The sequence below is a fragment of the Notolepis coatsorum genome (assembly GCF_963971535.1).
Source record: "Notolepis coatsorum genome assembly, chromosome: 15".
Taxonomy (NCBI): domain Eukaryota; kingdom Metazoa; phylum Chordata; class Actinopteri; order Aulopiformes; family Paralepididae; genus Notolepis; species Notolepis coatsorum.
In genome coordinates this window covers 4,086,335-4,230,513 of record NC_140179.1, presented here as the reverse complement: position 1 = coordinate 4,230,513, position 144,179 = coordinate 4,086,335, and the positions used below count along the sequence as shown (strand labels likewise).

Sequence of the window (144,179 nt, the reverse complement as noted above, 5' to 3'; positions counted from 1 at the left end):
GATTGGTCTGGTGCCGAACACACACTTTTAGTTCAAGTATCAATTACCTTCACGCACCTGATGTTTATTCTAATTAGTTCCCCTGTGGGCTTTAAGTACCTCGCTCTTCCCCTCTGTCCCTTGTCGGGTCGTGCCGTAACATCCCTTATCATTCCGTATCATATCCCTATCACCAAGACTCCTTCGGGAGGTTCTCTGTCTGTTTATGCTGCTTTCATCTCCGGCGTGAGATGCTCTCTAGCCTTCGCCTCCTGTCTCCGTTTGCCTGAAAGGAGACACTGGACTGCGCTCTCTAAAACTTCCACGGGAGGTATTCCGGTGTTCCACTTCAGACCTCCGCGCAGCAGACGTCCAGACGCGCATCCAGACCTCCGCGCAGCAGACGCCCAGACGCGCATTCAGACCTCCGCGCAGCAGACGCCCAGACGCGCATCCAGACCTCCGCGCAGCAGACGCGCTCCTCACTCCAGACGCGCATCGCTTCCTAATACTCTACGGGAGGATGCGTCTCTCCGAGCCGGCGCGCTCTTCCGCGCAGACGCGCTCTTCACCCCCAGACGCGCATTCAGACGCACTCCAGATGCGTCCTCCGTACCGGCGCGTACTCCAAGCAGACGCGCACCCCTCAGACCTCCGCGCCAGATGCGCCCTCCGTACCGGCGCGTACTCCAAGCAGTCGCGCACCACTCAGACCTCCGCGCCAGATGCGCCCTTCGTACCGGCGCGTACTCCAAGCAGTCGCGCACCACTCAGACCTCCGCTTGGACAACCCGTTCCCCGTGGCGACGCGCTCGCCCCGTTTTTATCCTACTCTCTTTACGCACAGCGCCTGGGTGAGTTTTTATGACTGTCTTTGATCCTATTCGTTTTTCGTGTGTTTATTGACACTGAAGATATCCTGCTTTTTTGTCAGACAGTCACTCACCCAGCATCAGCTTTTTGGACAGTTCATTGGGATAATCTTTGGCCTTAACATCGCTCACTGTGTGTATACACACCGAAGATATTATTCACTTGGATTTGTATTTTGGGACTTCGCTCACAGTGTTTAGATACACCGAAGATTCTGTCACTTGGATTACTCTGTCACCTCTCCTGTCACCTGCTCTGTTTCCCAATATTACTCTGAGCTAACCCGCTCCCTTTCTCCCTCTCGGTCCCGTTTACCCACCTCGGAGATCTGCCGAGAGAAGTCTGCAGAGCGGCTCTGATGTACCCACCTGCTTCCCCAGACTAACCATCCCGGGAGAAGCTGCAGAGCAGCAACATTCATTAATGCTTGTGTTCCAAGGCCTTACCCTGTTTTCTCTGTCCCAGTATGCAGCTCCAGCCCTCGCCCTGTTCCAAGGCCTTACCCTGTTTTTGTCTAGTCCTTCCAGTCCTCCCTCTCCCCAGCCCGCCTCCGCGGGCCTCTGTCCCTGTTTTCTCCACCTCTAGTCCTCCTAGTCCTCCCTGTCCCCAGCCCGCCTCCGCGGGCCTCTGTCCCTATCTCCCCTCTCTAGTCCTCCTAGTCCTCCCTGTCCAGTCCTCCTAGTCCTCCCTTTTCCTGCCTTGTCCCTTGCCCCGGCCCTGTTTTCCGTTAGCCTTCCCTTAGCCTTCCCCTTAGCCAGCTCGCCTCTTAAAGGCACTGTACCTTTCCCATTCTTGTTATCCAGTATTTTGTGTTCTCCCTTAAAGGGACAGTGCCGTTTTCTTTGTTTTTCAATAAATGCCCAGTTCTTGGCTTACTCTCATACCTGTCTTGTGTTGTGCGATTGGGGTCGGTTACAAACCATAACAGTACGACCCGACCCAATCGACGACCCCAGCCAGCACAGACGGTGTATGTTGAGTTTGCCTTTTTTTCTTTTCTTGTTCCCTCTAGTTCCCCTGTTAGCCCTGTTAGCTTCCCTGTTAGCCCTGTTAGCTCCCCTGTTAGCCCTGTTAGCTTCCCTGTTAGCCCTGTTGGCTTCCCTGCAGCTTGTTAGGCCTCTACTACCAGCATGGCCCCTGTCTGCTAGCTTTTTTATTTTATTTTTATTTATCCTTTATTTATCCAGGAATGTCCCATTGAGATACAAGATCTCTTCTTCCAGGGAGTCCTGACCAACACAGCACACAACAAGTTTCAACATAAAACAGGGCATTAAACAAAAAACATACAATTCAAATATAAATACAGAGGGTCATTTGTGCAGTGGCAAGGAGCATAATCACATCAACAATAGCATCAGGTAAAACAGTTACATGTTTCATAAAGGGCTAATCGTAGCATACCTTTAAAAGCATTCACAGTAGGAAGTGCCTGTAGACAAAGTTTCACTTGCAGCGTATTCCATAAAAAGGGAGCATAGTGGGAGAATGCAGCTTTGCCCCGGCTGCTAGCACAGCCTCTATGTTAATGCAGCCCTTGCTGCTGGCATAGGCCCTGTAGCTAGCCATGCCCAGGCAGCTAACCCGGTCCCTCTGCATGGCCTCCACTTTTTGTGTAGCCTTCCCACTGCTAGGACTGCCCTTTCAGCTAGCAAGGTCAGTTTTTCCCACTGCTAGGACTGCCCTTTCAGCTAGCAAGGTCAGTTTTTTCCCACTGCTAGGACTGCCCTTTCAGCTAGCAAGGTCAGTTTTTTCCCACTGCTAGGACTGCCCTTTCAGCTAGCAAGGTCAGTTTTCCCACTGCTAGGACTGCCCTTTCAGCTAGCAGGGTCAGTTTTCCCACTGCTAGGACTGCCCCTTTCAGCTAGCAAGGTCAGTTTTCTCCCACTGCTAGGACTGCCCTTGCAGCTAGCAAGGTCAGTTTTCCCACTGCTAGGACTGCCCTTTCAGCTAGCAAGGTCAGTTTTCCCACTGCTAGGACTGCCCTTTCAGCTAGCAAGGTCAGTTTTCCCACTGCTAGGACTGCCCTTTCAGCTAGCAATGTCAGTTTTCTCCCACTGCTAGGACTGCCCTTTCAGCTAGCAAGGTCAGTTTTTTCCCACTGCTAGGACTGCCCTTTCAGCTAGCAAGGTCAGTTTTTTCCCACTGCTAGGACTGCCCTTTCAGCTAGCAGGGTCAGTTTTCCCACTGCTAGGACTGCCCCTTTCAGCTAGCAAGGTCAGTTTTCTCCCACTGCTAGGACTGCCCTTGCAGCTAGCAAGGTCAGTTTTCCCACTGCTAGGACTGCCCTTTCAGCTAGCAAGGTCAGTTTTCCCACTGCTAGGACTGCCCTTTCAGCTAGCAAGGTCAGTTTTCCCACTGCTAGGACTGCCCTTTCAGCTAGCAATGTCAGTTTTCTCCCACTGCTAGGACTGCCCTTTCAGCTAGCAAGGTCAGTTTCCCACTGCTAGGACTGCCCTTTCAGCTAGCAATGTCAGTTTTCTCCCACTGCTAGGACTGCCCTTTCAGCTAGCAAGGTCAGTTTCCCACTGCTAGGACTGCCCTTTCAGCTAGCAAGGTCAGTTTATCTCACACTGCTAGGACTGCCGCTTCAGCTAGCAAGGTCAGTTTCCCACTGCTAGGACTGCCCTTTCAGCTAGCAAGGTCAGTTTATCTCACACTGCTAGGACTGCCGCTTCAGCTAGCAAGGTCAGTTTCCCCACTGCTAGGACTGCCCTTTCAGCTAGCAAGGTCAGTTTTCTCCCACTGCTAGGACTGCCCCTTCAGCTAGCATGGTCAGTTTGCTCCCACTGCTAGGACTGCCCCTTCAGCTAGCAGGGTCAGTTTTCTCTCACTGCTAGGTCTGCCCCTTCAGCTAGCATGGTCAGTTCCCCACAGCTAGGACTGTCCTTCCAGCTAGCTTGTTCTCTCATGCTGGTCCAGCCCTGTCTGCCAGCCTAGCTCCGGCAGCTTGCGCAGCCTCTATGTTAATGTAGCAGTACAGCTAGCATAGGCCCTGTAGCTATCAGTGCCCTGGCAGCTACCCTTTCCCTCTGCTAGCCCCTTCCCTGTTCCCCTCTCCGGTGCCCCTGTTCCGGCCCTGTCTGCTAGCCTAGCTCCGGCAGCTAGCGCAGCCTCTATGTTGATGTAGCAGTACAGCTAGCATAGGCCCTGTAGCTATCAGTGCCCTGGCAGCTACCCTTTCCCTCTGCTAGTCCCTTCCCTGTTCCCCTCTCCAGTGCCCCTGTTCCAGCCCTGTCAGCTAGCCTAGCTCCGGCAGCTAGCGCAGCCTCTTTGTTAATGTTGCATTACAGCTAGCATAGGCCCTGTAGCTACCAGTGCCCTGGTAGTTACCCCTCAGCTCCTCTAGTTACCCCTCAGCTACCATGGTTACCCCTCAGCTCCTCTAGTTACCCCTCAGCTACCATGGTTACCCCTCAGCTCCTCTAGTTACCCCTCAGCTACCATGGTTACCCCTCAGCTCCTCTGGTTACCCCTCAGCTCCTCTTGTTACCCCTCGGCTTCCCTAGTTACCCCTCGGCTACCCTGCCCCAGTCGCTGGCCCCACTTTTGTTGTGGCTTCCCCTGCTGGTTTGGCCCAGTACTTTTTGTTTGTTGCCTTGTTTTGTCCCCTGCCACTCTGTCTGTATTTTTGGGTCGCCGGGTGGCTCCCGTGGAGGGGGGGGTACTGTGAGGTTTTGTCCGCTGCTCACCTACTCGCTCTGTTCCTTTAAGCCTGTTGCTCACCTACTCGCTCTGTTCCTTTAAGCCTACTGTTAATCAATTGCATTCTCCTCACCTCACTAGCCCCCACCCTCGCGTTCGTTTTCTCTTCAGCAGCCACACCCTTGGACTACCTGTCATTATGTGTTTGATTGGTCTGGTGCCGAACACACACTTTTAGTTCAAGTATCAATTACCTTCACGCACCTGATGTTTATTCTAATTAGTTCCCCTGTGGGCTTTAAGTACCTCGCTCTTCCCCTCTGTCCCTTGTCGGGTCGTGCCGTAACATCCCTTATCATTCCGTATCATATCCCTATCACCAAGACTCCTTCGGGAGGTTCTCTGTCTGTTTATGCTGCTTTCATCTCTGGCGTGAGATGCTCTCTAGCCTTCGCCTCCTGTCTCCGTTTGCCTGAAAGGAGACACTGGACTGCGCTCTCTAAAACTTCCACGGGAGGTATTCCGGTGTTCCACTTCAGACCTCCGCGCAGCAGACGTCCAGACGCGCATCCAGACCTCCGCGCAGCAGACGCCCAGACGCGCATTCAGACCTCCGCGCAGCAGATGCCCAGACGCGCATCCAGACCTCCGCGCAGCAGACGCGATCCTCACTCCAGACGCGCATCGCTTCCTAATACTCTACGGGAGGATGCGTCTCTCCGAGCCGGCGCGCTCTTCCGCGCAGACGCGCTCTTCACCCCCAGACGCGCATTCAGACGCACTCCAGATGCGTCCTCCGTACCGGCGCGTACTCCAAGCAGACGCGCACCCCTCAGACCTCCGCGCCAGATGCGCCCTCCGTACCGGCGCGTACTCCAAGCAGTCGCGCACCACTCAGACCTCCGCGCCAGATGCGCCCTTCGTACCGGCGCGTACTCCAAGCAGTCGCGCACCACTCAGACCTCCGCTTGGACAACCCGTTCCCCGTGGCGACGCGCTCGCCCCGTTTTGATCCTACTCTCTTTACGCACAGCGCCTGGGTGAGTTTTTATGACTGTCTTTGATCCTATTCGTTTTTCGTGTGTTTATTGACACTGAAGATATCCTGCTTTTTTGTCAGACAGTCACTCACCCAGCATCAGCTTTTTGGACAGTTCATTGGGATAATCTTTGGCCTTAACATCGCTCACTGTGTGCATACACACCGAAGATATTATTCACTTGGATTTGTATTTTGGGACTTCGCTCACAGTGTTTAGATACACCGAAGATTCTGTCACTTGGATTACTCTGTTTTTGGGACAAGTCACCTCTCCTGTCACCTGCTCTGTTTCCCAATATTACTCTGAGCTAACCCGCTCCCTTTCTCCCTCTCGGTCCCGTTTACCCACCTCGGAGATCTGCCGAGAGAAGTCTGCAGAGCGGCTCTGATGTACCCACCTGCTTCCCCAGACTAACCATCCCGGGAGAAGCTGCAGAGCAGCAACATTCATTAATGCTTGTGTTCCAAGGCCTTACCCTGTTTTCTCTGTCCCAGTATGCAGCTCCAGCCCTCGCCCTGTTCCAAGGCCTTACCCTGTTTTTGTCTAGTCCTTCCAGTCCTCCCTCTCCCCAGCCCGCCTCCGCGGGCCTCTGTCCCTGTTTTCTCCACCTCTAGTCCTCCTAGTCCTCCCTGTCCCCAGCCCGCCTCCGCGGGCCTCTGTCCCTATCTCCCCTCTCTAGTCCTCCTAGTCCTCCCTGTCCAGTCCTCCTAGTCCTCCCTTTTCCTGCCTTGTCCCTTGCCCCGGCCCTGTTTTCCGTTAGCCTTCCCTTAGCCTTCCCCTTAGCCAGCTCGCCTCTTAAAGGCACTGTACCTTTCCCATTCTTGTTATCCAGTATTTTGTGTTCTCCCTTAAAGGGACAGTGCCGTTTTCTTTGTTTTTCAATAAATGCCCAGTTCTTGGCTTACTCTCATACCTGTCTTGTGTTGTGCGATTGGGGTCGGTTACAAACCATAACACACCTTCAAAAACTGCTTCCTTCTGCTGTATAATGACAATACATTTGAATCTATTCTAATCTAATTTTGATCAGTCGCTAATTGCTTTCATGCTACCTGTTGAATATTTCCCCCATAAGGGTCAACAAGAACCAGATGCAATGGATAGCCTCTCCTTATAAATAAATGGTAAATGGCTGCATTTATATAGCGCTTTTATCCAAAGCGCTTTACAATTTGTTCCTCACATTTGACCCATTCACTCACACTTTCACACACCGATGGCAGAGGAGACCATGCAAGGTGCCAACTTGCTCACCAATCGAATTGGGAACCTCTGGATTACCAGACGACTGCTCTACCTCCTGAGCCACTGTCTGTGTTTCTGTATGCAAATGCAGGGGTACGAGAATGCGCTTCCAGTTTAAGAAAGTGTGACGTTCTTCATTCATGGGAACCCAGCTGCGATGATTTTGACCACTTACGAAGACCGTTTCACGCGTTCAGGAATCCGGAGGAGGATTTTCGTAAATTTGTTAGTACCAACTTCTTACAAAGATATATACGAAGATACTTTGTTTCAGCACATGATTGGTCAGACAGACATCCAGGTCCATCCCTCGATATCCGGCATGGAAGTCCCTTTTTGTTGCGTATGCCCCTGCCCCATCTCCATGCCCGTCCACGGTCCCGATCGCTCATGGTGAAGGCCTTGCTCCAGTTTCTGCTTGCTGTTAACCTGTTAAGCCGTAGCCCTATTTTCAGAAATTTCGCCTAAAGGTACATGCCTAAGTAAATGGAAGATTGCTCCACTTCTACAAGGTCAATTTGCATGTTCTTGGTATCTAGCAACATCTAGGGACCTGGGGGTATGTATTCCCAGTGTCAGAAATATTGTGTCTGTTACTAGGCTTGAGTAAATTGTAATGAAAAAAAGGAGAATATAAATGATGATATTTTTTTGCATCTGTGCCGGTGTAACGGAGGTACCGCAGTATATCCACAGTCACGAGGTACAAGTCGTGAAGTGGCTGTGGACGTTAAGCGGTACTGCAAGTAAAACTCACTCCCCAGAGGCATCCAGACCCGGAAGCAAGAAGTGAATTCACTTCTTGCTTAGTGGTCTGTGATGCCGCCCGCGACGCGGGCGTCCGGGGTTCAACTCCCACTCAGGGCGATCCCTTAACAGGGGTCGAATCGACTAAAACACAACGCAACAAGATCACACCGGCTACACCGGTGAAAAACACAATGTTACAATTGTAACAAAGAGATTTCGCTCCATGAGTTCATTCACCACCTTATTGAGATCAAGTGTACAAAAAAATCTAAGCAAATTAATAAAGGGAAGATGATTAAATAGAAGGATTTGTAGATACAGTAATAAATGATAATCGATTTTAATTATAAATTCATATTTGACCTTGAACTTGACCTTGGCCTTATTATGGCCAAATCCTACATCTATGGATAGGGAAAAGGCTCCTCTTTCCAATGGCAGGGTTACATCTGGATTTAGTCATTTCCTCACGGTTTTACGATAAAAGCGATATAATTAGCATTTTTCCGATAAATTCTTATTTTTGGTAAATCTTACAAAACATCTGTAAAAATGAAAATATACACTTTGACTGCTGCACATGTGGGCCCTCATGAGGACGATTCGCGACGCGCCACTTTGCCGACCTCTAGAGGCTCGGGTGTACATTTCTTTTAATACAATATATAGGTAGAATTAAAGCCCTATTTGTTGCCTGTCAATTGCCCTTTCAGGTGACAAAATCCGCTCAGCGGTTCTCGAGTTACATGCCGATATGTGAGGCGTGCGCCAAAGTACACATTACCACCCCCGACCTCCGGGGGCTCTAGCTCCGTCAATCATTTGGCGATCTTGAAAAAAAAATTGGACAGGGTTGTAGCAAATGAGTGTGGCTTTTCAATGATACCCCATGGATCTAATACGGTCTCTATTGATTGATTTATGATAAAGAAAAGCAGGGTCCCCCAATTGGGGGACCTTACGGCTTGAGGCACTTCACCAAAAAAAATAATGTATTTGATTTATTTTGCACATAATAATAATATATTCAATTTGTAGTCTCACACACATCCAGAAACTCCAAACAGTTTTGCACACATTCATTTAGTTTGACAGTTACTGAAAGTACATTCGTTTGAATATGGCCACCAGTGATGTCATCAGGGACATTGAATCCTGGTGTTGTTTTAATTACACCTCAATGAAATGATAAGGTAGCAGTCCCTATAAGACAAGGTATTACTATCGTTTCATCTACATCATTTCATGGAGCTGTAATTATCACAACACAAGGTTTCAATGTCCCAAAGAACACCTACGGGAGACTGCAATTCAAAACTGGCCCCTACAAATGTCCTAACCCAGTTGTACAGTAAATTACCAAGTATGGCTTTGTCAGTATTCCAATGTACAGTGTACAGTGTGTGTGTCCCCCCCTCCTACCCAACCCCCCCCCCCCACCTCCAATGTACAGCACCCCCCCACCCACCCAACCCCACCCCACCCACCCAACCTCCTCCAATGTACAGTTTCTACGTCAAATGTATATACACTCTTTTTCTGGTCACTTTTTGTACCACAAACAGTACTGTATTTGCAAATCTGATATGTCATAAATGTATAGATGTAGCAGTACTGTCTATCTGTATGTCATGTATGTCATACATCAATCAATCAATCAATCCTGGTGACATCACCGGTGGCCATAAACTCATTTACTGTCAATAAATGTCTATATTGAAAACTAAATTAATGTGTGCAAAACTGTTTAGAGTTTTTTGGATGTGTGAGATTATGTGCAAAATAAATCACCATAGTTTTTTTTTAGTGAAGTGCCCCTTTAAGCTCTAAAAAGCAACCGAGGCTGTTGCGTGTGGTTTGGAGAACGTGGGCTACACCTGCTGCTGCGACTCCCACTGGGAACAAACTCTGATCAAACAGAGTTCCAGCACCGTCCACATTCAACTGCCCTGCACAGGTTCATGTGGTGCAAAGGTTTAGCACTGGGGATGCACGGCGTTGAAACAAGAGCACTCTCACACACACACACACACACACACACACACACACACACACACACACACACACACACACCCACCAGTGGTGGAAGAAGGACACAGTTCCTTTACTTAATTAATTTTAAGTAAAAGTAGAAATACAAGATAGTACTAAAAAGTCCTCCATTCAAAATTCTACTTAGGTAAAAGTACAGAGGTATTTGATATTGAACTAAAAGTATGCATTGTACTTGATGTCTGTGTATTCCAGGGCTTAGGAGCATTCAAACCTCAATCCATTAACCACTAAAGGTTATGTTGATGAAGTGGTATGTGGTCCAGTTATATTTCATATGGCTTTGCGCTCTGCTCTATGGGAACTGTCCCTTTAATCATAATGCTATCAGACGCGTTATCCATTGCGCCACTAGCCCTCCTGCATGTTACCATTCCACACAACCACACGATTGATTCTATAACATGTTTTACACAATATCTGTCTTTCTCATGCATGAAAAAGCTGACTTCACATTTGCAGTTACTACATGAGTTTGTTAAAGGATAACTCCACTTTTTTTTTTAAATTAGCTTATTTAACATCTTCCCTGGAGTTAGACAAGAAGATGCATACCTTTTTTGTCTCTGTGCGTGCATTTTAGCTTTGGGAATAGACGCTCCGTTAGCATAGCTTAGCTTCATCACTGGAAGTGGGGGAGGACAGTAGCCTTACAGTGCCTTACAGTGTATTGCAAGGTCTGACATTGACCAAACTTGATATGCATGACCTTGGTGGGCTCTAGGTCAACTCCTGAAAAGGGGGTCAATGTCAGACTTTGCAATCAAAAGTTAGGGGGCTAATAACCCTTGCCATAATTTCAGTGCGCCCCTAACTTTTGATTGCAAGGTCTGACATTGACCCCCTTTTCAGGAGTTGACCTAGAGCCCACCAAGGTCATGCATATCAAGTTTGGTCAATGTCAGACCTTGCAATACACTGTAAGGCACTGTAAGGCTACTGTCCTCCCCCACTTCCAGTGATGAAGCTAAGCTATGCTAACGGAGCGTCTATTCCCAAAGCTAAAATGCACGCACAGAGACAAAAAAGGTATGCATCTTCTTGTCTAACTCCAGGGAAGATGTTAAATAAGCTAATTTAAAAAAAAAGTGGAGTTATCCTTTAAGACTTTAATATTTGCCACTTTGCTTCAACCTACTCCCAATTGAACCACTTGTGATGACAACTAAACACTATGTCGAGCTAGCCAGGAGTCGAACCTAGAATCTTCTGATCCGTAGTCATTTACATTTACATTTAGTCAAGTTCAAGTTCTTTAATAGTTGTCATACAGAAGTACAGAATACTTTCATACAAAATGCTTCTTACTGTTACGCTCCAGAGACTGTGCTAGACAAGATAGTATCAAATAACATAATAACATAATATAGCATGAATTTAGAAGAAGAAAATGAGGTCACAGTGTTCGGTATAGACATATGTACAATGTTCTGAGTTACCATATAATATACAATACACAATACTATGCAGTGTACTAATGTACAGTACTATCTAGTGCAAAGCAGAAATGGGATGAGGTACAATTTTAGGTACAATTTACAGTAAGGTGTACGAGTTGTAGTGCAATCCTTCATCCATAAATATAAAGTGTGGGGAGTGGGTGCTACAGTGTGTTTGTTTAAAGTGGGTGTGTGCTATAAAGTGTGTGGAGTGGGTGCTACAGTGTGTTTGTTTAAAGTGAGTGTGTGCGTGTGGATGTGTGTGCTATGTGCGTTTGGTGGTTGTTGTTGTGTAGTGTTCATTCATTGTTCGTTTAGCAGCCTGATGGCCTGGGGATAGAAGCTACTTCTGAGTCTTTCTGTGCTCGCCTTGAGACTCCTGTATCGCTTGCCTGACCGCAGCAGTTCGAAGAGGCAGTTGTTCGGGTGACTGGAGTCTTTAATGATTCTCTTAGCCTTGCCCTTGCAACGCTTGTAGTAAATGTTCTGGAGGGTGGGGAGCCCCCCTCCAATTGTGCGTTCGGCTGAACGTGTCACTCTTTGTAGTCTGCTTTGGTCTTTTGCAGTGCTATTCCCAAACCAGGAGGTGATGTTGCCGGTCAAGATGCTCTCTATTGTACATGAGTAGAAGTTCTTAAGGATCTTCTGGCTGACTTGGAACTTCCTTAGGCGCCTGAGGAAGTAGAGGCGTTGTCGTGCCTTCTTCACCACACTGTTAATGTGTGTGGTCCATGTCAAGTCCTCGGATATGTAGGCTCCGAGGTACTTGAAGCTGTTGACTCTCTCAACCGGTGCCCCGTCGATGCTGAGGGGGCTGTAGTCCTTGACCCCCGACCTCCTGAAGTCCACAATCATCTCCTTTGTTTTGCTGACGTTCAGGGAGAGGCTGTTTTCCTGGCACCATCCCGCCAGGACCTTGACCTCTTCCAGGTAGGCCCTCTCGTCGTTGGCAGAGATCAGGCCCACCACCACTGTGTCGTCAGCAAATTTGACGATTGTATTGCTACTCCGCTGAGCCACACAGTCGTGTGTGTACAGGGAGTAGAGGAGGGGACTCAGAACACAGCCCTGGGGGGCCCCTATGTTGAGGGTGATGGATGAGGAGGTGCAGTTGCCTGCTCTCACCACCTGGGGTCTGCCAGTCAGGAAGTCCAAGACCCACTGGCAGAGGTCATAGCCCAAGCCCAGGTCCCTGAGCTTGGCTATGAGTATGGAGGGGACTATGGTATTGAATGCCGAGCTGTAGTCGATGAATAGCATTCTCACATAGTTCCCCTGCCTCTTGTCCAGGTGTGATGCTGCTGTGTGCAGCACATGGGATATGGCGTCCTCCGTGGACCTGTTGGGGCGGTATGCAAATTGCAGGGGGTCCATGTTGATGGGGAGGGAGGAGCAGATGTAGCCCTTTACTAGCTTCTCAAAGCACTTCATGGCTATGGAGGTGAGAGCTACAGGGCGGTAGTCGTTGAGGCAAGCAGGCTTGGATTTTTTGGGTACAGGGATAATAGTGGACTTCTTCAGGCAGGTGGGGATGACAGCCTGTTCTAAGGACAGGTTAAATATGTCAGTGAATACTGGGGCCAGTTGGTCGGCACAGACTTTTAGGACGCGGCCGGGGATGCCGTCCGGACCTGCTGCCTTCCTGATATTCACTTTTTTAAAGGTCCGCCTCACCTCATGCTCTGTTACCCTGAACACTGCGCCTCCATCAGCAGCCGACCCCCCCCCCCCATTGCCGAGGCTTGTGAGCTGGTGTTGTTATTACCAGCATCAAACCTCGCATAGAAGGTATTGAGGTCGTTTGCTAAGGAGATGTCACTGTTCAGTTTGAGGGAGGCGCCTTTGTAGTCTGTCATCGTTTTGAGCCCCTGCCACATAGCTCTAGAGTCAGCTTGTTCAAACTGGAGTTCAATTTTATCCCTGTAGCGCCGTTTGGCCTCTGACACTGTCCTCCTTACGTTGTGTCGCGCCACCTTGTGGTCATTCATGTTGCCTGCCACTAGGCCGTCATTGTATGCTTTGGTGCGCTCTCTCAGAGCTTCACGGACGGATTTGTCTACCCAGGGTTTTTGATTTGGGTAAACTTTCATTTTGGTAGTGGGGATTGTTTCTTTCACCCTAGTACAGACATAGTCCAGCACTGTCTCCGTGTAGGCATTAATGTTATCTGTGTCGCGGAACACAATCCAGTCTGTGTGGTGAAACACTGACCGGATCGTCTCTTCTGACGTCAGATCCCATTTCTGCACCTCTCGCGAGACTACGGGAGTACTTTTAATTCTCTGTCTGTACTTTGGTGAAAGGAAAATGGATGCGTGATCTGACTTGCCAAAGCCACTATCAGAATGAGCCTTGTAGCCACCTTTAAATTGCGTGTAACAGTGATCTAGGATGTTACCGCCTCTGGTGTTGCAAGTCACATGCTGATAGAAGTCGGGCAATACCTTTCTCAGATTGGCGCTATTGAAATCTCCCAGTACTAAAATGGCGGCGTTAACGTTAGCCACTTGTATTCTATTTACCTCGTCGTGTAGTCTGGAGAGCGCAACCTTGTTGCTGGCTTGCGGTGGAATATACACTCCGACCAGGACGATCGCCGTTAACTCCCTCGGGAGGAAGAAAGGACGACACTTGATGGTTATATATTCCAGTTCTGGGGAGCAGTGGTTGGATAATTCCTTCACGTTCGTTGGATCACTCCAATTTTTGTTAAACATGAAGGCAATACCTCCTCCACGTTGTTTACCGGACTCTGATGATGTCCGATCCTTTCGATGGATAAAGAAGTGATCCGCTGGTTGAATTGCGTGATCTGGAACCTCCGGTGTGAGCCATGTTTCGGTGAAGCAAAGGACATTGCAGTCCCTAACGTCTCTTTGATATTGAATCCTTGCTCGGATGTCATCCAGTTTATTGTCTATTGATTGTACATTGGCTAGCAATATACTGGGAAGTGGTGTACGGTGGCGTCTGGATCTCAGCCTGTTTCGGATCCCAGCCCTCTTTCCTCGTCGTCTTTTCCTGGGCTCTGGGAACAAAGGGTCTGGTCCTAATCTCCGGAGAATTTCTTCAGGCCATTGATGTGGTTCGGAAAGCTGATCCAGCGAGTAATCCAGTTGGTAAGTTTCCCGTAATCCAATGTCTATGAGTATTAAATAAATGCACCAACAGTTGGTACGCACAAAACTCTAAAAACTATAAATATTAACAAAAGTAAACACAGTCTCGACGGAGCGAACAGAGAGGCAGCCGGTCGGGGCGGCGCCATCATCATGTGTCATTTAGCTGACGCTTTTATCCAAAGCGACTTACAAGTTCTGTGTAGTCAGACACGTTATCCATTGTGCGACTAGCCCTCCTGTACATGTCAAAATACTTCCCAAAGGTCAGTGAATACCACGACCACAACACCAGAGGAAGCTCAACAAATCATGTTAAACCCAGATTCGGCTCAAACAAGGGACTAAACATGTTTCGCAATTATGCCACAACAATGTGGAACGCCCTACCCAAAGCTTTAAAGGAATGTGGATCCCTACCCACATTCAAAACCGCTCTTGAAGAGCACCTACGGGAGGCTGCAATTCGAAACTGGCCACCGTAAATGTCCAAACCCCCCCACCCCCTCCTAATGTACAGTCTTCTCCCCACCGTATGTATATATTCTCTCCCCACCGTGTGTATATTTCTCTCCCACCCACCCACCCCCTCCAGTCTCAGTACAGTCTCATCCCCATCATATGTATATACTCTCTGTCAGGATCTATGGGTAACAGTACTGTATATTTGCATATCATATATGTCACAAATGTAACAGTACAATATACCTGTATCTGTATGTCATGCATGTCCCTATGCCATAAATGTCATGATGTCATGTTGTGTATGTCATAAATGTCACTATGAATTGAAAATGGGGGACCCTGATGTAAACAAGACAAACGTCTTTCTCTGGTCTGCATCCCCTTAACAATTGTGTGTATTGAGCTGTATTGTATATTGTACCCATTCTGCAATCTGTTAAATAAAAATGTCATTAATTCATTCATTCCAAGTGCAGGCTAAGGTTTAACATGGTAAAAAAACATGGTAAACTATGCTTCAGAATTATTGGCCATGGTAAAGATTAGCCAAAAGGGCTACCATGAAAAAACCCTCACTAAAAATTAAGGAGCTATAAAAGACCAAACATTTATTGTTGTAAAAAAACAAAACAAAAAAAAACAGACAGAGATTCCAATGTAACTTTGGAGAGATATTAGTAATGTTTCAATGTAACTTTGGAGCGGTATTAGTAATGTTTCAATGTAACTTTGGAGAGGTACTATTAGTAATGTATCAATGTAACTTTGGAGAGGTATTAGTAATGTTTCAATGTAACTTTGGAGAGGTATTAGTAATGTATCAATGTAATTTTTTTTTTATTATTATTGATCTTTTCCCCCCTCCATTTTTCCTCAGATTTTTCTCCCATCCCAATGTTAGTCGTATGCCAATTCCCAGTCCCTTCCTGGTCGCTGCGCACTTACCCCCCACAGTCAGATCATCTGGGAGAGTGGAGGCTACCACGTGCTTCCTCCGACACACGTCCAGCCAATCACCGCTTCTTTTCACCTGGCAGCGCGGATTCTCATTGAGAGGGCGTAGCGTGTGGGAGGATCACACTATCCCCCTCAAGTCCTATCCGCGCTTAGCAGGCGCCCCGACCGAACTGTAGGAGTCGCTGTTTACAACGACCCGGACCCACCCCGCCAGCTTCTCCCACCCTCTAATACAGCCAATTGTATTAGTGTGGACGGCCAGCCAAGCTGGTGACAACCCTGGAGCTGTGAGCTGGATTCGAACAGGCGAATCCAGCTCACAGCTCCGGGGTTGGTGACGAACCCAATCAATGTAACTTTGGAGAGGTATTAGTAATGTTTAAATATAACTTTGGAGCGGTATTAGTAATGTTTCAATGTAACTTTGGAGAGGTATTAGTAATGTATCAATGTAACTTTGGAGAGGTATTAGCAATGTTTAAATATAACTTTGGAGCGGTATTAGTAATGTTTCAATGTAACTTTGGAGAGGTATTAGTAATGTATCAATGTAACTTTGGAGAGGTATTAGTAATGTTTCAATATAACTTTGGAGCGGTATTAGTAATGTTTCAATGTAACTTTGGAGAGGTATTAGTAATGTATCAATGTAACTTTGGAGAGGTATTAGTAATTGTAACTGAGGGGTACAATTCCCTGACTGTATTGATAAGTATGGTATCATTAAACCACTACCGTTTTATGTACTTTAATTACTGGCCATACAGTACATGATATATAAATATGATGAACACTTCCCACAATGAATCGGTTCCACACAAGTGTGTAATCAAGTATTTATTGCAGCAAAAGGTACATAATATACTTCTCTGTAGTTTACTTTGGATGCGCTTATAAGGCAAAGGAATGTGCGTAGGCAAATCAATAACGAATGTCCATTCTCTGGTTACGCAGGAGGTAATTATACAACCTGAATCTTAGGGAATTATATCTATGGTACACTAGTAATATATAGCGGGAGATACTGGAAGGGTCCCCCCGGTTGTAAGCCAGCAGGGGTAGAGGATCTGTCGGTAGTAGAGAGTCTGGTCAACGATGACTAAGGAGACTCCAAGTACAGGAGACGGTGCAATAGTCTCTTGATCCACAGACGAATACAGCTGTTCTCCGTAGACTGTAGCTCCACAGTGAAGAAAGCTAGCCGGCCTCAGGCTCTCTGAGGCACAGACTCGACTGGTCTCCTCACAGGGTAAATCCAACACGTGTAGGCGTCGGCGATTCTCCGCTCCATAAATCACAGGACCAAAACAAATATAATCCAGCCGCAAAGGGCTATGTAGTCGTCGGGTAGATTAATCCAGTGTACATGTCCACACGGTTCTCGTCTAGGTCTCCTCGGGTGAAAGCGCCATGAAAGCAGCCCAGCCTGGATAAGCACTCTAGCTGATACGAGGAAGCGTTGGTGATGCTGGTCACTGTAGAACTTTAGCCGCACGATACACTATACACAAATAGACTATTACTGACTTAATAGAAATATGTCGCACTCGACGGTATAGCGCCAAACTCTGACAATTCAGTTATTACTTCGCACGCGGTCTCAATGCTCTATTTGGGGCCAAACAGGCCATACTTCACCGCACGGAGTATCGTGGGTGAGGCTTCAACTTATTGGGTAACTCTACTTCTGTATTCACCTGCGCCATATTTATATGCACGGCGAACAATCTAGTGCCAACCTCATTTCTGTCTCGTATCCCTGGGCAAGGCCGGGCATGTCCAGACATGTCTTGACGGTGGCTTTGAACCTGACTCTGGAGGCACGGCCCCGGCGCCTGTGGACCGCTGTCCAATAGGAGAATGAAATACCATGGTCTGCACTAGGCTAAAGGGATATTCCGTGTATATGTACAAGGAATATACAAGGGATATCAAACGATATACAAATACTATGCAATATATATCAATCAATAAATATATATATTCGGTTTAATCTGATCCTTTGTAACAGTAATGTTTCAATGTAACTTTGGAGAGGTATTAGTAATGTTTCAATGTAACTTTGGAGAGGTATTAGTAATGTATCAATGTAACTTTGGAGAGGTATTAGTAATGTTTCAATGTAACTTGCCTGCAAGTGTTTAGCTGTGCTGTCTGGCTGTTAATCAGCTTATCTTTCTCTCTCCCTTACTCTCCTTTGCAACTTCTACTAGAATTCCTTTGCACAGATCTCTCTCTTAACACAACAATACAAATCCATCTACATCTCTCTCATATTCACAACGCCTTATGTTTGCATGTAATGCCCAACTTCGGGAGAGCAGTGAAAACGCCTTTTATTGTATATATTCCAGCACCATGGACAGAGAGCGGCAGTCTAATTATCATTAATCATTTGTTTAAACTTCACAGAAAATAAAGACAATTATTTCTTATATATTCAACAGCCAGAATAACATTGTAAACCCCTTTCAGGGCGGTGCCGGTTCTGCTCCGATCATCTCCTCCACATGGTACTGAGCTCAGTCACAGTCAGCAACCTCCATAAACACACAATCCGTGATGCATGCAGCACATTTGTATCAAAAACACTTTACCTTGTGATTCCCAACCTGCAATATTAAATATGCTGGTAAAATTGACTAAAGATTGAGGTTGTACACATAAAGCAGTTCAGTGGATAGTATAATGACAAAAATAATAGACCCACACACTTTTGATCAAGATAGTTAATCAATCAAAACACTTACACCATCCCTTTAATTTGGAATAATGTAAAAAAAAAAGAATGTGTGGGGTTTTGTGTGTTTATGGAGGTTTATCGAATAATTTCCCCGACAGGACGTCATGCATCGGTGTGATTTTATTTTATTTATCCACTTTTTCTCCTGTTTTTTTTTCTGTGTTTTTCTCCCATCCCAATTTAGTCGTTATGCAAATTCCCCCCTCCCCTTCCTGGTCGTTGCTCGCATGTGCCCCCCACTGGTCGGTCTAGGGAGCCCTGAAGTCTATCAGATGCTTCCTCCGAGACATAGGAGACAGCCAGCAGCATCTTTTCACCTGCCAGTGCGGACTCTCATTGGTGAAGTGTAACGCGTGGGAGGATCACACTACCCTCACCATCTCCCTCCCTCGCTGTGCAGGCGCCCTGACCGACCTGTAGGAGTCGCTGTTTACAACGACCAGAATACCACCCCACCGGCTTCCCTCCCGCTGACTCTGCCAATTGAGCCAGTATGACGGCCGGCCAAGCCGGAGGCAACGCTGACCACCGGATTCGATACCAGTGTCTCTCGCGTTGGTGACGAGCGCTTAGTCCTCTGCGCCACCCAGCCGCCCCATCTGTGTGATTTTTTTAAACAACGTTTTGAAACATTCTAGACATTTTCACAGCGTGTGCAATGCTGTGTTGTTGGTGTGTAGAGAGAAGGCGGGGTATATATGGTATGGTTAATAACATGTACGTTGTGGCCTGTTTCTCAGCTGTATCCAATCGCTTGCCTATAGCGCTGCGTATATGCATATAACATTGTTTAGAAACCTATTTTGCAAATGTTAGAATGTGTTTTTTGTCCATTTTCGTCGAGATGTACTCCGTGGATGACATGCTAACGTCACATTACTGTTTACACAAATGTATTGTGGTCTGTATCTTGGCAAAGAGAGCTGCTATTGGTCGAGCGCAAGATACGTGACAGAACTCGCACCAATACGTCAAATAAAACTATGCGGTGGCCAAGTATCCGTTCGCAAGGAAAGATCTAGTCCCGACTTTAAAATTATGATAGCGCAAAACCGGGTAGATTCTAAATGGAGAACTTTTTATTCCTAAATCTACACCAATAGACCTTTCACCCAGAGTGAAAATTGAGTAGTCCCCCGAGAGGTGGGAACGAGAATCGTTTTCTAGCCACTTCTCAGGCTTCACCTTATATTAGTGAAAACTAGGCCTACATGGATTTCACAACATTCTCTGCCATGGCCACAAGAGGGAGACATTCTCTTGGAAAAGTCACAAAGGCTGGTAAACCACTCAATCAAAAGATGAGGACGATGATGACGACGATGACAGTGGTAATAATAATGATGATGGTGAAAGAGATGATAATGATGAAGATTACTTTATTGTTGATATGATACATTGATATTTTTGCATTACCCCTCCTATATAAAATATGTTGTACTCCCCAACAGAAAAGGTGGGAACATGCTGTATCGGGTCGTCCGCAGTGCGGTTCCCCTGTGCCAGTTTTCCGGTCCAGTGCTTTGCTCAAGAGAACTTTGGCAGAGATGGCGGGCCATAGATACAACCCCAGTCACCAACTGGAATACCCCCTCCTGGCAGTGGCAGCAATTAAAGCAGCAACCTTTCTGTTTCTGGTCAGCCTCTCTCTGGCGATATCTGCCATTCTCATGATGCTGATGATAATGATTGATTGATTGAAAACTTTATTAACAGATTGCAGAATGGGTACAGTACTGTTATGTCCTGTTATGCTACGTATAGGTTGTGACATACTAGCAGTTACATTGCAGGCTACTGTGCCTTTAATAGACGGGCGTGGTTAGCGCTCGAGGTAGGGCTGTGTTTGTAACCTAAGAGGCAGTCGAATAAAGTAATGAAACCACACGGTCGTGTGTTCATTGTCTCAACATAATAATTGGCGAACGAGGATGGCTGATTTCGTTTTACCACCGCCACCACCGTTTCTACCTGTTCCCGGTGACCCAGCGGTTCCATGGGTTAGATGGCTAACGTCATTGGAGGACTATTTATTGGCGTTGGGACTGGAGGATCTGGAAGAAGCTAGGAAGTGCGCACTTCTGCGACACTGCCTCGGACAGGAGGGGCAACGGATTTATGCTACGCTTACATTAGCCGACGATCAGTACTCTACTGCTACCGAGGCTCTGAAGTCGCATTTTAGCTCGGGAAGAAGCCGTCGGATGTACCGGTTTGAGTTCCGCCAGAGAGCACAGAGGTCTGGTGAGACTGTTTCGCAATATGTGTCTGCCCTGCGGGAGCTAGCCAAGCATTGTGATTTTAGGAACTTGGAGGATGGACTCATAGTCGACCAGCTGATTGAAAGAACATTGTGTGCTCAACTGAGGGAGAGACTGTTATTAGAGCCGGACGCCATGACACTAGCTGATGCAGTAGTGATTGGAAAACAGTTGGAGACAGCTATCTCTGAGGCGCGCAAGTTTTCCCGCGCGGTGCATGAGCCTGTGACGTCACCTCCACCCGGAGTTCAGAACGTGGCCCAGGAGGCAGCTGGCGCAGACGGTGACAACTTCGATGTGCAGAGAGTGGCAGACAGGGCGCCGAGGGAGAGGGAGAATGGACAAAGGCGTTGTGGTAACTGTGGCTCCCCTAAGCATGCAACCAGGGACCTGTCCTGCCCTGCTCTAGGCAAGCGCTGCCGTAACTGCAACAGGGTTAACCATTTTGCGCGCTGGTGTCGCTCTCCTCCTGATCACGCACAGTCTGGGGCTGTTCCCATCAATACAGTACAAAGCCCACAGGCCTCATTCAGTCATTGCACATGTCGTGTGGGTGGGGCCTCCATACCACTCCTCGTGGACACAGGGGCTAAAGTGTCGCTCCTGAATAAGTCCACTTATGACCGGCTCTTCAGTCACGTGCCGTTGACTACAGCAGCAAACGCCCTGTCGGGGTATGGCCACGCCCCGATCACCACTTTAGGGGTAGCCTGCCTACCTGTGGAGTACAAAAAGAGACACATCCCTGACACCGAGTTCTACATCACACGGAGAGGGGCTAACATCATGGGGCTAGACCTGTTTCATGCTCTGGACTTCACATTGACCGACGCTGGGGGTCTACGCGTCCTGCAGGTCACCGCGTCCTGGCCTGACCATCACCCGACACTGTTCGAAGGCCTGGGCTGTATGACTGGATTTGTGCACCAGCCCTCGGTGGACACGTCTGTCCGACCCGTCATTCAGCCGCTGCGGCGCATTCCCTTGGCCCTCCGTGATGCGGTGGAGGAGGAGATTCGTCATCTGGTGAAGGAGGACGTCATAGAACCGATCAACGCCTCTCCCTGGGTGTCCAACCTGGTGATAGCCAAGAAACGGGGGGGGCGCGGACTGCGTCTATGCGTCGATCTGACAGACGTAAACAAAGCCATCATCCCTGACAAGTATCCCCTCCCCACAGCGGAGGAGCTGACTAGCCATTTCCATGGCTCCACGATTTTCAGTAAAATGGATTTACGTCACGGCTACCTGCAGGTTCCCCTGGCACCGGGCAGTATGGACCTCACAGCGTTTGTCACACATGTGGGGGTTTTCAGGTACAAGCGCATGGCTTTTGGCCTGTCATCAGCCCCAAGCTGTTTTCAGAAAATAATGTCGCTCATTTTGGCTGGCATCCAGGGGGTCAGCATCTACTTGGATGATGTGGTGGTGCATGCGCCCACCGCTGCACTCCACGACGCTCGCCTGGAGCAGGTCTTCCAGCGCTTCAAGCAAAACGGGGTCACACTCAACGCGGAGAAGTGTACATTTGGAGCTACTGAGGTCGAGTTCCTGGGGTTCAGGCTCTCCAGGGAGGGTATCACCCCGATCATGTCCCACACCGAAGCAATCCTGTCCCTGCCGGACCCGCAGTCGCCGTCCAAGCTGTCTTCTTTTCTGGGCATGGCTGCCTACTACCTCCGGTTCATGCCACACTATTCTGACTCGACGGCCCCTCTGCGCCAGCTGTTACGCAAGGATGCGGTATGGGACTGGACCCCGGCCTGCCGGGAGGCTGTGCGCGTCATCAAACGGCAGCTCACGTCCCCGCCAACACTGGCGCATTTCAGCCTGACCGCGCCCACCTTGGTCACCTGTGACGCCTCTGGGGTGGCGCTCGGCGCCGTGCTATCCCAGGTTTATGGAGGGGTAGAGCGTCCAGTGGCTTTTGCCTCTCGGGCCCTCACACCAGCCGAGCAGAAATACTCTGTGGGGGAAAGGGAGGCCCTCGCCTGTCTGTGGGCCTGCGAACGCTGGCATGTCTACCTGTATGGCAGGGCGTTCACCATTCGCACAGATCATCAGTCTCTGACAGCGCTGCTGGCGACCCGAGGGGCGGGGCACAAGCCTATGAGGCTACTGAGGTGGGCTGATAGGCTGAATCAGTACAACTTCGGACTCGAGTTTATGCCGGGGCGCTCTAACACGGTAGCTGACCTTCTTTCAAGAGCCGTCTCTACGACAAAAGAGGCGGGTGAGGCGAGTCCTGAACAGGAGGACGACGTGGACTGGGTCCACATGCTGCATGGACCGCTCAGCGCAGTAGTCACGCTGGCTGAGCTGCAGCAGGCTGCGGCTGAAGATGAGACATTTACAAATCTCTGTGCCTATATCCAGGACGGCTGGCCAGCCACGGTGGAGGACAGACTGCTCCCCTACCGCCGAGTCCGCGACGAGCTCTCCTGCTGGGGGGAGGTGTGCCTCGCCCGCGGTCACCGCGCTATTATACCAGAGGCGCTGAGGGCCAGGGTATTGCACATGGCGCACGACGGCCACCTGGGGGTGGTTAAGTTGAAACAACGCTGCAGAGACACAGTGTGGTGGCCTCACATAGACGGCGACGTAGAGGAGCTGGTGCGCAACTGTACCTGCTGCCTGCTGAGTGGGAAAACGGGCCAGCCGGCTACAGCACCCCTCACCCCGACCCCGTGGCCGTCCGCGCCGTGGGAGCACATTCAGGTTGACCTATGCGGAGAGCTTCATGGGGCCCCGGCACATGCCCGCTACCTGATGGTCGTGCACGACCTACACTCGAAGTGGCCAGAGGCCATCGAACTCAGCTCCATCACCACACAGAGCATCACCGACAACCTCGTCAAGCTGTTTGGGCGCTGGGGCCTGCCCAGTGTCGTCACCACAGACAATGGGCCTCAATTCATCTCGGCAGAGTTCTCTGAGTTCCTGTCACTGAGGTCCATCAGGCACATCAGGACGTCGGTCTACCATCCTGAAAGTAACGGCGGCGTTGAACGCCTAAACAAATCTCTGAAGAATGGAATCAGAGCCTGCCTGGAGGAGGGGAAAACCTTCAGCGCTGCACTCACCCAAACTCTCCTGACCATCCGGGCATCCAAGCACTCCACCACAGGGGTCTCTCCGGCTCTGCTCATGATTGGGCGAGAAATGAAACAACCACTAGACTGCTTGAGAGCTGAACCGGCCCCTGCATGCGAGAGCCCTGGGCTCGAGAAGGCCAGAGATCAGGTCCAAAGCTCACAGGCTCAGATGAAACGGAGGTATGATGCCTCTCACAGAGTACAGACTCCCACTATGTCAGCAGGGGATTGGGTCAGGATTAAACACGCCAACCGCAAGAACAAGCTGAGCTCATACTGGTCAGCACCCCTCCGAGTGACCCGTCAACTGGGTCCGGCCACCTACAGACTAGATGATGGTTCTCGCTGGCACTCAAACCGCCTGCATAAGGTGGGTGCCCCGACACTGCCTGCATCATCCATGAGCCAAGCTGCAACCCGCAGTTGGCAGCCCCGCTTGGAAGCAACCAGGGTGGGAGGTAACCCACCACAACCACCAGACCCTGCTCCCCAGCCTGCTCGCCCTCAGAGGGTGAGGGCTCCACCCGCTTGGCATGGGGACTATGTTACTGGGTAAATGCCACGGGTTGGTGGACTGAAGTGTTCAGTTTCTGTTCATGGACTGGAATGTTCTATTGCTGTTGCAAGAGGGAAGGGGGGGGGAAATGTTATGTCCTGTTATGCTACGTATAGGTTGTGACATACTAGCAGTTACATTGTAGGCTACTGTGCCTTTAATAGACGGGCGTGGTTAGCGCTCGAGGTAGGGCTGTGTTTGTAACCTAAGAGGCAGTCGAATAAAGTAATGAAACCACACGGTCGTGTGTTCATTGTCTCAACATAATAAGTACAGTACAGCTCAATACACACAATTGTTAAGGGGATGCAGACCAGAGAAAGACTTTCGTCTTGTTTACATCAGGGTCCCCAATTTTCAATTCATCATAACATATATGACATACATGACATACAGATAGACAGTACTGCTACATCTATACATTTATGACAAAAGAGAGTATATACATTTGACGTAGAAACTGTACACTGGTCTGCATCCCCTTAACAATTGTGTGTATTGAGCCGTACTGTATATTGTACCCATTCTGCAATCTGTTAAATAAAAATGTCATTCATTCATTCATTCCAAGTGCAGGCTAAGGTTTAACATGGTAAAAAAAACATGGTAAACTATGCTTCAGAATTATTGGCCATGGTAAAGATTAGCCAAAAGGGCTACCATGAAAAAACCCTCACAAAAAATTAAGGAGCTATAAAAGACCAAACATTTATTGTTGTAAAAAAACAAAACAAAAAAAACCAGACAGAGATTCCAATGTAACTTGAGAGATATTAGTAATGTTTCAATGTAACTTTGGAGAGATATTAGTAATGTATCAATATAACTTTGGAGAGGTATTAGTAATGTTTCAATGTAACTTTGGAGAGGTATTAGTAATGTTTCAATGTAACTTTGGAGAGGTATTAGTAATGTTTCAATGTAACTTTGGAGAGGTATTAGTAATGTTTCAATGTAACTTTGGAGAGATATTAGTAATGTATCAATGTAACTTTGGAGAGGTATTAGTAATGTTTCAATGTAACTTTGGAGAGGTATTAGTAATGTATCAATGTAACTTTGGAGAGGTATTAGTAATGTATCAATGTAACTTTGGAGAGGTATTAGTAATGTTTCAATGTAACTTTGGAGAGGTATTAGTAATGTTTCAATGTAACTTTGGAGAGGTATTAGTAATGTATCAATGTAACTTTGGAGAGGTATTAGTAATGTTTAAATATAACTTTGGAGCGGTATTAGTAATGTTTCAATGTAACTTAGGAGAGGTATTAGTAATGTATCAATGTAACTTTGGAGAGGTATAGCAATGTTTAAATATAACTTTGGAGCGGTATTAGTAATGTTTCAATGTAACTTTGGAGAGGTATTAGTAATGTATCAATGTAACTTTGGAGAGGTATTAGTAATGTTTCGATGTAACTTGCCTGCAAGTGTTTAGCTGTGCTGTCTGGCTGTTAATCAGCTTATCTTTCTCTCTCCCTTACTCTCCTTTGCAACTTCTACTAGAATTCCTTTGCACAGATCTCTCTCTTAACACAACAATACAAATCCATCTACATCTCTCTCATATTCACAACGCCTTATGTTTGCATGTAATGCCCAACTTCAGGAGAGCAGTGAAAACGCCTTTTATTGTATATATTCCAGCACCATGGACAGAGAGCGGCAGTCTAATTATCATTAATCATTTGTTTAAACTTCACAGAAAATAAAGACAATTATTTCTTATATATTCAACAGCCAGAATAACATTGTAAACCCCTTTCAGGGCGGTGCCGGTTCTGCTCCGATCATCTCCTCCACATGGTACTGAGCTCAGTCACAGTCAGCAACCTCCATAAACACACAATCCGTGATGCATGCAGCACATTTGTATCAAAAACACTTTACCTTGTGATTCCCAACCTGCAATATTAAATATGCTGGTAAAATTGACTAAAGATTGAGGTTGTACACATAAAGCAGTTCAGTGGATAGTATAATGACAAAAATAATAGACCCACACACTTTTGATCAAGATAGTTAATCAATCAAAACACTTACACCATCCCTTTAATTTGGAATAATGTAAAAAAAAAAGAATGTGTGGATTGTGTGTTTATGGAGGTTTATCGAATAATTTCCCCGACAGGACGTCATGCATCGGTGTGATTTTATTTTATTTATCCACTTTTTCTCCTGTTTTTTTTCCTGTGTTTTTCTCCCATCCCAATTTAGTCGTTATGCCAATTCCCCCCTCCCCTTCCTGGTCGTTGCTCGCATGTTCCCCCCACTGGTCGGTCTAGGGAGCCCTGAAGTCTATCAGATGCTTCCTCCGAGACATAGGAGACAGCCAGCAGCATCTTTTCACCTGCCAGTGCGGACTCTCATTGGTGAAGTGTAACGCGTGGGAGGATCACACTACCCTCACCATCTCCCTCCCTCGCTGTGCAGGCGCCCTGACCGACCTGTAGGAGTCGCTGTTTACAACGACCAGAATACCACCCCACCGGCTTCCCTCCCGCTGACTCTGCCAATTGAGCCAGTATGACGGCCGGCCAAGCCGGAGGCAATGCTGACCACCGGATTCGATACCAGTGTCTCTCGCGTTGGTGACGAGCGCTTAGTCCTCTGCGCCACCCAGCCGCCCCATCTGTGTGATTTTTTTAAACAACATTTTGAAACATTCTAGACATTTTCACAGCGTGTGCAATGCTGTGTTGTTGGTGTGTAGAGAGAAGGCGGGGTATATATGGTATGGTTAATAACATGTACGTTGTGGCCTGTTTCTCAGCTGTATCCAATCGCTTGCCTATAGCGCTGCGTATATGCATATAACATTGTTTAGAAACCTATTTTGCAAACGTTAGAATGTGTTTTTTGTCCATTTTCGTCGAGATGTACTCCGTGGATGACATGCTAACGTCACATTACTGTTTACACAAATGTATTGTGGTCTGTATCTTGGCAAAGGGAGCTGCTATTGGTCGAGCGCAAGATACGTGACAGAACTCGCACCAATACGTCAAATAAAACTATGCGGTGGCCAAGTATCCATTCGCAAGGAAAGATCTAGTCCCGACTTTAAAATTATGATAGCGCAAAACCGGGCTGATTCTAAATGGAGAACTTTTTATTCATAAATCTACACCAATCGACCTTTCACCCAGAGTGAAAATTTAGTAGTCCCCCGAGAGGTGGGAACGAGAATAGTTTTCTAGCCACTTCTCAGGCTTCACCTTATATTAGTAAAAACTAGGCCTACATGGATTTCACAACATTCTCTGCCATGGCCACAAGAGGGAGACATTCTCTTGGAAAAGTCACAAAGGCTGGTAAACCACTCAATCAAAAGATGAGGACGATGATGACGACGACGACAGTGGTAATAATAATGATGATGGTAAAAGAGATGATAATGATGAAGATTACTTTATTGTCGATATGATACATTGATATTTTTGCATTACCGCTCCTATATAAAATATGTTGTACTCTCCAACAGAAAAGGTGGGAACATGCTGTATCGGGTCGCCCGCAGTGCGGTTCCCCTGTGCCAGTTTTCCGGTCCAGTGCTTTGCTCAAGAGCACTTTGGCAGAGATGGCGGGCCATAGATACAACCCCAGTCACCAACTGGAATACCCCCTCCTGGCAGTGGCAGCAATTAAAGCAGCAACCTTTCTGTTTCTGGTCAGCCTCTCTCTGGCGATATCTGCCATTCTCATGATGCTGATGATAATGATTGATTGATTGATTGAAAACTTTATTAACAGATTGCAGAATGGGTACAGTACAGTACAGTTCAATACTAATACATACAATTGTTAAGGGGATGCAGACCAGAGAAAGACTTTCGTCTTGTTTACACCAGGGTCCCCATTTTCAATTCATCATAACATATATGACATACATGACATACAGATAGACAGTACTGCTACATCTATACATTTATGACAAAAGAGAGTATATACATTTGACGTAGAAACTGTACATTGGAGGAGGTTGAGGTGGGGGGGGTAACTGTACATTGGAGGTGGTTGGGGGTGGGGGGGGTTGGGTAGGGGGTGGGTGGGTGGGGGACACTGTACATTGGAATGTTGACAAAGCCATACTTGGTCATTTACTGTACATTGTTGATGAAGATGAAATGGACAACGATGATGAGAAGGAACTCGATTAATATTGGAATACTTATTAGTATTACCAGGACAAAGCTGCATGGAATATTTCATACAGTTCCCCGTTATACACAACAACAAAAAGTTGAATTGCCTCGCCAGTTTGGCCACCTATAATACTCCAGGTGGTTTATACAGCAATTTCATTAAGATTGGTGATATATCGCGGGAGAAACATTCTGAATCGTGTGAGTCGATAAGGCCAGTGGCCTAATGACCCATTGATCGCAAGCAACAGCAGTCAGTGGGTTTAGTGCACATAAATAAATCCATTAGCCTATAGATAGAAGAAGGCCTACTAGTACATCATCACCGAGCAGCCCCCACTACATGCCCTAGTCTTTATTGCACAGTGTTGAGAGATGTAGCCTACTTTTATCAAATGAGATTATGAGAGAATGCCCGAACATTATTAACATACAGCGACGCGGACATTGAAACCTATAAGGTCCGTGCGTCAGCGAATGGGAAAATCTGTCGCTTTGGTTCTATTTCTGCGACGTTTCATCCCGTCTCCAAACGGTGACTATTGGTGGAAAACAGAATTCTATGTTTGATTTATATCGACACCAACTCTTCTGTCTTTATTATGGCCACTGAACTGTACAGGTTAATTTACCTTGGAGTCCAAGGTAAATTAACCTGTACAGTTCAGTGGCCATAATAAAGCTGCTATAGTTAATTGCGCAAATTAGACAATAGTAGGTGGTAAACGGTTGTAATAATGAATTACATGATTAGTCAACAATATTCATATCATATATGGGAATGTGTGAACTGTTTTCAAAGTCGTCTATAATTGTTCAAACACAGCAATAAAAAAAAACATGATCATACAAATTTTACTTTGGAATGCAAAACAACGTTTTTTGAACTTAAATGTGTCTCCCTTTGCAGGTTGAGTGAAATGGATGCCTCTTCAAAGATATGTTGTCACATGACCAACTTCTTCTATGGTTTTCTAGATAACAGGGGTGACACTACTTGCCCCTTGGCACAAATGACCCCACTCTCCCCTATAGGGTTGGAATCAATTCACTTTAAATTCAATCAATTAAAAATCAAAACAAGTTGTTTACTTTATGATGATAGAACATCCATTCACATTTACTTGTCATTAGGTTGGATAGTAAAACCTTTTCATGACAGAAGTTGTACAATATTTTAAATAAAATCTACATCTTGAATTAAAACGTGAATTGATCCAAACTCATTAGAATGTATGATATGCTAATAATATGGGGCGACAGTGGCCCGGGAGGTAGCGCAGTCGTCTGGTAATTCGGAGGTTCCCGGTTTGATTCCCGCTCCTCCCAGGCAGCGTGTCAATTCTCTTCGGTTCAAATAACAAACTCAGCAAGACCGATGGCTTCTCAGTTACAGTGGGTGACAATGTTGTCACAAGGAAAGATGAAATTACATACCTGGGTTCCATCCTAGAGGCAAATATTTCCTGTGACAAAATGGCATCCAATCCAATGTAATCAAAAAAGTCAACCAACAAACTAGATTCTGGTACCGGATCTCCTCTGGTAAACAAGAATACCCTGAAGACTCTGGCAGGAGCACTCATTCAAGGGTACTACGACTATGCTTGCACCTCATGGTACCAAAGCACCTCAAAGGCGCTAAAAACACTGCAGGCTTGACTGTACTCAGAACCCACCTCACCCCTGCACACTTTGACAACCTAGGATGGCTTAGAGTAGACGACAGAGTACAGCAACTTGCAATGGGCCTGGTCTACAAGATACACTACAGCACTAAGGTACCCATGTACATGTCAAAATACTTCCCAAAGGTCAGTGAATACCACGACCACAACACCAGAGGGAGCTCCACAAATCATATTAAACCCAGATTCGGCTCAAACAAGGGACTAACGCCTTGAGCAAGACACTTAACCCCTAATTGCTCCCGATGAGCCAGTTGGCACCTTGCATGGTTGCCTCCGCCATCATTCTCCACTTGCACAACGTGAAGTAGGCATTTCCGGTAGGTCTTTTCAATCAATCAAATATTAATAAATTATTTAAAGTAATAAAAAAAAGTCAACCAAAGAACTCTATTATTGTACCGGATCTCCTCTGGTAAACAAGAATACCCTGAAGACTCTATTCAAGGGTACTATGACTATGCTTGCACCTCATGTTACCAAAGCACCTCAAAGGCGCTAAAAACAAAATTACAAACATCACAAAACAAACTGGTCAGACTACTGCTTGACCTTACTCCTAGAACCCACCTCACCCCTGCCCACTTTGACAACCTAGGATGGCTTAGAGTAGAAGACAGAGTACAGCAACTTGCAATGGGCCTGGTCTACAAGATTAACAGATACAACACTACACGACTAAGGTACCCATGTACATGTCAAAATACTTCCCAAAGGTCAGTGAATACCACGACCACAACACCAGAGGGAGCTCCACAAATCATGTTAAACCCAGATTCAGCTCAAACAAGGGACAAAACACGTTTCGCAATTATGCCACATCAATGTGGAACACCCTACCCACAGCTGTAAAGGAATGTGAATCACTACCCACTTTTAAAACCACTCTCAAGGAGCACCTACAGGAGACAGCAATTCCAAACTGGCCCCTGTAAATGTCCTAACCCAACCCCCTCCAATGTACAGTAAATGACCAAGTATGGTTGTCAATATTCCAATGTACAGTTTAGCTTGTACAGTGTGTCCCCCCCCCCCCCCCCCCCAACCTCCTCCAATGTACAGTTTACGTTAAATGTATATACTCTCTTTTCTGGACTCTTTTTGTATCACAAACAGTACTGTATTTGCAAATCTGGTATGTCATAAATGTATAGATGTAGCAGTACTGTCTATCTGTATGTCATATATGTCCTGATGAATTGAAAATGGGGGACCCTGATGTAAACAAGACGAAAGTCTTTCTCTGGTCTGCATCCCCTTAACAATTGTGTGTATTGAGCTGTACTGTATTGTACCCATTCTGCAATCTGTTAATAAAGTTTTCAATCAATCAATCTTCTGTGTATTGTCGCAGTGAAAGGGTTACCCGTTTGGTAGTGAAAGGGTTAAACCCTGTATTTATTACGCTGCCGTTACTTCTGCATCTTCTGTAAATCACTCTTCAGTCCAATAACACAATACCTCAGAAACATCTTTATATATAATTACACTTTCACTACACTAAAAATATTTTACATTTTCTATTTACTTTATTTCTATATTTCTCTTCATATTTAATTGTAGTTGTGTTGTGTTTGTGGTATTTGTGTGAGCAGGCACAGAGACAATAGTTTGTGCAACGTACTTATAAAAAAAATATATATATATTTTGCCTCCATAAAAACATTCAAGAAAATCTAACCAACCGCAACAAACAGAATTAAATAATGTATTAATAAAACAACCACAACAAACACATTAAATAACAAACAATGCATTTGTAACAAACAAACTGAATGTTATATATAGCACCATTAAATATTGCGGTACTTTTAATAAGCGTGGTGTAACGCTGATAAGAGTCCTCCGACAGGCCGTCAGAACAAGCAGCTAAACTGCGCTGCCACACCGCTGTGTGACGCAGACTGAGGTGACGTCTCCCGTCCACTAGAGAAACATCCATTTCTATAAAATAATGTGAGTCTTAAAATAATTTGTTGGTAGTTATTGTTTTTTTTAAGAAAGAGAAAATGTACCAAAAGGGTGAGATTATTTCACTTGTTCCAGTACAAAGTGGCGACAGTCGCCCCGGAGGTAGAGGCCGTCCGGTAATCGGAAGGTTCCCAGTTTGATTCCGGCTCCTCCAGAACAAAGAGACCCTGAAGCGCTAACTGCTCCAGGTGAGCAGGTCGGCACCTTGCACGGTTGAAGCTAACTGCTCCAGATGAGCAGGTCGGCACCTTGCACGGTTGAAGCTAACTGCTCCAGGTGAGCAGGTCGGCACCTTGCATGGTTGAAGCTAACTGCTCCAGGTGAGCAGGTCGGCACCTTGCACGGTTGAAGCTAACTGCTCCAGGTGAGCAGGTCGGCACCTTGCACGGTTGAAGCTAACTGCTCCAGGTGAGCAGGTCGGCACCTTGCATGGTTGAAGCTAACTGCTCCAGGTGAGCAGGTCGGCACCTTGCATGGTTGAAGCACTAACTGCTCCAGGTGAGCAGGTCGGCACCTTGCATGGTTGAAGCTAACTGCTCCAGGTGAGCAGGTCAGCACCTTGCATGGTTGAAGCTAACTGCTCCAGGTGAGCAGGTCGGCACCTTGCATGGTTGAAGCACTAACTGCTCCAGGTGAGCAGGTCGGCACCTTGCATGGTTGAAGCTAACTGCTCCAGGTGAGCAGGTCAGCACCTTGCATGGTTGAAGCTAACTGCTCCAGGTGAGCAGGTCGGCACCTTGCACGGTTGAAGCTAACTGCTCCAGGTGAGCAGGTCGGCACCTTGCACGGTTGAAGCTAACTGCTCCAGGTGAGCAGGTCGGCACCTTGCACGGTTGAAGCTAACTGCTCCAGGTGAGCAGGTCGGCACCTTGCACGGTTGAAGCTAACTGCTCCAGGTGAGCAGGTCGGCACCTTGCATGGTTGAAGCTAACTGCTCCAGGTGAGCAGGTCGGCACCTTGCACGGTTGAAGCCAACATCAACTATCTATCGTTCAATATGTGAAAAAGAATAAATTCTCTCATCAATACGTTCGTGTGTTATACCGTGGTGAATATAAGTATAGTTTCAGAGTGATCCTTTGAACTGTTGTGGTCAGGCAAGCGCTACCGGAGTCTCATGGCCAGTACAGAGAGACTCAGAAGGAGCTTCTATCCAGGGAGGCTGATTGGCGCAGTGGGCAAGGCGCTCGCCTTTAACGCAGGAGACGCTGGGTTCGAGCCCAGCTCTCGGCGTTGCTACCGGCTGGCCGGTCGTTCATACTAACGCAAGTGTTAAGAGGGTGGGAAAGCCGGTGGGTGGGGATTTGACGTTGTGGACAGCGACTCCTACAGGTCGGTTTGGTGACGCCGGTGCGACGGAAGCAGGAAGTGACGGGGGCAGCGTGAGCCTCCCACGCGTTACTCCTCGCCACCGGGAGTTCGAGCTTCGAGATGCGACAGGCTGCCTCCTCGTGTACCGGAGGGGACACGTGATGCAAGGCTTCTATCCTCACTACAACCGACCTGTGGGAGGCATAGTCTAGCAACGTTCAAGACAGGGGAGGGGAGAATTGGAAATATGAAATTGGGATGGGAGAAAAATAGAAAATGGGGAGAAAAAGTGGATAAGAAAAAAAAGGAGCTTCTATCCCCAGGCCATCAGGATGCTCAATGACTCCATGTAACAACCCATCATCGACACTCATTGCACACGCATCCACACACTCACTTTAAACAAACAACCTTAACACTCACTTTAGACACTTTAACACTACATTATATTTATCTATTATTAAAGACATTTGCACTACATTCATACCTCATTTCTGCATTGTACCTCACCGTTACTCATTTGACACTGTATTGTATATATGTATATTGAATATTCCCCTTTACTTACTTTTACTGTATGAAGCACTCTCAGGGGCTCATACAGAAACAAGGCGACCCCATAGTGAAGCGTTTTCTTAGAAGATAAAACCATTAAGACAATTACATAGGTCTAAAAGTTCACTTGGACCTTACGCCTTTCACTACCACACTACAGAAGGTTAACCCCTTCACTACCACCGTCTGTAGTGTGGTAGTGAAAGGGTTAACCTTCTGTAGTGTGCTAGCAAAAGGGTTAACCCATTGTCACGTGGCAGTGAAAGCGATAACCTTGATTGATTGATTGAAAAGTTTATTAACAGATTGCAGAATGGGTACAGTACAGTACATCTCAATACATACAATTGTTAAGGGGATGCAGACCAGAGAAAGACTTTCGTCTTGTTTCCACCAGGGTCCCCCATTTTCAATTCATCATAACATATATGACATACATGACATACAGATAGACAGTACTGCTACATCTATACATTTATGACATATCAGATTTGCAAATACAGTACTGTTTGTGATACAAAAGTGTCCAGAAAAGGAGTGTATATACATTTGGCGTAGAAACTGTACATTGGAGGAGGTTGGTGGGGTGGGGTTGGGTGGGTTGGGTGAGGGCTGTACATTGGAGGTGGGGGGGGGGGGGGGGTTGGGTAGGGGACACACACACATTTTACACTGTACATTGGAATGTTGACAAAGCCTTACTTGGTCATTTACTGTACAACTAGGTTAGGACATTTGTAGGGGCCAGTTTCGAATTGCAGTCTCACGTAGATGTTTTTTGAGAGTGTTTTTGAAGGTGGGTAGTGATTCACATTCCTTTACAGCTTTAGGCAGGGCGTTCCACATTGATGTGGCATAATTGCGAAACGTGTTTAGTCCCTTGTTTGAGCCGAATCTGGGTTTTACATGATTTGTGGAGCTCCCTCTGGTGTTGTGATCGTGGTATTCACTGACCTTTGGGAAGTATTTTGACATGTACATGGGTACCTTGGTCGCGTAGTGTATCTTGTAGACCAGGCCCATTGCAAGTTGCTGTACTCTGTCGTCTACTCTAAGCCATCCTAGGTTGTCAAAGTGGGCAGGGGTGAGGTGGGTTCTAGGAGTCAGGTCAAGTAGTAGTCTGACTAGCTTGTTTTGAGATGTTTGTAATTTGTTTTTTAGTGCCTTTGAGGTGCTTTGGTACCATGAGGTGCAAGCATAGTCGTAGTACCCTTGAATGAGTGCTCCTGCTAGAGTCTTCAGGGTATTCTTGTTTACCAGAGAGGAGATCCGGTACAAGAATCGCGTTCGTTGGTTGACTTTTTTTATTACATTGGATGCCATTTTGTCACAGGAAAGATTAGCCTCTAGGATGGAACCCAGGTAGGTAATTTCATCTTTCCTTGTGACAATATTGTCACCCACTGTAACCGAGAAGTCGTCAGTCTTGCTGAGTTTGTTATTTGAACCGAAGAGAATGGACTCTGTTTTGCCCATGTGTAATGATAGTTTGTTGTCGGCGAGCCATATGCAGATTTTGCCTAGTTCCGAGCTGAGGGCTTTTTCAACCTGTAACTTGTTCTTGTCAGAGACCAGCAGGGCTGAGTCGTCCGCAAACAGGAACAAGTTGCAGTCACAAGCTGACGACATGTCATTTGCATAAATTAGGAATAGTAGCGGTCCTAGTATGCTTCCTTGTGGAACACCACAGCTCACTGTGAGGGGGGGGGATAGGGTACCGTTTACTTCCACCATCTGTTCCCTCCCCTCCAGGTAGGATTGTATCCAGCTCACTGATAAACTATCAAAACCAATTGCTTTTAGCTTGTCAATCAGAATGGTGTGATTGACAGTGTCGAAGGCCTTTTGTAGGTCCAGCATGACCATGCCGCAGTATTTGCCCGCGTCCACCTCTTGTTTGATGTGGTCGTTCAAGTAGAGAAGGCATGTGTCAGTGGAGTGGGATGTTCTGAAGCCAGATTGGAATTCGTAGATTAGATTTTTTTCCGCGAGGTATTTTTCGATCTGTTCGTATACTATTTTTTCCATGACTTTCGAGATGGATGTAAGGATAGAAACAGGGCGGTAGTTACCCGGGTCTAATTTGCTGCCCTTTTTGTGCAGGGGTGTTACTCTCTTCTGTATTGTCGCAGTGAAAGGTTAACCTTCTGTAGTGTGGAAAGTGAAAGGTTAACCTTCTGTAGTGTGGTAGTGAAAGGTTAACCTTCTGTAGTGTGGAAAGTGAAAGGTTAACCTTCTGTAGTGTGGAAAGTGAAAGGTTAACCGTCTGTAGTGTGGTAGTGAAAGGTTAACCTTCTGTAGTGTGGTAGTGAAGGGGTTAACCTTCTGTAGTGTGGTAGTGAAAGGTTAACCTTCTGTAGTGTGGTAGTGAAAGTGTTAACCTTCTGTAGTGTCGCAGTTAACCTTCTGTAGTGTGGTAGTGAAAGTGTTAACCTTCTGTAGTGTGGTAGTGAAAGGTTAACCTTCTGTAGTGTGGTAGTGAAAGGTTAACCTTCTGTAGTGTGGTAGTGAAAGGTTAACCTTATGTAGTGTCGCAGTTGAAGGGGTTAACCTTCTGTAGTGTGATAGTGAAAGGGTTAACCTTCTGTAGTGTGATAGTGAAAGGGTTAACCTTCTGTAGTGAGATAGTGAAAGGGTTAACCTTCTGTAGTGTGGTAGTGAAAGGGTTAACCTTCTGTAGTGTGATAGTGAAAGGGTTAACCTTCTGTAGTGTGATAGTGAAAGGGTTAACCTTCTGTAGTGAGATAGTGAAAGGGTTAACCTTATGTAGTGTCGCAGTGAAGGGGTTAACCTTCTGTAGTGTGATAGTGAAAGGGTTAACCTTCTGTAGTGTGGTAGTGAAAGTGTTAACCTTCTGTAGTGTGATAGTTAATATTAGAGAACAGTCTATTCTTACTTCTGACCAGATGTTATGCCGAGTGTCAACAGCTTAGTTAGCTGGACTAAATAGGGATCCAAGATGGCGTCTCTCACAGGGGGAACAGATATAGGAGGCCAGGGAGAACCAAAGGAGAGGTTGTTGTGGTTACTGTGAAAAAAGAAATAAAAAATGCATACACTGTAATGCCGCAACAATTACCAATGTGTTTTACACAAATGGCTTAATAAAGGAATCTGAATCTGAGAGGGTGATAATAACAAATGGTCACATTATGCCAGGAAGAGAGAGGATCTTAAGCTCCTTGGTATTCAGCTTGGAGGAGAGAGGATCTTAAGCTCCTTGGTATTCATCAGCTTGGAGGAGAGAGGATCTTAAGCTCCTTGGTATTCAGCTTGGAGGAGAGAGAATCTTAAGCTCCTTGGTATTCAGCTTGGAGGAGAGAGGATCTTAAGCTCCTTGGTATTCAGCTTGGAGGAGAGAGGATCTTAAGCTCCTTGGTATTCAGCTTGGAGGAGAGAGGATCTTAAGCTCCTTGGTATTCAGCTTGGAGGAGAGAGGATCTTAAGCTCCTTGGTATTCAGCTTGGAGGAGAGAGGATCTTAAGCTCCTTGGTATTCATCAGCTTGGAGGAGAGAGGATCTTAAGCTCCTTGGTATTCAGCTTGGAGGAGAGAGAATCTTAAGCTCCTTGGTATTCAGCTTGGAGGAGAGAGGATCTTAAGCTCCTTGGTATTCAGCTTGGAGGAGAGAGGATCTTAAGCTCCTTGGTATTCAGCTTGGAGGAGAGAGGATCTTAAGCTCCTTGGTATTCAGCTTGGAGGAGAGAGGATCTTAAGCTCCTTGGTATTCAGCTTGGAGGAGAGGGGATCTTAAGCTCCTTGGTATTCAGCTTGGAGGAGAGAGGATCTTAAGCTCCTTGGTATTCAGCTTGGAGGAGAGGGGATCTTAAGCTCCTTGGTATTCAGCTTGGAGGAGAGAGGATCTTAAGCTCCTTGGTATTCAGCTTGGAGGAGAGAGGATCTTAAGCTCCTTGGTATTCAGCTTGGAGGAGACTATGCTTCTTCTGTATTCAGCTCACACCGAGAGGAGCCGAGAGCAACCCAATTGTAATAATAATAACTTTATTCGTAGAGCACCTTTCATACAGAAACTGCAGCTCAAAGTGCTTCACAACAGAAAAAAGACAGGCATAAAATGAGCACATAAAGTGCAGACATATAAAATCAGTTTTTCACATTAGGATCCAACATCCCAACAGGCCACCTTGTTTATAGTTTGATTCAGTTTTAAATAGACAATAATAAAAATAGTAAGATAAAATAGACAGAGAAACTTCACAGTAATTGTAACCATTTAGCGGTTTATGCCAATAAACATGTCATGCTGAGAATACCGGGATGCCGTGTGGTATTATAGCAAGGGTGTTATGGGAAGTATTGGAGGCGGGACCCAGGTTGTGCAGACAGAGGAGGAAGGAGTAGTCGGGAGACAAGAGTTCAAAAATAATGTCTTTACTTGCAAATCCATGACATACGAGAGAACACGAAAAATGACAGAGGCTCAGCCAAGCCGGCGCGGGACAAGGAACAAAATAAAAGGGCTACACTAGACCTGGACAAAGGCGGACTTAAGACACGAAATGAAAGACGAAAAACAGAACACTATAGATAACTTACTGAGAACGTGGTACGAATACAAGAACTGCTCCACGAGCTGAAAAGGTGCCGTAGCACTACGAGAACGCTCACACGAGCTGAGAAGTGCCGAGGCACAAATATGACGACTGCTCACACGAGCCGAGTAGTGAATACCAAAAACACACGTGACGAAACCGTAACAGGAAACTATGAACGAGCACTGAACACAGGAGGGGCGAGACACTAAATACTAAACACATGATTACTAAAGAGGAAACAGCTGAGAGACTAGGGATACAAAATACTGACACATGAATACAAGGGGCTAGACTAGACACTAATAAACTAGACAGAATAAATACCACAAGACAAGGACACTAGATTAAGCAGGAATATTTACAGACACCAAATCATAGGCAGTAATAAGGCAGAGAACAGACATGACAAATAGAACCACACAAGGACTGAGGCTTGTGTGTGTGTTTGCAACAGAGAGAGGGAACTGGCGAGGGGGGGCCGGAAACAGAGACAGAGGGCCGCTGAGAGGGGGCCGGAAACGGAACAGGACCAGGACGAAGGGGACGAGGACTGGGATAAGTATAGTTTTAGAGTGATCCTGTCTAATCCCAGAAAATGCAGAAAAACGTGAATTTGACTAAAAGCGTTGCCGTTTCTCACCTGGACACGCTACTATTTCCAAATCAAATGTATATAATAGGTATGTTTAATCATGAATGCATGAAAGGGTGGGGGGGGGGGGGGGGGAGTCGTTTTTTGATGCTTTGATAGTCACCAACGGCATACGATACACACACGTTGCGATAGAGGTGAAATCATGGTTGGATCAAAGCAGGATTGATATAATTTAGTCCTTACCTTCACTAGGAGGTACCCCAAAAAGAATATTCCAATTGTCTGATCGCGAGTCCAAGTACCGGTGTCCATTGTGTCGCCAACATAATCCACCACAACAGATGCATCGGGGAATTTGACGCTTCTCAATGGGATCGGGATACCCGCTCGCCTAGCCTGACCAAGAAAAGTGCCCCCGGAGACATTTGATCGTTGCACAGGCCAAGATATAAGGTACAAGATACAAGAGTTTAAGAGGTTTCAAAAGGTGCTAGATACTGCCACCTGGGTGGATGCAGCCGGTATTGCAATTTGGCATTCTCAGGATGATTCCCCACGTTAACCCCGAGTCTGTGTGCCTATAATGAATGTAAATATTGAATAAAAGAAATAACGATGAAAACCCGACTATACTCGAGTGCTGTTCACGTAGAACTACGTTTCTGTCGTCCGATCGGTGAGTGCCGGAAACGTAGAACTACGTTTCTGTCACGGTATTTCTTTTATTATCTATACCCATTCATAATTCAGCGGCGCACCTTGTGCATAATGTTCCGAGTGTGTCTGAGCTGGCAGACGGCATTATACCGGCCAGTAATGCACCCGGTTAGAAATGGGTTCGTTTATTTTCTATACTGAGCTGCGGCGTGGGGGCGGGTCCTAAACACTCCGGCAAAACACACGCTTCTAGGGATGGCTTGGACAACTGACCCCGCCCGCCCGTTGAAGAGCAATGCCCAATAATGTCGGAGGCACGATCGCTGTGGATAACTGGAATGGCGATGAGATTATTGGATTATTTTCTCCCCAATACTTCAGAGACCAGGTAAGGACACTATATATGAAAGCTTGCGTTAATCTGATATTTATTTCTACTGCGATTGAAGCTATATGTGTTTATGTGTCTAGCTGTTCTGCCATTGGGTTGCGGGGGGGGGGGGGGGGGGGGGCGCCGGTCTAAGCCACATTGCATGCGTGCACGCAAAGGATAATAGTGATGATCCAGCGTTGATTTCAGGAAGATCCGATAATCAGGCGAAAAATTACAACGTGTTTATTGAATTACACAAAAACCATGTTTGTGTCTTTTCCCTGGAATTGCTCAGAAGCGGCCGGACTATGTTCATATTCAAAACTGCATAAAATGGAAATGTACGGATGAAAAAGGAATCCGTTTTTTGCACGTTGACCAGAAGCAGCTCAATGAGACTCGAGGGCGTTATTAGACCCATAGCGATACTATAAAATATAGCACCCGAGGAAGCAGAAGCTAAATGCGTTGTGCAATAAAAAAAAAAAGCAAAAACCAGTCCTGAGGAGTGTGCGCGGTCCCTTCTTTCTTTTGAAGGCATTAAACTTTTAGTTTTACTATAAAATATAGGTTTAGTTCTACAAACTACAACTGCGTTTACATGGGGTTAATGGGCGGCACGGAAGTGGTCACTTCCCGGAAGGGGTGTGGCACTCAATGTGTTAAGAGAGGTCGGCCATGGGGTCACGGGTCGCTCAGTACACCCAGTTGACCGGGACCCACTGGGGCTCGGAGCACAGTCTGTCTACGGCAGCCTGTAGCGTCTCCAAGGCCTTGTCCAAGTTGTCGTTGGTCAGGTGGAAGTAGAGGCTGTACGCCCCCTGGTGGTCAGGTGGAAGTAGTCGCTCTCGGTCCACCGTCTTCCTCAGGTCCACGCCCTGGACACACACACACACACAAAAGCCAGGTGAGTGAGCGACAATGGCTCAGGAGGTAGATCCGGAGGTTCACTGTTCGATTCCCGCACCTCCCGGGCAGTGTGTCGAAGTGTCCTTGAGCAAGACACTTAACCCCTAACTAACCCGATGAGCAGGTTGGCACCTTGCGTGGTCGCCTCCGCCGTCGGTGTGTGAACGGGGTAAAATGTGAGGAACAAAATCGTAAAGCGCTTTGGATAAAAGCCGTTATATAAATGCAGCCCTTTACCATTATAGTAGACATGAAACAGGAAATGCCCTTTGAATGGTTAATAGGCTACATGTCATGCATATTAAAGGACCACGCCAAGATTATAGGAAATGCGCTTAGTCTTCTCCAGAGTCAGACAAGAAGATAGATATACATTTCCTCTCTGTGCGTTCGGTAGAAAGCTATCCGGCTGCAAGCTAGCCTAGCTTAGCACAAATGAATGGAAGCAGATATGGACCAACTAGCCCAGCTGTTGGCCAAAACACCTCTCACTGAGTTTTGCTAGGCTAATGGTCAGTATCTGCTTCTATTCATTCGTGCTAAGCTAGGCTAGCTTGCAGCCGGATAGCTTATTAAAAAATTCAATTCAATTAACTTTTAAATGCGTTTTTTTTTTATAAAAAAAGATATCTGATCCAATATTTATGACTTAAAACCAATTTCCGACAATTGGTTAGACTTTAAATTAAAATAAATAAAATGTCTTGAACATTTTTATCATGGATGAACAAAACCTTCAATGCGAATGGTTGATTTGAATTTCAAGGACTTTAACACTTTGAATGCCCATCACGAGAAATCTCATAAATCTTTTTTTATTAGCGATCTGAATTCATATTTCATCAACCGAGTCTACCGTTGGTAAGCCTGCCCCACCAGGCGCTCAGATGTGGAAAAAAGCACCCCCTATCGTCTCCCAGATGGTAATGCACCCTTTTGGATTGGACTCAATGAAAATGGAGAAAAAAAAACTACGGAATCCACATTTTACTTCTCACGCATGTAACCGGAGCCGATCAGATTCATTCTGGACCCTCAGCACAGCGTGTAATGTGTTTTACAGTATACGCATTGGATCAATAAAAGGATCGATTTTTAGAATGGCGATCAGGAATTGGAATAATCCATTTGGATACCATCTGATCTCAGGTAATGAATCTATTTTACCAGTCTTAGGATAAGCAGACCTGTTTTCACGGAGATATAAGCTTTTCCCCTATATGTGATATGGCTGTTTTGACTAGGGATGCCCCCCGGACCCCGGTTTTGAACGGGAACCGGTACTATATTAGAAAATACCGGAGTATTTATAAGCTCCGACGTCCTCGGTACTGCTATCGATACTCTAGAGAAATTATTATTATTATTTAAAAGTTGCGAACGATCCTCTCTCTGTCTCTGCACGAGAAGCGAGCCGCAGCAAGCCATTACACACACTTGTTGCGAGCCACTCACACATACACGGGTAGGGACTGGAGGTGCCTGTCCGTGGCTAGCTACGTTAGCTACGGAGCTAGTAGTCAGTTTCAGTGTTGCTGGATGGTACACTCTAACGTTATGCCGAGTTCATACTACACTACACTTATGAACTCGACATAGCGATAACGTTAATCCGTTTCCATGAAGTGTTTAATTAGCAGCAATCTGTTCTGTTGTTGAACATTTAACGTTAACGTGGCTAGCTACGTTAGCTACGGAGCTAATAAGAGTATACCATCCAGCAACACTGAAACTGACTAACGTTAACGTTATGCCGACTCGCCGAGTTCATACTACACGTATGAACTCGACATAGCGTTAACGTTACTCCGTTTCCATGAAGTGTTTAATTAGCAACAATCTGTTCCGTTGTTGAAAATGTAACGTTAAGGTAGGTATCCGATGCACTTCCGGCGTGGACAGGAAAACGTCGTGAAATCGTTGTAGTCATTTTGTAGTCTTAATAACTAAAAGATTTTAACAAAATAAAAAGCAGCAGCACTATTGCATAACTGAGTCATGTTTGCTATGTATTTCTTTCTTTAGGGGAGTAGGACATTTGTTTCACAGTTTTAGCATGATGTTTTATAGATGGCCAGGTTAAACACAGGTTTTTGTTTTTTAAGAGGGGGCCGGGGGTTTGATTTGATTGAAGTTTATTTCAAATATGCAACACAACAAACAAATATCAAGTACAGATATAGCCTTAAGCCGTTCAAATAATAATTTATAATTTTTTTTAAAATTTAAATATATTTAAATAATAATCTAAAAGAACCGATAAAGAGTATCGATAAAGTACCGAACCGTTAAGCAGTATCGATAAGAGTAGTAGTATCGATAAAATCCTAACGATACCCATCCCTAGTTTTGACTGTGCGAGTGATCAGGAACTAAGAGAATCGATTTACAGCTTGCGGCACCAGCGTGCATACGTACACATATACTATCGTTTATTTGAAAACGATTCATAAATAGGCCGAAAAATTACAACATTCTAGAATATTACAGTATCAGGGCGTTTATCAGGGATTCTTTTTTTTTTCCCCTTGAAAACGAGGGCTTTTCAAAATGCTATAAAACGGAAATGAACAGATAAAAAAACAATCCGCTTCGACAATGTTGACTGGAAATGTCATTGATAAGCGACGGGCAGATTAGACACATAGCCATAATTTAAAACAGATTAGGCGATATTAACGTTAACATTGAAGTGGATGGTGGGCATTCAAGCACTAAATGTGCGCCCCCTGCTGGGCACTGAAAGTGTTAAGTACCTTGTTAAAAATGGGCTGTTTAAGGAATTCCAGGTCTCGACTTTTTTTTATATATATATATATATATATATATATATATATATATTTTTTTTAAGCACTTCAAGGACCTTGTGCGAACCCTGCTTGTATGCAGGGTCCTAAAGTCTTAAATTGAACAGAATTTTAGGCCTTAAAAAGTCTTAAATATGATTCTGATTATGTATATATATCATACAGAACCTAGAGGTGTGAGCACTCACCTTCACACTTGTGTTTCTTCAGATTGTTAGACTGGATGAAACTCCTCCCACACTGTTGGCAGTGGTAGGGCTTCTCTCCAGTGTGGATCCTCTGGTGGTCCTTGAAGGTAGCTAACAGACTGAAGCTCCTCCCACACTGTTGGCAGTGGTAGGGCTTCTCTCCAGTGTGGGTCAGAAGGTGGTCCTTGAGGGTACGTGACAGAGTGAAACTCCTCCCACACTCCTCACACTGGTGGGGCTTCTCTCCAGTGTGGGTCAGAAGGTGGTCCTTGAGGGTACCTAACCTACTGAAGCCCCTCCCACACTGCTCACACCGGTGGGGCTTCTCTCCTGTGTGGGTCAGAAGGTGGTCCTTGAGGATACCCAACCTACTGAAGCCCCTCCCACACTGCTCACACCGGTGGGGCTTCTCTCCTGTGTGGGTCAGAAGGTGGTCCTTGAGGATACCTAACCTACTGAAGCCCCTCCCACACTGCTCACACCGGTGGGGCTTCTCTCCTGTGTAGGTCAGCTGGAACAGAAAACAAGGAGGGGTCAGACTGCTAGGAGCAGAAAACAAGGAGGGGTCAGGCTGCTAGGAGCAGAACACAAGGAGGGGACAGACTGCTAGGAGCAGAACACAAGGAGGGGTCAGACTGCTAGGAGCAGAACACAAGGAGGGGACAGACTGCTAGGAGCAGAACACAAGGAGGGGACAGACTGCTAGGAGCAGAACACAAGGAGGGGACAGACTGCTAGGAGCAGAACACAAGGAGGGGACAGACTGCTAGGAGCAGAACACAAGGAGGGGTCAGACTGCTAGGAGCAGAACACAAGGAGGGGACAGACTGCTAGGAGGAGAACACAAGGAGGGGACAGACTGCTAGGAGCAGAACACAAGGAGGGGTCAGACTGCTAGGAGCAGAACACAAGGAGGGGACAGACTGCTAGGAGCAGAACACAAGGAGGGGACAGACTGCTAGGAGCAGAACACAAGGAGGGGTCAGACTGCTAGGAGCAGAACACAAGGAGGGGACAGACTGCTAGGAGCAGAACACAAGGAGGGGACAGACTGCTGAAGACTATGTCTCCTGCTCACCACTAGGGGCAGAGTGGGTAACATCTTAAAACAACAGGAAAGAAATATCTCTGAAAGAGACTAGTGGACACACATAGTGAAAGTAGCCAGCTGACAGTGTTCCATGTAGAGAAACAAAGCCACAGATGATGGACCTGGACCAGATAACTGCCGGTGATTATGATCACAATATTTCAGATATCGTCAGTAAGCTGAAAGTTATACTGGTAAACTAGTCAGATTCCTAGTCATGGTTGTATTGTATTGTCCTGCGTTGTAAAGCCCACATACCTGGTGCTCCAAACAGGATGAAACAAACACTTTAAATGAATTGCAGATACTATTTGACTAATGACCTTCTTTCATTTCATTACCTGGCAGGGGGGCGGGGCAGACAGGGTCCCAGAGGAAGTGCCCGGTTGAGAGGCTGTGGAGGGGAGGAACCTCTCTGTGCGGATCTGTCCACTTGTCAGCAGCTCGAAGTACAGATCGTTATGGATCCTCTTCAGGTGCTTGTGGAGGAAGATCTCCGAGGTGAAGCAGTACTGACACTCAGCAGGACATGGAAACACTGGAGACTGGGTCTTCACCCCTGAGAGAGAGAGAGAGAGAGAGATACAGGGAGATGGAGACAGAGAAAGAGAGCAGATTAGGAGCGAAGTCAGATGAGTAATGGCAATTATGTGCAATGAATCAATACAACTACGACAGACATTAGGATTTTTGTTGGTGGGGTCTATATTATTCCAGACTGGCAAAGGAACCATGTGATTTACAGATCTCTGATGCGTTACACCCCAAATCAGATGAATAGACGTAAGGATATGTACATGCACACATAGGGTCAGACTAGGGCTGACCTTCGAATTATTTTTTGCAATTCGAAGCTTCGGGGCCGAGATTCGATTTTAATTCAAAGCTTAATTTGATCAGGCAGAGTTGATTTTGCACAATTTATTTTTATAAATATATATATATTTTCTTTTAATAAATATATTCAAATTTTATTTTCATATTCGAAGCCCATGCCCATCGAACAAAGCTTCCAAGTATTTAAGACAGCCCTAATAGTAATACATACAGACAGATTACCTTCAGTAGAACTCTTCCTGTGCCAAAGTGCATCGAAGGTGATGCCCAGGTGTGCGGCGTACTCGTCCCCGTACCACACCAGCAGCTCCTCTCCTGGAGCCACACGACACCAAGACCGGTAGAAGATCAGGCCACGGTGTTGGAACGCTACCAGGTTCTGTTCCTCCTCGTTACGGGCACAGTTCACATATCTGAGAGAGAGAGGGAGAGAGAGAGAGAGAGAGAGAGAGACAGAGAGAGAGAGAGAGACAGAGAGAGATGGATTACTGCTACTACTGTAATTGATCATCATAATCTGTACCTTTAACACAGCAGAGTTTCCTACCTCATCCAATTAGAGTGAGTCTCTCTTTTGGCGTCGATGTAGTCGTCCCTGCGTTTGTCCCTGTAGATCTGATAGAGAGACAAGACGTTCACCACATTTCACACAGACATCATTCAAGCAGTGTTTCGTTTGTCTAAGATTTAAAAAGGTTTAAACTTTACAGCACTGACAAAGTGCTGTACAAGTCCCACAACATAAAAAAATAAAATAAATAAAAGATTTGTAATAGATATTTTTTTGAAGCTTCAAATTAAAATCGAATATCGGCCCTGAAGCTTCGAATTCCAAAAAAAATTATTTGAAGGTCAGCCCTAGACTCCATACAAAAGAGCACTTGGGTCATCTCATGTTGCCAATGTGTCAACCTTTGATGAGGGTGGGGGGGGGGATCAAGCACTTTGATGAGGGTGGGGGGGATCAAGCACTTTGATGAGGGTGGGGGGGATCAAGCACTTTGATGAGGGTGGGGGGGATCAAGCACTTTGATGAGGGTGGGGGGGATCAAGCACTTTGATGAGGGTGGGGGGGATCAAGCACTTTGATGAGGGTGGGGGGGATCAAGCACTTTGATGAGGGTGGGGGGGATCAAGCACTTTGATGAGGGTGGGGGGATCAAGCACTTTGATGAGGGTGGGGGGATCAAGCACTTTGATGAGGGTGGGGGGATCAAGCACTTTGATGAGGGTGGGGGGATCAAGCACTTTCAGACACATTATTTCCAAAGACTGTTCGTGACACATAGAGCTGCCATGGTTACAGCATTACCGCAGTAAGCCAATCACGTCACGCACCGCATCCCTGCTGTGTTTTCTTCTGTTCATTAGGCCTATTGTTTACGTTCCAATTGTTGCGTTATGTGATCTGAAATAAACGCAATGCTATTTTGTAAATAATAATAATCATTATAATAATTGTGTAGCCTATTTTCTTCACACCATGTGTTCGAAAGTCCTTCACTCGTCTGCAGCACAGTTAACGTTCCGATCGGAGAACGTGCAGCACCCAGAACGTGCTTTGCAACTACGAGATGCGTTTTTACTGTAAATGGAGGTGAACAGCTATGCTTCAGGGATAAAGAGGTATGTTTTTTTTTCTTTTTTTTTAAATGGCGATTACCACAACAGTTTGAATTGCTTCACTATCAAAAAATCATTACCGCAGCAGCTCTACACACAGACTCACTCACCCACTCCCTCCCTCCCTCCCCCCTACTGACCACCCATGAGTAGCCGCTCTTGGTAGCCTCCTCCTCCTCAGCCTTGTCTCCTTCATATGGGCCGAAGTGTGATCCTATAGGAAGCTCCGTGTTCCCAGAGTAGAACACACCAAGACCCGCTCCTGGTATTCCAGACCTCTTCACCTGGACAGACACAGACAGGAAGACAGACCGGTTGCTCTAAAATGGAATGTTATCATTGTTCAGATGGGTTGAGATAAAAAAAAAAAAAAGTCACACCTTTACTTTAGATCTCTGGAAATCATTAAGGGTGGCCCTCGTTTACAATGATACCAAGCTTACAAAAAACAGACTGTGCTGTTGAGATTCAAGCATATTAAAAAAAAGGTACAAAAAACATTAAATAAAGGAAATTATTAAACATCGACTACCGTAAATCCTCAAATAGAGGAGGGACCTCCGATAAAGGAGGGGCCTCTCATAATGGCCGGGGGGTTTGATGCATTTAGACAAACACAGGCCGGTTTCTATTATAAGGTCGCAAAAATTTTATTTTATTTTTCGTGCCGTGATATAGAATGAGATAAACTCTTGCCAATGGAAATCAAGTGCTGCCTCCCGCTACACCGACTACCGTACATTAACGTTTCCCTCTGGTTAGCTTTAGCGCTAGCTAACGTTGTCATAATATCTAGATATGTGGCGTCAGCTGGACGACGTTGACTTCGTTTGCAACCGTTAACGTTCGCCGTCTATATGGCGTTGGCAGGAGAGGCTGGCGTTGTCCAGTTGACACATTAGAGATCATGATGCTATGACAGCGTTAGTAGCTAAAGCTATTGCATGTAAACAACTCGATTCGACGGAGGAAGTCGAGAAGGTACCACACGCTAAACAGTCCCCGGACCCCACAACCTAGTATAGACAGTTCCAACTTCAATGTGTGAATTACGTTAATCCCACAATTACTCAACTGCACTCAATATTTAAATATCAATGCTAGTCTAAATAAATGTAGACAGACAATCTACGTATTAAAAAATAAAAATAAAAATAATGCAATAAAAGTCTGAAAATGAAGGGATTATGTCCATGAGTGTAATTTTTAGAAATTAAGGCCTGCCTCTTATATAAGCCTCTCTCTAATAAAGGCCTGGTGCTCTTTGCAGCTGAGGTAAATAGAAGACCCGTCCTATATTTGAGGATTTACGGTACATGCATAGATAAATTTTATGCAATGATAAACAATGTCATAGTAACTGGTGGGTGAGACAAGTGGTCAGTAACATGGCTGAGTGTCTGGTCAGTAACATGGCTGAGTGTCTGGTCAGTAACAGGACAGTGTCTGGTCAGTAACACGACAGAGTGTCTGGTCAGTAACACGGCTTAACACATTAATTGATTTTGAATCGAAATTTGGAATGATGCCAGGCCTGCAATTAAATTTTTTATTTTACATTATTTAACCAGGAACTCCCATTGAGATACAAGATCGGTTTGGGAGAGGGAGGTAAGGGGTTTTAGATTGTGTGTTGTGAAGTTTAGACTTCAGAGAGGGAGAGTAAAGTACAAAAAGAAAAAAGTACCGTTGGGTACCGGTATCAATTCCCAGGTAAAAAGAAACATTTTCAGGCTCGGTGTCCCGAAAAGACCCACCGCGTAGGCCAGATGCAAGCCGCATTTTACAATAAAACTCTGTGGGGCTGCTTATTTTTTTTAATTTATTATAATCGCAAATTTAATCGCAATATCTGTGAGAAAAATCGCAATTCGATTATTTCCCAAAATCTTGCAGCCCTAGAAGGGATACCAGAAAATGTAGTTTGTGTTTACTGCAATTTACCTAAAGATAATCTAAAGCAGTGGTTCTCAACTGGTCTAGCCTCGGGACCCAACACAAAAAATAGTTTGGGGGAACTAATGGGATAACTGGGGTTGCAACAAAAGTGCAACTAGGGCTAAAAACACAATGAAATAAAATAATAATAAATAATATGCTTCTTAGCAGACTTCTTAGCTTAACATGACAGGGAACTAATGGGATAACTGGGGATGTTGTTTGCTCCTGACAAGAGTCTCAAAGTCTGGGGTGATGGTAGACAAAGCAACTCTGAGGTCGTGCTCAATGTCCAATCTGTTCCTCTGCTCCGTCTTCAGCTGGACCAGAGCTGAGAAGCCACTTTCACAAAGATAGGTGGTGCAAAAAAAAAAGTTTAAAAAAAATTTATAATTACTTTTTTATTTTTTTAACAGACATCCGCGACCCACTCAAAATGGCCCCGCGACCCACTTTTGGGTCGCGACCCACCAGTTGAGAAACACTGATCTAAAGGAAACAATACCTTGAAGTGTGGAGGGAGAGTCTTCTTGGCTCTGTGTGGCTCTCCTGGAGCCACCTCCACGTCAGGGTAGAAGACAGGAGGGCCGTGGACAACACACTCAAACAGGAAGAACTCCTCACAGCCGTAGCAGTCTACACAGACAGACAGAGAACGTGGAGAAGAGACAGAGACATAAGAGAGATAGTCAGTCAATACATAAATATTAAAGGATTGCCGCATTGCCGTCAAAAGTAAAAAATATTTTAGCGTGGCTGGGTGGCACTCGTCACCAACGCAAGAGACACTGGTATCGAACCCAGCCGACAGCGTTGCTCCCGGCTTGGCCGGCCGTCACACTAACACAATTGGCAGTGTTAGAGGGTGGGAAGCCGGTGGGTGGGTCTGGGTCGTTGTGGACAGCGACTTCTACAGTTCGCTCGGGGCGCCTGCGCAGCGAGGGAAGGATCTAGGAGAGGTAGTGTGACCTTCCACACGTTACACTCTCAGGGATTAAAGCAAAAAAAATTCTCCCGACTGCTTTTTTTCTGGCCAAGTCATATTCTTATTTTAACCTCCACTGTATTTTTTTTTTAATAGCGTTAGCGTTTTAAGGGAGCCTACTGTCCTGACTGTGACTATAGACCCTACTGTTGTGGTTGTTGTGCCAGGCAGGGAGGCTGTGTGCTGGAGAGCGTGAAATAATGCAAGTCTTGTGGCTAGCTTCTGATTGATGGCGAGCTAGCACCCTTTTCCCATTACTTTGAACCATGAACTAAACGGCTTGTTATCATACAAACAAGGGACTAAACACGTTTCGCAATTATGCCACAACAACAATGGACAGTCTCCTCCCCACCATTTGTATATATTTTTTTACCACCCACTCACCCCCTCCTAATGTACAGTCTCCTCCTCATCATATGTATATATTTACTGTTAGGATCTCTGGGTAACAGTACTGTATATTTGCATATCGTATATGTGACAAATGTAACAGTACTATTACTATATACCTGTAAGGCATGTATGTCATGATGTCATGCATGTTGTGTATGTCATAAATGTCACAGAATTGAAAATGGGGGACCCTGATGATGTAAACAAGACAAACGCCTTTCTCTAGTCTGCATCCCCTTAACAATTGTGTGTATTGCTACTGGATTTACAAGATCCAGAGTGAATGAATGAAAACTTTATTTAATACACGAGACCCTCTCCTTGGGACCAAGTAAGGTTGTCGATAATCCAATGTACAGTTACAACCCCCCCCCCATCCCACCCACCTCCAATGTACAGTTTCTTCGTCAAATATATATACTCTTTTTAGACTATTTTTGTATCACAAACAATAGGCTACTGTATTTGTAAATCTGGTATGTCATAAATGTATAGATGTAGCAGTATTGTCTATCTGTATGTCATGTGTGTCATATATGTTATGATGAATTGAAAATGGGGGACCCTGATGTAAACAAGACGAAAGTCTTTCTCTGGTCTGCATCCCCTTAACAATTGTGTGTATTGAGCTGTACTGTATTGTACCCATTCTGCAATCTGTTAATAACAATCAATCAATATTTAACAGATTGCAAAATGGGTACAATACAGTACAGCTCAATACACACAATTGTTAAGGGGATGCAGACCAGAGAAAGACGTTCGTCTTGTTTACATCAGGGTCCCCCGTTTTCAATTCATAGTGACATACATGACATACTACATTTGTGACATGATATGCAAATATACAGTACTGTTACCCAGAGATCTCCCGGACAAATAGGAGAAAGACGTTTATTGAGCTTAAAAACAATTGATAACGCAAATAACTTTCGGATTAACAAAGTAATTCGTTTTGTGGCATTAACGTTACCTAGATTTATCAACATTCATACATTTATCAGAAAGCGAGCGGCGCAAGCACACACACGAAACACCACCAACAACAACACACTGCTTGTCGCGTAAATAACGTTCCGATTAACAAAAGGCATTTGTTTTGTGGCATTGACGTTACCTAGATTTATCAATAGCAATATATATGTTTCTTTAGACTAGAATAAGTCAAATGAACTTACGGTCTCGTAAAAGTTGCCGCATGTTGTTGATGAGTCAAGTTAACTCGCGAGTAGAGCTAGACGCAGGGATTAAAGCAAAAAAAAATCTCCTGACTGAACTTTTTTTCTGGCCAAGTCATATTCTTATTTTAACCTCTACTGTATTTTTTTTAATAGCGTTAGCGTTTTAAGGGAGCCTACTTGTAGAGCGAGCCTACTGTCCTGACTGTGACTATAGAGACCCTACTGTTGTGTGCTGGAGAGCGTGAATGCAAGTCTTGTGGCTAGCTTCTGATTGATGGCGAGCTAGCACCCCTCCCCACTTTGAACTAAATGGCTTGTTATCATACAAACAAGGGACTAAACACGTTTCGCAATTATGCCACAACAACAATGGACAGTCTCCTCCCCACCGTTTGTATATATTTATTTACCACCCACTCACTCACCCCCTCCTAATGTACAGTCTCCTCCTCATCATATGTATATATTTACTGTTAGGATCTCTGGGTAACAGTACTGTATATTTGCATATCGTATATGTGACAAATGTAACAGTACTATTACTATATACCTGTAAGGCATGTATGTCCCTATGTCATAAATGTCATGATGTCATGTGTATGTTGTGTATGTCATAAATGTCACTATGAATTGAAAATGGGGGACCCTGATGATGTAAACAAGACAAACGCCTTTCTCTGGTCTACATCCCCTTAACAATTGTGTGTATTGCTACTGGATTTACAAGATCCAGAGTGAATGAATGAATGAAAACTTTATTTAATACACGAGACCCTCTTCTTGGGACCAAGTAAGGTTTTGTCGATAATCCAATGTATAGTTACAACCCCCCCCCCATCCCACCCAACCACCTCCAATGTACAGTTTCTTCGTCAAATGTATATACTCTTTTTAGACTATTTTTGTATCACAAACAAACAATAGGCTACTGTATTTGTAAATCTGGTATGTCATAAATGTATAGATGTAGCAGTATTGTCTATCTGTATGTCATGTGTGTCATATATGTTATGATGAACTGAAAATGGGGGACCCTGATGTAAACAAGACGAAAGTCTTTCTCTGGTCTGCATCCCCTTAACAATTGTGTGTATTGAGCTGTACTGTACCCATTCTGCAATCTGTTAATAACAATCAATCAATATTTAACAGATTGCAGAATGGGTACAATACAGTACAGCTCAATACACACAATTGTTAAGGGGATGCAGACCAGAGAAAGACGTTAGTCTTGTTTACATCAGGGTCCCCCGTTTTCAATTCATAGTGACATACATGACATACAGGTATATAGTAATGTTACATTTGTGACATATATGATATGCAAATATACAGTACTGTTACCCAGAGATCTCCCGGACAAATGGGAGAAAGACGTTTATTGAGCTTAAAAACAATTGATACCGCAAATAACGTTCTGATTAACAAAGTCATTCGTTTTGTGGCATTAACGTTATCTAGATTTATCAACATTCATACATTTATCAGAAAGCGAGCGGCGCAAGCACACACACGAACCACCACCAACAACAACAACAACGACAACAACACACTGCTTGTCGCGTAAATAACGTTCTGATTAACAAAAGGCATTCGTTTTGTGGCATTCACGTTACCTAGATTTATCAATAGCAATAGTAATATATATGTTTCTTTAGACTAGAATAAGTCAAATGAACTTACGGTCTCGTAAAAAGTTGCCGCATGGTGTTGATGAGTCAAGTTTACTCGCGAGTAGAGCTAGACGCTAGAGAGTCTCAAAATGGGCGCTTCCCATTGGTGCTGAGCACAGCGGAGGCGGGTGAAAGGGCTGTAAACTCAGAACAATCTCGCCTTCTGGTTGGTTGCATTTGCCTGAGAATTTGCCGATTGCTCGCAAATGACTGTTTGGTGCGGCCGCGGTAGGGGAAAAAAGAATATTTGACGCCTCTGATTGGCTCAGGTTAAAATCCGTCACGACTCCAAATCAAATGACGGAATCTCCAAATCAAATGGACGGATATCCGTCCCAAGACGGAACGCTTTAATGCCTGCACTCTCTCAGTGAGAGTCCGCGCTGCCAGGTGAAAATAAGTGGTGGGCTGGGTACACATGTGTCGGAGGAAGCATGCGATAGTCTCCGATCGACCAGGAAGGGGACTGGGGAATTGGCACAACGACTAACAGTGGGAGGGGAGAAAAAACGTAAAAAGGAGGAAAAAGATAAAAGTTTAAATATTTTAACCGTTTGTCATCCTTCACAACAGAATTTATAGCATAATGTACATTCAGTGTGTTACAGTATATCTGGACAATTAGAAGCTAATCATTTTGGTGCAACACCACCTAGATGTATACTATGATCAGAGCTTGAAATCTTGGTAAGATTTAGCTAAGAACCCGCCATAAGGTAACCGACTAACAGAGCTGGTCAGAATAACAGGAAATATATAGAAAGTTTGTTATGCTATATCATTGAACTAGCAAAATTTCCCTCTGGATAATAAAAGTATTTCTATTCTATTCTAGCCGATAGCTGTGGCTATGACTGGCCAGGATTACTTCTGCTGCGTTGTCCCATGCTACGCTACAATGTTAAATGCCACTCTTACAAACCATTAATGTTCTTGATGGATATTCCCGGTAAGGAGGATCATAAAGTTGCAATTTAATTTCATGAATGGATAGTTATGTGGCTGGATTATTTGGAAAAGAGAATGCCAAATTAGTAATGAAAAGGCGCCTGATTGCGAATGTTTTCTTCTTTTATAAATAAATATTTTCCTGCCTGTATTATATATTTGAGAGATAGCTCTTTGTGGGGGGAGAGATAAACTGAAAACGGGTCAGATATGCCCAGGGACAGATAAAATAATAATTCATTTATTTTGTATAACGCTTTTCAAAGACCCAAAGTCGCTGACAATAGGCAAAAAAGAAACAAATAAAACAAAGAACCACAGGGAAACGGAGGACAATAAGAATACACAGGAACATAAAACCACGAGTAACGGATAACAAGTACGGGAGGAGAGTAAGGGAAAACCAAGGTGGGGGGCAGGAGAGGAGAGAACGTGGGGCAGGGGGAGATGTAGTATGTTATTAAACTTTGGACCTGTACTGTAGATAAGACTTCAGGCTATGGAACCGGTATGAGAGTACACAAAACCTTTACTTCATTCAGTGTGTTCAAAACTCTATTTCATTAGCACTCAAGAGCGATTCCTCTTTGTTGTTGTGGAAAAAAGTTCAGAATGTTTCCTTTCAAAAGAGACCAGACTCATGCATGTGCTACAAGTATAAAGTATAATAAATAGCAAATTACTTTGGGTATGCAATCGCCAGGCGTGTTATGCAAAACTAGCCCTATTTTTGCCCGATGCATATTCCACTGCAAAGACGGCACATAAGTAATGATATGATGCGTCGGTCATCAATATGCAAATCAAGGTAATTTAATGGTCGACAATGACATTGTGGACTCATCATTGCAGCCCTAGTCTATATGTGAGAGGTCCATCTCTCTGCCTAGAAACTACAAATAGCTCAAAATAAGGCTGCCAGACTAGCTCTCCACTGTTCAAAGCGCACTAACATTGGAGTTATGCACAGAAATGTATCATGGCTTCCGGTTGAGAAACGTCTGCAATCCCGTCTCATTACTTTTCTCAGAAATGTTCAAGTTGTCAAAAAACCACAGTATTTTTATGATCATATAGTTTACATAAGAGAAGAAGATGACCAGACACGCTACGTTAGGACATCGACTGGCACCTAAACCAGGGCTGTACGTTAACTCTTTTTGCACATAGCACTGGTGCTACAGAGGTTGGCCAAAATCTTGTAGCACGAGTATAAAAAGTCTCTAAAAACAACCACAAGTATAGTGCAGTTCATTACTTAAAATGCAACTGGCAAGGGACATGAATCTTGCATACAGGGTAGAGATGTTCTGATACCATTTTTTCCTTTCCGATACCTAAGCGTTGGGTATCGGCCGATTCCGATACTTATCCGATACCAGTGCATACATTAAAAAAATATTATATAAATAATTTTTTTAATACAGCTACTGTTTTATATATACTGTTTTTTAGTAATAACTATAAAGTAATGGTATTTATTCAACAACAGGTGATTGTATAGATTAGTATTAGTATCAGTAATTGAAAACTCTCTCAATGAGTTCACCCACGGAAAGGTTGTTGGCACATTAGTTCCACACGGACATTATTCGTTGCTGCACTTGCTTCCACAAGAAGGCTCCGTTTAGTAGCAGAGGCTCTGTTGTGATTTTTGCACAATAAATATTCAACATTCTCTTTTGAGACTCCGCCTCAGACTCTTATCATTTGGCACTAAAAGCTAAACATTGTCGCCGATATGGCTGTCCGCAACATGTCATTAATTGTGTACGCGACGTGCAATTGTGCAATGACGACGTTACCGTGAGCTAGGTTAGCTACCGGTATATGGAAAGACTAACGTTACTCGTGACATTGTGATTTAACTTGGAATACTCCTTTGCCAACTTGCTGTACTGTGCTTGCAGGTCTGCAGCCATTATTGCTGGATTATGAATAGCCCCAACTTTAGCCAAGGTAACGTTATGGCTAAACCTTTAACGTTAGTTAATGCTAGCTTTCGGTTAGCTTTTAAGCTAATGCTAATAACATCAGAGCTCCCCGTCAACAGCGCTCTGCCGGGACGATGGCATTTTAAGAAAGTATCTGCTCTGCTGTTAAAATGACAAATGGCAATTGACACTTTAATTCACGGTCGATTAAGCACACGTTTGTTTTATAATGCTCACTCAGCGAGTAGGGTATATCTACAGAGCCCAACGTCCGCAGTGTTGTTGATAAATTACGTCATATGGTATCGGAGCGCAACATTAGAGGGTACTCGCCGATACCGATACCAGCATTTTAGGCAGTATCGGCGGCATTTCCGATACTGGTATCGGTACAACTCTAATACAGGGCACACAAAATCCAAACTTTAACAAGAAATGTTTTCAGACAAATTCTCTTTATTTGCCCATAATGTAAAACAAAAGAAAACAAGGACATAACTAACCGATATAACAGAAGCAGTCCCGAGACCAGGCAGCGCTGGTGTGGACTCAGATTACAGGGAAAGCTAGAAACCAACCTAGAAACACCTAGAAACCAACATAACAGGGGAGCTCCAGTAGCTCACCACGTATCTCGACGCTATTGCTGCGTCGGGAGGACTCTGAGGAGTCTGGTTGACTCCGAGTTCGATTCCCGGACCCGCCGTCATTTGCCGAATGTCTTCCCCTGTTCTCCCACCCGTTTCACTCTACAACTGTCGGTCACGCTTGACAAAAAAAAAAAACGCTAAAAATAAAATTAAGTTTTAAAAAAAGAAACCAACATAACAAATAGATCTAATGCATACAAACACCTGTACATATTTGTGGAACCAAATAAATAAATTATTATTATAATTATAATTATTCAAGTGTGTGTGCCACAGTTCCAGCATCATGTCTGCTGGCCACTTTTTCAGATCCACACACACAATTGCATTAATCAGAAGTACAAGGAACTCTGCATGAATGAAAAGTGCTTTATAAATAAAATGAATTATTATTATTACGTTATTTGCATATTGTCTCGTTATTAGATAGATAGATAGATGGATAATTAATACTTTATTGATCCCAGAGGGGAATTTAAGTAGCCATAAGATGTAGTGATGTGCATCTTCATCACTGAGGCCGATCTCGATACGGTGCCAACGATACGATACATTTGAAGCACCGGGCGATGAGATGCGACACGATTCACCCCCTGTTGATACGATACGATTTGATTCAACATAATGCGATTCGGGGCGATACGATGCGATTCAACACGATGCAAAATAATGATACAAAATTGTATGACAGAGGATTTTGTTGTATTCCTTATATGCATTATTATTATAAATAAAATAATCTACTGTAAGACACTTTATATAAAAACTTGGGTGCTTAACCCTTTCTCTGCCACGCTTATATCCATCAATGTTTGATCACTGCCAGCTCTATTTGTCTATGGAGATGTTCACCTACTTTGCAGGGCTATAACTTTTTAAATTGTATTGCTAAATTGACATTACTATGGCCCATTCAACATCAATTAGCTATTGTTCAGGGTGTAGGAACGTTTTACTTTTTCATTCACACATTCATATAAAAATACCGTCAGTATAAATATGTTTATCGTTTTCTGCAGTAATTCCTAGAACGTGAGATAGCCATTTATGCATATATTACATCATCAAATGCAGTTTGCTAGCGATTGACGTCAGATACAAAATTTCAATTGTACAAGGTCCTAAACGTCATGACTCATCATCTGATGTTGACCGGAGGGGGGGGGGGGGGTCGTTTATAATGCAATGACAGACGTTAAATGAATCTTGTAGTATGGGTGATATATTGATCATAGCAGTTTGTATGGATAATAATAATCAAAAACGCTGAAACTCACCGCAGCTTCCTCGTAGCGATGGGGGATGATACTGGAGCAAAAAGTTCGCTATTATGGGATGTTGATCTAGATGAACCATTTCCGGGTTGCAGTGATGTACCCGAACGCGTTCAATGAACGATCGTTCATGAACGCGTTCGTATTTTGGGCAAACGTGAACTGAACGTACTGTATATCCCAGGGTTTCCGTTAGAAAAAATTGTTGCCGGTCTCCGTGACCTGCAAGATTTCAATCTACCGGACAAATGAGATTAATTCCGGTCATAGTTTATTGAGCTTTAAAACAATTGATAGGCAGGCTATATAAAGAATGTCATCCTCAAGGCATGTAGATTTATAATATTATTACTTAAAACTAGGCTACTTTTGCGTATACAGTCATTAATTAATATATTCCAAATAAAATAAGTCCCTCGATACTCCGTGCTGCTGCTGACTTTATCCGCGTATGTGGGCAGTCGGTCCGACACTAAACAGCAGTCTGTTATAATCACATTTTTATGAGCTAACGAATTCCGTTATATTGGACATTTGTATTAATTATATCAAGCGAAGAACTGAGAAAGCAGAGAGACGGCAACATTATCGTGGTTTGCGTGACGACTCTCTCCACCTCGCAACGACTTATTTGCAAAGAGTATGGCGCTGCAGAGAAGCTGATTTAGCTGTTATTGGCTCTTTTCTGGGAACCGCACAGCAGCGCCCCCCACCCAACATTGGCTGAAAATGGCTGAATTGGAGTACTGCTGGAATACTGCATTGGGCTGCTTGTGCTATGGCTCTGCAGCTTCACAAAAGTTTGCACACCCAGCACTAAGCTCTCGCTCGCTGACAACGTCGTTGTCATTATTAGAAGCAACGAGGAAACAAATGTAATGATCGTTTCGTTCATCGCATAGGCTATTTAATTTTAGCCTATTTTAATACAATTCAAATAATCAAATTGTGCTTAGACTCAGGGAATTATTTTCACCGGACATTAAGACCGGAGAGATGAAATATGTCGGACTTAAACAGATTTTGCCGGTCAAAAACCGGTAATTACCGGCTAACGGAAACGCTGGTATATCCGCTAAATGAACGCAATTGAGAACGCGTTCATTCTCAGCGCTGTATAACGGCGTTCAAACGTGCATTCATTCTCAGCACTCTATTATAACGGTGTTCAAAGGTGTGCCAGATTTCATATGCATTTCAGCCGAAAACCCAGTTAAAACACTGTAAACAGGCTTCAAATGTATGCGGAAAAAACACCCGATCTGGCAACGCGCCTGTCACCCCTGGCTACGTCATCAGACTCCTCACAACAAGCAGTGGAACCGCGGAATCTGCGAGCAGTATCATGGACGAAGCCGAGAGCTGCAGCTAGGCCTGCCACGATAACACATTTTGCTGGGCGATTAATTGCCCCCGAAAATATCGCGATAAGCGATATTATTGCGACCGGTTAGAGAATGTGTTCTGTCTTTTCCGGTGTTTTAGACTTTTATTTTGAAGCCCACCGACCGGACTGGAAGTATTGTTGTGATTATCAGGTACTTTTTGGGTACTTTTTTAGTCCCTGCTCTGTCGTGGTTCCAAGCGAGTAGAAGTGGTACCAGAAAAGTCACGTGAAACACTGCAGACCACTGATTGGTCAGAATAGAGACGCGTCACTCGTTGGAGAGGGAGTCTGAACGAAAACAGAAAGCCGCCATCTTTAATGTCTCGCATAGGATTTCATAATCATTATGTTTGCAGCAGGCACAAGTGCAATAAACAAAGGATACAGTCACTGTGTATTCTGCCTCATTTATTGATTAAACAAAACCGACATCAACACAATTTGCCACCGAGCGGAGAGTTTAGTCTCGCAAAAAGATCGCTGACTTGTTAAGGCTTGTTGTTAGGTTAGGTGCTAATGTTGTGCTAGCGTTTTAGCATGGCTATCGTACATAGCGTGATCAATATAACTCGCTATTGATTGTTTGTATGAGTAACGTTAATGCTAGTAGAATAGACACAATGAGGGGTAACGTTAGCCCCACGGAGCTCCTGTGCTGTGCTCTGTAGTAAAGCCAGCGGCCCGCCTCCCAACACGGACAGTGACTGACAAGGGGCACTGGTTCCGCCTCATTAAAACAAACGCGCAAATAGCAATTAATCGCGGCCGTCAAAATCATTGCATTCATTTTAATTATCGCAGCAATTAATCGATTTATTGCTTATCGCGGCAGGCCTAGCTGCAGCAGCACTCGCTCAGTCAGACTCTACCTCTAGACGTCGGCGTTTGAGCATTTAAAAAAAGAGTTTAACGTTAAAGTCAGTAATGACCAGACGGAAACAATCTAACGTTTGTCTGTAAACTTTGTCCACCCGGTTTGAAGAAGCAAGTCCGCACATCGACGTCGAGTCGTCGACAGCAACATTGAGAATATGCAAACGTCCTGTTTTAGTTTTCATAAAAGACAATTCAAGCTACGTTTTTCCTCATGTTTTTGAAAATATACTGTAGAGATGAAAGCTGCAGCTACTAGTGTGGACTGAATGGGCGGCAGCAAAGCGTTATGGAAATGCCAGTATTCCGATTGCTGTCTGTGGTTCAATAATTTTTACAAATAAAAGCTCGCAGCAACTTATTGAAAAAATAACTAACAAAATGGGCCTTTCAATATCTCCTTTATGTTCGAAATGTCAAACAGACCTGGGTACCTACAGGCTAGTCTATCACTACTTTTGGGAATCTAAGTGTTTATCCAGGTTCTGGGGCCAAGTGATTTATTGATTGAACACTTTATTAACAGATTGCAGAATGGGTACAGTACAGTACAGCTCAGTCATATATGATGAATTGAAAATGGGGGACCCTGATGTAAACAAGACGAAAGTCTCTCTGGTCTGCATCCCCTTAACAATTGTATATGAGCTGTACTGTACCCATTCTGCAATCTGTTAATAAACTTTTCAATCAATCAATCAAACATACAATTGTTAACACTTTGACTGCCACTCACGGCTAATCTCGGGTTTACGATAGTTACGTTGAAAGCCACTCACGAGATTTCTCTGATTTTTTTTTTTTAGCGATCTGAAATCATATTGCATCACGCAAGCCTACCCTAGCCTACCCAAGGGCCGCCGGCGATCAGAATGATGTGAAAAAAGCGCCCCCTATCGTCTCCCAGATGGTAAATGGTAAATGGAATGGACTCAATGAAAATGGATGGGGGGGAAAAAAAACATTCCAGTACACATTTTCCAGTCCACTGATGCAGCCGGGGTTACCAGAGTTCATTCTGGATCCTCTGAGCCCCGCTGATCATGAGTTCTACTGTATACACGTTAGATCTACACACTTATCGATTTTTCCGAATAGTGATCAGGAATTGGAATATACCATTTGGATACCATCTGATGTCAGGTAAGGAATCTATGTTATCAGTGTTAGGATAATCACTCGTTTGAGGATATAAGCTTTTTTCTGATATGTGCTCTATCGGTTTCACTGTAAAATCCATGAGGAAATGAAAACGGCTATTATCAGCGCGCGCCTCAAACGTGCGTGCGGCCACGTATACTATTGATCATCTAGCGTTTATTTGAAAACGCTTCATAAATAGGCCGACAAATATCAACGTTCTGGAATATTCCAGTAAAAGGAGATTATCACAGAATGGGCTGTTTTTCACCTGAAAACGGGCGCTTTTCAAAATGCTCTCAAACGGAAATGAAGCGATAAAAAACCAATCTGCCTTGACAACACTGACTGGAAAATGATTCTTTGATAAGCGACGGGCAGATTAGACACAGCCATAATTTAAAATATAGATTAGGTGATATTAACGTTAACATTGGCGCCGATGGTGGCATTCAATTGGGTAGGAGGGGTGACACCCTTTACAATTCAAACTATTTGATAAGCTTCTACTTTCAGCCTGGAAATGCATTCTGATAAACTGGATTAAGGATAAGCCTCCATTTTTACAAATGTGGTATAGAGAGATCTTCGGTGTGCTACCCCATGAAAGACACTGTGTGCAATGCATAGAGGCAACGACGCTTCCTTTCAGGAGGTGTGGGCCCCACTATTAGACTATTTTCCTGCTGAAATTTCTCGGATCCTTCTAAAGGCCCAGTGCCCCATTGTATGGACAGACCTAGGATAGGAAAAAATAAATATGTGAATGGGCTCGAGGCAAGTGCAATACTGTACAGTGCCCGTCTTGGTTTGCTTTCCTTTTTGCTTGTTTTTCTTTTTGTTTTGTTTTGGCTTGCTTATGGTGTGGATGATGGCATAGAGATGAACTGGAGGACCCCCCCCCCCTTGTCCCAATGTGTGTTTTTGTAATTTAAGTAACTGTACGTGAAAAATCGATATAAAAAAAATTCAAAAAAGAACTAAATTAGTTCATTTTTGAAACCATGAACTTTAGTTAAAAAAATTTAATTATGAACTATGAACTGAACTAGGTCATTTAAAAAATTGTGAACTGAACTAGTTCATGTAGAAAGTGAACTTTCCCAACACTGCCGGGTTGTATAATAATATATACGTCCAAATAACGTTGTTTATTGAGTTATGGCAACCGATCAATTATCCAGTGTGTCAAGATGGAGTCCCGGGAGCGATCGCGAGTGGCGGACAGAATTGGGGAGACACCAAGCACTTCCGGCTGCTTCATTACTTAAGGCAACCATCTTGTGCCTAGCACGCCCCCGCGGCAGCGCCAGAGCGGAGCGGCAGAGGCGCACAGGTTGCCGCACGCAATCCCCCCTGTTTTAAGACGGGTTAGCTCAACTCGTTCGCCAGCTTGCTGTGGAGCCTGCGGTCCAGTTGGTGACAAGTTCGAATCACTTCAATATTTTTTTTGTACGTTTAATTAATTTATCGCTTCTCTATATAAACGTCTTTCTTTCGCCGGTTAAGTTTAGGCATTCTTTCGGAGTTGGTTAAGGTTAGGGTTAAGTTTAGGCATTCTTTCGGAGTTGGTTAAGGTTAGGGTTAAGTTTAGGCATTCTTTCGGAGTTGGTTAAGGTTAAGTTTAGGCATTCTTTCGGAGTTGGTTAAGGTTAGAGTTTGTCGCAGAGCATGGCAATAGAATGCAGCCTATTTCCGCTCTGCCGCAGTCACATGGGCGTCGTGGCCAATCAGAGAAACGCTGAACGCAAGTTGGTTGCCTGAAGTGTTGACGCCTTCCGGCCCCACTTACCCACTTCCGGTTTGGCGATCGGCCACCAGGTGGCGATATTGAACCGTTGGAGAGTTGAGTGGAGATCCCCAGCACCCGTCGAGGATCCGTCGGTGAAATATGATTACCAGATTACGCATGGCGAGGAATGACGTCTTAACACGTCATTGGCGATTAAAGGGTTAAGAAGACTTTTGCATAGTACTGTGTTTTCTATCCACTTTAGCTAAAATCACACACACAATGTATATACCCACTACTGTGAGACAATAATAATCACACACAAAGGGATAATGGCTTATAGCAGACTTAATGATTTTATAATATTTCAGATAATAACTATCCAGTTAGTATTTATATTGTAACGTTTGGCGAGAGAGAGAGAGAGACCCTAAAACTTAACCCCAACTACCTTGACCCTAAACTTAACCATAGGCAGAGAGAGAGAGAGAGAGAGAGAGAGAGAGAGAGAGAGAGAGAGAGAGCGAGTGAGCGTTCTGATGCTCCGTAGCTGACCACCACACCATGATGGCATTTTGTCAACAGCACAGTTTGAACGGGATCATCCCTATGTTCCCCGGGTCCTATGTTCCCCGCTTGATTGACATTTTTATAAATTTTTATTAATTATTAATGTCCGCCTTGTTTCGAACTGGTTAAGCTTAGGCCCTCTTTCGAAGTTGGTTAAAGGGGAACTCCAACATTTTGGGAAATTAGCTTATTTGACATCTTCCCTGGAGTTAGACAAGAAGATACATACCTTTTTTGTCTCTGTGCGTGCATTTAGCTTTGGGAATAGACGCTCCGTTAGCATAGCTTAGCTTCATCACTGGAAGTAAGGCAGATCCGTAGCCTTACAGTGTATTGCAAGGTCTGACATTGACCAAATTTGATATGCATGATCTTGGTGGGCTCTAGGTCAACTCCTGAAAAGGGGGTCAATGTCAGACTTTGCAATCAAAAGTTAGGGGGCTAATAACTCTTGCCATAATTTCAGTGCGCCCCCTAACTTTTGATTGCAAGGTCTGACATTGACCCCGTTTTCAGGAGTTGACCTAGAGCCCACCAAGGTCATGCATATCAAATTTGGTCAATGTCAGACCTTGCAATACACTGTAAGGCTACGGATCTGCCTCACTTCCAGTGATGAAGCTAAGCTATGCTAACGGAGCATCTATTCCCAAAGCTAAATGCACGCACAGAGACAAAAAAGGTATGTATCTTCTTGTCTAACTCCAGGGAAGATGTTAAATAAGCTAATTTCCAAAAATGTTGGAGTTCCCCTTTAAGGTTAGAGTTTGGAATCAGGGCTGGTGGTCTGATCAATCAATCAAGCGGGGGAACATAGGACCCGGGGAACATAGACATGTGGTTTGAACCTGGCTGGAGCAAGAGATATAAAGAAACGAATTGCCAATAAATGTGAAGTTATCTTTGAACCTAGGGGTGGACGGTATGGTCTAAAATTTATATCACAGTATAATTTGAAGCATAGACGGTACCGGTATATATCACGGTATCAGTGTTTCCGTTAGAATAATTTTTTTTGCCTGATAGGCAGGCTATATAAAGAATGACATCCTCAAGGCATGTAGATTTATAATATTTTAACTTAAAACTAGGCCACTTTTGCGTATAAAGTCATTATATTCCAAATAAAATAAGTCCCGAGTCCGTGCTGCTCCCATTGCAAACAGCCGGGCTGGATGCTGGATTTTGCTAGAAGCATATGTAGCTGCAGAGCCGCAGAGCCAGCGGCGCTTTCAGGTCTGGTCACAGCTTTCAGCCGTTGGGTGGGGGGGCGCTGTCGAACGGACCTGATCTGAAAGCGCCGCTGGCTCTGCGGCTCTGCAGCTGCATGCTATTCGCAAATCCACTTCTGCAGCCGTCCTCCCGGCTCCCGCTGCAGCCGTCGTTATCATAACACTACACGCATATCATAATGTTTACAGCAAACTGTAGTTGATCACCAGGTATGTTTTATTAACGTAGAATAATTCATATAAGAAAAACGATAGGGAAATCTCTTACCTTTCTCCACTGGTTAAAAATGCCAGGAACTAAAATTGAAACTTGCTGTGCGCCGCGGTGATACGCGTTTATTATGAAATGACAATTGCGTGTTGACACGCCCACTGCGCGAAGCCTCCTAAATAACTTTTTCCAGTTTGCACATAACTATTATCTATGACTAATTCTATCTATTTTTAGGGGCAAATGCGATTGAAATAGTTGCGCTGTGGTTACATGACGTCATTGCTATTTTAGAGCTACTCTACCGGTTACACGGTATAGTCAAAATCCATACCGTAGAGCAAATTAATACCGTTTATACCGTCCACCCCTATTTGAACCTGTTGTCAATATCCCCCCCCCCCCCCGCCATTTCCTCACTAATGGAACTGGTGTTGCAGAGTCACGTTAGTTAGTTAGACACTGTAGTTTAGCGTTAGCTGAACGGCTAACTGGCATTAGCCAGTTGATCAATTCTATTCATGTCTCCTCGACTTCCACCGTTTGTTGTTGATAACTGTGACGCGGCTCTCGCCTTCTGTAGTAGCGAAGCAAAGATAGTATCTGCTGTGTGCAGTCAGTGCACTGCTGACAGAAGTGGATGAGGAAATTATATGAATGAACTCGGTTTTGACCGATGCAACAGATGCTATAACAGATAAAAATTTGCCACGGAAAATAATTTTCCCACTCTGCGTTATATCTGTACATCTTGTTAATCTTCTCCTTTGGTCTCGTTTCTATTAACGGTGGTCCCTCTCGGGCTCGTTTGGGGATTTGATCTTGTACTAATCCTTTTGTTGGATTTAATACCTTAAAAAAGCATTTTGTCGAAGTCACTCAGTCAGTGTACATTGAGCTCGCAACTCGCTGGCATATTGTTGGCATATTGTTCGCTAGGAATTATGGGATTTGGAGTTTGATATATGGACTCTGGTATAATTATAATCATATTGACCAATAGTTTACCCCATTGTTTACCCCATATTGACCAATTGTTTACCCCATGCTCAGTATATTCTTACTGTATTTATTTCTGTATATATTATTTCATTTAATTTTATCCTATTTTATTATACTATACTCTTATCCTAGGCAACTTGATTTGATTTGTGTTATTATTCTAATTTGTGACCTGTCCTGTCTAAATGTTTAAATGTTGAGCGATTTGCAGTGTCTAATTTCCCACGGGATAATAAAAGTATTTCTATTCTATTCTATGCAGACGGGACATTGTTTTTAATCGCACAAGACTACAACTACCAAGTGGATAGCGTGGCGCCGTGGCCCATTCAACTTAATACGTCACAATAATTTTTTTATTTTATGCATCACACACGCGGGCCATCGCACCAGTGCTACTGTAAATCCATTCATCGCACAGACCGACGTCAGTGTAGCACGTGCGACATATATCTCGCACTGTACAGCCCTGCCTAAACCCAGAACATATCTACTCAAATCTTCTGTGACTTACAGAGGGGTCATCCCTATGTTCCCCGGGTTCTATGTTCCCCGACATCATTTTCAGAAAAGTGGGAGTATAATTTTTTATCTGACATTACAAAAAAATCTAAAAATAAAAATAGTTATGATCAGGGCTGAAGTTGAATAAAAGATTTATGACCGTTTAGACTGCATTACTCTCAGTCACATTGATCTCCTGGTTGTTCCCCACTTAGGTTATCCAACTATCGTGCCACCACAACTAGAAACACTGGCCTGGTCTGCTTCTAAGTTCAGTGGCCTGACTGCACAAAAAAAATAAAAATAAATCTTTTTCTTTTTTTCAAGTACCACCAGCAGTACCACCAAGTACCACTAGTGGTACGCGTACAACAGTTTGAGAACCACTGGCCTAGTCTATATATGTGAGAGGTATATCTCTCTGCCGTTTCGATGACATTTTGAAAACATTCTAGGCTGATGGCGAGCGGAATGAAACAATACACGTCTTCTAGTTTTTATATAGTTCGATACTGAAACCCTGTTAAATGCGCTGCTGTCTGTCTTGGCCAGGACACTCTTGAAAGAGATTTTTAATCTCAATGTTAACTAAATAAAATATACTAGGTTATACAGTACTTACAATGATAGTGGTCGTCCTCAGGAACCTCCTGTTCTTCATACATGACCCTGGGTAGGTTCCTCAAGTTGATCCCTCTGGTATAACCCTGATCCTCCTCCCTCGGTGGAAGCCCTGGTGTGATGGGTGCAGCTGGCTCAGCTCCCTGGTGCAAGAGAGAGAGAGAGAGAGAGAAAGAGAAAGAGAAAGAGAGAGAGAGAGAGAGAGAGACAGCGAGAGAGGGTGAGAGAGCAAAAGAGAGAGAAAGACAGAGAGAGAGAGAGAGAGAGAGAGAGAGAGAGACAGCGAGAGACAGCGAGAGAGAGAGAGAGACAGAGAGAAAGAGAGAGAGAGACAGAGACAGAGACAGAGAGAGAGACAGAGAGGGTGAGAGAGCAAAAGAGAGAGAAAGACAGAGAGAGAGAGCGATAGAGAGAGTGAGAGAGAGACAGAGATAGTCTGTTAAATCAGGAGATTATAACAACATCCCATAATTCTGACTGAATTCGGTCGTTAAAGAATCGTAAAGAGTAGGGGGTTGCCCGACGTTCCTGGCCAAATTCCCAATCAGGTCTCTGACATCAAGGCCACCTAATCATCCCTTCACCTTAATTGGCTGATATCAATCCCCGTCTCCTGAGCCGTTCAGCCATTGTGTAGTGTGATGTGTGCCTGGTGCCAGTGTATGGCAGCCATTGTGTAGTGTGATGTGTGCCTGGTGCCAGTGTATGGCAGCCATTGTGTAGTGTGATGTGTGCCTGGTGCCAGTGTATGGCAGCCATTGTGTAGTGTGATGTGTGCCTGGTGCCAGTGTACATTATGGCAGCCATTGTGTAGTGTGATGTGTGCCTGGTGCCAGTGTATGGCAGCCATTGTGTAGTGTGATGTGTGCCTGGTGCCAGTGTATGGTAGCCATTGTGTAGTGTGATGTGTGCCTGGTGCCAGTGTATGGTAGCCATTGTGTAGTGTGATGTGTGCCTGGTGCCAGTGTATGGCAGCCATTGTGTAGTGTGATGTGTGCCGGGTGCCAGTGTATGGCAGCCATTGAGCCTGCGTAGCCCAAGGTTGGGTGCTACCAGTGGTGGTGAAGGAGGCAATTTCCCTAACCCTACGTTGTAAAGCGTTTTGAGTCTGAGAAAAGTGCTATATAAATGTAATGAATTATAATTAGATCTTCTTATATTAAAGGGATAGGTCTGATTTTTGGAAACATAGCCCCATGTCTTACCAATGAAAATTAACGCTGGGCAATGTGGCCCAAGTTTCACATCACTATATTTTTCTTTGTTTTGATGGTATAACAGTATTTGGTGGCATTTAGTTTCCCAGTACAAATTTGGCTGTGATATGACATATTGTTTATGTTGTTATTGTAATACACTTGTCCTGGCGCTATTTAATTCAAAATGGTCTATTTGTTGTCTATTAGCATTATAAGACAGAGTCAATGCAGACCTGAGTAGCAGAATTCCCTCTGGCTGACCTCTTGACCGGGGCTGACCTCTTCACCGCTGAAGGACCTGTTAATATTATAGGAATCATATCATATTGTAGCATATATCATATCATACATTATATAATATCATACATAATATCATATTGTAGCATACATCATATCATACTACATCATATCACATAGTATATATCGTGGCATATAACATATCACAATAGGTCTGCAACGATGAGTCAGCGTCGTCAATGTCGACCGTGACATTTCATCGATTTGCATATTCTTGACGTTCACTCCAGCTGCAAGGGTGAGAATGGGAGGGGCTGAGTCTGAGCCCCCCCCTCTCTCGGTACGTTCAATGATTTGAAGTAGCCAAACTTTACACTATAAAAACGAACTGGATAGTTGATGATAATAAATATTTCACTTCATTAGCAGAAATATTCAATCAAAAATCATTAAGTCGGCTATAAACTATTCTCCCTGTGTGTGTGTAAATGTACTATAGGCTACTATTTTTGATTAGGCTAATTAGCTTTAACAATGTTATTATGGGTTCTCTCTCCACTGTGTTCACCATGCCGTCTCTCCAGACCAGGGCTCCACTCTTCCTCCTCCCCTGAAGACTCCGGTACAGGAAGCATCACCTTCTGGGACTTCTTTCTGGCCATAAAGGCCGGAGGTTTAGGCTCGAGTCCTGAGATAGAAAAACAGACAGAGGGACTGAGGGCTGCAGGAGAGACAGAGACGACAGACAGACAGACAGACAGACAGACAGACAGACAGACAGAAGTCACCGCAGATACTTTGCCAAAGGAGCAGGGACGTGGACAGGACTTTAGAGGGGCAGGTACTCAAAGGCTGAAAATGGCACTATACCTGTGGTGTGTTTCAACCGAGGGCCCTTTTCGGGCGGGGGGGGGGCACCCTTTTTATGCTTTTTGGGCGGTTTTGGTGATCAAATATTGAATATTGAACTATAATAATCAAGTGCAGGAGCTCACTTATCCTTGAAAGACACTTTATCACTGACTTAAAAGGCCCATACATCTCCATAAATGTTCAGGGGGGAGGGAATAAGTGCGTACCCTACAGACCCCAAGAAGTGCTGTATATTCTGTATTGTTTAATATAAATGCATTTTCTATTCCAATCCAGATTTGTATTTGAGACTTATCCCATCGGACTTGACTTCTTCGTGTCCCTCAGTGAGTGTAATGCCAGCATTCAACTGTATGCGCTACAACGGTTTCTATCATCATCACCATCACCCACGCTATGCATAAAATATAGGTCCGCGGAGAGGAGGCCGTGCAAACTGCTCCTAAAACAACTGTAACTGTGGCCATTATATGGTTTCATCATTTATGTTATTTCAGTTTGTAAGTGTAATATTTGAGAATGTATTTATGTTTCATTTCTTATTTTCTTTATTATTTAATTTGCTACAATTTATAATATATTCATTTTGACGTCTGGTCATATGTGGTGTCCCGTTAGGCTGCTGTTGTGTTGTTACATTTGGGTCTGATTAAGACACCTGCGAGCAAGCGGCAGGGATGTTGGGAGACTGGGACTCATTAAGACACCTGCAGCGGCAGGAATGGTGAGACGAGTTGTACAGGCTCTCTAGATTCGAAGAGTGTACGACTATGTGTAGTGTACCACTAAGACTGTTACCAAGAACAGAAGAACAAGACCCCTTTTTTATGTAGCATGCAGCCAACGAGTTTTCACGGTGGATTGGAGGACCAAGCCTTTAATAAACCCGTCGAAAGGAAACCACTTGTGTCTGCAGTGCTTGAAGGAGTTACAGTGAAAACTCGACTGTTCATCGATGCAAGTGGGCGATGAAGCAAGTCCAAGTTTAAGGCCGGCGTCCAGCGGATCTTCCCCGACAATTGTTTGCTGCGCTGCCGGCGCGCCGACATCAAAGGACAGATGAGTCACAAACAATACGCACTACACGCATAACCGCAAAGAAGTAAGAAGATGCACACAGTATAATGAGCAGCGTTTCAAGATAAAGCCATAAAGGACTTGGACATTATAAGTTAAGAGTGGTCAGGTCAAGAAGAGTGCTTTGTAAACGTTTCTATAATATATTTGACTGTGAATTCTAATTACTGTGGTGTGCGTGCTAAAAACGTTTTGACTTATTTGCCTATATAATTTAACTGAAGCTAACCATTTGTACACATTAAGGTGTCAACGTTAAAGTATAAATATTTTCTGATTGAATTAATTTCTAATTTAAAGTGTGTTTTGGAAATTATAACCTATAAAAGGCACGTATAATTTATAGGTGAAGGCTATTATTGGCATCTAATATTTATGTTCCTAAGCGTTCTGAAGCGCTTAATATATATGTGGAGGTTATTTTGAAAGCCAATTGAATTAAGCAATTTGATTTGCTCGGAGAGTACTGCATTTAATTCAAATTTGAGTACAAAACAGGCTAAAGGTTTAAAGGTGTATTTACTATTTTTTCTTTACAAATTTTGGTAAATTTAAAGTAGTGATTTACAATGAGAGCCAATTAGGCCTGCGATTGAAGTAGGGGACAGTGTTAGGGATAGTGCAAATTCCCAAGACCGACCTGAAGAAGGTCAGGAAGAAGGTGCTGAAGCTCAGCAAGAGGTACCAAAACGATCTCAAAGAACCAGAACTCTAACAGAGAAGGGTAAAGCAATGCAGGAGGATAAGATCAAAGCGCTTCAACAAAGATTTAATTACATTTACAATAAATGGAGGACACAAGTTAAATCTTCTAAAGGTCCGTTATCACAATCAACAGAACATTTGTCTAATGAGCTGCTTACTGATATCATTACAGATGTCACAGGTCTTTCTAATGATGTGCAGCATATTTATGATCAACTACGTGACATCTCAACTCCAGACCAGGACACGCGTCTAAGAGTGGATCTGTGTGCAGGGATTTCTGAGATAATTGTGTCCAGAGCCACATTTAGACTGGGGGGAAGTGTGTTAGAAGAAGGAGAGAAAGAGTGGCCAGAAGCAGGCTCTCTCTTTGACTCAAGCACATATAAATCTGGTTCTGCCACTTCTTCCAGGAAAAGTGCTTATAAATCTGGTTCTGCCACTTCTTCCAGAAAAGGCACCTCAGTGCATTCAAGCAGTTCTTCTGTAAAGCGACGAGATGCTGTCGCTGATGCTGCTGCAAGCCAAGCTGTTCTGGAAGTGTTAAAAGAACAAGAAAAAGAACAATTGGAAATGCAGTGCCTAGAAGCAGAAGCTAAAAAGAAGATAGCTGAGCAAGAGGCAGCAGGCATAAAGCGTCGTTTAGAACGAGAAGCAGAACGTTTAGAAAGAGAAACAGAAGAGGTTGAACGAAGAATAAAGAGAGAGGAAGAGGAAGCTAAAATTAAAGCTCAACTGGAAGAAGAACATGGAGCTATACAAAGGACTCTGGAGGAAAAGCGGAGAAAGATACAGCATTTGGAGGCAGTGAAAGGTCTTAATGCAGCACGAGCAAGAATTCTTGTGTACGATCAAGTGGAGGCCACAGAAGAGCGGAAAGACGTACTAGAACATGAGAGGGTAGCAGACAACAAAGTGCCTGCTCCCACAAGTCCTCTGTCCCTGTATACGTCTCCCGTACCACAAGTTGTGACCACCTCCTCAAATGACAGTACAGCAGAGCTTGTTAAGATGCTGGCAGGTGCTTTGAGTGTCAACAGAATTCCAATTCCTGAACCTTCATCATTCAGTGGGGACCCATTGAAATACAATGACTGGAAACTTTCCTTTGAAATACTGATTGATCAGAAGAGCATTGAAGACAAGGAGAAGATATACTACCTCCGTAGGTATGTAAGTGGACAAGCTAAGAAAGCACTTGATGGCTATTTCTTACTCGGAACCAAATCTGCCTATGTTGCAGCATGGAAGACTTTGGAGGAGAGATATGGTAATCCATTTACAATAGCAAAAGCATACAGAGACAAGCTCCAAGCATGGCCCAAGATGGGATCTAAGGACAGCTTTGAGCTCAGAGAGTTTGCAGACTTTCTCAGGAGTTGTGAGGCTGCCATGGTCAACATCAAGGCATTGGACATTTTAAATGACTAATGAAAACAGGAAAATTCTTTTAAAGTTGCCTGATTGGCTAACAGCGAGATGGAACAGGATGGTTATCCAAGAAGAAGAAGAGCGTAACCAATTCCCCTCCTTCAGCCAATTTGTAAAGTTTCTAACAAGAGAAGCGAAAATTGCCTGCAACCCTGTTACATCACTACAGTCACTAAAACAAGGTGAGACTGAAAAACCAAAAAGCCCAAGATATCAAAGCTTTGAAGCAAAGGCACTGACCACATGTTCCAATGAAAAGACTGTCATCATAACATGCATTTTCTGTGAGAAGTACGGGCATACTTTGCATAAATGCAGGAAGTTCATGGAGATACCTGTTACAGACAGAATCAAATTTGTTCAAGCTGAAAAGCTATGCTTTGGTTGTCTCAAGTCTGGTCACTACTCAAAGAGCTGCAACAGTAGGAATGTGTGCGACGTGTGCCACAAGCAACATCCTACATGTCTGCATGAGGAGCGAGCCAAAGAAGGACAAAGACCACCACAAGCCAAGCTAAATGAAGACAAGCCAAGTACAAGTCAACAATGGTACAAAGAAAGACCTCAATCGACACAATGCAAAGAAACAACCACAAACTCTACTTCACATAGAGTAATACTTCATGAAGCTAACACACAAACAACTGCAATAATTCCTGTGTGGCTTTCATCCACGACTCAACCAACACAAGAAGTCCTTGTTTACGCTCTGTTGGATTCTCAAAGCGACACAACCTTTGTTATAAGGGAAGTAGCAGAAGCGTTGGAAGCAACCAAAGTCAAGGTCAAAGTCAAGCTCTCTACTATGACCTCAAGAACCACAGCAGTAAGCTCTGAAAGAATAGACAACTTACAAATCCGTGGCTTTTACTCTGGTAAGAAGATATTGTTACCACCAGTCTATACTCGGGATTTCATTCCAGCCAACAGAACACACATACCAACAGATGGAACTGCAAAAGCGTGGTCCCATCTAGAGCACCTCCAAGGAAAGATTGCACCTATGCAGGACTGTAAAGTAGGTCTGCTCATTGGGTACGACTGCTCACAAGCCCTGCTTCCAAGGGAAGTTGTGTCTGGCGAAGAAAGTCAGCCTTATGCACAGCGTACAGACCTTGGATGGAGTATTGTTGGCCATGGGAATCCCTGCGTAGACTACGGCGACGACATCGGAATCAGCCATCGCATAGTATTGAGACGAGTAACAGCAGGTGTGAAACGTTCTGTTAATCTCAAGACTGAAGTACACTATGTGAGCCGAACACAAGTAAAAGAAATGACTCCCTCAGACATAAGAGTTCTTGAATCAGACTTCTCAGAAAGAACTGGAGAACATGACCCTGTGTCTCAAGAACATGTCAAGTGCCTGTCGAAGGTGAGAGAGACCATCACGCAAAAGAACAATGGTCACTACGACATGCCGTTACCATTCAAAGGAAAGGAAAAGAAGAGAAAAGGAAAAAGAAAAAAGAAGAAAAAACGACCTGTCAGAGAACTCAAGGTGGGAGAAATTAAGGAAGATGATCCTGAACTCCACAAGGCTTTTGTGTGCAACACTAAAGCAAAGGAAAACGGATCATCATTGGATCGCCTACAGAGATTCTCGGAATGTGTCAAGTGTAGAAAGTACAGAAGATGTACTGAAGGACAAAGAGGGGGTGACTTACCACAAGATCGGAAGCAACTCCACCCTTCACTTACGCTGGCATAGACTGCGTTGGTCCGATCCATGTTAAAGAAGGAAGGAAGGATCTCAAAATATATGATCTCTTACTTACCTGTCTATGTTTAAGGGCCATACACAGGGTCAGATGGTAGGGTGAGAAATGAAATTGCTGGTGAGTGACACCACCTTAAAAGGTAAACCTATAACTAAAAGTGTTCCTTGATACCTGTACAGAAGGTTATAACGCTACTCGAAGCAGACTAATTTAATGTTTTGCCTAAAATTTATGTTAATAATGATATTTACATTTAGTCAGTTAGCTGACGCTTTTATACAGGGCGACTTACAAGTCCCCAGGAGGGGCACAACTAGCGGCTGAATGACCACAAGAAATATTTAATTTAGAAGATAACCAAATTATGTTCAGAGAAATCCCACGTGTGTGCGATTTGGTGGGAGTGTAACTGTGGCCATTATATGGTTTCATCATTTATGTTATTTCAGTTTGTAAGTGTAATATTTGAGAATGTATTTATGTTTCATTTCTTATTTTCTTTATTATTTAATTTGCTACAATTTATAATATATTCATTTTGACGTCTGGTCATATGTGGTGTCCCGTTAGGCTGCTGTTGTGTTGTTACATTTGGGTCTGATTAAGACACCTGCGAGCAAGCGGCAGGGATGTTGGGAGACTGGGACTCATTAAGACACCTGCAGCGGCAGGAATGGTGAGACGAGTTGTACAGGCTCTCTAGATTCGAAGAGTGTACGACTATGTGTAGTGTACCACTAAGACTGTTACCAAGAACAGAAGAACAAGACCCCTTTTTTATGTAGCATGCAGCCAACGAGTTTTCACGGTGGATTGGAGGACCAAGCCTTTAATAAACCCGTCGAAAGGAAACCACTTGTGTCTGCAGTGCTTGAAGGAGTTACAACAACTAATACTGTTACTACAACAAATATTACTACCATTAATACCTATAATAATATTGTTACTACAACAACTATTAATACCTTTCATAGATTTCAGAAAAAGATGGTTCTCCTTTATTCTGCGGTAGCGCTTCTTTTCCGCTTCACCGAGGCCGGTCCACTCTGTCACGGAGAAGTATCGCCGGATATCTTCAAAATCCTTCCACAAGGAGAGGGGGAGAGAGAAAGGGAGAATGCATGAGTGACAGAAAGAGAGGGAATGTGTTTGTGTGAGACATAGGGAAAGAGTGTGTGTGAGGGAGTGAGGTTTGATTGATTGAAAACTTTATTAACAGATTGCAGAATGTTAAGGGGATGCAGACCAGAGAAAGACTTTAGTCTTGTTTACATCAGGGTCCCCCATTTTCAATTCATAATGACATTTATGACATACGCAACATAGATATATATCATGACATTTATGACAAGGTACACAGTACTGTTACATTTGTGACATAATGCAAATATACAGAGATCCTAACAGAAAATATATACATACGAGGGGGAGGAAACTGTACTAGTGTATTAGGAAGGGGGTGGGAGGAAGGGGGGGGTTTGGTAATTTACGGGGGCCAGTTTCGAATTGCAGCAGGTAAAGAGCATTAAATTGTTAAGACCTCCTTATAAAACAAACAATTCAAAACCAGCGTCGGTGGCACACATCACACGCCAGTTAGAATAGTACAAGCTACAGCGTGTACTACAACCCCTGCCCCAATGATGGCTAAGCTAACCAATGTACTCACAGAAAAGAAAAACGGTTAAATCTATTTTCAAACAACTGTACACTACAACTAGTCACAAGATCTTAAATTACATACTGTGTGTCGACATGATGGGGTTAAAATGTAAAGAAGTAACCAAGACGGGCCGCCATTATTACCAGGAGTGCAGTCGTAATATGGGCGGAGGCCATTATATGAAGATATCGTTAATTCGTTATACTTCGAGATTCAATCACAAAATCATCATGAATACTGTACGGGTCTGATAGACTAATACACCATAAAGGCTTCGGATACGAGAATACCCCATTTACAGCACACAATTGATTAGATTCACGTGGATTAGGAAGGGGACAGAAAAGTCTCACCATTGTCAGAGACGGACACGTTGATCCAAAAGGAGTTTGTTTAGCGCGCAGGTGCAATTGATCAGGTGCCGATTGATGTTGCATCATGGGACTTTGAGTTCGTCAGTTTTGATCATCTGGAGCACTCTGGTGCCACCTTGAGGAGACAGCAGGCCATACCATGTAGGAAACAGCTTTAGGCCGGATCATTTTGTCATTAGCTTGTTATTTTTATTTTTTTTGGTTTCTCTTTTTTTATTGGAAGAATTTATGCAAATGTGTACATTCCAGTTATACTTTCAAATTGTACATCTTCCATTTCCTTCCCCATTACTATCCCCGGCCTAACCCCACCCCATCCCACCCAAGGAGGGCGACAACAAACATACATATAGTTCACATAAATACAAAATTAAAAGCATTAAGCTCTGCCTGGTTCCCTCCAGCTAGTCCACCAGGTTTGGAGTTCGGAAATGCAGGACTCAATGTGACTGAGGGGTGGGTTGTGAAGGGATTGTGTGCTGATGTATATTTGGGTGTCGTCAGCGTAGCAGTGGAAGTTGAGGTTGTATTTACGAATGATGTGACCAAGGGGGAGAATGTAGCAGATGAAGAGCAGGGGGCCGAGGACTGAGCCTTGGGGGACCCCCCTGTGTGACTGAGGAGTGGGAAGAAGTGTGGCCGGAGAGGGAGATGAATTGATGTCTGTCAGTGAGCTAGGAGGAAAACCAGTCGAGTGCTGTGCCTACTGCAGTCCTTCTACTCCGGAGCTGTAGAGAGCATCTTGACTGGAAACATCACTGCCTGCCTGGTATGGAAACAGCATGGCACAGGACAAGAAGGCCCTACAGAGAGTGGTGCGGGTATTGCACTACCACCCCTGCAGGTCTTATATAACAAGAGGTGCAAATCCAGAGCCTGCAGAATAATGAAAGACCCTCACCACCCCAACAACAGCCTGTTCAAGCTGCTGCGGTCAGGCAAACGCCTGCGAACACCAGCAACTAGGACAGAGACTTCGGCTCAGCTTCTTCCCCCAGGCCATCAGTCTTGAACACTGAACTCTCCACACACATGAGCACACACACACACACAATGTATACGCTCACACACTAGCAGTCACTTTAGCATGAACACACACACACATGCTCACTCAATGGCCACTTGAATGATGAAAGGTCACTTTAAAAACAAGAACGGGAGTGGTTCTTGTATAGTAAACAGATGGATAGCAAGCTACCATAAGGACACATAGTATAACTGTAGATTGTATAGTATAGCATTGTATAGTAGTGTACTTAAGACCCAGTGCCTCATGGGCGGCACGGTGGTGTAGTGGTTAACACTGTCGCCTCACAGCAAGAAGGTCCAGGGTTCGATTCCCGCTTGGGGACCAGGTTTCCATGATGCCAGGTACCCAGGTGGGGTATCTCCCAGGCCCTTCTGTGTGGAGTTTGCATGTTCTCCCCGTGCTCGCAAGGGTTTCCCCCCCGATAAGATAAACCCAATGGAAAAACATGCACAACAACAGATCGCTAACGCTGTGGCGTCCTTGACGAAGACGGACAGGAGCACTTGGATTGGTCCCCTGGCGCGGCTCACGTTGACGCCTGTCTGCTCCCGGCTGCCCTTGGGGGGGGAAGGACGACGGGATGGGTTAATCGCAGAGACGAATCGCATCGGCGATTCTAAAGAGACAATGCATGCGTGTGTTCCGGTGTGTGTGCTAAAAAAACTAACCGCTGTGTGTACCGCTAAAACATTGAGTGTCGTTGCATGCCGAATAAAGACCTCTGCAACAGGTCCTCATCCGTAGCTAACAGTGTATTGCACTATCGCAGGGCCTTAGCATGTCTTACCATGCTTTTTGTAAACGTCATGTACATATACCTGTTATGTCTTATTATTACTTGTATTATTGCACAAATGTCTTATTCTCATCCTATTGGATTCTTATTATTGTATTATTGCACAATCGTTGCGGGCAAGACCCCCCGCATTTCACTGTATGCTTGTATGCCGTGACAAATAAAAGTCTTTACTTGACTTGATTCTCCTCTCGGAAATTGGTACGCGAAAGCTTTTTTCCAAATAATTTTTTTATGCACACTGGCTTTCTCTTCCAAACTGTCAAAAACTGTTTGTCATATTCCTTGTGTGTTAGTGAAATGTGATCTTGAAGTATTACAACTTTATTTATTATAAAAATTAAAAATATGAATATTATGAAGAGAAAAAGGTAATCAGTCATGTTTTCAACCCTCAACCCTGCTAAAGAAAAACCATCATGATTGGATATTTTTATTGACAGGAATTGTCATACAAGGATTGATATGCAACAGCAAAGATGTGTTTGTATAATAGGCTATTGTTTGTACACATCATGTACACACGTCACGCGAGTGCAGTTTTAAAGTTTATCAGATAGATGATGCAAGATGCATTTCTCTCATTTGTAAAAAGTTAATAAATGTTGGTGAGCTTACACCAAAATTAGATATATTCTAGCATTGCTACATGTAGAAGGTCTGAACCAGAATTAAAATGTCACTTGGGTGTTGTAAGAGCTCACACAAACATTTCATGGCCTCGAAAAATCGGGAGCCCCATTCCTCGTCTGCAGCAGCCCCAGATTTTACATTCGCGTTACATCATTCCCTCTCCGATGTCTAGACTTAAGAGAGAATGATGCACGTTAACAAATACTGACTGCACCGTCCTGGGGCACAGGAAGAACATAATGTAAACTTGGAAGTGGGTGGCGTTCCCCCTTGAACAGTTTGATTGATCAAGAGTGTGTGCATGTTACTAAAAATGTTTACTATTAAGTCACTAAAAGAGTTAACGCAGTACTTGGTGAAACCAGTATGTCAGTTTTCAGTAGTCGCTCAGTCAAGTGTCTCATGTACATAATTCCCAGGAATTCAATAGATTTTCTATGGAGCTGTAGCCACAGGAATGAACAAAGGGACTTTAATAAACTTTGAATACATTTACTGCATATCGCATAAAAAGTTATATTGAAATCAAATTACACGTTATTTACCATAGATGTTAAATATATTAGTGGAGGATGCATGAAGCACGCCCGGGAGGACAAAAGACAGACAAGACTTACACAATTATCTTTATTACGAAAATAGACATTCAAATATCAGCAACTATCATTATAGGTACAATTGAAAGTGATAGTTAGGTTACGGGCATAAGGGCAGCACCTATGCATGTGGCTTTTTTTGTATTATTTGTAGCTCCATTGACTTTCAATAGCAAATAGCTAATTCTAACCAAAACATCGTAAACACAACATTGAAGCAAAGGCAACTTTTTAGACACCCTGAAAAGAGTAACTCTTAGCAATGGGATAGGATAAATTGATCAACACATTTGACAATAAATAGAGCAATTTTGTAAACGATTCACCTGTTTGACATCATTCTAACTAGTCGAGGTAATCTATTATCCTGACATCATTCTAACTAGTCCAGGTAATCTATTATCCTGACATCATTCTAACTAGTCCAGGTAATCTATTATCCTGACATCATTCTAACTAGTCCAGGTAATCTATTATCCTGACATCATTCTAACTAGTCCAGGTAATCTATTATCCTGACATCATTCTAACTAGTCGAGGTAATCTATTATCCTGACATCATTCTAACTAGTCCAGGTAATCTATTATCCTGACATCATTCTAACTAGTCCAGGTAATCTATTATCCTGACATCATTCTAACTAGTCCAGGTAATCTATTATCCTGACATCATTCTAACTAGTCCAGGTAATCTATTATCCTGACATCATTCTAACTAGTCCAGGTAATCTATTATCCTGACATCATTCTAACTAGTCCAGGTAATCTATTATCCTGACCGTGTCTTTATATGGTTGCAAGCACATTACTGTTTTGTTTTATTACTTTGTAATAAACCTTTTTGGAAAGGTGGCTGGCACACAACATGCACCGCTGGATTTGAATTCCCGCCTATAGGATCACATGTTTGTTTCCCTACCGATTCTCCTGTCTTCACAGTCGAACGGCACATCAGATAAACGCTAGCAGAGGGTGTAGATGCACACTGTCCTTGAAAACATCTTTGTCCATCCTTCATGTTATTTTTTGGCATTTTATGAGATGAAAATAAAGAAGGCACATAAGGCACTGGTGCTCGTTTACCTGCCAACATTCACTTGTGTAAAGAAGCTTGATTGTCCAGCATACACCCCCCCCCCCCCTTATAAATAGTCACAGTCCTTTAGTTACACTGAAATATTTACTACATACTCTTAGCCCATATGCTGCCCATGTTGGACCCTGAATAGGACCTGGTGATGGAATGGGTTAAGTCACCAGCAGCCCAAACCTCTGGTCCTGTGACACTTAATAAAAATCAATGGCAATTGCTCTGAATTCAGCAAAATGAACGGGTGAAACGGCACAACAGGAGAAAACTTTGGTTCCAATAGAATCTCATTAATACAAACCAAGAAGCCAGAGGTTGTCTGCTGACATGTTTGGATGTGACGCGCATCTATATGACTGGCGACGTCATTAAGTCACTAAGCCCAGTAACTCACTCACTTGATGAGGTCGATGCGTTTTGCCTTGTAGGGCAGTGTGTGTGTATATGTCAGTGAGTGGATGTGTGTATGCATGTGTATATTTGTGTATGAATATATGTATAGGATCTGTTGGATATATAACTAGTTACTAAACTAAGGGGAGGAATGTACGAATAATGTATATGGCCCGTTGGATATATATACCCAGTTACTCCACTAGGTGGAGAGATATATATATTTTATATAATAATGTATGTATGGTTGTTGTTGTTGTGTACCGAGTCCCCAACGTGATATTCAGCATGTATACGTAGTGGTTTTCTTTAGTATGTGTTGTTGTGTGATGTGTTTGTACCATTTTGATTTGTCTGATGGGTTTGTGATTTTTTTTAATTATATTTAAACTCACGCACGGGCGGTCAGGTGGCATAGGGGAGATTGTGCTCGTCACCAATGCAAGAGGCTGCGGTCTCGACTCCCGGAGAGTCAGTGTAACTGAGGGGTACAATTCCCTGACTGTATGGTTAGATATGATATTTAATACCACTACCTCATGTACTTTAACTTCTGGCCATCCAGTACTAGATATGAATATGATGAACACTTTCCCACCTGATGAAACGGATCCAACACAAATGTACCAAATCGAAGGTTTAATATATAGCAAAGGGTATATACAACGATCACTTAATTACATTTATGATTTGAAATATGGAAATGCACTTTTATGGCAAATGAGTATTCGTAGGTAAGTCAACATTGAAAGTCCAATCTCTGATTGCGCAGGAAGCAAGTATACAACCTGGAATATTTAGGAAACAATAGCGATAGTACTTAAATGATTATAGCTGGATACACTAAGGGGGGGGTGGGGGCTCCCGCTGGTTGTAGGACAGTAGGAGGGGGGGGGGGTTAGAGAAGTCGCTGGCGGTATCCCATCTGGCCGACGGTATCTTGGGAGAGTCCAACGTCTTAGACACAGTGCCCACAGATCCTCGATCCGCAGACGAATACAGCTGGACCCTCTGTGGACGGTATCGGCCGGTCCACAACGGAGAGACGTGAGGCGACCTCACTGGTGTAGAGCGTCGTCTCACCTGGCGTCCTCTCCGGGGGGTAATTCCAACACACCGCAGTGTTGGCCTTTATCCATGGAATAATCAAAGCACTCAAAGCATAATCCAAGCCGTGGAAGGCTAGCCGGCGTCCGGGTAGAGTAATCCAATATACAGATCCAGTCGCTCTTGGCCCGGAGCTCCTCGGATGCAAGCCTCACATGGGGTCGGCCCAACCTGGATAAGCGTCCAGATAACGCCAGGAACGATGGGGGTACTGATAACTATAGAACTCTAACCGCACGAGGCACTATATATAAATAGACTATTATTAGCTTAATAGAATCCGTCCAACTCGAAGATATAGTGCCAACTATGACTATTCAAATATTAATATACACGATGTCTCAATGCCTATACTGGGCCAAATCGGCCTTACTACACCACACGTGCTTCGTGGGGAGGCTTTTGCGTCTGTCACTCTGTTGGAGGGTAAAGAACTGGACTAAAGAAAGTTCTACTTTACTAGCGCAATATATATACGCGCTATGAACAAATAGTACCATTCGTGGTTCGGTAGACGTATTCCTACGCGGAACCGGGGCTTGCCAGGACATGTTAGGCGGTACGATTGAACTGGACCAGGGGGGTATGGCGACCTGGCGCCAAGGTCTCGTCCAATGGTAGAATGAAAACTATTATGGGCTGTTCAGTAGACTAAAGGGATATTCAATGCATATTGTACAAGGAATATACAGGGGATATCAGACGATATACAAATACAATTAAATATATATATATAAATAAATATACATATTCGGTTTAATCTGATCCTTCAGAACAGTCAGCATTGCCTTGGCTCGGGCTGATCGCTATACTAACTCGTTTGGCTGAGTTAGGGGGAGGGGAGCCGTGGGTGGGTCCTGGGCGTTGTGGACAGCGACCCCTACAGTTCGGTCGGGGCGCCTGCTCAGCAAGGGTAGGATCTGGAGAGGTAGTGCGACCTTCCACACTCTCCCGGTGAGAACCTGCGCGGCCAGGCTGGCTGCCGGCTGGCTGCACATGCGTCGGAGGAAAGCATGTATAGACCACTACACCTCCGCGTTACATTGAAATCGGGGAGGAGATAGCGGGGGGAGCATATGAATGAATGTGGACGAGAGCCGCGATGTAAGTGGTTGCCGATACGGCTGTGGGGGTGCTAGAGACATGATCGAATAGACGTTTATGCGCCTCACTCTCCTGAACACGGCGTGACCCATTCCTAATCGATCAGAACTAAATCGGCAGAGAAAAAGCCCATTTTAAAGCACCTATTCCGCATGCACATGCGCAGATTGCCCATGGAGTCTGGACGACGCGAGATGACGCACGAATGAATGTGGACTGTTCCCTCTAACGCTTACAGGGTGTTATTAGACCCATAGCGATACTATAAAATATAGGTTTAGTTCTACAAACTACAACTACGTTTACATGGGGTTAATGGGCGGCACGGAAGTGGTCACTTCCCGGAAGGGGTGTGGCACTCAATGTGTTAAGAGAGGTCGGCCATGGGGTCACGGGTCGCTCAGCACACCCAGTTGATGGGATCCACTGGGGCTCAGAGCACAGTCTGTCCACGGCAGCCTGTAGCGTCTCGAAGGCCTTGTCCAAGTTGTCGTTGGTGATGGTCAGGTGGAAGTAGTGGCTGTACGCCCCCTGGTGGTCAGGTGGAAGTAGTGGCTGTACGCACCCACGCCCCCTGGTGGTCAGGTGGAAGGTAGGTAGCTGTACGCCCCCTGGTGGTCAGGTGGAAGTAGAGGCTGTACACCCCCTGGTGGTCAGGTGGAAGTAGAGGCTGTACGCCCCCTGGTGGTCAGGTGGAAGTAGAGGCTGTACGCCCCCTGGTGGTCAGGTGGAAGTAGAGGCTGTAGGCCCCCTGGTGGTCAGGTGGATGTAGAGGCTGTAGGCCCCCTGGTGGTCAGGTGGAAGTAGAGGCTGTACGCCCCCTGGTGGTCAGGTGGAAGTAGAGGCTGTAGGCCCCCTGGTGGTCAGGTGGAAGTAGAGGCTGTAGGCCCCCTGGTGGTCAGGTGGAAGTAGAGGCTGTACGCCCCCTGGTGGTCAGGTGGAAGTAGAGGCTGTAGGCCCCCTGGTGGTCAGGTGGATGTAGAGGCTGTGAGCCCCCTGGTGGTCAGGTGGAAGGTAGGTAGCTGTACGCCCCCTGGTGGTCAGGTGGATGTAGAGGCTGTACGCCCCCTGGTGGTCAGGTGGATCTAGAGGCTGTGAGCCCCCTGGTGGTCAGGTGGAAGGTAGGTAGCTGTACGCCCCCTGGTGGTCAGGTGGATGTAGAGGCTGTACGCCCCCTGGTGGTCAGGTGGAAGTCGTCGCTCTCGGTCCACCGTCTTCCTCAGGTCCACGTCCTGGACGCACACAAACACAAACACACACACAATAGCCAGGTGAGTGAGCGACAGTGGCTCAGGAGGTAGATCCGGAGGTTCACGGTTCGATTCCCGCACCTCCCGGGCAGTGTGTCGAAGTGTCCTTGAGCAAGACACTTAACCCCTAACTAACCCGATGAGCAGGTTGGCACCTTGCGTGGTCGCCTCCGCCGTCGGTGTGTGAATGTGTGAGTGAACGGGTAAAATGTGAGCAACAAATCGTAAAGCGCTTTGGATAAAAGCTGTTATATAAATGCAGCCCTTTACCATTATAGTAGACATGAAACAGGAAATGCCCTTTGAATGGTTAATAAGCTACATGTCATGCATATTAAAGGACCACGCCAAGATTATAGGAAATGCGCTTAGTCTTCTCCAGAGTCAGACAAGAAGATAGATATACATTTCCTCTCTGTGCGTTCGGTAGAAAGCTATCCGGCTGCAAGCTAGCCTAGCTTAGCACAAATGAATGGAAGCGGATATGGACCAACTAGCCCAGCTGTTGGCCAAAACACCTCTCACTGAGTTTTATGCTAGGCTAATGGTCAGTATCTGCTTCTATTCATTCGTGCTAAGCTAGGCTAGCTTGCAGCCAGATAACAATTCAATTCAATTAACTTTTAAATGCATTTTTTTTTTTTTATAAAAAAAAATATCTGATCCAATATTTATGGCTTAAAACCAATTTCCGACAATTGGTTAGACTTTAAATTAAAATAAATAAAATGTCTTGAACATTTTTATCATGGATGAACAAAACCTTCAATGCGAATGGTTGATTTGAATTTAAAGGACTTTAACACTTTGAATGCCCATCACGAGAATTCTTGTTAATTTTTTTCTATTAGCGATCTGAATTCATATTTCATCAACCGAGTCTACCGTTGGTAAGCCTGCCCTACCAGGCGCTCAGATGTGAAAAAAGCACCCCCTATCGTCTCCCAGATGGTAATGCACCCTTTTGGATTGGACTCAATGAAAATGGATGAAAAAAAAAAAAATCTGAATCCACATTTTACTTCTCACGCATGTAACCGGAGCCGATCAGATTCATTCTGGACCCTCAGCACAGCGTGTAATGTGTTTTACAGTATACGCATTGGATCAATAAAAGGATAGATTTTTAGAATGGCGATCAGGAATTGGAATAATCCATTTGGATACCATCTGATCTCAGGTAATGAATCTATTTTACCAGTCTTAGGATAAGCAGACCCGTTTTCACGGAGATATAAGCTTTCCCCCTATATGTGATATGGCTGTTTTGACTGTGCGAGTGATCAGGAACTAAGAGAATAGATTTACAGCTTGCGGCACCAGCGTGCATACGTACACATATACTATCGTTTATTTGAAAACGATTCATAAATAGGCCGAAAAATTACAACATTCTAGAATATTACAGTATCAGGGCGTTTATCAGGGATTCTTTTTTTCCCCCCTTGAAAACGAGGGCTTTTCAAAATGCTATAAAACGGAAATGAACCGATAAAAAAAACAATCCACTTCGACAATGTTGACTGGAAATGTCATTGATAAGCGACGGGCAGATTAGACACATAGCCATAATTTAAAACAGATTAGGCGATATTAACGTTAACATTGAAGTGGATGGTGGGCATTCAAGCACTAAATGTGCGCCCCCTGCTGGGCACTGAAAGTGTTAAGTACCTTGTTAAAAAATGGGCTGTTTTCAAGGAATTCCAGGCCTCGACTTTTTATATATATATATATATATATATATATATATTTTAAGCACTTCAAGGACCTTGTGCGAACCCTGCTTTTATGCAGGGTCCTAAAGTCTTAAATTGAACAGAATTTTAGGCCTTAAAAAGTCTTAAATATGTCTTAAATATGATTCTGATTATGTATATATATCATACAGAACCTAGAGGTGTGAGCACTCACCTTCACACTTGTGTTTCTTCAGATTGTTAGACTGGATGAAACTCCTCCCACACTGGAGACACTGGTAGGGCTTCTCTCCAGTGTGGGTCAGAAGGTGTCTCTTCAAAGTACCCCACCGACTGAAGCTCCTCCCACACTGTTGGCAGTGGTAGGGCTTCTCTCCAGTGTGGATCCTCTGGTGGTTCTTGAAGGTACCCAACTGAGTGAAACTCCTCCCACACTGTTGGCAGTGGTAGGGCTTCTCTCCAGTGTGGATCCTCTGGTGGTCCTTGAGGGTACCCAACTGACTGAAGCTCCTCCCACACTCGTCACACTGGTCACACTGGTAGGGCTTCTCTCCAGTGTGGGTCAGCTGGTGGGCCTTGAGGGTACGTGACAGAGTGAAACTCCTCCCACACTGGAGACACTGGTAGGGCTTCTCTCCAGTGTGGGTCAGCTGGTGGGCCTTGAGGGTACCCAACTGAGTGAAACTCCTCCCACACTGTTGGCAGTGGTAGGGCTTCTCTCCAGTGTGGATCCTCTGGTGGTCCTTGAGGGTACCCAACTGACTGAAACTCCTCCCACACTCCTCACACTGGTGGGGCTTCTCTCCAGTGTGGGTCAGAAGGTGTCTGTTGAAGGTAGCCAACAGACTGAAGCTCCTCCCACACTGCTCACACCGGTGGGGCTTCTCTCCTGTGTGGGTCAGAAGGTGTCTCTTCAGGCTTCCTAACGTACTGAAGCCCCTCCCACACTGCTCACACCGGTGGGGCTTCTCTCCTGTGTGGGTCAGCTGGAACAGAAAACAAGGAGGGGTCAGACTGCTAGGAGCAGAAAACAAGGAGGGGTCAGACTGCTAGGAGCAGAACACAAGGAGGGGTCAGACTTCTAGGAGCAGAACACAAGGAGGGGTCAGACTGCTAGGAGCAGAACACAAGGAGGGGTCAGGCTGCTAGGAGCAGAACACAAGGAGGGGTCAGGCTGCTAGGAGCAGAACACAAGGAGGGGTCAGACTGCTAGGAGCAGAACACAAGGAGGGGTCAGGCTGCTAGGAGCAGAACACAAGGAGGGGACAGGCTGCTAGGAGCAGAACACAAGGAGGGGACAGACTGCTAGGAGCAGAACACAAGGAGGGGACGCGTGTAGTAGTAGTTATAAGGTGTTTGAGCTTGTAACGTTGTACATATTGTGTATACAACGCGAATGCTATGGTCGATCCCATTGCCGTTAGCATGTAAGCTAACAACAGCGTCTTATAACTACTACTATTGTCGTGTCCATAAGTTCAGCGTCCGTCCTCCTGCTACGCTATAGCGAGGGGGGCGTACTAGCGTAGGTCAGCAGCCAATCAGAGCGCAAAACGGGAACGACGATGCGTTGGAGAAAAGCTACATGCGGAGGGGTCAGACTGCTAGGAGCAGAACACAAGGAGGGGACAGACTGCTAGGAGCAGAACACAAGGAGGGGACAGACTGCTAGGAGCAGAACACAAGGAGGGGACAGACTGCTAGGAGCAGAACACAAGGAGGGGTCAGACTGCTAGGAGCAGAACACAAGGAGGGGTCAGACTGCTAGGAGCAGAACACAAGGAGGGGTCAGACTGCTAGGAGCAGAACACAAGGAGGGGACAGACTGCTAGGAGCAGAACACAAGGAGGGGACAGACTGCTAGGAGCAGAACACAAGGAGGGGACAGACTGCTAGGAGCAGAACACAAGGAGGGGTCAGACTGCTGAAGACTATGTCTCCTGCTCACCACTAGGGGCAGAGTGGGTAACATCTTAAAACAACAGGAAAGAAATATCTCTGAAAGAGACTAGTGGACACACATAGTGAAAGTAGCCAGCTGACAGTGTTCCATGTAGAGAAACAAAGCCACAGATGATGGACCTGGACCAGATAACTGCCGGTGATTATGATCACAATATTTCAGATATTGTCAGTAAGCTGAAAGTTATACTGGTAAACTAGTCAGATTCCTAGTCATGGTTGTATTGTATTGTCCTGCGTTGTAAAGCCCACATACCTGGTGCTCCAAACAGGATGAAACAAACACTTTAAATGAATTGCAGATACTATTTGACTAATGACCTTCTTTCATTTCATTACCTGGCAGGGGGGCGGGGCAGACAGGGTCCCAGAGGAAGTGCCCGGTTGAGAGGCTGTGGAGGGGAGGAACCTCTCTGTGCGGATCTGTCCACTTGTCAGCAGCTCGAAGTACAGATCGTTATGGATCCTCTTCAGGTGCTTGTGGAGGAAGATCTCCGAGGTGAAGCAGTACTGACACTCAGCAGGACATGGAAACACTGGAGACTGGGTCTTCACCCCTGAGAGAGAGAGAGAGAGAGAGATACAGGGAGATGGAGACAGAGAAAGAGAGCAGATTAGGAGCGAAGTCAGATGAGTAATGGCAATTATGTGCAATGAATCAATACAACTACGACAGACATTAGGATTTTTGTTGGTGGGGTCTATATTATTCCAGACTGGCAAAGGAACCATGTGATTTACAGATCTCTGATGTGTTACACCCCAAATCAGATGAATAGACGTAAGGATATGTACATGCACACATAGGGTCAGACTAGGGCTGACCTTCGAATTATTTTTTGGAATTCGAAGCTTCGGGGCCAAGATTCGATTTTAATTCAAAGCTTAATTTGATCAGGCAGAGTTGATTTTGCACAATTTATTTTTATAAATATATATATATTTTCTTTTAATAAATATATTCAAATTTTATTTTCATATTCGAAGCCCATGCCCATCGAACAAAGCTTCCAAGTATTTAAGACAGCCCTAATAGTAATACATACAGACAGATTACCTTCAGTAGAACTCTTCCTGTGCCAAAGTGCATCGAAGGTGATGCCCAGGTGTGCGGCGTACTCGTCCCCGTACCACACCAGCAGCTCCTCTCCTGGAGCCACACGACACCAAGACCGGTAGAAGATCAGGCCACGGTGTTGGAACGCTACCAGGTTCTGTTCCTCCTCGTTACGGGCACAGTTCACGTACCTGAGAGAGAGAGGGAGAGAGAGAGAGAGAGAGAGAGAGACAGAGAGAGAGAGAGAGACAGAGAGAGATGGATTACTGCTACTACTGTAATTGATCATCATAATCTGTACCTTTAACACAGCAGAGTTTCCTACCTCATCCAATTAGAGTGAGTCTCTCTTTTGGCGTCGATGTAGTCGTCCCTGCGTTTGTCCCTGTAGATCTGATAGAGAGACAAGACGTTCACCACATTTCACACAGACATCATTCAAGCAGTGTTTCGTTTGTCTAAGATTTAAAAAGGTTTAAACTTTACAGCACTGACAAAGTGCTGTACAAGTCCCACAACATAAAAAATTAAAATAAAAGATTTGTAATAGATATTTTTTTGAAGCTTCAAATTAAAATCGAATATCGGCCCCGAAGCTTCGAATTCCAAAAAAAATTATTCGAAGGTCAGCCCTAGACTCCATACAAAAGAGCACTTGGGTCATCTCATGTTGCCAATGTGTCAACCTTTGATGAGGGTGGGGGGGGGGATCAAGCACTTTGATGAGGGTGGGGGGGATCAAGCACTTTGATGAGGGTGGGGGGATCAAGCACTTTGATGAGGGTGGGGGGATCAAGCACTTTCAGACACATTATTTCCAAAGACTGTTCGTGACACATAGAGCTGCCATGGTTACAGCATTACCGCAGTAAGCCAATCACGTCACGCACCGCATCCCTGCTGTGTTTTCTTCCGTTCATTAGGCCTATTGTTTACGTTCCAATTGTTGCGTTATGTGATCTGAAATAAACTCAATGCTATTTTGTAAATAATAATAATCATTATAATAATTGTGTAGCCTATTTTCTTCACACCATGTGTTCGAAAGTCCTTCACTCGTCTGCAGCACAGTTAACGTTCCGATCGGAGAACGTGCAGCACCCAGAACGTGCTTTGCAACTACGAGATGCGTTTTTACTGTAAATGGAGGTGAACAGCTATGCTTCAGGGATAAAGAGGTATGTTTTTTTTTCTTTTTTTTTTAAATGGCGATTACCACAACAGTTTGAATTGCTTCACTATCAAAAAATCATTACCGCAGCAGCTCTACACACAGACTCCCTCACCCACTCCCTCCCTCCCTCCCTACTGACCACCCACGAGTAGCCGCTCTTGGTAGCCTCCTCCTCCTCAGCCTTGTCTCCTTCATATGGGCCGAAGTGTGATCCTATAGGAAGCTCCGTGTTCCCAGAGTAGAACACACCAAGACCCGCTCCTGGTATTCCAGACCTCTTCACCTGGACAGACACAGACAGGAAGACACACCAACAGACAGGTTGAGATACAATGGAATGTTATCATTGTTCAGATGGGTCGAGATAATAAAAAAAAAGAAAAAAAGACACCTTTATTTTAGATCTCTGGAAATCATTAATTACAATGATACCAAGCTTACAAAAAACAGACCGTGCTGTTGAGATTCAAGGATATTAAAAAAAAAGGTACAAAAAACATTAAATAAAGGAAATTATTAAACATAGACTACCGTAAATCCTCAAATAGAGGAGGGACCTCCGATAAAGGAGGGGCCTCTCATAATGGCCAGGGGGTTTGATGCATTTAGACAAACACAGGCCGGTTTCTATTATAAGGTCGCAAAAAAAGTTTTTATTTTATTTTTCGTGCCGTGATATAGAATGAGATAAACTCTTGCCAATAGAAATCAAGCGCTGCCTCCCGCTACACCGACTACCGTACATTAACGTTTCCCTCTGGTTAGCTTTAGCGCTAGCTAACGTTGTCATAATATCTAGATATGTGGCGTCAGCTGGACGACGTTGACTTCGTTTGCAACCGTTAACGTTCGCCGTCTATATGGCGTTGGCAGGAGAGGCTGGCGTTGTCCAGTTGACACATTAGAGATCATGATGCTATGACAGCGTTAGTAGCTAAAGCTACTGCATGTAAACAACTCGATTCGACGGAGGAAGTCGAGAAGGTACCACACGCTAAACCGTCCCCGGACCCCACAACCTAGTATAGACAGTTCCAACTTCAATGTGTGAATTACGTTAATCCCACAATTACTCAACTGCACTCAATATTTAAATACCAATGCTAGTCTAAATAAATGTAGACAGACAATCTACGTATTAAAAAAATAAAAATAATGCAATAAAAGTCTGAAAATGAAGGGATTATGTCCATGAGTGTCATTTTTAGAAATTAAGGCCTGCCTCTTATATAAGCCTCTCTCTAATAAAGGCCTGGTGCTCTTTGCAGCTGAGGTAAATAGAAGACCCGTCCTATATTTGAGGATTTACGGTACATACATAGATAAATTTTATGCAATGATAAACAATGTCATAGTAACTGGTGGGTGAGTCAAGTGGTCAGTAACATGGCTGAGTGTCTGGTCAGTAACACGACAGTGTCTGGTCAGTAACAGGACAGAGTGTCTGGTCAGTAACACGACAGAGTGTCTGGTCAGTAACATGGCTTAACACATTAATCGATTTTGAATCGAAATTTGGAATGATGCAATTATCAAATCGCCAGGCCTGCAATTAAATTTTTTATTTTACATTATTTAACCAGGAACTCCCATTGAGATACAAGATCGGTTTGGGAGAGGGAGGTAAGGGGTTTTAGATTGTGTGTTGTGAAGTTTAGACTTCAGTGAGGGAGAGTAAAGTACAAAAAGAAAAAAAGTACCGTTGGGTACCGGTATCAATTCCCAGGTAAAAAGAAACATTTTCAGGCTCGGTGTCCCGAAAAGACCCACCGCGTAGGCCAGATGCAAGCCGCATTTTACAATAAAACTCTGTGGGGCTGCTTTTTTTTTTTTTTTTTTTTAATTATAATCGCAAATTTAATCGCAATATCTGTGAGAAAAATCGCAATTCGATTATTTCCCAAAATCTTGCAGCCCTAGAAGAGATACCAGAAAATGTAGTTTGTGTTTACTGCAATTTACCTAAAGATAATCTAAAGCAGTGGTTCTCAACTGGTCTAGCCTCGGGACCCAACACAAAATGGGGGAACTAATGGGATAACTGGGGTTGCAACAAAAGTGCAACTAGGGCTAAAAACACAATGAAATAAAATAATAATAATAATAAATAATATATGCTTCTTAGCAGACTTGTTAGCTTAACATGACAGGGAACTAATGGGATAACTGGGGATGTTGTTTGCTCCTGACAAGAGTCTCAAAGTCTGGGGTGATGGTAGACCAAGCAACTCTGAGGTCGTGCTCAATGTCCAATCTGTTCCTCTGCTCAGTCTTCAGCTGGACCAGAGCTGAGAAGCCACTTTCACAAAGATAGGTGGTGCAAAAAAAAAAGTTTAAAAAAAATTTATAATTACTTTTTAATTTTTTTAACAGACATCCGCGACCCACTCAAAATGGCCCCGCGACCCACTTTTGGGTCGCGACCCACCAGTTGAGAAACACTGATCTAAAGGAAACAATACCTTGAAGTGTGGCGGGAGAGTCTTCTTGGCTCTGTGTGCCTCTCCTGGAGCCACCTCCACGTCAGGGTAGAAGACAGGAGGGCCGTGGACAACACACTCAAACAGGAAGAACTCCTCACAGCCGTAGCAGTCTACACACAGACAGAGAGAGAACGTGGAGAAGAGACCGAGACATAAGAGAGAGAGATAGTCCGTCAATACATACATACACAAATATTAAAGGATTGCCGCATTGCCGTCAAAAAAGTTAAAATATTTTAGCGTGGCTGGGTGGCACTCGTCACCAACGCAAGAGACACTGGTATCGAACCCAGCCGACAGCGTTGCTCCCGGCTTGGCCGGCCGTCACACTAACACAATTGGCAGTGTTAGAGGGTGGGAAGCCGGTGGGTGGGTCTGGGTCGTTGTGGACAGCGACTTCTACAGTTCGCTCGGGGCGCCTGCGCAGCGAGGGAAGGATCTAGGAGAGGTAGTGTGACCTTCCACACGTTACACTCTCAGGGATTAAAGCAAAAAAAATTCTCCCGACTGCTTTTTTTCTGGCCAAGTCATATTCTTATTTTAACCTCCACTGTATTTTTTTTTAATAGCGTTAGCGTTTTAAGGGAGCCTACTGTCCTGACTGTGACTATAGACCCTACTGTTGTGGTTGTTGTGCCAGGCAGGGAGGCTGTGTGCTGGAGAGCGTGAAATAATGCAAGTCTTGTGGCTAGCTTCTGATTGATGGCGAGCTAGCACCCTTTTCCCATTACTTTGAACCATGAACTAAACGGCTTGTTATCATACAAACAAGGGACTAAACACGTTTCGCAATTATGCCACAACAACAATGGACAGTCTCCTCCCCACCGTTTGTATATATTTTTTTACGACCCACTCACCCCCTCCTAATGTACAGTCTCCTCCTCATCATATGTATATATTTACTGTTAGGATCTCTGGGTAACAGTACTGTATATTTGCATATCGTATATGTGACAAATGTAACAGTACTATATACCTGTAAGGCATGTATGTCATGATGTCATGCATGTTGTGTATGTCATAAATGTCACTATGAATTGAAAATGGGGGACCCTGATGATGTAAACAAGACAAACGCCTTTCTCTAGTCTGCATCCCCTTAACAATTGTGTGTATTGCTACTGGATTTACAAGATCCAGAGTGAATGAATGAAAACTTTATTTAATACACGAGACCCTCTCCTTGGGACCAAGTAAGGTTGTCGATAATCCAATGTACAGTTACAACCCCCCCCCCATCCCACCCACCTCCAATGTACAGTTTCTTCGTCAAATATATATACTCTTTTTAGACAATTTTTGTATCACAAACAATAGGCTACTGTATTTGTAAATCTGGTATGTCATAAATGTATAGATGTAGCAGTATTGTCTATCTGTATGTCATGTGTGTCATATATGTTATGATGAATTGAAAATGGGGGACCCTGATGTAAACAAGACGAAAGTCTTTCTCTGGTCTGCATCCCCTTAACAATTGTGTGTATTGAGCTGTACTGTATTGTACCCATTCTGCAATCTGTTAATAACAATCAATCAATATTTAACAGATTGCAAAATGGGTACAATACAGTACAGCTCAATACACACAATTGTTAAGGGGATGCAGACCAGAGAAAGACGTTAGTCTTGTTTACATCAGGGTCCCCCATTTTCAATTCATAGTGACATACATGACATACATTTGTGACATGATATGCAAATATACAGTACTGTTACCCAGAGATCTCCCGGACAAATGGGAGAAAGACGTTTATTGAGCTTAAAAACAATTGATAACGCAAATAACTTTCGGATTAACAAAGTAATTCGTTTTGTGGCATTAACGTTACCTAGATTTATCAACATTCATACATTTATCAGAAAGCGAGCGGCGCAAGCACACACAAAACACCACCAACAACACACTGCTTGTCGCGTAAATAACGTTCCGATTAACAAAAGGCATTAGTTTTGTGGCATTGACGTTACCTAGATTTATCAATAGCAATAGTAATATATATGTTTCTTTAGACTAGAATAAGTCAAATGAACTTACGGTCTCGTAAAAGTTTCCGCATGTTGTTGATGAGTCAAGTTAACTCGCGAGTAGAGCTAGACGCTAGAGCAGGGGTCAGCAACCTTTTTGACATGGAGTGCCTGTTTGAAATATAGTTGTAACTAGTGTGCCTCAACAATATTCCATGCATCGTAATTTTTTTTCTCATAATCAGGTCTTTTTAACACTTTGGTTGCCTAAGGTTAAATTAATGATATACCATAGATTGCCAGCGCTATTTGTCTATGGAGAAAGTCCCCTTCTTTGCAGGGCTATAACTTTTTAAATTCTATTGCTACATTGCCATTATTAGGGCCCATTCAAAGTCCTATATGTATTGTTCATTGTGTAGCAACGTTAAACTTTTTCATTCACATATTCATAGTAAAGTATGGTCTAATGTATAAGTATGTTTTCATCTCTTTCTGCAGCTTTCTCCAGAACGTGATATATAGCCCCAAATGCATTATATTGATGATGAAATACAGTTTGATGGCAATCAGCGCGATATAAAAAATTCCAACTAGACGTACTTCTAGAAGTTACTACACGTCATCTGATGTTGACCGGATGGGCGAGGGGGCGTTTATAATTCCGTGGGCAGCGTTATACCAATCATCTAATGTGGGTCAAATGTTGATAATATCAGTTATTATCGAAGACGGTAACGTTACACGCTGAAACTCACCCCAGTCTCCGCGCGCCGTTGGGCGATCATCGTCGAGTAGAAATTTTATCATTATGGGATATATTATTACCCGGTCCATCTCCAGCTTGTATAATGGTATATACGTCCAAATCATGTTGTTTATCGAGTTATTGGCAATCGATCGCTATGTAGAGTGACGAGCTAGAGTGCCGGAACCTATCCCGAGTGGCCGGAAGCAATACGGACATCTAGCACAACCTCTACTGCGCTTCCTGTTAAGCGCTTGCGCCGATCGGCCACCAGATGGCGCTCCTGAACCGCCAGAGAGCTCAGTGGGTCCTGCTGGTGAATCTCAGGCCAGCGGAGGGACATTATGAATCCGATCGCAGATTTTTGAAATATTGATATAAAGACGACGTACAGCGTCCCCCGGCAACTTTAGCATGGCCAGCAAAGACGTCTAAAGACGCCCCCTGGCAGTCAAAGTGTTAATGATAATTTTTGCATTATTACATCATTATTGTTATTGTTATTATTAACAATATTATTATGATGGTTGTATCAACCCTAAATCTGAGTTGGGGGGGGGAATGCAATGCAGACAAACAGCTGCATACAGTGCGACCATTTCACTCACATTTGCGCATTCATTTTTGGACACATCACACACCATCGGTGTGTGTACTGTACGTGGGCTGTCATAGCTCCACCTACAGGCCTAATGGAGAACACCAGGAGAACACCAGGATGTGAATGGAGGGTGAATGTGAGGTATATCGTGTAAATAAGTTTTGATTGATCGCAAGACTACTGTAAAAAAATAAATAATAATAAGTTACCAGAACTAAAAAATATTGAGTTCAGTTACTGTGCATTAAGGTTTTCAGTTTTCAATCCATAATAAGTTAACAGAAAAATAAGTACACAACCACATTATTTCAACCTAATAAAACTATGTTTATTGTCATTGTTTTAAGAACACAAGTTGACTTGGTAATACTCACATTTTGAGTAAAAAAAAAAGGCTTTTAACATGTGCAATGTTCAATGAAATAGACAAATAAATAATACAATTTGTTGATTAATCCCACTGGTCACAATGGTGACCGTAATAATGTTTTTGTTATAAGGCTCTGCAAATGTTACTGAATGATGTAGCAATGTATTTCCAGCTAAATTGAAACAATAAACAAATAAAGGGTCTCAATTAAATATGTGGTAGTAAAAAGAACATGTGGGAGGATTTCAACAAGATAAATGCGACAACAGTGCAAAATATTTCACTATAATATTTCAAAGCAAAAAAATATATATATATATTCTTTTTTTATTTAAATTTTTTTATGCTGCCCCCTGTGCCTATGAAAATGCCCCTGCGTGCCTATGCAGGCACGCGTGCCTAGGGTTGCCTACCCCTGCGCTAGAGAGCAATGGCGGAGTTTCAGAAACTCAAAGAAAATGGGCGCTTCCCATTGGTGCTGAGCACAGCGGAGGTGGGTGAAAGGGCTGTAAACTCAGAACAATCTCGCCTTCTGGTTGGTTGCATTTGCCTGAGAATTTGCCGATTGCTTGCAAATGACTGCTTGGTGCGGCCGCGGTAGGGGAAAAAAATTATATTTGACGCCTCCGATTGGCTCAGGTTAAAATCAGTCACGACTCCGAATCAAATGACGGAATCTCCAAATCAAATGGACGGATATCCGTCCCAAGACGGAACGCTTTAATGCCTGCACTCTCAGTGAGAGTCCGCGCTGCCAGGTGAAAATAAGTGCTGGGCTGGGTACACATGTGTCGGAGGAAGCATGTGATGGTCTCCGATCGACCAGGAAGGGGACTGGGGAATTGGCACAACGACTAACAGTGGGAGGGGAGAAAAAACGTAAAAAGGAGGAAAAAGATAAAAGTTTAAATATTTTAACCGTTTGTCATCCTTCACAACAGAATTTATAGCATAATGTACATGCAGTGTGTTACAGTATATCTGGACAATTAGAAGCTAATCATTTTGGTGCAACACCACCTAGATGTATACTATGATCAGAGCTTGAAATCTTGGTAAGATTTAGCTAAGAACCCGCCATAAGGTAACCGACTAACAGAGCTGGTCAGAATAACAGGAAATATATAGAACGTTTGTTATGCTATATCATTGAACTAGCAAAATTTCCCTCTGGATAATAAAAGTATTTCTATTCTATTCTAGCCGATAGCTGTGGCTATGACTGGCCAGGATTACTTCTGCTGCGTTGTCCCATGCTACGCTACAATGTTAAATGCCACTCTTACAAACCATTAATGTTCTTGATGGATATTCCCGGTAAGGAGGATCATAAAGTTGCAATTTAATTTCATGAATGGATAGTTATGTGGCTGGATTATTTGGAAAAGAGAATGCCAAATTAGTAATGAAAAGGAGCCCGATTGCGAATGTTTTCTTCTTTTATAAATAAATATTTTCCTGCCTGTATTATATATTTGAGAGATAGCTCTTTGTGGGGGGAGAGATAAACTGAAAACGGGTCAGATATGCCCAGGGACAGATAAAATAATAATTCATTTATTTTGTATAACGCTTTTCAAAGACCCAAAGTCGCTGACAATAGGCAAAAAAGAAACAAAGAAAACAAAGAACCACAGGGAAACGGAGGACAATAAGAATACACCGGAACATAAAACCACGAGTAACGGATAACAAGTACGGGAGGAGAGTAAGGGAAAACCAAGGTGGGGGGCAGGAGAGGAGAGAACGTGGGGCAGGGGGAGATGTAGTATAATGTTATTAAACTTTGGACCTGTACTGTAGATAAGACTTCAGGCTATGGAACCGGTATTTACATTTAGTCATTTAGCTGACGCTTTTATCCAAAGCGACTTACAAGTTCTGTACGACAAGCCATCAGGAAGGGCACAACTCTATCAGCTGAGTAACAATGTTCGTCAAAGTGTTGAGTGCTACAGTGTAGGTTAGTTTATTAGGACAAGTGCATGACGGTATGGTTAGTTAGGGTTAGATTATTATTATTTTTTTTTTTTTTTTTAATTCAGATAATGGTTGAAGAAGTGAGTCTTTAGTCGACGGCGAAAGATTGGACGTGTTTCGGCTGTCCTAACTGGGGTGGGTAGTTCATTCCACCATTGTGGGGCAAGGACTGAGAATAGGCGACTTCTCTTTGATGACCCTCCCGGAGCTATGAGAGTACACAAAACCTTTACTTCATTCAGTGTGTTCAAACCTCTGTAACTCTATTTCATTAGCACTCAGAGCGATTCCTCTTTGTTGTTGTGGAAAAAAGTTCAGAATGTTTCCTTTCAAAAGAGACCAGACTCATGCATGTGCTACAAGTATAAAGTATAATAAATAGCAAATTACTTTGGGTATGCAATCGCCAGGCGTGTTATGCAAAACTAGCCCCATTTTTGCCCGATGCATATTCCACTGCAAAGACGGCACAGAGGTAACGATATGATGAGTCGGTCATCAATATGCAAATCAAGGTAATTTAATGGTCGACAATGACATTGTGGACTCATCATTGCAGCCCTAGTCTATATGTGAGAGGTCCATCTCTCTGCCTAGAAACTACAAATAGCTAAAAAATAAGGCTGCCAGACTAGCTCTCCACTGTTCAAAGCGCACTAACATTAGAGTTATGCACAGAAATGTATCATGGCTTCCGGTTGAGAAACGTCTGCAATCCCGTCTCATTACTTTTCTCAGAAATGTTCAAGTTGTCAAAAAACCACAGTATTTTTATGATCATATAGTTTACATAAGAGAAGAACCAGGGTTTCCGTTAGATTTTTTTTTTGCAGGTCTGAGTGTCCGACAAATGGGATAAATTCCGGTCAGAGTTTATCGAGCTTAAAAACAATTGATAGGCCTATATAAAGAATGACATCATCAAGGCATTTATAATATTTTAACTTAAAACTAGACTACTTTTGCGTATATACAGTCATTAATATATTCCAAATAAAATAAGTCCCTCGAGACTGCGTGCTGCTGCCGACTTGAGGTGTCGGTGGGCAGTCTGCCCGACCTTAATAAACAGCAGTCTGTTATAATCACATTTTTATGAGCTAACGAATTCCGTTATATTGGACATTTGTATTAATTATATCAAGCGAAGAACTGAGAAATTTGGCAGAGAGACGGCAACATTATCGTGGGTTTGCGCCGTGATGTATATCTCCACCTCCCAACGACTTGGTGCTGCTGCTCATAATGTCCGGTGAAAATAATTCCCTCTAAGCACAATTTGATTATTTGAATTGTATTAAAATAGGCTAAAATTAAATAGCCTATGCGATGAACGAAACAATCATTACATTTGTCGTTGCTTCACCAAGCAGCCGGTCAATGACATCCTGTCAGCGAGCTGGCAGCTGATATATCAGCGCGAGCCGGCCGCAGTTAGTTTGCAAGAAGCATCCAGCTGCAGACCCGCAGAGCAGCTTTCCAGGTCTGGGGACCGCACTGTGCCAGCAAAGCTGGTGGGTTCTGCGGGTCTGCAGCTGCATGCCTTCCGCAAATCCAGCAGCAAGCTCTCACTGACACAGCGTCGTCATTACCAGACCGGCTGCTTGGCGAAGCAACGACAACAAACGCAATGATTGTTTCGTTCATCGCATAGGCCACCCAACTCCAGCCCATCCAAATACAATTCAAATAATCAAACTGTGCCCAGAGGGAACTATTTTCACCGGACACTATGACCGGAGAGATTAAATTTGTCGGACTTCAACAGATTTTGCCAGTCAAATACCGGTAATTACCGGCTAACGGAAACGCTGAGAAGAACATGACCAGACACGCTACGTTAGGACATCGACTGGCACCTAAACCAGGGCTGTACGTTAACTCTTTTTGCACATAGCACTGGTGCTACAGAGGTTGATAGTTTTGTAGCACAGGCCAAAATCTTGTAGCACGAGTATAAAACGTCTCTAAAATCTCTAAAAACAACCACAAGTATAGTGCAGTTCATTACTTAAAATGCGACTGGCAAGGGACATGAATCTTGCATACAGGGTAGTGTTGTCAAAAATATCGAAGTATCGATACTGAATATTTAAAACGGCTTCGATACTCATTTCCCGAAGTACCGATACTTTCTGCAGTATCGGTACCAGCTGGCTTGCTCCCGCAAGTTGTTGACAGACAGACGCGCTGCCAGAGCGCCCTTCCGCCTCCTCCTCCTCCTCGCTCAGAGCAACAGACACAAGCTGCTGCAGCCTCCTCCCTCTCACAGCCGGGCAGCGCAGCCCTGTCTTCAGTTTGTAAACAACGCTATTATTAGCTAACGTTAGCTGTCGTGGCTATCGTTCTGGGAGCTAACGTTAGTAGTACTAGGCTGGTGCGGGCTAACTGGCTATCGTTCTGGCAGCTAACGTTAGTAGTACTAGGCTGGTGCGGGCTAACTGGCTATCGTTCTGGGAGCTAATCTTAGTAGTACTAGGCTGGTGCGGGCTAACTGGCTATCGTTCTGGGAGCTAATGTTAGTAGTACTAGGCTGGTGCGGGCTAACTGGCTATCGTTCTGGGAGCTAACGTTAGTAGTACTAGGCTATCGTTCCGTGATTTGTTTACTTGGTAACACGGGTTGCTAAGGAATTTAGGTTCGAGGTTGAAGAAAGTGCACTTTAGCTGTCGTTCCTCCGTTAGCTTAATGCTAGCTAGCCACCTATTACTCCGCTAGACCTAACGTTGGAAACGGAGTAACGTCAAGCCGAGCCCACTACACCAGTACACACATGAACTCGACACAACTACCCCATTTCCAACGTTAGGTCTAGCGGAGCCGGAGCCCATCCTACACCAGTACACACATGAACTCGACACAACGTTACCCCGCCTCCATGAAGTGTCCTATTAGCATGAATGTTGTTGAAAATGTAACGTTAATAAATGCTCCGAGCATAGCTCCGGAGATCTCTCTCTCTCTCTAACTAGAAAGGTACGTGTGCTCAGTAGACCTAAAATCTCTAGCAGCCACTCTCTCTCTCTCTCTCTCTCTCTGATCTAAAGATAAACAAAGGGTTTTAAAAGTGTATTTATCTTCTCGTATAGTACCAGAGAGAAGCTGAGGAGAATCAACCAGCAACAAAAGCAAAATTTATTAAAAAAAAAAAAAAAAAAAAAAAAAAAAAATTTTTTGGTATCGAAATGGTATCGAAGTATCGATACTTTAAGGTATCGTATCGAAGTCGAAATTCCAGTATCGTGACAACACTAATACAGGGCACACAAAATCCAAACTTTAACAAGAAATGTTTTCAGACAAATTCTCTCTTTATTTGCCCATAATGTAAAACAAAAAAAACAAGGACATAACCATATAACAGAAGCAGTCCCGAGACCAGGCAGCGCTGGTGTGGACTCAGATTACAGGGAAAGCTAGAAACCAATCTAGAAACACCTAGAAACCAACATAACAAATAGATCTAATGCATACAAACACCTGTACATATTTGTGGAACCAAATAAATAAATTATTATTATAATTATTCAAGTGTGTGTGCACCCACACACACACGTGTCACAGTTCCAGCATCATGTCTGCTGGCCACTTTTTCAGATCCACACACAAATTGCATTAATCAGAAGTACAAGGAACTCTGCATGAATGAAAAGTGCTTTATAAATAAAATGAATTATTATTATTACGTTATTTGCATATTGTCTCGTTATTAGATAGATGGATAATTAATACTTTATTGATCCCAGAGGGGAATTTAAGTAGCCATAAGATGTAGTGATGTGCATCTTCATCACTGAGGCCGATCTCGATACGGTGCCAACGATACGATACATTTGAAGCACCGGGCGATGAGATGCGACACGATTCACCCCCTGTTGAGATACGATACGATTTGATTCAACATAATGCGATTCGGGGCGATACGATGCAAAATAATGATACAAAATTGTATGACAGGATTTTGTTGTATTCCTTATATGCAGCTTATATTATTATTAAAAATAAAATAATCTACTGTAAGACACTTTATATAAAAACTCTTGGGTGCTTAACCCTTTCTCTGCCACGCTTATATCCATCAATGTTTGATCACTGCCAGCTCTATTTGTCTATGGAGATGTTCACCTACTTTGCAGGGCTATAACTTTTTAAATTGCATTGCTAAATTGACATTACTATGGCCCATTCAACATCGATTAGCTATTGTTCAGGGTGTAGGAACGTTTTACTTTTTCATTCGCACATTCATATAAAAATACCGTCAGTATAAATATGTTTATCGTTTTCTGCAGTAATTCCTAGAACGTGAGATAGCCATTTCTGCATATATTACATCATCAAATGCAGTTTGCTAGCGATTGACGTCAGATAAAATATTTCAATTGTACAAGGTCCTAAACGTCATGACTCATCTGATGTTGACCGGAGGGGGGGGGGGGGGGGGGTCGTTTATAATGCAATGACGGACGTTAAATGAATCTTGTAGTATGGGCAGGGACCGAAACTAAAGCCCGCCGCCCGCCAGGGGCGCTCAGTTTTTACCTTTGGCGCTTGACACTTAGAGGGCTGCCCGCCGTGTAATCAATCAAGTTCATAACGATACTCTTATTTTGAAAATCTGTGCGGGTCTCATTTCCGCCCCAAGCGCATCTCCAGTCATAATATCGATGGCTCCGGCAGTTAGCAACATTAGGTTCGTATGATACTCTTATTTTGAAAGAAACCGTGGCAACGATTCATATCCGCCCAGCCCTGCAGCGGGATACTATTGGCTAAGGGCTTCTGCTCGCAGTGCTCGTGTCAACACAGAGGCAGTCTGCTCTAGTCTAGAAGAGCGGACCTCCATGAGCTACCGTTACTGTTTAAACAATGACCCAGTCAACTATTCACTTTTAGTTTAATACATGACGAGGCATTGTCTAACGGTATCTAGCTGGCTAGCTACTGATAGCTGCTGATATCAACAAATGCTCCAGCAATAGTCGACTCGAGTGCATAATACCTCCGTTCCCTCGTTAGCTAGCTTGCGTTAGCTAGCTCACGTTAGATCTATCTGTCCCAGTAAACTAAATTGTCTTAACGTTATCTACCGGGCTAGCAGTAGCTACATATAGCTCCTGATATCAATGTCTTATAACATTGATTGAATGCGTATTCTAGCTGAGGGCATGTTGAATGTGATTTGACAAAAGAACCGTAACGTTATACCAATAGGGTCCAGCTGCATCGCCGGAGAATCCTTGCATGCTGAATGTAGGGTCTAGCTGAATATAGGGTCTAGCTGCAGGGCCGGAGAATCCTTGCTGGAGCTGGAGGCTACTCAAGTATACACACAGACAGTGGAGCTGTTTGCAGATAGCGAGCATTTTGACTTATTGCGTGGTGGCGATGTCTCGCAGATAATACAACTACAAGTATGATTATATAATATATATTTTTTTTTAATCAAAAAAGATTTGGCAGGTAAGAAATATGCTTGGCGGGTAGATTCTTCCCATCTACCCGAATCTACCCGCCAATGGCCGGTGAGTCAAAAAGTTAATTTCGCTCCCTGAGTATGGGTGATATATTGATCATAGCAGTTTGTATGGATAATAATCAAAAACGCTGAAACTCACCGCAGCTTCCTCGTAGCGATGGGGGATGATACTGGAGCAAAAAGTACGCTATTATGGGATGTTGATCTAGATGAACCATTTCCGGGTTGCAGTGATGTACCCGAACGCGTTCAATAAACGATCGTTCATGAACGCGTTCGTATTTTGGGCGAACGTGAACTGAACGTACTGTATATCCGCTAAATGAACGCAATTGAGAACACGTTCATTATCAGCGCTGTATAACGGCGTTCAAACGTGCATTCATTCTCACTCTATTATAACTGTGTTCAAAGGTGTGCCAGATTTCATATGCATTTCAGCCGAAAACCCAGTTAAAACACTGTAAACGGGCTTCAAATGTATGCGGAAAAACACCCGATCTGGCAACGCGCCTGTCACCCCTGGCTACGTCAGACTCCTCACAACAAGCAGTGGAACCGCGGAATCTGCGAGCAGTATCATGGACGAAGCCGAGGGCTGCAGCAGCACTCGCTCAGTCAGACTCTACCTCTAGACGTCGGCGTTTGAGCATTTAAAAGAGTTTAACGTTAAAGTCAGTACTGACTCAGACGGAAACAATCTAACGTTTGTCCACCCGGTTTGAAGAAGCAAGTCCGCACATCGACGTCGAGTCGTCGACAGCAACATTGAGAATATGCAAACGTCCTGTTTTAGTTTTCATAATAAATGTAACTGAGGGGTACAATTCCCTGACTGTATTGTTAGATATGATATTTAATACCACTACCTCATGTACTTTAACTTCTGGCCACCCAGTACAAGATATAAGTATGATGAACACTTTCCCACCTGATGAAACAAACCAACACAAATGTACCAAATCGAATATTTAATACAGCAAAAGGTGTATACAACATTCACTTAATTACATTTATGATTTGAAATATTGAATATGCACTTTTATGGCAAATGAGTATTCGTAGGTAAATCAACATTGAATGTCCAATCTCTGGTTGCGCAGGGAGTAAGTATACAACCTGGAATATTTAGGAAACGATAGCGATGGTATTTAAATGATTATAGCTGGATACACTAAGGGGGGGGGGGGGGGTCCCGCTGGTTGTAAGACAGTAGGAGGGGGGGGTTAGAGAAGCCGCTGGCGGTATCCCATCTGGCCGACGGTGTCTTGGGAGAATCCAAAGTCTTGGACACGGTGCCCACAGAACCTCGGGCCGCAGACGAATACAGCTGGACCCTCTGTGGAACGGTATCTGCCGGTCCACAACGGAGAGACGTGGTGCGACCTCACGTGTAGAGCGCCGCCTCACCTGGAGTCCTCTCCGGGGGGTAATTCCAACACTCGGCAGTGTTGGCCTTTATCCATGGAATAATCAAAGCACACAAAGCATAATCCAAGAGCCGTGGAAGGCTCGCCGTCGTCTGGGTAGAGTAATCCAATATACAGGTCCAGTCGCTCTTGACCCGGAGCTCCTCGGATGCAATCACCACTAGGGGTCTGACCAGCCTGGTTAAGCGTCCAGATAACGTCAGGAACGATGGGGGTGCTGATAACTGTAGAACTCTAACCGAACGATGCACCATACATAAATAGACTATTAGCTTAATAGAATACGTCCAACTCGACGGTATGGTGCCAAACTATGACCATTCAACTATTAATCTACACGATATCTCAATGCCTATTCTGGGCCAAGTAGGCCTTACTACACCGCACGTGCGTCGTGGGGAGGCTTTTGCGTCTGTCACTCTGTTGGAGGGTAAAGAACTGGGCTAAAAGAAAGTTCTACTTTACGAGCGCCATATATATATGCGCTATGAACAAATAGTACCACACGTATTTCGCCCGGCATATTACTGCGCGGAACCGGGGGTTGCCTCGACATGTTAGGCGGCACGATTGAACTTGAACCTAGGGGTATGGCAACCTGGCGCCAGGTTCTCGTCCAATGGTAGAATGAAACTATTATGGGCTGTTTAGTAGAAACGGGGATATTCAATGCATATTGTACAAGGAATATACAGGGGATATCAAACGATATACAAATACAATTAAATATATATATATAAATAAATATACATATTCGGTTTAATCTGATCCTTCACAACAATAAAGACAATTCAAGCAAAGTTTTTCCTCATGTTTTTGAAAATATACTGTAGAGATGAAAGCTGCAGCTACTAGTGTGGACTGAATGGGCGGCAGCAAAGCGGTATGGAAATGCCAGTATTCCGATTGCGGTCTGTGGTTCAATAATTTTTACAAATAATAGCTCGCAGCAACGTATTGAAAAAAGAACTAACAAAATGGGCCGTTCAATATCTCCTTTATGTTCGAAATGTCAAACAGACCTGGGTACCTACAGTCTATCAAAACTTTTGGGAATCTAAGTGTTTATCCAGGTTCTGGGGCCAAGTGATTGATTGAACACTTTATTAACAGATTGCAGAATGGGTACAGTACAGTACAGCATATGAATTGAAAATGGGGGACCCTGATGTAAACAAGACAAAAGTCTCTGGTCTGCATCCCCTTAACAATTGTATATGAGCTGTACTGTACCCATTCTGCAATCTGTTAATAAACTTTTCAATCAATCAATCAAACATACAATTGTTAACACTTTGACTGCCACTCACGGCTAATCTCGGGTTTACGATAGTTACGTTGAAAGCCACTCACGAGATTTCTCGGGTTTTATTTTTTATTTTAGCGATCTGAAATCATATTTCATCATGCGAGCCTACCCTACCCAAGGGCCGCCGGCGATCAGATGTGAAAAAAGCACCCCCTATCGTCTACCAGATGGTAAATGGAATGGACTCAATGAAAATGGATGGGGGAAAAAAAATATTGCAGTCCACATTTTCCAGTCCACTGATGCAGCCGGGGTTACCAGAGTTCATTCTGGATCCTCTGAGCCCCGCTGATCATGAGTTCTACTGTATACACGTTAGATCTATACACTTATCGATTTTTCCGAATGGTGATCAGGAATTGGAATATACCATCTGATGTCAGGTAAGGAATCTATGTTATCAGTGTTAGGATAATCAGACTTGTTTGAGGAGATATACCGGTAAGCTTTTTTCTGATATGTGCTCTATCGGTTTCACTGTAAAATCCATGAGGAAATGAACGGCTATTATCAGCGCGCGCCTCGAACGTGTGTGCGGCCACGTATACTATTGATCATCTAGCGTTTATTTGAAAACGATTCATAAATAGGCCGACAAATATCAACGTTCTGGAATATTCCAGTAAAAGGCTATTATCACAGAATGGGCTGTTTTTCACCTGAAAATGGGCGCTTTTCAAAATGCTCTCAAACGGAAATGAAGCGATAAAAAACCAATCTGCCTTGATAAGCGACAGATTAGACACAGCCATAATTTAAAACATAGATTAGGCGATATTAACGTTAACATTGGCGCCGATGATGGCATTCAAGCACTAAGTCGTGCGCCCCCTGGTGGCACTGAAAGTGTTAAGGGGATGCAGACCAGAGAAAGACTTTCGTCTTGTTTACATCAGGGTCCCCCATTTTATTTATTTTTTTTAAACTTTGACCAGTCACCTGGTTCTTTTAGCGTTTATCGCTTTTTCTTCGCATTCATACTTGGTCAAGTTCGACCGACAGAAGCAGGCTGAAAGGGTTCAGATGGGGGGGAAAGACACGGCTGCCGTCCGGGATTCCAACGCGCTCAGCCCCAGATCCGCGCGAGCGCGGTTGTCCACGGCGCTGAAATAGCACTCGCGGTACGTGGTGAGCTACTGGAGCTCCCCCAGGGTCCCCCATTTTCAATTCATCACAACATGACATACATGACATACAGATCGACAGTACTGCTACATCTATACATTTATGACATACCAGATTTGCAAATACAGTACCGTTTGTGATACAAAAAGAGTCCAGAAAAGAGAGTATATACATTTGACGTAGAAACTGTACATTGGAGGAGGTTGGGTAGGTGGGGGGGGGTTGGGTAGGAGGGGTGACACCCTTTACAATTCAAACTATTTGATAAACTTCTACTTTCAGCCTGGAAATGCATTCTGATAAACTGGATTAAGGATAAGCCTCCATTTTTACAAATGTGGTATAGAGAGATCTTCGGTGTGCTACCCCATGAAAGACACTTCCTTGCTTAGCTTCATCACTGGAAGTGAGGCAGATCCGTAGCCTTACAGTGTATTGCAAGGTCTGACATTGACCAAACTTGATATGCATGACCTTGGTGGGCTCTAGGTCAACTCCTGAAAAGGGGGTCAATGTCAGACTTTGCAATCAAAAGTTAGGGGGCTAATAACCATTGCCATAATTTCAGTGCGCCCCCTAACTTTTGATTGCAAGGTCTGACATTGACCCCCTTTTCAGGAGTTGACCTAGAGCCCACCAAGGTCATGCATATCAAATTTGGTCAATGTCAGACCTTGCAATACACTGTAAGGCACTGTAAGGCTACGGATCTGCCTCACTTCCAGTGATGAAGCTAAGCTATGCTAACGGAGCGTCTATTTCCAAAGCTAAATGCACACACAGAGACAAAAAAGGTATGCATCTTCTTGTCTAACTCCAGGGAAGATGTTAAATAAGCTAATTTCCCAAAATGTTCGAGTTCCCCTTTAAGGTTAGAGTTTGGAATCAGGGCTGGTGGTCTGATCGATCAATCAAGCGGGGAACATAGGACCCGGGGAACATAGACGACATGCTCCCGTTTGAACCTGGCTGGAGCAAGCGATATAAAGAAACGAATTGCCAATAAATGTGAAGTTATCTTAATTGAACCTGTTGTCAAGCGTTGTCAATATACCCCCACCCCCCCCCCCCCCCGCCATTTCCTCACTAATGGAACTGGTGTTGCAGAGTCACGTTAGTTAGTTAGACACTGTAGTTTAGCGTTAGCCAGTTGATCAATTCTATTCATGTCTCCTCGACTTCCACTGTTTGTTGTTGATAACTGTGACGCGGCTCTCGCCTTCTGTAGTAGCGAAGCAAAGATAGTATCTGCTGTGTGCAGTCAGTGCACTGCTGACAGAAGTGGATGAGAGGAAATTATATGAATGAACTCGGTTTTGACCGATGCAACAGATGCTACAACAGATAAAAATTAGCCACGGAAAAGAATTTTCCCACTCTGCGTTATATCTGTACATCTTGTTAATCTTCTCCTTTGGTCTCGTTTCTATTAACGGTGGTCCCTCTCGGGCTCGTTTGGGGTTTTGATCTTGTACTTCTTTTGTTGGATTTAATACCTTAAAAAAGCGCTTCATTTTGTCGAAGTCACTCAGTCAGTGTACATTGAGCTCGCAACTCGCTGGCATATTGTTCGCTAGGAATTATGGGATTTGGTGTTTGATATATGGACTCTGGTATAATTATAATCATATTGACCAATTGTTTACCCCATATTGACCAATTGTTTACCCCATGCTCAGTATATATATATATTTTTTTTAAACTTTGGCCATTCCCCTGGCTCTTTTTAGCATTTATCGCATTTACTCTGGTCAAGAATGACCGACAGAAACAGGCTGAAGGGGTACAGATGGGGGGGAAGACACTCTGGGAAAGGCACGGCTGCAGTCCGGGATTCGAACTCGCTAAACCCCAGATCCGTGACGAGCACGGTTGTCCCCGGCGCCGAAATAGCGCTCGAGGTACGTGGTGAGCTACTGGAGCTCCCCTCTCAGTATATTCTTACTGTATTTATTTCTGTATATATTATTTCATTTAATCCTATTTTATTATACTCTACTCTTATCCTAGGCAACTTGATTTGATTTGTGTTATTATTCTAATTTGTGACCTGTCCTGTCTAAATGTTTAAATGTTGAGCGATTTGCAGTGTCTAATTTCCCACGGGATAATAAAAGTATTTCTATTCTATGCAGACGGGACATTGTTTTTAATCGCACAAGACTACAACTACCAAGTGTATAGCCTGGCGCCGTGGCCCATTCAACTTAATACCGTCACAATTTTATTTTTATTTTATGCGCCACACACGCGGGCCATCGCACCAGTGCTACTGAGGTAAATCCATTCATCGCACAGACTGACGTCAGTGTAGCACGTGCGACATATATCTCGCACTGTACAGCCCTGCCTAAACCCAGAACAAATCTACTCAAATCTTCTGTGACTTACAGAGGGGTATCATTTTCAGAAAAGTGGGAGTATAATTTTTTTTATCTGACATTACAAAAAAAAATCTAAAAATAAAAATAGTTATGATCAGGGCTGAAGTTGAATCAGGGTTTGAAATTAACGGGGGCTTGGGGCATAATGCCCTTGAAAATGGACAAAATGCCCTCAAATTAGTTAAGGGGGGCACTTAATGCCCCCGACAGTTTACTAATTATATATATATATTTATCCGGTAATGGAGCGTCTGTATCGTACGGTTCAGATGACGCGCAAATAAAAAAAATTCATTTGGCGGAGCCGGTGTTCTGCACTGGCTGCAGGCAGCAGCAGCAGCAGCACTGCAGCCCAATAGGGTCCAGCTGCAGCCAGGTGCTAGTCAGTTTGTGTAAAAATGGCACGCACAATATAAATCAATCTTCATTACGACTTTAAAAACATAGCCATTAACATTACATAGGCATACACACATCTTGCCATAGCGTTAGCAGTTTGTACAAAACAACGCACGTTTTAACTATGGTAGCCCGACGCAGCCCGCAAGCTAATACTGTACAGTCAATGAAATGTCACCGTAGCTACTACTAGCTACTGTAGCAGAGGAGGAAATGGGAGTCTGAGAGGCGGGGTGTTTAAAGACAATGATAGGCGTTTATTCAACATCCAAGAAGGCTAACATACAACTGTGTTTTACTAACTCCAACCGGGACTATTACCGCTGTCCCACTGCATGTTGATGTTATGAACTCCTCCTAACGTTACCGGAGCTGAAGGTGCCACACGCTAAAATGTCCGTGGGGACCCGCGCCAACCCATAGATAGTTCCAACTCACCGAATTACGTAATCCACCACAGTTGCACTCAATATTTAAATAATGTTAGTCTAAATAAATGTAGACAGAAACATAATAATTTCAAGCAGAAAACGAATCTTTCCATTAAGAACTGACAATCAGGGAATTTAAACATGGTTGACATTGTTTTTGTGTGTTTATATTAAAGAAAGGAAAGTCTAGTGCTGGCTGAGCATATTGTTTGTTTGCACTAAGTTAATATTTTTCAGTCAGTTCGGTCTTTGTGTGCCAAACATTATTTAAGGCTGTAAACACTGTAAACCTTTTATTTTATTTTTAATAAATGAGAAGCATGTTTAGATTTGAGTGTTAAATTTTTTTTAATAAAAATTAACGTATATCGAACTGAAAACCGTGACCCCAAAATCGTGATACGAACCAAACCGTCCATTTTGTGAACCGTCCATTTTGTGAACCGTCCCACCCCTACCGTTTATCATAAAAATTCAGTGCCCCCAAAAATCAATTAAGGGGGCAAAAAAAGCCCTTGAAAAAAAGTTAATTTCTAACCCTGAGTTGAATAAAAGATTTATGACTGTTTAGACTGCATTACTCTGTCACATTGATCTCCTGGTTGTTCCCCACTTAGGTTATCTAACTATCGCGCCACCACAACTAGAAACACTGGCCTGGTCTGCTTCTAAAGGCCTCTACATGCTACAGCAACTTCAAAGCAACTGCACCACAACATCGACAAAGCAACGGTGTTGTAGACACTCTGCCTTTATGCTTCAAGTCAAGTCAAGAGTTTTAATTGTCACGGCATACAAGTATACAATGAAATGCGGGTGGTCTTGACCGCGACGATGTGCAATACAGTGGTAAAACATATAATAGAATCCAATAAAAATACAGTGGTACAACATGTAATAGAATCCAATAAAAAACAACAGTGCAATAAACAGGTAACATGGGGTGACATCTCGGTATCTGTACATAGTATTTACAGAGCATATAGGACATGCTAGGTAGCTTTAGTAGTGCAATACACTGTTCCTGTTATACTGATTTAAAGTGGCCTTTCCTCTTGGCCATAAGTGTGCGTGTGTGCGGCATGAGTGTTAAAGTGGCTGCTAGTGTGTGAGCGTGCTCAGCGTGCGTGTCGTGTGTGTGCTTGTGTGTGGATAGTTCAGTTTCTGTGGCTCTCAATGTTCATTGTTCAAGGCTCTGATGGCCTGGGGGAAGAAGCTGAGCCTAAGCCTCTCCGTCCTAGTGGCTGGGGTTCGCAGGCGTCTGCCTGACCTCAGCAGCTGGAACAGGCTGTTATTGGGGTGGTGGGGGTCTTTCATTATTCTGCAGGCTCTGGATTTGCACCTCTTGTTGTATAGAACCTGCAGGGTAGGTAGCGCAATACCCGTGGTACGCTCGGCTGAGCGCACCACTCTCTGTAGGGCCTTCTTGTCCTGTGCCGTGCTGTTTCCATACCAGGCAGTGATGTTTCCGGTCAAGATGCTCTCTACAGCTCCTGAGTAGAAGGACTGGAGTATCTTCCCCGATACTCTGAACTTCCTTAACTGTCTCAGGTGGTAGAGGCGCTGCTTCGCTTTCTTTACTACTGTGTCTATGTCTATGTCTTCTGCAACATCGACGCGCAAAGTTAGTTTAGGTTCGTGTTAACGTTAGTTATTACATGGCGTTTTCACATTCGCCGAAATGCTTGCTTGTGATTGGTCAATAGCCCCCCGACAGTTCAATAATGACCGCTGTTTTTTCAATAATGACCGCAGTGCGCAGCTGTTGGCAATCAAGCCCACATCAGTGCAGCAAATCAGACACACCTGCCACGCTCCACTGACAGCGGAGTGTCAGCGGAGCCAGAGGCTGCCCGCGATAATAATAATCACTTTATTTGGGCTGACAGAGCCACAGAACAACTGCGATTTGTCAAATGAATTAGGTATATTGTTAGTAAGTTAGCCATGTAATAAGCGGGATAATGTATAGCCTACTCGGTCATTGTCGCAAAATAATTGACCTTCACTACGTTTAAAACACCTCGGCGCGGCGCCTCGGTATTTTAAACTCTGTGTCGGTCAATTATTTTGCGACAATGACCTCGTAGCCATACATTATCCCTTACATAATGTACAAAATAAACGTATTTCCGGTGCTTTTAGACGTCGCTCTTTTATTTTGAAATCCCCCGACCGGAAGTGTTATAGTGTCTGTTGCTAGCAGCTTAACTTCTGTCGCCCGTTTCTGTGCTTTTCGAGCTAACGTTACCGTAACGTCATTAGTTTCCAATGGAGAGGAGAGAAAGACCTCGGCTCATGCAGCTCAAACTACCTGTTGGAATAAATTAATTGATGTTTAACTTGTCCCCGTGTGTGTCCAGTCATTTCGACTAGCAAATGTTGTATTTAACGTTACCTCAGGATACCATTGTATTTAGTTGGTTAGCTATGTAGCTAATGTGGATAGCATTTTGTATAGCATCAATGCTAGCTGGCTGGCTACAGCTTTATTTACTAAATTATGGAGGCTTTTTAATCGTCAAGGTAAGAGAGGATTTGTCATGATCAACTGAAGGTGTATGCTATGGAACAATATGTGCTTGGGTTTTCAGAAAAAGGCCAGCTATGACGCTAATTATTTAGCTAATATTGATAGCATAGCTTGCTGGCTACAACAATGGCGGATGGTATTCCTTGCTGCGGGATCAATATTATTCTATGACAGCCCCGCCCCCATTCACTACCAACCAATCACTGCTACGCAATATCAACGCAACGGCTGTTTCGGTTAGATTTGGGGGACATGTACGCAACGTCCTCGCAACACAGTCTACAAGACCCTCTAAAACAACCGCGTTGAAATCGTGCCGATGTTGTGTTGCAGTTGCTTTGAAGTTGCTGTAGCATGTAGAGGCCTTTAGTTCAGTGGCCTGACTGCACAAAAAATTTAAAATAAATTTGTCTTTTTCTTTTTTTCAAGTACCACCAGCAGTACCACCAAGTACCACTAGTGGTACGCGTACCACAGTTTGAGAACCACTGGCCTAGTCTATATATGCGAGAGGTATATCTCTCTGCCGTTTCGATGACATTTTGAAAACATTCTAGGCTGATGGCGAGCGGAATGAAACAATACACGTCTTCTAGTTTTTATATACCTAGTTCGATACTGCAACCCTGTTAAATGTGCTGCTGTCTGTCTTGGCCAGGACACTCTTGAAAGAGATTTTTAATCTCAATGTTAAATAAATAAAATATACTAAGTTATACAGTACTTACAGTGATAGTGGTCGTCCTCAGGAACCTCCTGTTCTTCATACATGACCCTGGGCAGGTTCCTTAAGTTGATCCCTCTGGTGTAACCCTGATCCTCCTCCCTCGGTGTGATAGATGTAGCTGGCTCAGCTCCCTGGTGCAAGAGAGAGAGAGAGAGAGAGAGAGGGAGAGGGAGACAGAGAGAGACAGAGAAAGGGTGAGAGAGCAAAAGAGAGGGCGAGAGAGCAAAAGAGAGAGAAAGACAGAGAGAGAGCAAAAGAGAGAGAGCGATAGTGAGAGAGAGACCGAGAGATAGTCTGTTAAATCAGGAGATTATAACATCCCATAATTCTGACTGAATTCGGTCGTTAAAGAATCGTAAAGAGTAGGGGGTTGCCCGACGTTCCTGGCCAAATTCCCAATCAGGTCTCTGATATCAAGGCCACCTAATCATCCCTTCCCCTTAATTGGCTGATATTAATCCCAGTCTCCTGAGCCGTTCAGCCATTGTGTAGTGTGATGTGTGCCTGGTGCCAGTGTATGGCAGCCATTGTGTAGTGTGATGTGTGCCTGGTGCCAGTGTATGGCAGCCATTGTGTAGTGTGATGTGTGCCGGGTGCCAGTGTATGGTAGCCATTGTGTAGTGTGATGTGTGCCTGGTGCCAGTGTATGGTAGCCATTGTGTAGTGTGATGTGTGCCTGGTTCCAGTGTATGGTAGTCAGTGTGTAGTGTGATGTGTGCCTGGTGCCAGTGTATGGTAGCCATTGTGTAGTGTGATGTGTGCCTGGTGCCAGTGTATGGCAGCCATTGTGTAGTGTGATGTGTGCCTGGTACCAGTGTATGGCAGCCATTAAGCCTGCATAGCCCAAGGTTGGGTGCTACCAGCGGTGGTGAAGAAGGCAATTTCCCTAACCCTACGTTGTAAAGTGTTTCGAGTATGAGAAAAGCACTATATAAATGTAATGAATTATAATTAGATCTTATATTAAAGGGATAGGTCTGATTTTTTGGAAACATAGCCCTATGTCTTACCAATGAAGATTAGGGCTGGGCGATGTGGCCCAAGTTTCATATCACCATATTTTTCTTTGTTTTGATGGTATAACAGTATTTGGTGGCATTTAGTTTCCCAGTACACATTTGGCTGTGATATGACATTGTTTATGTTGTTATTGTAATACACTTGTCCTGGCGCTATTTAATTCAAAATGGTCTATTTGTTGTCTAATAGATTATAAGACAGAGTCAATGCAGACCTGAGTAGCAGAATTCCCTCTGGCTGACCTCTTGACCGGGGCTGACCTCTTCACCGCTGAAGGACCTGTTAATATTATAGGAATCATATCATATTGTAGCATATATAATATCATACATCATATATCATACATAATATCATACTACATCATATCACATAGTATAAATCGTAGCATATAACGCATCACAATAGGGCTGCAACGATGAGTCAGCGTCGTCGATGTCGACTGTGACATTTCATCGATTTGCATATTCATGACCGACGCATCGTAGTTACTTATATGCCGTCTTTGCAGTGGTTCAAAGTCATAACATGCACAACATGTCATCTAACGAGTAAATATATATAACTTAAACCAGTTAGTGATTCTGCTAGGATTCCAGTGTTTCACTCACATTGGACATTAGTTTACATTTTGACGTCCACTCCAGCTGCAAGGGTGAGAATGGGAGGTGCCGAGTCTGAACCCCCCCCTCTCTCTCTCTCTCGGTACGTTCAATGATTTGAAGTAGCCAAACTCTACACTATAAAAACTAACTGGATAGTTGATGATAATAAATATTTCACTTCATTAGCAGAAATATTCTATCAAAAATCATTAAGTCTGCTATAAACTATTCTGTGTGTGTGTGTGTGTGTGTGTGTGTGTGTAAATGTACTATAGGCTACTCTTTTTGATTAGGCTAATTAGCTTTAACAATGTTATTATGGGTTCTCTCTCCACTCTGTGTTCACCTTGACGAGGGCTCCACTCTTCCTCCTCCTCCCCTGAAGACTCCGGTACAGGAGGCATCACCTTCTGGGACTTCTTTCTAGCCATGAACGCCGGAGGTTTAGGCTTGAGTCCTGATATAGAAAGACAGACAAGAGGGACTGAGGGCTGCAGGAGAGACAGAGAGACAGACAGAGCAAAAGACAGAGAGAGACAGACAGAGACAGCCGTGCAAACTGCAATGGAATACGGGGCATCTCTCTCTCTTTACCTAATATTTTGATTCTATCCTGACATTTTTCAGTTGGAAGGGCAGTCTATGTGCGTAACGGTATAAAAAAAACACAGCACTTTTTTATGAGGCTCAAAAGGGCAGGTGCTCAAGCCCCCCTTGGGCTCCCTGTGTGCACGTGCCTGTGGAGGAGGGATTAGGGTCACGTGGAACAATAAATGCTCAAACCCCCACAACCACCGCTGATAAAGATCTAACATGAGCTTAACCAGAGACGGTCTATAATATAATGAGGAGACTGATCACTGTGGTCGTTTTGAGTGGGGTAATACACACTAAAGATGGCGGCAACAACAAAACTACTTGCTACAAAACAAGTTATTCACAGAAAATAATCCAATGTTTATGTTTTAATAAATACATTAAAGGCTGCATAGAATCTTGTCTAATTGGCGAAGTAAAAATGTTCTATTAAATTGTCCTTTTTGACCAAATTAACCATTAACCTCATAAGGCCTATCCATATTTTCAGAAAATTTGCCTAAAAGTACATACCAAACTTCTACAAGGTCCATTTGCATGTTCTTGATATCTAGGGACATCTATGGACCTCAGGGAAGGTATTCCCAGTGTCATAAATAGTGTTTTTGGGGAAGTAAACATTTTCTATTAAATTGTCCTTTTTGAGCAAATTAACCATTAAGTTTTGTAACCCTAATGTATTTGTTGCATTTCTTATTTCTTTGTTATTTAATTTGCTACAAGTTATAGTACCTTTATTTTGAAGTCTCAGTCCCATTGGACTGTATTCGAATACCAACCGGTTCATGCTTCTGCGTTCGCGTTTTGCGCTTTGATTGGCCACTGATGTTTCTGGTCGCACCAATCGTGTGACGGCAAGTTCTTTCGCCGGTTAAGCTTAGGCACTCTTTCAAAGTTGGTTACGGTTAGAGTTTGTCTTAGAGCAGGGCGATAGAACGCCAGCCCTGATTCCAAACTCTAACCTCAACCAACTTAGAAAGAGTCGCCTAAGCTTAACCAGTGATAAACTAGGCGTTAGGTAGTTTGCTGCTGGTCGAGGCGGAAATGGGCGCGTCACGCGATTGGGCGCACATGTCACATGACCAGAAACGTCAGTGGCCAATCAGATCGCACCAGAAACGGCAGTGGCCAATCAGATTCGCAAAACGCGAACGCGGAAGCATGAACCGGTTGGTATTCGAATAGACGCGTCCCGTTGGGCTGCTCTCACGTGTGTTTTTGGGGACTAATTGCGACACCTGCAAGCAAGCAGCAGGGATTGTCAGCATTATGGCTCCAGTGAAAGTTTGATAATTTAACTAATATGACTGTTACAAGAACAGAAGACTGAAGATTTTCCCCCTTTGTGTAGCATGCAGCCAACAAGGTATTTAGTGTTTGTTTGTAATCTGCTTTGGTAAAGTGTTGTTTTGCATGCTGTGCATGTTATTATTTTGTGTTGAACTAACGTGGCTTATGTTTCTTTTTAAGTTTTCATGGTGGATTGGAGTAACGAGGCTTCAATAAACCTGTAGCAAGAAACCCACTTGTGTCTGCTGTGCTTCCAGGGAATTACAACTAACATTACTAATGCACCTGCTACTAAATCTTTTACCGCTATTATTACTTCTGCTACTATTACAACTACTACTAGCTACCATCACTACTGCTCCTAATACAACTAATAATACTGTTACTACCACAAATATTACTTAGTTACTACTATTAATATCTATAATAATATTGTTACTATAAGTAAGGGATAATGTATAGCTACGAGGTCATTGTCGCAAAATAATTGACCGACGTTCTGGAACACAGAGGCGCCTCGCCGAGGTGTTCTAAACACAGTGAAGGTCAATTATTTTGCGACAAAGACCTTGTATAGCTATACATTATCCCGCTTATTACAGGGCTAATTTACTAACAATATACACAATTCATTTTACACCATCGACAAGACGAGATCAAATCAATGCAGACGCAGTTGTTCTGTTGCTCCTCTGTCATCGCTGGCAGGTGTGTGGACTTGAATGCACCCGATGTAGTGCAGCTGTGCATATATGGTAAAGCTTAGCTTTCGTGACTGCGATCAAAATGCTTGATTGTGATTGGTCAATAGCGCTCCGTTGCCCCTAGCAGCGGTGAATTATCGAGAAATAATTGACCGCTGCTAGGGGCAACGGAGCGCTATTGACCAATCACAATCAAGCATTTTGGCGAATGTTAAAACGCCATGTACCAACAACTATTAATACCTAGGGATTTCAGAACCAGGTGGTTCTCCTTCACTCTACGGTAGCGTTGCTTCTCCGCTGTGCAGAGGCCGGTCCACTCAGTCACGGTGAAGTACCGCCTGACGTCCTCAACTTCCTTCTACAAGGAGAGGGGGAGAGAGAGAAGAGGGAGAAGGGGAGAGAGGGAGAAGAGGGGAGAGAGAGAAGGCATGTAAGGGGACGCAGACCGGAGAAAGACTTTAGTCTCGTTTACATCAGGGTCCCCCATGTTCAATTCATGACATACGAAACATACAGAGCATAAAAAGAAAATATTGTTTGGTTCCTCTTCCTGTTGGTTGTCAGTTAAGGCCATGGGTAGGTAGGGAATTTATTTTATTAAATTTTTTCCCACGGCGACTATGGATAGGAAATGTATTTATTTAATTAAAATGTTCACAACAACATGGATGCATGTACTCTGCCAGCATGTTTAATATCCATAATACTAAAGGTTTGACTAAGATTTTTATGAAACGTTTCTTGTAAAAAAAAAAAAATCTTAAAACTCATAAAATAAATTGGGTCGCACCTAAATCGGCAGGGTCGGTCGGCAACCGGAACCAAACCATTATTTTGTTTAGGCCCATAACAGATATACAGTACGGTTACATTTGTATACAGTTTCGAATCGCAGGTAAGGAAAGAGCATTAAATTGTTAATGTGTAATGACATCAGTGAGATAGAGATAGTACATTTGACTAATCCTGGCTTTAGGCAGAATCAGAACAGTGGTTTATGAAAAGTTTATTATATTTCGAACTTGATTCATTCATTCATTGCGCAATAGTTGCACTAGTTACTCTGCTGTTCATGTTTTTTCCTGAAGTGCATACTCTGTGTTTTTTTTCCACTGTTAATAGCAAGTCTCCATTTCCTGCACCATGAATGAATGAAAACTTTATTTAACAGATTGCAGAATGGGTACTGTAGTACGGCTCACTCAATACACACAATTGTTAAGGGGATGCAGACCAGAGAAAGACGTTTGTCTCGTTTACATCAGGGTCCCCCATTTTCAATTCATAGTATAATTGAAGAACTCATAATATTCAACATGTTTTGTAAATGTGCTTTTGTACACATTATTATGTCTGCGTTTGCGGTTCACGAGCTCTTCGCGCTCTTTCCGACTGGCGCAGTGACGTCAGAGGTGGAGCACATCGTGTAGCTCAGCGCCATGTTGTTTTGCACATGTTTGCTACCACGCAGAATAAATTGGACGTAAGCTGACCTCACTGTTGTAGATAGAAGTGTTCTTTACACTAGCTGGCAGCTTAAACTCACCTCGTCCGCCATTTTACTCGCCATGGTAGAGCGTGTTGAGTGTTGAACTACCGACCGGTAACACAGAAAGACAATGAGTTAACTAACTAACCAAGTTGCCGTCGTGTAAAACAATACATCCATCTATCTATCAACTTGTGTTAATTAACAACGGCTAAATCATTTGATAAGTATAACTGATAACTGCTCAAATTGTAATGTGTAAACTATAAACTTTTCAGAGTTTACTTACAGAGATACACACAAGTAACACAACTGAAGTGGATTAATGGCTTCTCCTTGAGGATTGTAAGTGACAAGCTGTACAAAGCCGCGGAACTGAAGTGAAATGGCTTCTTGGGTTAAATACTGTACACGCCCACCTCTCGGTCATTAGGTCCCAAGTGTAGCCAATACCAGAGCCTTACCATACTGTACACGCCCACCTGTCAGTCATTACGTCCAAGGTAGGCAGCCAATACCAGAGCCTTACCTGGCCAACAAGTGCCCACGTGGCTCGCAGAGACCACGTGGTGCTACTATCCAGCTGCACACACATAGGCTACGTTTAAAAGTCACGCAAACCGAACGTCTAGTCGTCATGTGTGTCTCGAGATAAAGCTGGGAACGAGGTTATCATGTGTGCGTCTGTCTGACAGTCTGCCACCGTGTCAGGTGACGTTAAAGAGAGGGACTTGTAAGGTTTACTTACTGCTTGTGTTCGTTCACCTTTTGCTTTTTGAATGAACGAGTGCTCCAGCTGCTGCAGAGAGACAGTCGTTACACCTGTCTGTCCCACCGGTCTGGACTCTACATCTGCTCTGGGGGCGTCGTCTTGACTAGGACAGTGTCCGCCTTCCAGTTTGGAGAGGTAAGTTGCTTCATAAAGCAGCACTTCCTAACAATATGGCGGTAATGTACAGTCCCCTCCCCATCATATGTATATAGTTTACTCTGTCAGGATCTATGGCTAACGGTACTGTATATTTGCATATTTGTCATAAATGTAACAGTACTAAATACCTGTATGTCATGTATGTCCCTATACCATAAATGTCATGTATGTTTGTGTATGTCATAAATGTCACTATGAATTGAAAATGGGGGACCCTGATGTAAACAAGACGAAAGTCTTTCCCTGGTCTGCATCCCCTTAACAATTGTGTGTATTGAGCCGCCCGTACTGTATTGTACCAATTCTGCAATCTGTTAAATAAAGTTTTCATTCATTCACAGCATACAGAAACACTGGACACACAATTGCTGTGTTGTTATGTGCACAGTCTTTTCAATGCAACCTGTGGTAAACAACACAGAACAGAAGCCTGCTGCCTTGGCTTCAGAACATCCCACTCCACTGACACATGCCTTCTCTACTTGAACGACCACATCAAACAAGAGGTGGACGCGGGCAAATACTGCGGCATGGTCATGCTGGACCTACAAAAGGCCTTCGACACTGTCAATCACACCATTCTGATTGACAAGCTAAAAGCAATTGGTTTTGATAGTTTATCAGTGAGCTGGATACAATCCTACCTGGAGGGGAGGGAACAGATGGTGGAAGTAAACGGTACCCTATCCCCCCCCCTCACAGTGAGCTGTGGTGTTCCACAAGGAAGCATACTAGGACCGCTACTATTCCTAATTTATGCAAATGACATGTCGTCAGCTTGTGACTGCAACTTGTTCCTGTTTGCGGACGACTCAGCCCTGCTGGTCTCTGACAAGAACAAGTTACAGGTTGAAAAAGCCCTCAGCTCGGAACTAGGCAAAATCTGCATATGGCTCGCCGACAACAAACTATCATTACACATGGGCAAAACAGAGTCCATTCTCTTCGGTTCAAATAACAAACTCAGCAAGACCGACGGCTTCTCGGTTACAGTGGGTGACAATATTATCACAAGGAAAGATGAAATTACCTACCTGGGTTCCATCCTAGAGGCTAATCTTTCCTGTGACAAAATGGCATCCAATGTAATAAAAAAAGTCAACCAACGAACGCGATTCTTGTACCGGATCTCCTCTCTGGTAAACAAGAATACCCTGAAGACTCTAGCAGGAGCACTCATTCAAGGGTACTACGACTATGCTTGCACCTCATGGTACCAAAGCACCTCAAAGGCACTAAAAAACAAATTACAAACATCTCAAAACAAGCTAGTCAGACTACTACTTGACCTGACTCCTAGAACCCACCTCACCCCTGCCCACTTTGACAACCTAGGATGGCTTAGAGTAGACGACAGAGTACAGCAACTTGCAATGGGCCTGGTCTACAAGATACACTACGCGACCAAGGTACCCATGTACATGTCAAAATACTTCCCAAAGGTCAGTGAATACCACGATCACAACACCAGAGGGAGCTCCACAAATCATGTAAAACCCAGATTCGGCTCAAACAAGGGACTAAACACGTTTCGCAATTATGCCACATCAATGTGGAACGCCCTGCCTAAAGCTGTAAAGGAATGTGAATCACTACCCACCTTCAAAAACACTCTCAAAAAACACCTACGTGAGACTGCAATTCGAAACTGGCCCCTACAAATGTCCTAACCTAGTTGTACAGTAAATGACCAAGTAAGGCTTTGTCAATATTCCAATGTACAGTGTAAAATGTGTGTGTGTCCCCTACCCAACCCCCCCCCCCCCCACCTCCAATGTACAGCCCTCACCCAACCCACCCAACCCCACCCCACCAACCTCCTCCAATGTACAGTTTCTACGCCAAATGTATATACACTCCTTTTCTGGACACTTTTGTATCACAAACAGTACTGTATTTGCAAATCTGATATGTCATAAATGTATAGATGTAGCAGTACTGTCTATCTGTATGTCATGTATGTCATATATGTTATGATGAATTGAAAATGGGGGACCCTGATGTAAACAAGACGAAAGTCTTTCTCTGGTCTGCATCCCCTTAACAATTGTATGTATTGAGATGTACTGTACTGTACCCATTCTGCAATCTGTTAATAAACTTTTCAATCAATCAATCAATTGCTGTGGCAGCCGGCCTGTCTCATGGGAGTTAGAGAGTCTGTCATTGTTGCAGGATGATTTTGTAATGTAAATGTGATTCTTTACACACAGGTGGTGTCATTGCAGGATGATTTTGTAATGTAAACGTAGTTCTTTACACGGGTGGTGGTGGAGTGGAGGCGGGACCAGTACCATGTGGTGGTGGAGTGGAGGCGGGACCAGTACCATGTGGTGGTGGAGTGGAGGCGGGACCAGTACCATGTGGTGGTGGAGTGGAGGCGGGACCAGTACCATGTGGTGGTGGAGTGGAGGCGGGACCAGTACCATGTGGTGGTGGAGTGGAGGCGGGACCAGTACCATGTGGTGGTGGAGTGGAGGCGGGACCAGTACCATGTGTTGTTGGATTCGTACAGAGACGAGTGTTGCAGGGAAATCATTCCAAACCAGGCGAGGCCAACTCACTAAACGTGCAGAGTGGAGGTGTCTCAACAAATGATAATAATAATAACCCACTATGTTTTACTTGTAATGTTTCCTAGTTAGTCAGTTGTGAAGATTATTCTAGTTTTGGACAGCCCCATGTACGCATTCCTTAGCTTGAAGCCAAACAAATCGTGCATGTTGTTTGTGTAAGATTTATCTGGCTTTGCGATCCTACTCTCCTCTCGAAACAAAGTGATACTAGTGCATCCATGCACGAACAGCCTAGTTCAGACTTGTCTGTCGTCTCATTGGGCCCTGATCTGATTGATTGATGGATTAAAAACACACAACAAGGATCCAAAGGATAACATGAGAGAGTAAGACCCTTATTTCCGTCATGGTCCCAGGGCTGATTGATTGATTTATTAACAAAGTTTATCAACAGATTGCAGAATGGGTACAGTACAGTACAGCTCAATACATACAATTGTTAAGGGGATGCAGACCAGAGAAAGACTTTCGTCTTGTTTACATCAGGGTCCCCCATTTTCAATTCATCATAACATATATGACATACACGACATACAGATAGACAGTACTGCTACATCTATACATTTATGACATATCAGATTTGCAAATACAGTACTGTTTGTGATACAAAAAGTGTCCAGAAAAAGAGTGTATATACATTTGACGTAGAAACTGTACATTGGAGGAGGTTGGGTGGGTGGGGTGGGGTTGGTGGGTGGGGGCTGTACATTGGAGGGGGGGGGGGGGGGGGTTGGGGTGGGGGGGGGAACACACTGTACATTGGAATACTGACAAAGCCATACTTGGTAATTTACTGTACAACTGGGTTAAGACATTTGTAGGGGCCAGTTTCTAGTTGCAGTCTCCCGTAGGTGTTCTTTGAGTGTGTTTTTGAAAGTGGGTAGTTAGGCCACAACAGAAATTAGCATGACAATGACACAAAAGCACATACATTTAAAGCAATAGAAGACTAACCTATAGCTAAAATTGTATATCGCACGATAACTAAAAACAGTTGGAATCGCATTCTTAGTATAGGGGGCTATTCCTCTACTCTGACTCACTACTAGTCATCTCATTTCAACAAAGACAAGTGAGTGCCTGGGTGAGAGAACGGGGTCACCGCCTGAGAACTGCTTCCAGTGATCGTGAGTTTTGTACCGTTTTCTTTTTTAGGCTTTGCCTGCCCATGCCTGTTGACGTGGCGAGCGTACACGTGGGTGAACGGCACCGACACCGCTCTGCTGAAGCAGCCGAGGGGCGTGGGGAGCGCCTGGAGGCGGAGCAGAGAGTCCTGAGGTATTAATTGATTGATTGATTGAATTTATTGTGGATTAGAGACATCATCCAAGGGATAAAAAAAACATGATAAAATGCAAGCACTTATTTCCATCATGGTCCCTGGTATTAAAAAAACAGGACATGCATCAACATAAAACAACATCATAAAACATTAAGATACAATATGCATATACAGTTGAAGATAAAAGAAGAATAAATAAATATGCTACCCTCTCTTTCCTATGCCGATAGCCATGATCGACGTACACAGTACATTTTGCAGAGTAAATTTTACTCAAACTGAGTACATTTTACACAAACTGAGTAAAATATACTCTGCGAAATTGACTGTGTACATGCTTTTTGAAGCCAGTTAACCCGGGCGTCTGTTTAATGCTGCTGGACAGGCTGTTCCACAGAACTGCAGCTGAGTAAAGGAAGGTCTGCTGGCCGTATGTAATGAGTTTGAATCTAAACGGAACTATGTTTGTGTCTCTACCTCTGGTTTCATGGCTATGATTGTTTTTTACATATTGGAAGTAATTTTGAAGGTAGCTTGGCACCTCCCCTTTATAAATCCTATAGACTAGGCATAGTTTTATCATGGATACTCTGTCTCCACCCTGAGCCACCCCAGGCCGTTGAAGTGGGCTGAGGTGGGTATGGATGCACGCATGATTAGCTTGGCGTGGCACTCTGAAGAGACTCTTGGACCAAGGCCTTTAGAAAGGTCTGAACATCAGGGCGGTTAGGTGGCGTAGCGGAGATTGCGTTCGTCACCAACCCCGGAGACGCTAGGATTCGCCTGTTCGAATCCAGCTCACAGCTCCGGCGTTGTCACCAGCTTGGCTGGCCGTTCACACTAATACAATTGGCTGTATTAGAGGGTGGGAGAAGCTGGCGGGGTGGGTCCAGGTCGTTGTAAACAGCGACTCCTACAGTTCGGTCGGGGCGCCTGCTAAGCGCGGATAGGACCTGAGTGGGATAGTGTGATCCTTCCACACGCTACGCCCTCTCAGAGAATATCCGCGCTGGCAGGTGAAAAGAAGCGGTGATTGGCTGGACGTGTGTCGGAGGAAGCACGTGATAGCCTCCACTCTCCCAGACCGACTGTGGGGGGTAAGTGCGCAGCGACCAGGAAGGGGACTGGGAATTGGCATAACGACTAACATTGGGAGGGGAGAAAATCGGAGGAAAATGGAGGGGGAAAAAGATATATAAAAAATAAAATAAAAAAAGTCTGAACATCTGCAACATTTCATCGAGAACGATGTGGGAGACGAGCGACCTCTGGGACCTCAGGATTCCGTTTTTATTTTTTTTAAAGCAAATTAAACATTTAAAACACTGGTCTCTTAGTCTCAGTAGGCGCCAGTAGGTGTTTACTTCCACTTGGGTGACCTCAGAGACCAAACCTTCATGATATAGGGACCTTGAGTCGTGACTCATTGTTTCTTGCAGTTGGACCTATAAACTATGGCTCCAAAATGTGATATTTTCTTTGAATGCAGAAACTGTAGTGCTATAGTGGTCTATATATGACACAGTATAGTGGTTTACTGTGGTGGTCATAGTACTGTAAAGAGGATGTCTCGAGGGCTTAAGTGTATGAATACAACCTCTCTCTAGGGAGGTGTAGTGGTTACTTCCTGGTCTATAGGGAGGTGTGGTGGTTACTTCCTGGTCTATAGGGAGGTGTAGTGGTTACTTCCTGGTCTCTAGAGAGGTGTGGTGGTTACTTCCTGGTCTCTAGGGAGGTGTAGTGGTTACGTCGGTGCTCTTTCCGGCCGGTCCACCTCGCAAAATTGCAACGTATTTCCCCCATTGCCCATTTCTAAATCGTCTCGTTTAAAAACGAATAAAGCATCAACATTTGCACAGTGTACCTTGCTGTGCGTATTCATCCACAATCTATAGCTCAACGTGAAAATATTCGCAAATTAATCGTAAAATAAAACCGCAGAATTTTATTTCAACCAAAAATGCTTAAACAATAATGTTAGTGATGGAAGGGAACTCGTTTTGTGCAAAAAAATTGAAAGCTTGCCAATGTTCATGAGGCAGAATTGTTACAATAGCCGATAATCCATTTCCCCCCATGATGAATCCCTATACGGGTGGACCTCGCTGGCGGTCCAGAGTGACGTCAGACTGCACCTCTCAATACAATCCCAAGTTAGCATCTAGGCTTCAGGGAGGAAGAAGCAGCGTCATCATCTTCAAGTTGATGGAATTGTTTTGACATCGGCCCCCAGAGGAAGTACGTGGACCAATCGGTGATCATAGATCAAAGGTCAAACAAATAAATAGTCACTTTTCTTTCTAAAACTCTCATGTCTCCTCAGTTGATTGGTCTCCTGTTTGTTGTATAAAAAGCACTTTGTACATTATCTAACGTTAACGCAAACCTAAACTAACGTTACAACTAACCTAAAGTTAGTTTAGGTTCGTGTTAACGTTAGATAATGTACAAAATGTACGTATTTCCGCTGCTATAGACGTCGCTCTTTTATTTTGGAACTCCCCGACCGGAAGTTACTACCCTCGTTATCTGCTTGAGTGTCCGGTTGCTGGTTAGCTCCGTTAGCGTGCAGCATATCAAGACCAGCCATGGGAATACTGTTTTCTAAATTGGGGAGGCTTTTAATCGTCAAGGTAAGAGGATTTTAAGTCATGGTATCCATAAACTTCAATCTGTTCGGATCATTTGAATGAAATGAGAATGTAAACAAACACGGCGTCACGTTAGAAAGTAGCACTGAAATCACTGCGCCCAGAGAGGAGTGGTTAGGCAAAAAATAGTTCCGAGTATATTTGCTTAGAAAACGTAATTGTCGAATTCAATTATTTTTTATTTCTCCACGTGGTAAATACACAGGTCACAACATGTTTACAGGAACGTGTTGGAGTGTATTTCCTGACTGTAGGGCACTGTAGGGAACGTCAGGGTACAAGTCTGACCCACTTCCAGTGATTAAGCTAAGCTACGCTAACGGAGCGGCTGTTCCCTAAGCCTAATGCATGCACAGAGACAAAAAAGGTATGTATCTTCTTGTCTAACTCCAGGGAAGATGTTAAATAAGCTAATTTCCCAAAATGTTGGAGTTTTCCTTTAAAATATATATATATCTTTTTATAAATTTAGCTTTTGTTGCTGGTTGATTCTCCTCAGCTTCTCTCTGGTACTATAAGATAAATATAACACTTTTAAAACCCTTTGTTTATCTTTAGATCACACATTTAAAAATAACTAAATGATATAATCTTAGAAATTAAGTAAGCACTGTAATCTGTGTTGCATGTACCTGACAAACTGAACTGTTTGTATTACAGTCATATTCCAACTTAACTGAATGCACATGTGTGTGTGTGTGGACTACTGTACTATTACAGGTATTGAAATGAACAATGCAACTTCCTTATACAAAAAAAAAATCTATTATTTCTTTTGAATAATTAAATATCGATATTGCGGGAAATGAGTATTGAAACCGTTTTAAATATTCAGAATCGATATGTATCGAAAAATCTATTTTTGACAACACTAGTATAGACATACATTAGCATAGTAGGTAGTAATATAGGCACATTAAATTACTTAGTAGCAAAGTGCATTTTCTATTTTTATTAATTACATTTCTTTACATTTCAGATATTGTTTTTAAGAAGTGGGTTTTTAGTCGACGTTGATTGTAGGAGTAGTTAATTAAGTCGCTTCTTTTGTCAGGAAGGAGCAGATCCCTCTGATGTTGCTCAGGAAGAATCTGCAGGTTCTGGTTGTTGAGGCGGTGTGAGCGGAGAAGTCCAGCCGGTCATCAAGGACCACACCAAGACGGAGAGAACGTGGGGAAGGGGAGAGGGAGGTGGTAGGTTGGAGGAGGGTGGTTATGGGTAGGGAGGGTTCTATGCTTGGGAGAACAGGTAGGTTTTGAGTCTGGATTTAAAGGTGGAGAGTGAGGGAGAGTCTCTGATGGTCTGAGGGGGGGGGGGGGGGTGTTCCAGAGTCATGATGAAGGTGGAGAGTGAGGGAGAGGAGGGAGGGTCTGAGGGGGGTGTTCCAGAGTCATGATGAAGGTGGAGAGGAGGGAGAGGAGGGAGGGTCTGAGGGGGGTGTTCCAGAGTCATGATGAAGGTGGAGAGTGAGGGAGAGGAGGGAGGGTCTGAGGGGGGGTGTTCCAGAGTCATGATGAAGGTGGAGAGTGAGGGAGAGGAGGGAGGGAGTTCCAGAGTCATGATGGAGGTGGAGAGTGAGGGAGAGTCTCTGATGGTCTCAGGGAGGGAGTTCCAGAGTCGGGGTGCAGCTTGTGAGAAAGCTCGGTCTCCAAAACCTAATTTCAATGAAAGATCAGCACATGGACTTAATTTACAAGCACACCTACAGATATGTAAAATATGCAAATAATTGTATTTGCATATAGCTAATGCTTATGTTGTGCAAACGTGTCTGTCCTCCTTTTTTTATTTGAATAAACATAATATTATAAAAACAATATTTCCTTTTTTAGAAAAAAATAAATAAAAGGTAAATGCATAATAAAGACTACATAAGTAGAGAAGAAAAGAAACAGAAAAATGGAAAAACATGCTGAGAACCCGCCCCCCTGAGGTCCAAGCCAGCAGCAGAGGTCTGCTATGTTGTTTCAGGACCTTGGACAGCAGCAGAGGTCTGCTATGTTGTTTCAGGACCTTGGACAGCAGCAGAGGTCTGCTATGTTGTTTCAGGACCTTGGACAGCAGCAGAGGTCTGCTATGTTGTTTCAGGACCTGGGACAGCAGCAGAGGTCTGCTATGTTGTTTCAGGACCTTGGACAGCAGCAGAGGTCTGCTATGTTGTTTCAGGACCTTGGACAGCAGCAGAGATCTGCTATGTTGTTTCAGGACCTTGGACAGCAGCAGAGGTCTGTGCTACGTTGTTTCAGGACCTTGGACAGCAGCAGAGGTCTGTGCTGTTTCAGGACCTTGGACAGCAGCAGAGGTCTGCTACGTTGTTTCAGGACCTTGGACAGCAGCAGAGGTCTGCGTACTGTCGACGGTAGAGAAAGCCAGCGATGTCTGATGCTTGAGTCTGCAAGTTGCTAGGCAACAGGGCCTGCCCAGATACACTCACGACACTAGGGAGAGGAGAAACAAAGGAGCAGCATAAACGTTTCCTGGTCGTATTTTCTGATTGATATTAGGGTACGGGCGACATTTGGGAAATATTCTGTAGGATAGTCGTTTTTATTTTTTCATGGTGCATGAACCTTTCCACGTGACGTCTAGTAATCCACGAAATAATCCATGATCATGGAATTATGGAATCCTTGGGGGCCTGTATATGGTATGCACCACTAGGATGCCCCCACGCCACTCACTCACTCACTCACTCGAGAAAGCACTCGTCCATACGTTTTTTTACAGACTAAAGTGCTGAAGAAAAGGTACCGTTGGATCCTGTACCGGTAATCGGTTCATATGTGAACGGTACCCAACCCTAGTGGCGTTCCCCTGTTGAGCGCTACTGATAATGTAAAACCTGCATCTAAATTCCACTGCTCGCTTTGTTTATCTTTCAACGTGGCGGGCACCTTCTTGTACACTGTGACCTGCTGGGGCAGCGGACTGTGAGCGGGGACTGTGAGCCAGTAGCGGAAGGCCAGTAGCGTGGTTGGGGTGGAGCTGGACTCTCTAGCGATGGTGGCAGAGAGGAGGAACCTTGCTAAGCTCCAGGCCATCAGGGACAACCCCTCCCACCCACTATACACAGACCTGGCTGACGGGAGGAGCATGTTCAGTGCTAGACTAACACTCCCTAAATGCAGCACTGAACGGCACAGGACGTCCTTCATTCCGACAGCCATCAGCCTTTACGATGCATCACTGTGCCTCACTGCATCACTGAGCACAGGGTGACAGTTACCATCTTCCTGGACTTCTACTTTTAAAACAACACTGTTCAATATTACACTTACTGTAGACTTCTGTATATTTTTACTGTATATTTTTTACTGTATATTTTATACAAGAATGTATATACATAACATACGAAATGTGAATCCCGGTCCGTACTCTATTATTATTATCTTATTCTTAGGCCTATTTTATTCTTATTCTTAGGCAACTTGTTTTGTTATTCTTATTCGTGACTTTGTTCTGTCTAAATGTCTAAATGTTTACTGTGAGCGATTTTGTAGTGTCAAATTTCCCTCGGGATGATTAAAGTATTTCTATTCTATTCCCAGCGGATGAAGCCTACAGAGGGGTGTCTTCAGAGGCCCTGAAGCGCTCCGTCTCACGCTGCTACCTGGTGAGTTCTGTTCCGTTACCTTCTTTAAATTCAACCCAATCATACGGTATGTGTACATATTAGGGGTGTAAAGGTACACGTATCCGTACCGAACCGTTTCAGTGTGTACCGTACCGTACCGAACGCGTGTATCACTGCCGCAACGGATTTAGTCGGATTTCGGTTTCTGGGTTCGCCTGATTGGCCACGTGACTTGACCGCGAGGCTGGAGTTCACTTCCCCTTTCACATCGCGCACATACTTATCCTGTCTAGCACAGTCTCTAACCGTAACAGTAAGAAGCATTTTGGATAAAAGTATTCTGTACTTCTGTATGACAACAATGTATGCCTTTCAAATGTTAAATGTATGCCTTTCAAATGATTAAATGATACACACTGAAATCTACGCTCTCTCATCCTGCTTTCCACAACGCGACAATATTATTAAACAGCAGCTCTGTCATTGAAGTGGGAAAAGTGAGCCGTATTGTATATTAGTACATTGCATAGTATATTGTATATTGTATGGTAACTCAGTTAATAATATTGTCGCGTTGTGGAAAGCAGGATGAGAGAGCGTAGATTTCAGTGTGTATCATTTAATCATTTATCATTTAACATTTGAAAGGCATACATTGTTGTCATACAGAAGTACAGAATACTTTTATCCAAAATGCTTCTTACTGTTACTGTTAGAGACTGTGCCAGCTAGACAAGGTATGTGCGCGATGTGAAAGGGGAAGTGAACTCCAGCCTCGCGGTCAAGTCCACGCCGCCGCGAGCGTGGCAACGCTGCCGCTGCCGCGGGGCGTGCTACGGCGTGTCACGTGGCCGTCGCGGCCAATCAGGCGAACCCGGAAACCGAAATCCGACTAAATCCCTTGCGGAAGTGATACACGCGTACCGAACGGCTGTGTAGTGTACCGAACGAATACAACAAATCATTATTTAATTAATTTATTCATTTCAATATAGAATATTCGTTGACAGCCCTACAAGTACAATTAGTTACTGCACACTACATCACCCCTGAGTGGAACATGGAAAGCCAAACTCTCCCCCACTGTACCGAAAACCTGTACCGAACCTTGACTTCAAAGCCGAGGTATGTACCGTACCGTGGTTTTTGTGTACCGTTACACCCCTAGTACAAATGTTCAAGTTTCAAGTTTATTTATTATATGTCACAACAAAATACAGAATACTTTATATGAAATGCTTATTTCTGAAAGAGCCCCTGATAGTGTGCTACATACAGTAAAAAAGAAAGTAAGTAAAGTCAATATACATATATACAACACAGAGTAAAATGAGTAACAGTGGGGTACAATGCAGAAATGAGATGGGGTACAAACTTAGGGTAGGGTGCAAATGAGGTATGAATGTAGTGCAAATCTTTTTAATAATAGATGCATATAAAGTGTCTAAAGTGAGTGGTAAGGTGAGTGTTTGTTTAAAGTGAGTGTGTACATGTGGATGTGTGTGCAGTGTGTGTAGATGATGGGTTGTTACATAGTGTCATTGTCATTGAGCATCCTGATGGCCTGGGGATAGAAGCTCCTTCTGAGTCTCTCTGCACTGGCCATGAGACTCCGGTAGCGCTTGCCTGATCGCAGCAGTTCAAAGAGGCAGTAGTTTGGGTGACTAGAGTCTTTGATTATTCTCTTGGCCTTGGCATTGGTTTACATTAATGGCGTAAGCGTCGGTAGTGTGATAGTAAAGGGTTAACTTTCTGTGTATTGTCGCAGTGAAAGGGTTAATTGAACTAGGGCTGGGCGATATGGCCAAAAATGTTATCACGATAAAAATTTTCATATAGTACCGATATCGCTAATTATCGATATTTCTATTACCGGTAGTATTAAAAAAAATTATAAAATATTATTTAAACATTTTACATTTAGTAATTTAGCTGACTCTTTTATCCAAAGCGACTTACATGTTCTGTACGACAAGCCATCAGGAAGGGCACAACTCTATCAGCTGAGCAACAATGTTCATCAAAGTGTTGAGTGCTACAGTCTAGGTTAGTATTAGGACAAGTGCATGACAGTACGGTTAGTTAGGGTTAGATTTTTTTTTTTTTTTTTTTTTTAATTCAGATAATGGTTGAAGTGCGTCTTTAGTCGACGGCGAAAGATTGGACGTGTTTTGGCTGTCCTAACTGGGGTGGGTAGTTCATTCCACCATTGTGGGGCAAGGACTGAGAATAGGCGACTTCTCTTTGATGACCCTCCCGGAGCTTGGATAGGAGGGGGTCTGAGGCGGCCAGAAGATGCAGAGCGTAGGGGTCTTGAGGGTGTGTAGTTAGAGACCATTGACCGGAGGTAGACGGGAGCAGTTCCCTTTGCCGCACGGTATGCCAGGTCGAGGGCCTTGAAGCGGATTCGTGCAGCAATGGGGAGCCAGTGCAGGTCCCTAAGAAGTGGGGTGACATGGGCCAACTTCGGTAGGTTTGAGATCAGGCGGGCCGCTGCGTTCTGAATGAGTTGAAGTTTGTTCTTATACAGCTTATATTTTTCTTCGCTTTTACTTGTTGTAAATATTTCTTGTAAAGTAAGTTTTTCTTTTTGCACGCCCTTTGCGTATGGTGGCTTTCCTTTATATTTATCCTTCACCCAGCTCTTTCTAATAGGACAGTGTTTGTTGTATAGCTCTGTGAACGTCAACAAAAAAGCATCATATGCCTGATTTGGATCGTCAACATACACCTCATCCCAGTTGTAGTTTGTAAGGTCCATCTTTAAGGCCTCCATTATTTCTGGTGTCCTAATTCTTACAATTTTACAAGAAGGTTCACTTACATCAACTGAAAATGTTTCCTTTAAATTATGTAGAATCACTAAAATAGGAAAATGATCACTGATTTCACTTAAGAACAAACCACTTGTTGCTTGGCCATGAACATTCGTAAATATGTTATCAATAAGTGTGGCACTATCTTTAGTTATCCTACTGGGTTTGCTTATAAGGGGCCAGAGACCAAAACTAAACATTGCATTACAGAAGTGTGGTATAATATAATGTCCTCATGTAAATATACTCCCCTCCCCTGTGTCCCCCTTACCTGTGCCCCCCCCCCCTCTCTGTGGAATAAGACATTCCCCTCCCCTTTCTCCCCAAACCTGTACCCCCCCCAATTGACCTATCAAATGGGACCACACACCCCCCCTTGTTGAACTATAAAGGGCTCCTCCCGACCACAATCGAGGTCTTCTCACCTGGGTCATTTCAGCTGATCACCTGGGGGAAGCCCTCAGCCATTCTCTCTATGTACTTACTATCTGTTTGGTTAATAAACCTTTGTTATTATCCAAACCTCGGTTGACTGAGAACATTCTTCATCAGGATATCCACGAATATCCCACAGAAGTCTGTTGTTAGTTTATGTTCATTACATTTTAAGAGATCAATATTAAAGTCACCACAAACAAAAAAAGATTTTTTATCACATACCTTCTCAAAAATATCACCTATGGTATTCATAAATTGATCAATGCAAGAACCAGGCGTTCTATATATGCAACTCAAAAATATACTCTTAACTTTAGCAGAGTGAATTTCAATTGTCAAACTTTCCATGATATCACTAACAATTGTAGTATCAATAACTCTACATTGAAAATCATTCTGTACATAAAGTCACATTACTGTTTACACAAATGTATTGTGGTCTGTATCTTGGCAAAGAGAGCTGCTATTGGTCGAGTGCAAGATACGTGACAGAACTCGCACCAATACGTCAAATAAAACTATGCGGTGGCCAAGTATCCATTCGCAAGGAAAGATCTAGTCCCGACTTTAAAACCGGGCAGATTCTAAATGGAGAACTTTTTATTCATAAATCTACACCAATTGACCTTTCACCCAGAGTGAAAATTGAGTAGTCCCCCGAGAGGTGGGAACGAGAATCGTTTTCTAGCCACTTCTCAGGCTTCACCTTATATTAGTGAAAACTAGGCCTACATGGATTTCACAACATTCTCTGCCATGGCCACAAGAGGGAGACATTCTCTTGGAAAAGTCACAAAGGCTGGTAAACCACTCAAATCAAAAGATGAGGACGATGATGACGACGATGACAGTGGTAATAATAATGATGATGGTGAAAGAGATGATAATGATGAAGATTACTTTATTGTTGATATGATACATTGATATTTTTGCATTACCCCTCCTATATAAAATATGTTGTACTCCCCAACAGAAAAGGTGGGAACATGCTGTATCGGGTCGCCCGCAGTGCGGTTCCCCTGTGCCAGTTTTCCGGTCCAGTGCTTTGCTCAAGAGCACTTTGGCAGAGATGGCGGGCCATAGATACAACCCCAGTCACCAACTGGAATACCCCCTCCTGGCAGTGGCAGCAATTAAAGCAGCAACCTTTGTGTTTCTGGTCAGCCTCTCTCTGGCGATATCTGCCATTCTCATGATGCTGATGATAATGATTGATTGATTGATTGAAAACTTTATTAACAGATTGCAGAATGGGTACAGTACAGCTCAATACATACAATTGACACTGTACACTGGAATGTTGACAAAGCCATACTTGGTAATTTACTGTACATTGTTGATGATGATGATGAAGATGAAATGGACAACGATGATGAGAAGGAACTCGATTAATATTGGAATACTTTTTTTGATCCACTTTTTCTCCCATTTTTCTATATTTTCTCCCATCCCAATTTCGTATCATCCAATTCAACCCTCCCCTGTCACGAACGCTGTTTCTTGCCTCCCACAAGCCGGCTGCAATGTGGACTAAGTCATACATAGCACAAGTCCCCTCCGGTACTTGAGGTAACAGCAGTCGCATCTTTTCACCTGCGCAGCTCGATCTCTCAGTGGCGAGGAGTAACGCGTGGGAGGCTCACGCTGCCCCCGACACTTCCTGATTCTACTGCGCAGGCGCACCAACCGACTTGTAGGAGTCGCTTGTTCACAACGTTCGATCCCCACCCTTCAGTTTTCCCTCCCCGTAATACGGCCAATGTGTATTACTGCGGACGACCAGCTAAACTGAAAACAATGTGGAGAGCTGGATTCGAACACGCGAATCCTAGCGTCTCCACACTGGTGGCGAGTGCCTTGCCCACTACACCGCCTAGCCGCCCAAATAATATTGGAATACTTATTAGTATTACCAGGACAAAGCTGCATGGAATATTTCATACAGTTCCCCGTTATACACAACAAAAAAAAAGTTGAATTCCCTCGCCAGTTTGGCCACCTATAATACTCCAGGTGGTTTATACAGCAATTTCATTATGATTGGTGATATCGCGAGAGAAACATTCTGAGTCGATAAGGCCAGTGGCCTAATGACCCATTGATCGCAAGCAACAGCAGTCAGTGGGTTTAGTGCACATAAATAAATCCATTAGCCTATAGATCAGGGGTGGGCAATTATTTTTCCCAGGGGGCCGAATGAGCAACTGAAAATATGTTGGAGGGCCGGGCCAAAATTCCAAACTCAATTATGCATAATATGCATTTTATTTCTATATAAAAAGCAGTAAATGGCATTGTTTTGACCCCTGGTAAGAGTGTATGTTATTATTTGGCAATTAAAAGGTGAGGTTAGCTTTCAAAAATATCATTTATTCAAATAGAATTTATTTCCAAAATGATAAACAAAATGTGAAACATTAATAACAAAGGGCATTTTGAGTTTCATATACTATTGAAACACGGATTTTCTTAGCTTTCTAAAGACATCACATCATCTTATAGCCAAAATAAACAAGACATGTCACTGAACTGTGTAAAGAAAAGTGTCCCAGTTTTGTAGCCTTTTTTACTTTACATGCCTATATTAAACATTTAATGTTTTCAGAACTGTGCAAAAAAAAGAATGTCCCATTTCACTTGTTATATTTCCACATTTTAGTATTATTCAGTTCTTTTTTTTTCATTCAGTGTGATAAATCCAGTCTCTGTTGAGCTTTAACAAGTCCATCAAAGTCAGGTTGCATGTCTGAGGTGGAGATGCGAAGCACAGCTGCCAGATGTTCATCAGTGAGAGAGGATCTGTACCTGGATTTGGTAAACGTCATGACTGAGAATGTCTGTTCACATATGTAGGTGGATCCAAAGAGAACCAACATCTTCTGAGCATGTCTCCTCATGTTTGGAAAGTTCTCCTCCTTGAGAGCAGAGTAGAACTCTAGCAGTGATGCTGACTTAAAGTGCTCTTTCAGTAGTGAATCAGACTGCAGGTCAATGAGTTCAAGCTGAACAACTATCAACACTGCAGGTAAAGGGAGAGGAAACCAGCTGCATTTCATCCTCAACCTTTTTGAAATCTTGAAAACGCCTTGAAAATTCATCATGCAGTGCTCCCAACATGGATGAGTACCTGTGCCGGTGATCAGCTGATGGTTTGACTTCTTTCAGGGTTTTCATGTGTTTGAGATTGTTGCTGCCTAGTTGCCTTGAAATTAATTGCAACTTTGTCATGAAGGCTTTCACATGGCTATGCATTTCATGAGCAAAAATGCCCTTGCCCTGCAGTTGTGTGTTCAGTAGGGATGGGTACCGTTCACATTTGAACCGATACAGTACCGGTACCTGTGAATCGATACCGGTACTCAACGGTACCTTTTTTCTGTACTTTAGTCTCTAAGAATGTTATCTACCTACCTCAGTTGTGAAAAAAATAATCAAAACTTCAAATAACCACACTTTCGACCGTTTTCGGCTTGCCCCGACTGCTTTGTTGTTGAATCAAGTCAAATCCTAGGTAAGCGTATATTGTGCGTGTGAACGTTGACATGAAAAGAAAAAAGTAAATTTTTTTGAATTTTTTTTATTATCATGTAATCTTTCGCGGGCCGGTCAACAATGCCCAGGTCTATAGATATGTGATGTGAATGGGCCGGGTAATGACGTCAGGAGCAGGGACTCAAGTGGCTGTCATTATTGAACTCAGGTGTTACTGATTGTGCGCGGGGATGAGACGCTGAGACTATTGATAAGCCAGTGGGACTCAGATATCGGGGTTGGAGCACCTCGCTACAAGCGGTAACCAGACTCTGTTAGGGCCCGGCGGGGGGTGGGGTCGATTGTGGAGTCGATTGTTATCCACCGGCGACGAAGACAATTTAGCCAGCCGTCCACAGGTTCCAGTAGCGCGAGGAGGGGAGGCTTACCCTCCTGGAGACAGACAGGGACGGGATATAGAGGGTACTGAGTTACCTCGCTCCTTAAATTTTTTTTATTATTGCAAAACAAAACTTATTAAAAGTCAGTACTCAACACACAATGTATAATGAAACTTTCAGTAAAGGTGGTTAAAATATATGCAAGTACAGAAACAGGATAAAACAAAAATAGTCAATAATAACATTTTAACCGTATACAGTGTATATCCAGCGAAGTTACAATTATATAAATGTTAGTATATAATATACCCCTAATACCTGTCATCTATAAACCTACACACATATGCTCCAGCTCGAACCCCCCCCTCCCGGACCCCCTCTTGGATAGTACCTCCATTATCCCTCACTCCTAACCAGACACCACCATTATAGGCTAGCTTTTATTCTCTCCACCACTTCTAACCACATTGACATTTTGGATTCATTGAGCCCCAGAATTCTTGCTGTAGATATTTCTTGATATATCACATCGAGATATGTAAGAAACCACACTTTCCGGCACATTTTTTCCGGTTGAAACCAACGTGATGCGATCAGTTTTTTAGCTACTGTGATACCCGATAAAACCAATCTTTTTAGTTGTGGATTCACTGAGTTACCTCGCTCCTAAAGACATTATACTCGGAACGTCCTCGCGGACACCGGGTACGATTGCTAGGTTACAAGTCAACTACAACCTGGTGGACCACCGTTCGCCGGAGCATTCTCCCGGAGAGTTGGACGGGGTCCAAGCAGGCAAGCACAGACCCCCAGGGGGGGGGGGGGTCGCGCCGTGCGGCGAGTTAAGTCCACTGTTACCCACATTGCACTTAGTATAGGATTTTGTATTATGATCTATTTTTATAACTGTATAGGCCTACTGTATATATATATATTGTATATGGTATCTTGTGTATCTTATAATTATTATCTCTGTATTATACCGTGCCTCTTAATTAACCTGCATATTGGCTAGTCCTTCATATGCCCTATTTATTATATAGCCCAGGCTGGTATATTTTACATATCGTGGGATCAGTTGAAGGGGAACAGGGGAAACAAGAGGGAGGGGTAATTAGGACCTGGGGAGTATTCCGTAATTAGTGTACAGTTGATCTATTGTCTATGAGTGCCTATTTGAGAGGGTGATTAGCGGGCCGTGTGTGTGATTAGGCATATACTTTGTATAAAGCGCAGTGCCCCTTAAGCCCCTTAACCGCTCTCTGGCATCAGGTTCTGTCCCTAGCCTTTTTAAACATGCCATAGTTCAACCTCTTTTAAAAAAAGGCTAACCTAGACCCCTCTCTTCCTGAGAATTACAGACCAATCTCCAAACTACCTCTGCTGTCCAAGGTGCTGGCGAAAATTGTGGCTGAGCAGCTTCTCATGGTTCTAGAAACCCATAATCTGCATGACCCATTCCAATCAGGCTTTCAGAAATTTCATTCCACCGAAACAGCCCTTCTTAAGGTTACCAATGACATTGTAATGGCTGCAGATGATGGTAAACACACACTATTAGTTTTATTGGACCTCAGCGCAGCCTTTGACACGGTTGATCATGTGGTTATGGTGCGTAGGCTCAATGATGTGTTTGGGATCTCTGGGTCGGCACTGAGATGGTTCTCATCTTACCGAGCTGATAGAAGCTTTTCTGTGTCAGTGGGGCAGTTCATGTCAGACTCTACCCTGCACTGTCCTGTGGGGTTCCGCAGGGTTCTGTGCTAGGGCCAATGCTGTTCTCCCTATATATGTTTCCCCCAAGCCAGATTATTAAACGTTTTAATGGAATATTTTATCAATTTTATGCGGATGACATCCAATTGTATTGTTCTTTTAAGCCCAGTGAGTGTAATAGTGTTTGCATTATTAATGAATGCATCGATGCCATCAAGAGCTGGATGGCTGATAATTTCCTTCAGCTTAATGCAAGTAAGACAGAAGCCCTCATTATCGCTCCCGACCACATCATCCCCATTATAAAAAATTCGATTGGACCCTTGGGTCAGTGTGTCAAACCTCATGTGAGGAACTTAGGTGTAATTTTTGATGACTCTCTGTCTTTTAACAGCCATGTCAACCAGCTCACACGGTCATGTTTTTATCAGCTCAGAAACATTGCCAAATTAAGATTTGTTGTTTCTAGAGCTGAAATGGAAATGATCATCCATGCTTTTATTTCATCACGCCTGGACTATTGCAATTCAATTTTTACCTGTCTGGATAAATCCGTGCTAAACCGCTTGCAAATCATTCAAAATGCAGCGGCAAGGCTTTTAACTGGGACAAGTAGGCGTGCCCACATCACCCCCATTTTATCCACTCTACATTGGCTCCCCATTAATTATCGTGTCTATTTTAAAATTCTTGTTTTAACTTTTAAAGCCCTCCAAGGTAGATCCCCTGTGTACATTTTTAATTTATTTACTTCTGTGAAGCACTTTGTGATTTTATCTGAGAAAGGTGCTATACAAATAAAGTTTACTTACTTACTTACTTAAGGAGGGTGTTTAACGTGTGTGATAGGACATACCGTGTTCACATTTGCCGTGCCTCATATGGAGGGTGACTGAGTTACGTCTACAGAAGACCTTTACGGTACCCGATTATTCCCCCCAATTAGAGACCCCTAGTCCCCTGCATGAATTACTTATGTTGTGTAATAAAGTGTCCTATTGTGCATGAGGCCTGAGTACTGATGTACCTAGGGGGATGGTGGCGGAGGATTTACAGCGAGAGAGAGAGTTGACTGGTAGCGGGAGGTGATTCCCTAAATATTCACGTGGACCAGTTGGTCGGATAGAGTGCGTGTGTGTGTGACTATTGTAAGTGCATTGTGTATGTACCGTACCTCATTCAAACTAAGGGTTGTTGCCCATATAAAAGTGTGCTGTGATATGTGCTCTACCTAGAGGTGAAGGGTTTACCTATATATAAGTGCTGTAATTTATAGTGTGCTTAACTTAGAGGTGGCTATACCTGCTGCATTCTCTGGTTCTGCTAAACCCTGTCATGTCTCGGAGGGGAAATTCGTATCGGCTTCATGGCTCATAGGTTTTAATTAATAGATCCTGTGTCCTCTGTATAATTGTTTAGCATAGGTACCTTTATGAAATAAAGTTGTTATTCCTTGTACCCCGGTTGTGCAGTTGGTTATTTCAGGGCATTTGGACAAATAGCAGTTTCCCTGCTACGTAGCAGTTTCTCCTGCTACTGGTATAACTCACGTATTTATTACAGATAGAAGAAGGCCTAATAGTACATCATCACAGAGCAGCCCCCACTACATGCCCTATATATACTAAGTATTCAGAAGTGCTAACTAACTGTTACTTTCCCTGTGTGTGTATAACGTGTGATAAACGGTGTTCCTTTGGATAGCTCGCCCAGTCTAATAACGAGGTGAGGTGCTACTCTTCTCCGGCTTCAGTATGGATCACTAACAATAACATTGAAGCACCTTTTCCCTTTCTGGAGTGGTCCTAGAGTGGGATCAGTGGCGGTTGCCAGCATGGGGCGAAGTGGCAGTGGTGGCAGGTGGAGCGGAGGAGAGAGGGAAGCAACGAGGAAGAGGGAGTTACCTGGGGGCGAGAGGACCAGGAAGCTCTCTTCGGCAGTGGACTTGACCGTGAACAGTCGCAGTCACAGCGGGCGTGTGCTCTGGAAGAGCCCCGTTGCAGAAGTTATGAGGAGAGCCCCGTTGGAACGAGCAACGGGTGATGAGAAGTACTTGCTAGTTGACGGGTTATCCTAGAAGTACCAGCGATAGTGTGTGAGTAAGCGATACAGAACGAAGGACTAACGTCTAGAGTTAACGGGACTAACGTCTATAGTTAACGGGTTATAGTAGTAAGTGTGCGGTGTATTAGCATGCTGCTAACGGCTCCGTCTGACTCCAGTAGACTACCGGGCACGCGGCGCTGAAGACCGGTGGTATAGTCAGCCACGTTGCGTTAGTAGTACAACCGATATAGCAGTAGGGTGCATCCAGACCCGAAGTTTAGCTGTGTTTAGGGTAGCAACAGTATTAGCAGTTCGCGCGACAGCAGCAAGCAACAGCCAGCAGTGGACGTTCCCCAGACGTTACAGAGGACGCCTCTTCCCACCAGCAGAGGTCGCCATCACAGCACGCTCCTCCAGCTAACCACTGCCCATGCTGTTCGCCCAGCCCGCTGGCTGTGCTCGCGGGATCGCCGACGCCATCTTGTCACCTGGACGAGAGGTGATAAGAGAGGTGATAAGAGTGGGTCCGCCATCTTGGCTAAGTACGAACGGTACCTCGTGTATCCACTATCCACATCAACGTCCATTCAAGTGAACGCTAACAACCAGTGTCTAAGGGGTACCCCAAACAATTTAAGCCGGCTTTAGTGTAGGTTTTATTTTGGTAACGTGGGCCCACATTTACTTGGTTTTCTTTTGGTATTTTATTATTCTTGTTATTTGAATTCCCAATGTTTCTCTACTTTATGCCTGGGTCTCCCCTAGTACAAGCGGGGTGTTATTAATGTATTGAGCATGCGGTGCCTATGGTGGGAATAGTTTCCCCTACATTATCAGTGAGAGCACCCGGTGCCATGTATGAATAAATCTGAAGTATTATCTGTAACTGATAACCTGCCCAGGCTTCAATACAAAGTAGACCTTATTGGGAGCACTGTGTGTGTGTCTGTTTCATCCATTTGCTAATCTAACCCCTGGGTAAATATTGTGACTGCATAATTATTTAACCCTTACCCCCCATTTACAGAATAGCATTTGAAGGGTCTATACAGGTGGTCAAGGAAGGGTACTGCTTAAAGGGAAGCCCAATAATACTATTGAACTGACAGTCACTGGGTGTGGGAGGGCTGTCGGAGGTACTGGGGGAAGTGAGAGTGTGTGGGGAGCTACTGCTGACCGCCTTGGAAGGCGAGGGAGACCAGTGTACCATCCCCCAGGTTAGTAAATCCTGGGCCCCATCCACTCCTGCTGCAAGCCCTCCAGAACGAAGTTCCGGGCCAAAGACGGGGGTACATATAGGTCCAATTCTATAGTATCTATACCCAGTGTCTGTGTACTACTACTCCCACAAGCAGGGATAATCCACCCTTCTACATATGTTTGATTTATATTGACACCATTCTGTCCAAGGTAAATTAACCTGTAGGCAGTTTAGTCTAGTCAGTGGCCATAATAAAGCTGCTATAGTTAATTGCGCAAATTAGACAATAGTACTGTAGGTAATTGGTTGTAATAATGAATTACATGATTAGTCAACAATATTCATATATGGGAATAGATGTCTCCATCCAAGCATTATATTGATTATTTAGGTCGCCTGCTCACTCAATTTCAAGAAGAAGACCCATAATAAAGGCTCTTGGTTCCCGTCCC

The 144,179-nt window shown here is 44.0% G+C and overlaps 2 protein-coding genes across 2 annotated transcripts; both read right to left on the bottom strand.

Annotated features, from left to right (window-relative positions):
* Positions 1 to 40,219: 40,219 nt before the first annotated feature.
* On the bottom strand, positions 40,220 to 77,225 carry LOC311241634 (histone-lysine N-methyltransferase PRDM7-like; the record flags this gene model as incomplete). Its single annotated transcript, XM_084330510.1, has 12 exons — positions 40,220 to 40,950; positions 43,977 to 44,487; positions 45,408 to 45,625; positions 46,126 to 46,316; positions 46,451 to 46,518; positions 47,667 to 47,810; positions 49,970 to 50,100; positions 67,779 to 67,920; positions 69,210 to 69,274; positions 69,782 to 69,901; positions 75,986 to 76,103; positions 77,196 to 77,225. The coding sequence occupies 12 exons, from the start codon at positions 77,223 to 77,225 to the stop codon at positions 40,901 to 40,903; spliced, it is 1,788 nt and encodes a 595-aa protein (XP_084186636.1). The 3' UTR covers positions 40,220 to 40,900.
* Positions 77,226 to 84,724: 7,499 nt separating this feature from the next.
* On the bottom strand, positions 84,725 to 120,693 carry LOC311241633 (histone-lysine N-methyltransferase PRDM9-like; the record flags this gene model as incomplete). The annotated part of the gene is made up of 12 exons (XM_084330509.1): positions 84,725 to 85,038; positions 86,971 to 87,742; positions 89,058 to 89,275; positions 89,776 to 89,966; positions 90,101 to 90,168; positions 91,089 to 91,232; positions 93,412 to 93,542; positions 114,921 to 115,050; positions 116,154 to 116,218; positions 116,888 to 116,998; positions 119,376 to 119,493; positions 120,682 to 120,693. 12 exons carry the CDS (start codon positions 120,691 to 120,693, stop codon positions 84,989 to 84,991), a joined length of 2,010 nt encoding a protein of 669 aa, XP_084186635.1. The 3' UTR covers positions 84,725 to 84,988.
* Between the last annotated feature and the right edge of the window lie 23,486 nt (positions 120,694 to 144,179).